The sequence below is a fragment of the Cinclus cinclus genome, chromosome 2 (assembly GCF_963662255.1).
Source record: "Cinclus cinclus chromosome 2, bCinCin1.1, whole genome shotgun sequence".
NCBI lineage: Eukaryota > Metazoa > Chordata > Aves > Passeriformes > Cinclidae > Cinclus > Cinclus cinclus.
The window spans coordinates 44894010-45038188 of record NC_085047.1 but is presented as its reverse complement, the minus strand read 5'-3'; the positions used below and the strand labels follow the sequence as shown (position 1 = coordinate 45038188).

The 144179-nt window shown below is 38.8% G+C and overlaps 5 protein-coding genes across 7 annotated transcripts in view; 1 reads left to right on the top strand and 4 right to left on the bottom strand.

The window, feature by feature from the left end:
• ATM (ATM serine/threonine kinase) overlaps nt 1-44066 on the bottom strand; it is a 53802-nt gene extending 9736 nt beyond the window's left edge. The window contains 52 exon segments of the mRNA XM_062487580.1: nt 1-127; nt 1309-1467; nt 1873-1986; nt 2525-2732; nt 3454-3671; nt 5014-5127; nt 7064-7231; nt 8594-8828; nt 9375-9494; nt 9993-10097; nt 11049-11197; nt 12220-12322; nt 12418-12506; nt 13288-13379; nt 14149-14318; nt 14660-14747; nt 17232-17400; nt 17763-17939; nt 18557-18698; nt 19126-19297; nt 20015-20110; nt 22020-22152; nt 22409-22573; nt 24110-24284; nt 25541-25740; nt 26517-26643; nt 27865-27983; nt 28570-28816; nt 29128-29297; nt 30046-30222; nt 31294-31414; nt 31760-31890; nt 32027-32102; nt 32551-32709; nt 32800-32882; nt 33429-33628; nt 34242-34410; nt 35364-35453; nt 35552-35677; nt 36387-36512; nt 36647-36872; nt 37369-37464; nt 37805-37999; nt 38540-38911; nt 39447-39616; nt 39855-40018; nt 40781-41019; nt 41287-41452; nt 41868-42032; nt 42451-42596; nt 43797-43909; nt 43995-44066. The exon segment at nt 1-127 is cut by the window's left edge and continues 12 nt beyond it. Of these exon segments, the coding sequence (XP_062343564.1) occupies nt 1-127; nt 1309-1467; nt 1873-1986; nt 2525-2732; nt 3454-3671; nt 5014-5127; nt 7064-7231; nt 8594-8828; nt 9375-9494; nt 9993-10097; nt 11049-11197; nt 12220-12322; nt 12418-12506; nt 13288-13379; nt 14149-14318; nt 14660-14747; nt 17232-17400; nt 17763-17939; nt 18557-18698; nt 19126-19297; nt 20015-20110; nt 22020-22152; nt 22409-22573; nt 24110-24284; nt 25541-25740; nt 26517-26643; nt 27865-27983; nt 28570-28816; nt 29128-29297; nt 30046-30222; nt 31294-31414; nt 31760-31890; nt 32027-32102; nt 32551-32709; nt 32800-32882; nt 33429-33628; nt 34242-34410; nt 35364-35453; nt 35552-35677; nt 36387-36512; nt 36647-36872; nt 37369-37464; nt 37805-37999; nt 38540-38911; nt 39447-39616; nt 39855-40018; nt 40781-41019; nt 41287-41452; nt 41868-42032; nt 42451-42596; nt 43797-43909; nt 43995-44066 (7933 nt within the window).
• A 2010-nt stretch (nt 44067-46076) lies between these two features.
• On the top strand, nt 46077-69176 carry LOC134041188 (protein NPAT). The gene is made up of 18 exons (XM_062487578.1): nt 46077-46134; nt 49222-49340; nt 50928-50988; nt 52423-52495; nt 52980-53023; nt 53730-53960; nt 54467-54551; nt 55584-55716; nt 56218-56309; nt 56393-56480; nt 58212-58308; nt 58718-58849; nt 59608-61311; nt 62587-62702; nt 62796-62904; nt 63945-64002; nt 66055-67216; nt 67950-69176. The coding sequence occupies exons 1-18, from the start codon at nt 46098-46100 to the stop codon at nt 68025-68027; spliced, it is 4419 nt and encodes a 1472-aa protein (XP_062343562.1). The 5' UTR covers nt 46077-46097; the 3' UTR covers nt 68028-69176.
• A 600-nt stretch (nt 69177-69776) lies between these two features.
• Nucleotides 69777-83894, bottom strand: ACAT1 (acetyl-CoA acetyltransferase 1). Of its 2 annotated transcripts, XM_062514637.1 has the most exons (12): nt 83835-83894; nt 81928-81975; nt 79276-79393; nt 78219-78314; nt 76995-77095; nt 75103-75246; nt 73155-73305; nt 72532-72627; nt 71752-71865; nt 71311-71375; nt 70501-70658; nt 69777-70076 (listed from the first exon to the last, which is right to left on the bottom strand). In XM_062514637.1, exons 1-12 carry the CDS (start codon nt 83892-83894, stop codon nt 69956-69958), a joined length of 1272 nt encoding a protein of 423 aa, XP_062370621.1. In that variant the 3' UTR covers nt 69777-69955. The 2 variants fall into 2 exon arrangements, with proteins under 2 accessions (XP_062370621.1, XP_062370622.1); XM_062514638.1 differs by lacking the exons at nt 79276-79393; nt 81928-81975; nt 83835-83894 and having other exon boundaries at nt 69777-70106.
• Nucleotides 83895-88445: 4551 nt separating this feature from the next.
• On the bottom strand, nt 88446-119259 carry CUL5 (cullin 5). Of its 2 annotated transcripts, none has more exons than XM_062487577.1 (19): nt 119185-119259; nt 111793-111902; nt 109363-109462; nt 107814-107990; nt 106902-107043; nt 105696-105841; nt 105539-105619; nt 104309-104402; nt 100901-101031; nt 100034-100141; nt 99376-99440; nt 97246-97378; nt 96595-96726; nt 95838-95961; nt 94960-95135; nt 94684-94845; nt 93896-94014; nt 92480-92603; nt 88446-91339 (listed from the first exon to the last, which is right to left on the bottom strand). In XM_062487577.1, the coding sequence occupies exons 1-19, from the start codon at nt 119206-119208 to the stop codon at nt 91145-91147; spliced, it is 2343 nt and encodes a 780-aa protein (XP_062343561.1). In that variant the 5' UTR covers nt 119209-119259; the 3' UTR covers nt 88446-91144. The 2 variants fall into 2 exon arrangements, with proteins under 2 accessions (XP_062343561.1, XP_062343560.1); XM_062487576.1 differs by lacking the exon at nt 119185-119259 and adding an exon at nt 118510-119141.
• A 9593-nt stretch (nt 119260-128852) lies between these two features.
• RAB39A (RAB39A, member RAS oncogene family) lies at nt 128853-135501 on the bottom strand. The gene is made up of 2 exons (XM_062514635.1): nt 135179-135501; nt 128853-129279 (listed from the first exon to the last, which is right to left on the bottom strand). Exons 1-2 carry the CDS (start codon nt 135499-135501, stop codon nt 128853-128855), a joined length of 750 nt encoding a protein of 249 aa, XP_062370619.1.
• Nucleotides 135502-144179: the final 8678 nt, after the last annotated feature.

The window sequence follows — 144179 nt, the reverse complement described above, 5'->3', positions numbered from 1 at the left end:
TCCATGGATTAGAATCTAAATTTGCTAATGTGATGTAAGCATCACAAAGTGCTTCCATGTCTCTAACCATAGGAGCTCTTCTTTTCCTTACGATATTCATTATAGTGCTAGCAGCTTCCATTCTGTCCTAAAAAATAAAACAACAAAACAATGGAAAACAACCACCAGATCTTGTAAACTACACTTTTTAATATTAAAGATGCATCATAACCTGCAATTAAGTACAATTGAGATATGTCCTGTGAAAACAGAGCCAACTGCAGCAATGGACAGCCCTTTGTGACATGACCTGAAATAATTATAAAAAAACCATTCTGTGCTAATTCTAACACTCTGTCTAATCTGAGATAATGAGTAACGTAAGATATTATTGGTGATGGAGAGGGAGCAAGCCTGTCCAGGCAAAGGGCAAAAGACATGCAAAAATTCTTCAGAGAAAAAGGACAGGCAGATGTGTTAGGTGTTTTAGGTGTTCTTCCACCATCTGCCTGCTTCTGTTATTGCATCCCCACTGAAGAAAAAAATCTTGTACACAAAAAACAGAAACCTGGGCATGCATTCCTTCTGTGTCTGGCTCTGAGAGACTTAGTTTAGCATAGTCCCACTCATGAAGGGGGGATCAAAGGACTACAGATGTGAGAGAAAGGCAAAAAAAAGCCACATAAAAAAGTGGTGAAAAAATGCATCAGTGCAGGGGGTAAGAGGACACTGACAACCATGTCAGGCCTACAATGATGGAGGAAAGAAGGGGCAATACTTTAGATGTGGGATGATTCCAAAGACAGGTTACACAAAAATTAAGCAACAACATTAGTATGAAACCACAGTTCAGTAACGATTATCAGCATGGCTTTTAACACATCAAGGATCAAAAAGATATCCTGCACAAGGCGAATTGCTTAGATGGAACACATTACCAATGAAAGTAAAAAACATATCCAATTCAGTATGTAATTTCAACAATAAAGCCACTCAAGACTTTCTTGCATCTAAAATGTCCTTTACAGAATGATACATCAGGAACTTTTATCACAAGAGTCTGCAATAATCAGGGTTATTTGTGGCACAAAACATTAACCTTATTTTGTTCAAGCCTGTAATGATTTATTTCAATAATAATGACCTATGTATGCACAAAAGGGGGGGGGGTTTAATTATTAAAAGTACTGTTTCCCTCCTACTGCTCCTTAACAGAAGTCTACTAATGAGCTCTATAGTAAAATATGCCTTTACATAGTGGGTTTTTTCATTTTGTAACAAAATTAAAGGATTGAATGTGATTAATAGAATTGAAGTTTTTGTAGTCACCACATCAAGCTGGGAGATCTCTTTTGGTGCATTTTTAGTTAAATTATTTCTTCTTATTGCATCTGATTTTGTGAGGAGTTCATCTTTGTTAGCATTAGCCAAAGCTAATATTATAAACAAAGTATGATGTGGATGATCCAGTGAAATTCGAGACATTAGCTGCCAAGAAAAGAAAAAGATCCCATTATTGAAAACAGTACAGAAGGAAAAAAAACAATACTTAATTAACATTATTAATTCTTTTGAACTTCTAAGGTTCCTAAGACAAAGTAAAAGGTAATACTTAGAAAGCATTTCCATAACTGAACAAACATTCAAAGTAGATTTCTATAGCTGCATAAAACTACTCTTATATTACAAGAAAATCAATTAAGTTCACTTTTTAAGTTAAGAAATAAGTTCTCTTCCCCCACCATACTGACTTGGCATCACTCATTTTTAATACACCCTTATCACCTACATAACTTGTTTAGCTATAACTGCTTAGAGGAAGGTGGACATTGTTTAAAAGTAGGCACTACCAAGCCCATCAAGATATCTTTAGATACGAAAAGTAAAAATTACATTATTCAGAACTTCATGAAATCCTAAACCACCCATCGTCTTAGTTCCCATCCGAGCAGCCAGCTGGTACATCAGAGGCAAGAACTTGTATGAAGGAATCTTCTGTGCATTTTTCTGTAGCAGAGAAAACTCAGTTAGACAGCTAAAAAAAATGGAATCATAAAAGATACTTCTTTTAAATTAAGAAAAATCACAGCTGTGTGATCAAGCAGCAATTCAGTATATCTGAGTATACAGGGGCCAATATCCTGGCCTGTGTCTCCTAAATGCTGGAAGTCCTTTATAAAAGTACTACTTTCTATTCTATCTCTCATGGCTTTTCACCTAGAAGTATATATAATATGAACAAGAATAATGTACCTAAGGATGCAGAAGTAGATTCCAAGGTAAGTGAAGAACAAGTTGACCACATGGAATATGTTTAATCATACAAACTTATAAAATTAAAATGCTAATTTAATTAAAATGCATTGAGAACTACAGGTCTCACTGATGAAAAACTAATTGAAAAGCAGTGACAACTGAAAAACGTGAGTTTTTGGGAAAAGTTAAGGAGCTATGTAATTCATCTTCTAGAAATACAGGAGAAGGAGAAGAAAGACGGATATTTATTTGTCAAAGCATTAGGGAAAAAATGGTGCAAAACATATACCGTCATCATTTCGTTGACTCTATCAACTCCAGAATTTTCAAGCCACAGGGAACAGAGTCGGAATATCCACATATCATGTTCTTCTCCACTTAGTAAACAGCTGATGTAGTTCTCCACTGCTTTACACAAGAAACGTTTACGGTCCTCGGTCAGGGCTTGTATTGCCCCTTCATCCAGCTCAAGTTCTCGCTGAACCTTCACTGTGTATCTACATGAACAGATGTCATGTTTAAACAAATTATTTAATGAACTTACAGCCAGGCCTTCCCTAGGTCTCTCACTAATTTAACATTTTTTAAATTGTGCTTTATATACAAGCACAGTAAAATAAACAACTAAGAAACTGTATTGTGGGAGTTACTCCCTTGCTGTATGTGCCCACAGACCCACTGCTCTAAGTAAACTTCCTGTCTTCTGTCTTCTTGATTTAATCCCAGTATTGGTATAAATGTGAATATCCAGTACAGATCATTTGTGTAAAGACTTCAGTTGACAGCAGCTGAAGTTCATCCTTTTCTGCTCAGTTGCAGTTGTTCTTACTAAATCCTTAAGAATTCTGTATCAAAATTAATTCTACTCTCTCACTAAATGTGTAAATAGAGAAAATCCCAACTCATTTATTTACACTATGTAACATTTTTTGTCATATAAACTGAATAGATCCAGGGAATAAACATGAATTACAGGCCATGATCATCCACTCTGTGTCCTTGGCTTAGTTTTGGCTCACGCTGTCCATCACACACCTAGACCATGTCCAGGCACAGCTGAGAAACCACTCACAACAAGAACTATGGATTTGGCAACTGCTTTGTGGAGAAGAGAAAAGGCAGCTGTAGAGATATGACTCAAGCTGTACCTGTTGCCCAGAGAGTAGAGCTGGAGCCTGTGACAGCTCCCTAGTATCCAGTCTCCACTTGAATGCTCACCTGTTGGTCTGAACTCTCCGCTCCCTGATAAGACCGACCTCCTCCTTGGCCTTCCTCAGCAGAGCCTGCTTATTTTCAAACTCTGATGATTTCATGTAATTCTCAATTCGCTGGTACTGATTATCAGAGAAACGAGCCAAGGAGAGGAAAGCCTTCATCTTTCCTTTCTTCAGCTCATCACTGCTGTCTCCACTGTGGCTTGCAGCAATTTCCACAGCCTAAAGGAGAAATTACAACAATGGTAAGATCAATAATCAGATAAATAGCGTTGCATAACACTTGATGAAACTCTATTATCACAGAAAAACAGGCAGGAAGGGACATGGGGAGCTCATCTTTTTCAACTCCCTCCTTGCTCTGACAGGGTCATCTGCTTGAACAGATTATTTAATATTGCCTGTGATGGAATAAATATGCATACAAAATAAACATAACAGACTAAATATATATTTCTCCAAGTGAATTTAATCTTTGAGAAACATTTTGGTGCAAACAGTCAAAAAAGATTATCCTGTATGAAACAGCTTTAATAGCCATACAGGAATTTTCCACGGTTATCTATAATTTACAGTAATGAGGCAAGAAGTTCTAAAATAGTCTTACAGCCTCGTATCACAAGATGGTGAGAAAAAATGGAAGTCAGTCCAAAAAGTGCCAAAAGTAAAGGAAATTATATATGAAAGTAATTGATTCAAATCATCAGAGTGAAGAAAGCATATAGATAATAACAGAGAAAGGCAACTATGTTGAGTTTCACAAATTAGTGTGAAATAAAGAAATGCAGAGTGTACAAATATTAATACAAACATCTCTATTGCTGGCTAAGGGTTTAAAAAAAATTACAGTACTTTGGAACACTAGAACAAGAAGTTACAGCATTTCAGGGATGACTTTATCACTGTCCTACAACTCCCTGAAAGGAGGCTGTAGCCAGGTGGCGAGGTCAGGCTCTTCTCCCAAGTAACAAGTGGTAGAACAAGAGGACATAACCTGAACCTTAAGCTACACCAGGGGGGACTCAGGTTGGACATTAGGAAGAATTTCTTCACAGAAATGGTAATCAGACACTGGAGTGGGCTGCCCATGGAGGTGTTGGAGTCACCATCCCTGGAGGTGTTTAAGGAAAGACCGCACGTGGCACTCAGTGCTGTGGTCTGGTTGACATGGCAGCATTGGGTCACAGGCTGGACTCCATGATCTCAGAGGTGTTTCCCAACCTAACTGATTCTGTGAAATACAATGGCCATACTGAAAACCTGGTGAGTGAAAAATCTGTCCCGAGAAGAAGTAGGAACAGGAAAGGGAAACTAGGCTAGTAGTTGTAATCACTGCACTTCTCAGTCAATAAAAGATGTTTCACTGTGATTTCTACAAAGCCATATTCTGAACATTTAACAAAGGTACAGTGTTACACAATACAATGTCAAACCATTTTATATAAGAAACAATATTTTCAATACAGAAAAATAAAGACTGCACTGAAAAAATCTACTAGACATTTTAAAACTGTATTTTAACACTGCATTTTCTCAAAGACTACATTTCAAAGATTGGATGCACCTTTTCTAAGTACTTCTGCATGATGACCGTAGGGTTTTCCAAGCATGTTTCTGCTAACCAGGTTCCGCAGAGCCTCAGGCACTCTGTATACATCAATTTCAGGTGAGGATTATTCTCAACCTTTGAAAAAGCAAGTTTTGGGAAAAAAAAATAAAGAGAGGGAAGCATCAAACAAAGACATCTTTTATATATGAGGCACAAAATTTCTAAAGCTTTTAAACCTTGAATATAATTCAATCACTGAGGCTTATTACACATAATGCATCTACAGAGTAATTTTCCATACACATCTACAGTAGTCAATAACCTTAAATCACATTCAAATTCTATCTAACGCTAAAGGAAAGTGCACGTTTTAAAATACCTGATAGTTTGAACTACCAAAAGCAGAATAAACCAATGACAAAATGTAATACATTTTTTTAAATTCACAGAATGTTTTCAGAATTGTCTTTTTTAATATCCCCATTTAGTCTGAAGTACTACAGACAATTCCATTGGTAAGTCAGAAACCACAATAACCATCTGTGATCATCAAATTCTTCAGACAGATTTCTACATGGAAACTTGATTAAAAGTATTTTGAGAAGATGATGGAGCAGGTTTCCAAAGGACTTTTGTCCAGACTGGATGTTCAGCTTTAACTGTAGAGTAGGATAAGTTTCCAAAATACTTCTAATACAGGGTACATATTAAAGACCATGTGACCAAGATGGCAACATTGACTGTGAAAGAGGTATGTGAACATCATAGGCTGTGAAAACAAATTCTCCTTACATGGACAGGGTAAATTTTTGGAGGTCCTCATCAACTGATTGATGGAGAGATTACAAAAATCGAAAGAACAGCAACTCTTGATTTCGCCCTGGCATGTACAGAGAACTTGGCCCAAAACAATCTAGCTTTTCTGAAGTGTGATATTCTTTAAGAACATACATGGATTCATGTTTGGACCATGGGTTCCAAAAGATTCAAAGCAAATGTCTTATCCTCCAGAAATTCTCAAAGAACACCATCACAGGTAAATGCAAAGGTATGGACATAAAGGCATTTTTGCCACAGTGGTACACAAAATAAAGTTCTAGTCAAGTATTTGTAGACTATGTTTTAACAAACATGATACTGAGGAATCTGTAAAGGCTGGATTGATGGGTCAAGGTCAACTGTATGAGGTTCAACAAGGTAAGTGCCATGTCACAGCAACCCCAGGCAGTGTCCGGGAAGATGCCTGGCAGAAAAGAACCTGGGAGTGCTGGTCAACAGTCACTAAGCATGATCCAGGGTGTGGCCAAGAAGGCCATTGTCATCCTGGCCTGGATCAGCAGTGGTGTGGGCAGCAGGAGCAGGGCAGTGACCATCCCCCTGTGCTGGGCACTGCTGAGGCCACAGCTCCAATCCTGTGCTCAGTTCTGGGCCCCTCACTGCAAGGAAGACATTGAGGGGCTGGAGCGTGTCCAGAGAAGGGCAACGGAGCTGGGGAAGGGTCTGGAGCACAAGTCCTGTGAGGAGCAGCTGAGGGAGCTGGGGGTGTTCAGCCTGGAGAAAAGGAGGCTCAGGGGGGACCTCATCACTCTACAGCTGCCTGAAAGGAGGGGGCAGCTGGGGGGGGTGGTCTGTTCTCTCAGGCTACGAGTGATAGGTGAAGAGGATACAGCCTCAAATTGCACCAGGGGAGGTTTAGATTAGATATTCGGAAAAACATCTTCACTACAAGAATTGTCAAGCATTGGAACAGGCTGCAAAAGGAAGCGCTGGAGTTACCATCCCTATTTGAAAGACATGTACATGTGGTGCTTATGGAAATGGTTTAGTGGTGGACTATGAATAACAAATTCTTACACTTGCCACTCTTACAAGACTCACTTTGAAAACCCCTAACAAGATTTGCTAACACAGATTTTTTTGCTTTCAGACATTTAGAGAGTACAAACCAGATTCAGTAATACTGCAGACAGGCTTTTTATTTTCTTCTACAGGAAAATTTCTGAAAGTGAATTTAGGATCTTAAATAATATAATTCCCATAAATTTACACATTATGTAACACATACCTGAAACCAATCTGCATCTAATTTTTTAATCATAGTTTTAAGTATATTCAGCGCTATACTCTCTTCCTTTTTAGCCCAGAAAACCTGAGCTTCTTCAAGTTGCCATTCAGAAACTCCATTTCCATTTGGACTGTGCTGTTTGATTTGAAACATAGCTCTTTCTGGAAGCTGAAATTGAAAAAATAATAATGAACAATTCTTTTAAAATTTCTGTATCTCACAACAAGTTTTGTTTTTAGATTCTGTCTCCATTTTCTTTATTTGTGAAGCATAGTCTGCCCATCTAATGCTAAGAATTTATTTGCAGCAAAGATATGAAGTTATTTTTAATACACTCACAGAAAATTCCTGATTTGCAACAAAAATAGACTGGAATCTAACCTCACAAACTCTAAAATAAAGTATATCTTTGTTTAATATTTTAAACTGGAGGCAGAGAAATTCTGTAATCAGTACCTACTGAATTAATGGATTTGTAGCTTAGCAATTATTATTCCATTATTACATTCATTACATACATTATTACAGATCACAGAAAAATAATTTTAAAGATGTCACCACCATATGCTAATTCTTTTGCATGCTGATATCTTCACACAGATCACTGGTAAAGAAGCAAGCTTACTACTTGGTATCATTATGACAGCACAAGGAGCAAATGACATTTTTAACAAACCTGAGGGTCTTATAGGACACTCAGTACAGCTGAGCAGGCATGAGACAAAAATATCTGAAATCATTCTCCAAACAGCTTCAGAGACACTGCGTAAAGTTACTCTGCAAATTCATGAAATCAAAGATTTCAATTGATTTAATTTGGTTGATTTAATGAATCAATCAAATCAGCTGTTCTACCGATTTCATCACTATTCATAAAAAGAGTTAGAGCCTTCCTGAAATCCAAGTTTAATTTAGTTTCGCATATGTGATTTAGCTGAAGCTATTTTCTGAAAAGATCCTTGGAAGATACTGTTAACTCTGTAAATTCTTGTGGTGTTACTCATCCAGATGCATCAGCCGGAACAAGTCAAGCCTGACTCTGGACCATAAATGCATCAGCAACTGAAAAAACCACTGATACTGCAAATCCTAATAAGTCATTCACTGAAAGAGATTGTACCACAGTGCAATGGTGTTTTGAAAGTATGAAACTTTGAAGATAACACTAAATACAGAGATGCAATGAAGTTCTTTCTGCAGTTTTATTCTGGAATACTACAACATATGATGCAGGTTAAAGCTGGATAAAACTGCAGCAAAATGAGAAACAGACCTAGAAGAGCATTCTTGACTAAAAATGTCATTTTTGTATTATCAATCTCATTCAGTGGCTTACACTTATGAACAGAATTCAAAAAACATGCCCAGAAATACAATTTATTAATAAATTCTACATAATTTAAGTCTCAGATTGATTTATTGAACAAACTTAGAATACAGTTAATCATTAGTACTGTTAAAAAATGAAGTTCTTTTATAAACTAAAAAAAACCTAAACGTCTGTTTCTGATATTTCTTGAAATTTGTTACCTGAGTATTTTTAGCAGTTCTTGCCAATCTAGAAAGCTCCACTAGATGTTTGGTCAGGAGGTCTTTAATACACTCTCTTTTGGTATTTTCACTCTCCTTTTCAAGCAAGATTTCCAAAACTACAGTGCGCAGAGCCATGACAGGTTCCTGGAAATGGAAGTCACTGTCTTTGAGAAGCTGGGACTGCCTCTGCCATTTCAAATAAACATCATTCAGTTGTTGAGTAGTAACAGATCTGCAATTGTTCCCAAAAGAAAAACACTTGTTATTAATTCTCACTAAGTATCAGCGAAATGCAGGATGAGTAAAAAGTATTTAGGAACAATATTGATGGTAATAGAGGTCCATGAAGAAAATTATTTAAACTGAAACAGCTTTCAGGAAAGCTACGGAAGTCATTACAGAAATGGAAAACATTTTTACAAAAGAAACCAGAAGAGGAGGACTCAGTTACTTGAGTAAACCAGAAGCTAGGAGATATGACTGCTACCCTGGAGTATAAGGGAACTCAATATAAAGGAAAGAAAACAATTATTTAAAACAAAGTATTGGCATGATATCAAATAACTCAAACTAGACTGTGAATTTAAGCTAGTCTGGAAATAAAGAGAATCTAAAATTGTCTTCATGTAGTAAAGCTAAAATCCTTATCATTTTCAATATGAAGTTCGAGATGTTGATGAATAAAATCTGTTGAGGTCATATTAAGTTTTGTGCTATGTTTGATTACTAAAACTCCTGAAAACTGAGGAAGTGGTGTGAATCAATCTTAAGAAATCACCTGGAGAACAGCAGACCTGCATTTTCCAACTCTCCAATTAGCTGTAGTCTGCAAAGGGTTGGATATAATGAATAAACAGACTCAAGACTTCCATTGCACAGCTCTTCTACTTCCTTCACTCTGTGTATTTAACAGAAAAATAGTAGATCATTATTATTTAATAACAGTAAGTAATTCCAAATATCCATAACATAGTTTCCATACAGTGAACAGAATTTAAACAGACAAATTCTTCAGTCTAGAGTTACTTTGTATTACCATTAAAATTTAAAAAAAATTAAGTTTGTCAATAAATGAAAACACAGTAATCACATAGAGACTCCAAAATCTATGTGATAGCTCAGCTAAAAAAGAGCACTGGAATCCACTTAAGAGGTCCACAAAGTAAGGGATGTGTACAGGAAACGTATCTTCAACTAGTACACAAATTACATATGCACAGATGACAAACTGAAGTTAGGAAACTTAGAGCTGCAGTCTGGAAGTAGTTTTTATTCTATGCACGAGTCTTTATTTGAGCCCATAACAGTCTTTCATACATAACCTGTGACTACAAACACACAAATTGTCTCCATCTCTCTCTCTTTAACATCACAGTATTTGCATACAATTTGTTACCTGGCATCTTTAAGACTGTCATGGAAAGCAGAGAATTCCTTATCTCGTAAAGACTGAAGAGCATCATACAATGATTCATGGTACCCTGGACTTTCTGCTTCATCTCTACCAAATAAAACAAAAGGTAACATAAAATGAAAACAGTATTTTTCTACAAAGAAGTCAATTTTGTCTTTGTGACAAATATTTTCAGTTGTACATTTTCTGCAGTTGGATACGTTACTGTTCTGCATTACAAAAACAATCATGTGATACTTTACATTTTTAAATTAATGTAGCGTTTAATAAATTCAAGTTGTTCTTGAATCTTGTTCTAGCTCATCTATACGAAGTTTGTTCTGATTGTGGCATGGCATGTGCCCTTCAGCAGGCTGTTTGTGAAGTTCTCCAGGTGTGTCTAAACAATGATCTTAAGACTGTCCAGGAGAAAAATTCTCCTGACCACTAAAAATTGATGTAGAAGAAGTTACTGAAGATCACATTGTGTGACTTTTTTTTTTTTTGCTTTGGCCAAAACATAGTCTATCTATTCTGTATTCCTCCTAAATTGTGCAACGGTGCAGCTGTAATAAGGAAGGACAGAGTTCATTCTAGATCCCTGTCAGTCATATCAAGTAACTGCTGCCAGGCATCCATCAGGATCCTCTCTCCTGGACATTACTCCTTATGAGGGAGTAGCCATGAATCAATACTGGTGTTGGCTTATCCAGGACCTGATAACCTCTTGTGGCCTACTGAGTAGTATTTTCCCTATTTTCTAGAAATAAGATACTAAAAGATATCTATCCCTCTCTTGTACTTAAGATACAACTACTATATGAGTCAAAAATGAAAAATTTCAGTTTAGCGTTACGAACAATCAAAAAGAAGAATCACCTGTGTACAATTTCCCAGGAAAACAAAAAGTGGTGAAAAACACTGCTTTTTAATTCAATGATTAAGATGAATTAGGTGACCTGCTTCACAGAAACTATATCCTAACCTTATCTTTTTTTGGTTGGATCTGACCCTACTGCCTTTTGCTTAAAGAACTAGCAAAAAGATAAGGTGGTTTACTTGACACAAGAGATGTGGCTCCACTGCATATTCCTCCATGCTGCTTGGTAGCGTATTTCCTGGAGTTCTGCACACCACTCAGTGTTTTCATGTTCCAGCCCTTTTAAGTACATGGAAAGAGTGTGGCAAAGCCCAAAATTCTGCAAAGCCTGCAATTAAGGAAATTACTCAAAATTGATCTTCCTCATTTATTAAACTGAACTGGTATTTTTTAAGGGCTTTGTTTTACTTTTGGAAACAAAGAACCCTTTGCAGAAAAGACAGGATCATAACTATTTCTAAACCGTACACATAAAATTAAAACTTTTTAGTAAGACTACCAATCACATTATTGATAACTGCAGCTCTAGGAAAATGGTTTTATTACTACTGTGGATAGCATTTTTTGAAAAAAAATTTCACACTGTGCTTCAAATTAACTATCAGCTCACATTTCTCCATTCCATCATTACTGGGTGGTAAGTTCTTAATGAACTCATTCTCCTAATGAGGATTTGAAAAGATTTCCTATAACTCCTATCTGTTTGAAGGCCATAATGTCTTTATAATTGTAACCAATTAATCAGATTGCATGTCAAGACACTATGAAGAACAAACACAACAGAATTTTAACAGCAAAATTAAATAATTCGTGGTAAGAAATTAAAAGTACCATAGGAAAATTAAATTAGGAGAAACACATATACCTCTGTGCTACATTATTATAGTACAGGTATAACCATTTTTATTCTAAAAAGGCAATGCATTTTTAATGGTTCAAAATAACATTAATTCTTTTTATCTACTGTATCAGAAAAACCACGGTTTCATAATGGAGAGGTTTAAAGGAGACAACAAAAATAACCAATTACATTACTTTCTATATCCTGTCATTTTATGAGCTGGCCAAAATATGGAATAACGTTGAATATACTTATTTTTAAGTATTTCACAAAATTCATTTCCCATGATGGGGATTATGTGTGAGTGACAAGAGGACTAAGAACCTTAATGTTTTTCAGAACAAATACTGACTTGTCTTAGTTTGGATGCCTATGACAATGGGTTAGACTTAATGAACAAAGACATCACTTTACAAAGAGATCCTAAAAAAATTTTGGACTCACTACAAATGACTCAATATGATGAATACCACTTCTTACACTCATTTCCTCTTATAAAATAGTATTACCTCTATTATTCCTGCCTGGCGAGTAGATGGAGACAGGCTTGTCTCAAGGTCATATGTTACAAGGGCTTTCTCCCATACTGCTTCATGTTCATATGTTCTTATCCTGTTGTAAGTGAAAAAGAAGTTTTCAATTTAAATTCCTTACCAGTAAATGAAAGCAATGCCTTTAAAGAAGATAAGAACATGAATAAATTATACCGTGCCAATGGCTGTAACATTCTTCCTCCTCCACAGCCATAAAGACTGTCAGGTTCTCCAATGCTTCTGTAGATGTCCATGAGAAGGTCCTAGAACATGCACCACAAAACAAAGAACTGCTTTTCTGGAACCAGCTCAAGTTAGTTTTACATAAACCATATCAGTTTATAAATGTTTTTACAGGTAACTTCATTGCTTAACTTTCCTTTATGCAGTATCTGAGCCCGCTATCATGACAGGGAAAAAAAGTTATTCAGTCTAGTAGCCAAACTCTTCAGGCCTACTTTCAATGCTAATTTATTTTTAAAAGATCTAGAACTGGGCCTTAAGTGGGCTACCTGAAAAGCAAAAGGCAATAGTACTGAATAAGCATCAGACACACCAGCTAAGCAATGCATCTTAAAAATTACACAAGCACAGTTCAGAATAATGAACTATGGAAAGAACAAGAGAGAGTAGACAAGGCTACTGGATCAGATTTGATATATCTAATGAACCCGAGGGAGGTAACACTACTTTGGTTTTGATAATTACAACTTCTACATCACTTGCTGATTTGTAATGAATATCTATCTGTGACAAAACAAACTGAAAAATATTTGGCTGGCTACCACCCTGAAGTTGGTTCTTTTGGGAAACAAAGCCTGATGTGATTTAAAACTGGCCAGTTAGTTAGTGTTTCAGGTGAAAAAATACTCAATTTAATTTGTTTGGAAGGTAACTGAGCTCACTTTGAATTAAAGTATGAGGAGAACTTTAAAACACATTTTTTGAATTCAACAAGATCTACCCTCAGCTCAGATGAAATGCACTGTTAATTTGAATTATACGAAAAGTTTTGCATTCAGATTAGGAAGCACACACAAGTACCTGTAAACTTAGGCCAGTTTCTTCTTTACTTTTTTCATTCAAAGTAGAAATAGGTGTTCCTTGACTTTCCTCTTCAAATGTTAAACTCTTAGCTGCTTTAAAAGAAGATCTGAAAGAAATGTTTCACTATGAAATTTCATATAGAGAACTAAAGTAATTCTGAGATAACACTCAAGAAATAAGGGCCACAAACAAGAAATGCAAGACTGTCATATCCCCAGGTTATTCAGTATGGCTCTTCATCAGAAAAGGGAAGTAATCAGTTGAGCTGGGAATATCAACATCAAGGGATTTTAACACCAAGGTTTTTTTTGGAGAACCCCCCTACACACACCTTGTAAATTCTAATATTTTATTAAATCAAATTGCTTTTGTGAATGCCTGAAGCGTTCTTTCCTCTGTGGAAGAATAAAAGCAATTAGTTAATGTATGTACATACAACCAAACTTTTGTTATATTTTCACTACCTTACAGTGATTTGTCACAAAATTTAAACTAGTTCCATATTTTGATCTTGCTAGACCAGAAAACAAAGATAATTGTCTGTCATGGAAGAAAGCTCCTACAAGGATCATTTAGCTCTATTCATACAATTCTGGTCATCATTCTGCGGGTTTCTTTCTCCTCTTGATTAACTTCCAGCTGCAATTTAACTAACAGTACTAACAAATGCTTCTGATCACAAGTCAACATGATGCTATTTTGAGGCTTGGATCACATTCAAGGACTGGAAATAATTTCCATGTCCATATACACACCTATGGAGTCTTTTTAAAGCTTCCTTGAATTTTCAAAAACTAAAACCAAAACACTGGCTGGACTCACAAAACATGATCCATTTTACCAGAAATGTCAGGAAACAGCACTCCTCCTACCTTTTTTGCTGCTTGTCCCTATTTATCTTGTCTGCATAGATTTCTGCATAGAGCAAGGCTGTGAAATGAGCAGCACAAGACTGTGCTGCTATAGCAACCTCCAGATAATTCAGATCTAGCCAGAAGCTGTCGTCAAAAACTGTACCTGAAACAGATCTGATTAAATAAAGACTTTAATACTGCTGTAACAGACTTTTCCTCTAACATTAAACAAAATAAATCCAGTATTAACTATAAAGCTTTCCAAAGGCTAACTTAATCTTAGTCCCTGGAAAACCCATACCACAAGAAGCGTATCAGGCAAAGGGTTTTAGAGAACTCCTTCAGCATAGTTAGGGTAGCCATATCACCTCTGTAACAAATGCAAGGTCACTACTACCATTTTACTTTTGATCAACATGTTCTCTACCATGTTATTTTTCTTTAATCTACAGCACTAACAGGTCTTTGAATGTCACAATTAAATTAAAGCAACATTTTGAAAAGCTTGAATTCACCTTTTTTGTCTTCTCAAGTAATCAACAACAGCAAGCATGGCTCGTCGAGATACTTTATCCAAACTTCTAAAATTATGGGTTTCTTGCTCTGGGATGTGTATTTCAAAGGGAAGAATATAATGAACTTTTGTCATAACATATCCATTTACAAAATGAAAAGATCTATTTTGCAGTCAAGAAAATAACTAAAAACTTCCTTGAATTGCATTTCCGAAATTAGATTAATAGCTTCCCACAGAATGTATTTCTTCTCCTTACATGATGTTATTGACATCATAGTAGTTTATGCATACACTTTTATGAAATTATCTTTGTATTATTAGTTTATGGATTCTATTTTTTCTTACAAAATTCAGAGATGAACTAATATGATTGTAAAAAGCTCTGTAACAGACCTCTCCCATGAGGCTTCCACCATACAAGTTATTCCAAAGTCACAGAAATACTTCTTATTAAATTACTTGATTGCAGATTTTAGAGTGTGTATAGTGACACAAAACCCCCTACTTTCCACACACAGGCACATACTTTCAAAGAATCTATGTTTCCATGTGTTACTTCTGGATTAAAATAAAAACCAGATGGCTACAGGTTATGTTCTGTTGATTGGATTAATAACTTATTCTTTACACTGGCCATTTTTGACTTGCCAGTTACAAGAAGCAAGAAATAGGGAGCACACAAGCAAAGGTTTGACCACTAATGCATTACAGTTAAGATGCAGAAGCAGCAAGTTCCCCTAAACAAAGCAAAAGCCTGGGCAAAAGCATTTGGGCAATTTTTGTGATTCAACAAACAGAAATAAACCTGTTCAGAAGCATTTAACTCTTCCATGTCTAACTGCTTTTTTTGTTGAAGTTTGGATCCGGGTGGACTGGAATGAAATTTATCTACGTTTTCTAGGAAGAACTTTCTCCTGGTTTTCAGAGGGCAACAGTTTCCACTTGAAGAAAATGCTAGTTTCACACCAGATAATTACAATTTTTGCTTCAAATACTATGTTCTATGATTCCAATTTTGGAATTAACGTATCTTTGTTCTGTTGGCTCCTGCACCTCCAGTTTATCTGTAAACGATCACTCATACAATGAGCTGCATGCCCCTTCATGTTTGGTTTTTCGATTTTGTTTTCTGTTACCAGGTCAGTTTTTTAACTGGAGAACTCATTTAAAGCTTCTATATGTATTTCCTTTATTTTTTTTTTTGCACTTATTGCCTCAGTAAGTACCTCTTGCATAGAATTCTTTATGGAAAGAATTTTTATAGAAAAGGTGATTAGATATTGAAATGGGCTGCCCAGGGTGCTGGGGGAGTCACCTTCCCTGGAGGTGTTTGAGGAAAGGGTGGACATGGAACTCAGTGCCATGGTGTAGTTGACGTGGTGGTGTTCAGCCACAGGTGGGACTTTATGATCTCAGATGTTTTCTCCAAACTAAGTGATTGTGGTTCTGTGAATCACAGTGTTTGAAGGGGCTCCATCATTTGCTCACTGGTACCACTGAGTTCAATAATAAACTAACTAAAATAAACTGCAAGTTTATCAAACTTGGGAAAATCCTTTCATACTTTTCATAGAATATTTTGGGTTGTTCTGTACATCTCAGCATAAATTTGTGAGTTGTAGAAAGAACTTGTTACTTGACCTAAAAAATGTGAAAGAATACTGTTCTGGTCTTTCAGTCCAGTCTAGTCAGCATCCACAAAAAGTACCTTAAATACACTTAGTATCATTAGGGTTATTTACACCACTCTCAGTAAAAACTGCAATACTAAGGGCTCCTATTACTCACTAGCAACCTGAACCTTGCATGATTTCCCTGCAAAGAGATTGCAAGACATTGTACAGACTCGTTACTTTGGTGATTTGTCACTGAAGAAGGGAGCTCGAAGATAGAGCACAGTAGCTACTGCCCCTTAAGTTACTGTATTTATTTCAGCTCCTGAAAAAAAGTTCATGCACCATTCCCACTGTTTAACAACAAAGATTTTCCTTTTACACAGATTTCTGCTAACTTTTACCATAATCTAATTGGAAAGGACATGAATAGTTTGATTAAACGGTGCTTTTCTTTAAAATGAACTTACTGCCTTTCTCATACTCTGCTGCAGTTCTTTTGGTTCCAACTTCCTTTTATTTTGCTAGAATGGAACAGGTCTTCTGAATGTACAGGAAGACCATTATCAATATTAGGTAGTAGTTAAAGCAAAGGTTAGTCTTCTCCAAGGGGAAAATTCAGGTCAAAACTGCTTTTTATTGCTCTTGTTTGAGTAAGAGAGGGCTTTAACTGCCAATCAGTCCTTTTAAAGACAGTCCATGACCCAGTCTTGCAGCACCTGACACTGGATAACATCTAAATTCAGCAAGTACTAAACCTTACCCTTGGGAAACTTCTTGGGTGCTGCCAATGAACAGCTTCAAAATCACTGGTATCTTCATCAAAGAAGATCAGTTTGGCAGAAGCTTCTAAATTCTGCCTGCCCACAAGTGCACATCACACATTTGATATCGGAACATAGTTTTTTCAAAACAAGAATTTCTCTTTAAGCTGAAACAAAAATATTATGGCATTACCTGGATCAGAATTTGGAGTAGATCTACTAGATGAGGCAAATTTGCAACAGGCTGTAAAAAACTTCTGGATATGAAGTGACAAAAGATTTCTCCAGGATTCATCTAAGTCATGAAGAAGGATATCATGAATCAGGTACGGAAGCAAAGCTTGGCACAAGTCTGTTTTCACCTAGAAAACAATAATGCACAGCAGCTGCTAAGAAAGAAATGCTTTTTAGTTGTCTTTCTCAGGTTACAGCCAAACTCACAATTGCCCATACAAATACGTAATGCTTGAGGAAGAACACACAAACTACTCAACAGGGCTGTGCTAGCATTCACTTAAAGCAGCAGTATAAAGTTCACCTATGTTTGCAATGATCTCTCCAATCCTGTATTTTGAGAATATATTTTATGAGTACCTGCAATATATGATCACAAAGGCCCTGAATTATTTAACAGCAGAAATTACTTCTTGCTATCAAGATGAGCAATCGTATGTTTTGTGCATCACAGCACACATAACAAGTACAAATGTATGATTTAGCTCACCTCACACAGTGGCTTCATTAACTGCAGAACTTCATTTTTCACACCTCCACTGTCCAGTACTGAACAAGTTAGGTGCTTGATCCAGGTCTCATGACTTTCTCCCAGGGGAATCCACAGGTTTGTGTCATCCAATTTTTCTAAAGGAGCCTCCCTATCATTAGCAGATACAACAAGAAACTGCAGGGAAAACATACATATTGCAAATATGAAAAAATTTGGTGGCATTTTAAAAAGCCATACTGCAATGCACACATTAAAACATATTAACTATTACTGGTCCTTCAGTTGATTAACAATATAAATTTTGTTCCTGCAAATGTAAAGTTTTCCAAAAAAATCTGAAAGCATTAAAAATAAAATTTTACTGGTGACATCAACAAGGTCACATTAGGCATCACATTTAATTTACAAATAAAAAGACTGAAAATTAGGAAATGTCTGATTTATGGTTAACTATGTACTTTTTCCTGGCTTATTTTCCACAATTTTTTGCATCAAGTAACACTGGAATGCTGAGAAAGAATGTATCACATTATTGATTATGAAATCAAAAATCTGTCCATATGAAAGTGCAGAGATTTCTAACGTCAAATTAGTAATTTCCTATGTGAAGGGAAAGCTACAACTTGTGAAAGAGAAGCAAGAAACAGAAGTACAATAGCAATATTGACACCAAATCTGTCATTTATCAAAGCCTATCTCAATCATATTTTCAAATTCACTTTTTAAAAAAAGATATGTATTCCTTTTTCCTCTACTACCTATGCCATGTATATAAGGTTTATGAGAAGTACCTTTTTCCTAGATGTTCTGAAAGGCTGTAGATAGAGTAACATGGGATCAGCTTTACTTTTATAAACTTCCCAAAATTCATTGCCAGACTCGGTGGCTAATATGTTTTTCAAACAGGAAACAGCAGCAGCTCTAACGTCAATACTGAAAAAAGAACGTACACAACATTGCTATTATTAATTTCACTCAGATATTTGATTTTCAAAATCACCTTTGTAAGTACACAAGATGAGTAATTCCACAATCAATGGTGCCATTGCATATTTTATTATAAAACAAAGCCTGAGTATTCACTCCACAGCACTGCTATCCTCTACAGCACAGAGGAGACTCTCTGGCTTGTATCCTACTACCTAACTTACATCCTGCTACTAATTTTCCTAGAATTTCTAGGAAACATTTAAGATTGACTGGGTAAATAATCTGAGCCTTGGAGAAGCACATGGCTGGACACTAAGAAGTCCAACCCTTCTAATACTTTCAGAGAGTTACTCTGAGGTGATCTGAACAACACAAAACTTAATAGCTCCTATTTTGCTTTTGAGTTAACTAAATAACTAAGTACACTCACCAATTATCTGTTAAAGCAGTGTTTATCTGAATTAACATTATGAAGACACACTGAAGTTTTCTATCTTCAAGTAAATCTGCTGCTCTGGAATCCAGTGCATGTTCAGCACGCTGAAGAGCTGTGGTGGAGAAATCCATGGGACCTATTTCTCCCAAGCAACTTCCAACAGCCTCTGCAAATGCATGTAATTTTATAGTCTTTCTGCAGTCTTATGCACACTAAAACAAGGTCTCACCTTATTTTTAAAACTGAGACTGCTATGGGATAAAAAGTAGCAAACATTTATAAATTAACATTTAAGGAGCTTTATGATTAAAATCACACGTGAACAAATTTTGCAGCTTAAGACTCATAAATACTACAGTTAGGCTTTTAAACTCAATTTTCTAGGAGTGCCTATGGCTCTGGATTTTCCATCTTATATCAGATATGTATTTTATGTTTGCTTCTGCTAGAAACTGGCAAAAGCAAAAAGTCAGAATCACTAATTTTCAAACCCTAAAGGGTATGGTAAATACAAACAGTAGCCTGTGTGAACCCAAACAGTAGACTGCAAACTCAGTAAGAATTAATCTACATTTTACATATAAATGTGCATAAATGTGTCCCCCATTTGCTTTCCAGACAAAGTATTTTATTAAAACATGCAACTATTGAAAAAGGATAAAATACAGCAAAACAAAACTGACCTTGGAAATATTTTTTAACAAGGGATGTTAAACGCTCATCAAAAAGAAGACAAAATCTATTTCCCTGCTCTTCCCTTCATATTCTGTGTTGGTGTGTAGAAGTGGGAAGCACAGTGGGAAGTAACACAGAGAACAACCACAGTTTCAGTCTGGGGTTTCCAGTGACAGCCATAATTTGCCTGTGGGACTAATTAACTTACCCAGCACTGCTTTTTCTCCTGTGTGGTTAACTGCCATCTTGGACAGCTGCAGTAAGCTCACCACCAGTTTCACTACTACAGAATCTTCTGGCTTTTCTATCATTCAGAAAGAAAAACAGATGCCAAGCATGTCAGTATATTTAGAAGGATTATTAGAAGAAAACATTGCTTCAGTGTCTTTTACCTACAAATATCAATATGCATTATTAATGTTGAAGCAAGATGGTATTAAACAGTACATCAGCTAAATTACTGATTTTTCCTATTAATCATGGCTTGGAAAAATGTCTGAGCATTTGAATAAGCCAACGAATCACCCAAACTAGAATGCATCAATGCTATTATTTTTCAGTGTTTTGATGCAAAAGTTATAATTAAATACATGAAATATTAGCATAAGTTGGTGTAAGAACGCTATTTGAAATAGTGAAGTCATACTATGTGGCTCCACTGACAAACCTTAAGCTAATGTCACCGTTCTATTCTAAATCTGAACCCAAAAAATACCTCAAAATTAGGCTTTCTGCCAGGAATTTATAAGAATTTGATTAGCTTTCAGTTGCCAATCTAACTTTGCCAAATAACAAACTCGCAAGATGGGTATTTCCTTATGTATTTGCTCTCTGCCTGATGTCTTTTTTAAAAATAAACATTCCAAACAAAATGGTCTAAGATAAAAGATGATGATTTGTCAGTGTAAGGAAAATTAAAAAAACCCAAGAAAGCAGTAATTAAAAAAAAAAGTAATAATTGGAGGAAAAACCTGGAATCAGACTTTATGCTTGTTGACATCTATAGAAAAATGAATACATAGGATAATAAACTTGTAAGTGCTTAAAATAATTTTATTATAAGGCAAAAGCCCTATCAAGCTTGCCAGCCCATTTCCAGCAAAGCAAGAGAAAACACCTCTCAAGTTTTGCCTGAGCACATCTTCATACCTAATAATCTCTATAAAGTATGTCCAACTCCTTTTAAGGTCAGTTATGTTGTTAATCTACACACTAAGTAGTAGTAAGTGCCATGGTGAATATGTTTTGAAAAAATTACATGGTTTCTCTTGTACAACTGCTCCCAGATTATTTAATCTCTCTTTGTACTCTGACAGAAGTGGCAACTACTCCCTACTATGCTTCATCATTCCATTCACCAGTATCTATTCCTATTCAAACTCTCTTCCAATCTCACAAGGCTCTCCTCTGATTGAAGTTGCTCCACACAAGCTTGTTGCCCTTTCACTAACTCTGTTCAGAGAAAGTTACTTGTAAAATCATGAATGATATACAGGATTTGGGACCAAAATGCACTTGCACCGTGGCCTTATATCTGGCATTACAATTCTTATCCAAATTTTACTTTGCACTTGTTTATAATTAATCACACCATCTCTTTTCATCTTCCTGTCATGCACACAAGCTGACGAAGACTTGATGTAGAGAAGAAAAGTGAAATGGTCAGGCACAATTATCTGAAAACCAAACTAGGAAGGAACTGAGTCTGGACTGAGGGCTGAAACACAGTCCTGGGAAATGTCAAAATTCAACTAAATCCTACTATTTATTCTGAGTTTTACTTTTTAACATGCCTTTAATAAAACTGAAGCTTCTTTTCATTTAAAAGAGTAGGGAGATTCACGTACAAGAAAATGCACTAAGCAACCACAAATCAATATACTTCTACATTATCCTGGTCACTCACAGTCATACATGACCCATATCAGAAGCTTAAAGGATATTTTATCCTCTCTGCCCTGCAATTATTTATTTATTTATAATGCACTATATATTATATAACTCATCTATTTATTTATATTGAACTTTGATACGGATATTTTTGATGTTGCATGAATCATAACTGTCAATCTACTCTACAGGTCAAATTATAATATGATTACATTGTTAAACATACAAAAAGGAAAACATTCCATGTCAAATTAGAATAGAGTACATCACTAAACACCTAAAACCAGGTAGAAAAGAAATACAACACAATCAGATATCAGTACCCTGGAAAACTTTCAGCAGATCCTTCATCTGATCTTTATATTGTTCCAACTTTTTGCGTAAATCATACAGTCCTTCGAGCCGTGTTAAGGGCAGTGAATCACAAACCCCAACTGAGAGAAAGTGATTAATTTCCTGCAAAACAACAGTGTATTAAGCACATATAGCATGCAAATAAAGGCTTCCGGTAGAGAAGTGGCTATCAGCAAGTTCACAATGTGGATACAAAGTAAAAATGGAGACCTACAAGTATCTCTGTGGCTGAAACTGGCAATAAAAAGAATTCACATGTCTCATTTAAACTTAAACTATAGTTAGAAAATTATTCTCCTGTGGAAAGTTTGCATTACAAACAACACTATGCCTGAGATATATTTTAAAATGTAATTACCTCCAAAAGAGAATATGGTCCTTTACTGTATTTTATTTTCTGCTGAGTTGCTCGCAAATCTTTAAAAGCTGGGTATTCAGGAAAAGGATCTAAGCACTTGATTGCTTGGTACAGACTTTCATTATCCTTATTATCTATCACCAGGTACTTCAACAAGCTTAGCACCTGAACATAAAAAGTAAATGAAAAACCAAAAAAGACAGAGGAATATTTTTGAGCCATATTTCTTATTCAGGTAATAAAGCTTGTATTTCTCTAAGTTTCATTAACTAGTAAGATAATTTATTTACACTGTTAAAAGTTGTAAGATGTTTAGAGGCTTGGGGAAATCACAGATATATTCTAAAATGGTAAAGCATTTTTGCTCTTCCTCCTCCCAAACAGAAATCAAAGCTTTTACTATCCCAGCCTGTAGTTTTGTTCTGTCTTCTTGATAAAGCTGATTTCAAATGCTGAAAATATAATCTCTATGATGTTCACGATGATTTAACAACACACTGCACCCAAGCAGTTCTGGTGTTATTAGGACTTCACTGTTCTCACTAAAATGCTGGTAATTTGGAATTTAGACAAATGCCTATATATCATACCATACTACCCAAATAACTGAATTCTGGCAGAATTTGTAGAACAACGTATCTACAACTTGAATAAATGCCAAAGAGGTACCATACTTTCTTTGGAAAAACATTTCTTTTATGCTTTTCTTAAAAATGTAACTAGATATTCAATCCAAGCACCTTTGAGGTGCTTTAAATCTAAATGATGAGGATTTTATTTGAAGACCTGTATTTACCTGAAAATTATCAACTACCATCCATTCAATGCTAGAAGAAAAAGTAAAAAAGAAGAAACTGGAAAGTGATCACTAGAGGGTGGGCATCCCTACAGGAGTATGATATGAGAAGGTTTCACATTTGACATCAGTTCCAATTCAGAGAAATTTCTGTCCTCCCCACTTTGTTCCTTTGTCCAGGGATACCCAGAGAGGTAGCCTTTGCAGATGTGCATGTGCAACTGTTCACACAGACATGAAGCTCTGAAACAAGATTGCCAGGTTATTTTCAGCTTGGTCAGTGGACAGTGTAGGGCTACAGTGCAACCATGCAGATGCCTGTGGTACAATGGAATCAGATTAAACCAGAAGGCAACATGAGGACTGAAGTGCAACAGGCACACTCTTCTCACCTACAGCTACTAACTGCAAGCCTCTGAACCCTCTCATATTTTCACCCCCAGCAGAAAGCACATAAAAAGCAATACCAGAGGGGAAACAATGCTTGTCACACAACAGAAACAGCTTTCTTTCCTTTTAAAGACCTAAGTGCTACATTTAATTTTAATGATCATTTATTAAATAAATAGCTGAACAACTGACATCTATTCTCTGCACACATTTCCTCTTTGTCTTTTAGATACCTTCTTGCACCAAAGGGCTTCATCATATTTCCCATTAAATCACAGTTTTTTAAGGAACAGCTTAGCTACTTGATGTGCTATTTGGCAAAAACAGTAGTACCTGAACTGAAATCGCATTTATTAAATGCATAGTATTACATCCAAAATAATAGTTTTTATATAAATCTCCAAAGCATAGGAAAAACTAATTAAAACTGAACATGAGTATAGATAGAGCCTTAAGAACAGTGAACATGAACTGGAAAACTAACAGGTAAGGAATAAACAGCATCACAAAACTACCTGTTCCTGAACCTGAGACTGGTCCATGGCAAGAGGTATCAGGGTTCCAACAATAACATGAAGGTGGGCCTCCAGGGCATCACTGCAACATGTAACTGCTGTGTGGCACACATCATGAAGAAGATCACAGCAGAGGGAAAAGCTACGCACGGATATGTCTCTGACTATGATGGGTCTGTCAGAGGAAACAAAGTGAAATTAAAGAAATACAAACTGTCACTGTCTCAAGTATCAGCATTTTATACATCAAGGAATAATAAGGGAAAAGTAAAAGAAAATCAGGACGAATTGATTCTAAACTTTAAAATTTATCAACTCCATGAATTTGCTCTAAAGACTAAGCACAGGAGAAACAGACAAACTGAAACACGGTGAATTTGACTGATCACTATAGAAAATGGCATAAAATCTTGTTAAAAAATATATACCAAAGAGAAAAAAAATGTCTAAAAGGGTTTTAGATTATTATTTGTCAGGACAATCTTGACAGAAGCAGAACAAAATGGCAAACATGCTCTCTGAATCCACCTCTATCTAAAATTACCATTAGTTTAAAAAAAATTTAGGTTACACAGGAGATTATCTGGTCCAGCTTCCTCTCTGAAGCAGGATCAGCTTCAAATTTAGATCAGGTTCTCAGGGTTTTGTTGAGGTGAATTCTGAGGTCCCTCTGCAAGGAAGCGTTGCTGTCCAGTGGATCAGTGGCCCCCGCCCCAGTTCAGCATCCAGCAGAACAGTAATGCCATAATAACTGAAATCCACACATCTCTTCAACTCTTCAGGGTATTAAATGATTCAAACTGGCCAAGAAATCAATTTATACATAAACTCAGAGATTAATAGGCTAATAACTGTCTGGGAAACCCAAAGTTAAAGCTCAAGTAAGAAAATACCTGTAGTCCTCTTACATAAAAGGTAAGAATCCTATTTAAATTTCCATCTGATGTATGGGCCAGTTTTCTCAATCTCAAGGAGAGCTAAGACAATGTGTACCAATTCTCACTTTGCTACAGATACATAGGGGTGAGAATGTAAATGTCAATACTCTTAATAACTCAATGAGCATATTTTATTAAAAATATGCTTACTTTGCACTTAACTCCACATTTTGAATTTCCCTCCCCATGCTTTGAACTCCTAAACACCCTGTCATCAAAGTCACCTAACCCTGCTTATTTCTACAATCTGATAGCCTATTACAGATACAAAATCTGCATTTAAACACAAGGCTAGCACAAAACATTCCATATTTTAGTAAGAGTTCTAAGTTTAAATTCTGAGATTATAAAAGAATAGCAACTTAATTTTTAATTTTAGCAAATTAGAATTAATTTCACAGATTAATTAACATCTGCTAGCAATATCAGAATGTAAAGTTACAGGAACGAGGAAGTTCAGACAGGAAGAACTAGAGATAATTACTTTGTTTACCTGCTATTGATGTGGTGAATCAGGGTGTAAATTACATCTCGAAGGACAAAAGCCCAGGCTCCTCCTAAACTGTCTTTGATCTCTTTAAGTAACAGACTAACAAACAAGTGATAGATTGTAAGAACTCTGTGTTTCTTATACATATTTTTTGTATCTGATGCATGCTTACAAAGAGCTAGAAGGATTTTCTGGAATGAATCCTAAAAATGAATAAAATGTAAGTAAAAAATTACTCAAAATGTCAATACAGATATCAAGAAAAAAACTTAAAAACCTAACATGGGCCAAAAATCTTCATTATTTTTATTGCTTTAAACAAACAAAAGACCTACAGAGAAACCAATTCTCCAAACAGGACTATAAGACAGACCCCTCTTCATTTTCTGTTCTTTATTCCCCCAACATGAGAAATGCTATGCATATTTTTCAGAGGAAAAATGCAAGTTTCTAAGGAACAAAGTTAGAAGACAGCAGAACATTTATGATTTATTGCAAGGCTGTATAAGATTTCACACTGTCAGTAAAAGAAAGTAAATTTTATATTTTAATTGTAGGCTGTATTTAGTAAAAATTGACTAAATTTAATTATTTTAGAACATTCTTCAGACATGTGACAAATACGCCACATTCTAAACTGTGTCTGGTACACAGAGATTTCCTCAATCTTTATAATAATCCTTTCTACTTTACATGTTTTATATAATGCACATTATTACATAATTTACATACTTATATAAGACATATTACACATATAGTGTAATAATTAATGAAGTAATATTATGATATAATGCACATAACTCTGTCCCTGAATTTAGGACATCTTCCATTTCAAAGGCAAACAAATGAATAGAAAAGAGTCTAAGGTTGTTTATTTTCTTCACAGAGAAATTATGAAAATGTCTCATTTAACTAAAGGGTACCCATAATTGAAATTTTTGCATTCTACAGGAAAAGAAAATCATCATTACATACTTACAGGGCTTTTAGAAAGAACTGCTACAATACTTTTTAATTTGCTTTTATGGCAGTTGCTAATATATTCCAAGGTTGCCTTAATCACATAAGATGGAAAATGAGGAGGATTAGGAGCAGGATCCAGTTCCCTAAAGGAATTAAAAGAGATTTTTATTCTTATTCTTAAAAATCAAACTACTTGTATTTAATACAGTAAAGTCTTAATGAATAAACCCATTAATTCCTAGAAAATATTTTCTGCTTTCAGCAAGAAGCACCAAAAGCATCCAGAAAAGTGACATGGACCTTATTCTGTAGCTGCTTGGTAGCTGTCAAAACTGCACTTTCTTAACATTTTTTAACCTTTTTTTTGAAAGATAATATTGTTAAAGCCCCACACATTTGTCTCATCTAAAGTACTTAGTACAAAAATCTAATTACAATTCATGGATAAATCTTCTGCATTTTGTAATTGTGGGAACAATTTGGTTGAGGAAAAACAGAATAGTGAACTTTTCCGGGACCTCAAAAAGAAAAGAAAGGCATCATGGTAGTAATAAAAGTGCATAATCTAAGTTTTTCTTCTTCAAAGGAAGAGCTCTATTTACAAGCAGACACCACAGTTCGTTAATAAACTCACTGCAAAAAAATTATCTAAAGAGTTCTTAAATTCTCAGCCATTTAACTTTTGGCAGATTTTCAGAGAAATGCTTTGGATTCTTTCAACTTACTATTTTTACAATAAAGGTATCTTCCTCAAGAACTTCACAAAATGTAATGTTTTTCCAAAAACTTTGTATCTGAACATAAAAGTCTGGAAAAGTATTATGGAAATACGGATATTTTAGGACAACAACAAAGACTGAAAAGCTAATAAACATGAAGACAGTTATGGCATTAGGCTATTTCTATACATTAGGAATTTGTTTATTTGGCAATGCTTAACCAATCTCCTTAACAAAGACAAGAGCTGCCACTGTAAGAACCACTAAGAGACAGTTCACTTCACCTCTCCGTGACTTTTAAAGACCATTAAAAGAATCACTTTAACCTGACCAATTTTACAGAGGGCAGTCCATCCAAATTTGAACTTATCTCAACTGGCAGTGGCACAACAGTCCAGCTCATCAATACACAACAGCACTCCCTTGCCCACTGTTCATTCCTTCCATTAGCTGCACTATTACAGAGCTTCTCCTTCCTCATCTTGAGAAGTAACTAACTGAGAAGGTGTGACTATGATATATCATTACCAGTAACAATAAACCCACTCAGCGTCAGGGTTACCTCTTCTTACGCCTGAAGGGCACATTTTAATGCACAATGTTACACAAACACACCCAGCATTTAGAAAATCTGCAAGTACACACCTTATATATTTACTTAGCTGAGACCCTTCTTCGACCGTGGTACCAGCTGGTTCATACAAGGTCATCAACAGTTCAACCACAATCTCTGGCAAGTTACTATGAGATAAATTGTCCATTTGCTACAAGAAGAAAAACAGCATTTTAATTAGAAAATGGTATTTCAGCCAGAATGATTTCTTTGGCTTCTAAGAAAGCCTACTTCCTTGTCTAGATTCTCCACTTGCTCCATCATCCATGACATACAATTCATTCATAAATTTAGCCTGGTTAGGCTTCTCTATGGCAGTCACAGGCAGAACAATCTGTTTTCCTACAATATACAGAGGAAAAAAAGTTTTATTTTACTACTAGTTCTAAACATAGAGTCTGCCTCTGGAGAAGATGTCTCCTCATAAAGCATTAACAAAATATTTTAAGAGGAAAATGTGACAGATATACGACATAGAAACTCAGGGTTGTACAATGAATGGTAAAAAAAAATGTATTAATGTAAATGTAAAAATGCATTATGAAAAAAAATTATGCTTCATTATGAACTCTCTGCCTGAAAGTTTCTATTGAATAGGGGTAAAAACTTGGCTAGCAAGAATTTATTAAAATACTACATTTCCACCTATAAATTTGAACTATTTACATAATATACAAAGGTTTCCTTCTGGTCTGTTAAACACCATAGAACTCAATTTATACATTTTAAATGGATACCTGTTTTCCTAAGCAGTTTTCATCCTTAAGCATGTCATAGACTTTAGAAGCCATTTCTCTTTGCTCTGCTACTTCACTTTTTCCATGGCTTTGACAGGCAAAGTACGGAAGGATATTGACAAGTAACTTTGGAAAACAGTCTGCCAGAACTTGTCTCCAGTCTTTTTCAATCTTGCTGGCAAGTGATTTCACATCTTCAAACTGACCTTTAATCACCAGGTGTGGAACCAAAACTTTGTAACAAGACCTACATGTAGTAAATACATTTCCAAAATGTCCTTAAATTACTTTTCTTAAGAAATCTTGAGCATCATATAGTAAATACCATTCCTCTACTGTATAACTAAACTTACAATCATTGTTTAGCTACTGCTACACAAAAATAAATCTTACCTGCATAAATATAATACATGTGATGCTTGGAACACATTTCAAAAGTTCTCAATACATCACCTTACAACAAAATCCTGGTGCATTACTACATTTAAACAATTTGAGACCCTGTGTCATAATTGTACATAAATTCTAAATAATTATTTCATCCTATAGCAAACTTACCTGTAAAACTCCTCAAGGCTAGTATAGTTCAGAAGAACATAAGGAAAAGCAGACAGGCTATATCCACTATCATTTATTTTCAGCCACTCCATCACCAAATAGTCTAAATGTGATGTCATGAAGTCTTCTATACTTTTATAGCCAAAAATGTCAGACACTTTTTTCAAAACCTGAAATGCATGAATTAAGATTGCAAAAATAGCATAAAGAGTATTTGGTGTTAGGGCAAACTGACAATACCACACCACCATGTGTACTGTACCCTCAGCCTTTTAATGAATATTTGTGTAACTCAGCCTCTGTTTAACCTAAGTAATTTTATTATTTGTACTGCCATATCTCAGAAGAGTGCAATCAAGAAACTACATTTAACCCATGTAAGTTAAGAAAGGAGGGCCAGTATCTATTTTGCAGGGTACAGACTGTATGCAAGAACAGGAAGCAGTGAATAAAAAGAAAAGATAAAAGGAACACATGGACTTAAAAAATTACTGGCATGAAAGGCTGAAGAATAAACAGCAATCATTTCAGTACACCCTTGTGAACTTCAAAATAGAATTCCACAAGTCACATACCATCTTCCAATATACTGCATTCATTTTACATATTTTCCACATAAGAAAACTTGCTTCCACTGCGTAGAATGATTTTTTAAAATAAGATCTGCAATATTCAATGTATAAAAGTCTATTTGTATTTCAGATCTGTGCTTTGAGCATTCAAGAATAGCACTAAAACTGCCTTTCATGATTTCACTATTTCTGTATAAGTCATTACATATAAAGACAAATTATTTCAGTTATATAATTCATACCTTTACAAAATTTAACAAATTTCGATACTGAGAAAAACATTTTGTAGTCTTTCAATCTTAAATTTAATTTATAACCTGAACATCAAATTAAATGCCAGACTTGCCTTTTTCACTAGGTGGGGCTCCAATCCATTCTCTTTCACAGACTGGCAAATAGCAAACAGAGCTTGCTTTTCACACACTGGGCTGCAGCACAGAACCATGGTTATAAGCATCAGCAGAACTGCTTTTCCATTACTCTGTTTGTCCAAAAGAGCTTCAGGACTTGCATCACCCCTGACCTTTAAGAAAAAATGATTAAGACCTTGAGCAAATATATATTCTGTTAAAGCAATTTCCTAGTTAATAAATGAGCATAAATAATTTAAAATTAAGGGCACTGACATAAATAATTCTGAACAAGTCAAGTCCCCTTTTTTTACTCCTTGATGCGTATAGGGAAGAACTGCCTTGCCATTTAAATGCAGTTCTCCCCCTACTCTAAGGCATTGTGCCAACACATAGTGAGTTTAAATAAGTTACAAGAAACTGCAATGGAAGGAGAGAAGCTAACAGACACCACCAAGCTGAGAACAAGTACTCAAAGCAACACAGAAACAGGACAAGGAGCTGGAGGTGACAGTTCAGAGGGATGAAAAAGATGGCAGAGATGAAGCCTCAGCAGCAAGGCCAGGCTACAACACAGCAGACAAAGGGAAAAGAGATAACATGCAAGTAGGTAACAGCATGACAGAAAATAAGGGAAAATGTAGATAAGTAGATGACTTAGCATGGTAGCAAGGAAGGAGGAAGAGTGAAAGAGACTAAAAGAAAAACTGAAGTAATTCCACAGTACTATACCACATAGTTGTACTTCCAGTCACTGCATTGAAGTCTAACTTTTCCTTCATTTCAAGCTTCTTCTGAACAGTTCAAATTCCTAAACAGTTCAGTTTTGTGAAAACCACTGCTCTAATGCCACTGGAAACATGATCTTTCCAATATTTAAAAATCTGGTCTTATACTATGTAAACACATCATTCAAATTACACTGCCCCTCATTATATATGTATTTTCTAGATTACTACAGCTTCATTTTTCTAAGATTCTTACGTGTTACAGCACTGAACCTGCAACAACTAATAGTATGATACAGAAGAGCAGTCTCAAACACAACAGTTTACAAATTTACAAACTTCTAATGTGGGCAAAACTGTGAGTGACTCAATATGAAAGGAATTTCCTGATTACCACTTTCTTTCACCAGTTCAGATTACCAGAAGTCCAGAAGAAATGTTTTCAGAAAACCAAACATGATCATGTTCAAGGTAATTTTATGCAAAAAATCAAAACTAATAACTAGATCTTAGTACCAGGTTGCTCATTCCTTCCTGAACTCTGAGGTATGCATTCTCAAAAGCCTTTTGCTGGAGCTTCAGGGGAAGAGGTCTTGACATTCCAGAATAATCTCTCTGTTTCACATCTTGAAACAGACTTCAAAAAAAAGGAATAATAATTATCAGCATAACATTACAGAATTATTATATATGGTCCATATAAAAAAGATTCTGATTTTCTGAGTTTAATTATTTTTGTCTTAATTGCCTTATATAGATTTTTCTTTATTTTCTTATAGAGCGGTTTCTCACTCTATACTGTTCTCTCACATCACAGAATAACTGAAACGCAGACAAAGTTTGAACACTTCAACAAAATTTGGTAGGCTTTTATATTCTATCAAGACTGCAGTTCCAGAAGTATGGAAAAGAGTATCTATGCAGTAGCAGAAGTGACATTAAGCATTATTCTTACAGACAGAAAAAATATCTACATTATCACCTGTTAATTGACTTTGCAGCGAGAATGCGAACTTGATGGTGACTGTCTGCAAGAAAACGTGGGAAAGCATCACTCACAGGTAGATCTTCATTTTTCACATTGAGGATTGCCCACTTGCAATGAGGATCAACCTGAAGAAAATTAATATTATGATTTAAAATGTATGGGAGATTCACTGCAATATGAAAAAGATCTTTAGAACCTATTTTAAGTACATAGTAAGTAAATATTTAGTATGCTAATGAATGTCAGAAAATCTGGGATTACCTCAAGTAGGGCTTTCATGCAATTTAAAAGGGCCACTCTTACTGATGCTGTGCATTTCCCTCCTTGAGATAAATGCCTAAAACAAGGAATACTCAATTAACAAAAAAGTTGCCCACAATTTTGAGAAACAGTCTAGCAAGTTAGTTTCTGCTGTTCACAGTTGGCTCCTTGGTCCTCCATGGGCATGTTTGGGAGGATTTGACATTTTTATTGGTAATAGCAAACAATATTCTTTTGGGGTTGCTGAACTTATCACTTGTTATAATTACTGATGCACTTCAGCATACAGTCTTTGTTTATACACAAAAGTGTACTGTTTATTATTCTAGTACTACTTTAAGGATTAATTTTTTGCTACAAATACAGTATGACAGAAAATCTGGAAAGTTAAATGCATGAAGATTCCACAGTGCACACAAACAGCAAGACACACAACAGCACTACAGTCTTCTTACTGACAGCAAAGATAAGAACTAAAAATAAAAAATGTCATGCCCAACAGACTCCTGCATAAAATAACATACCAGAAGGCTTCAACAACTGTCAAGAACTGTCCTTTGGCATTCCCTGCCTCTTCATCAGCATGTTCATCGAACTGGGCCAGCCCTACTGCTACAGGGAGCAAATTATTTAGGATTACTTTACAAACTTCTTGATCTCGACGATACAAAGAACACACATTACTGTGAAGGAAAAAAAAGAAAAAATTTCCTGAAAAAGTCACCAAATCCCCTGAAATGGGTGCAAAACATGTGGAATAGTTTGTTTCTTACGAAAGAGGCTTAAGAAGCATATCAACATCAACTGCAGGCAAGAGGTGTCCTTCAGCAGGGAGCTCCTTCAACAGGATCAAGTACTGTGGAATAAAAAAAACAAATGGAAGAAAGAACCCAAACAAAACCAAAATGGAAAACAGTACTCAGGAAAATAATTAGACAAAAAGAAAAATTAGGAAGTTTTTTTCTTAAGTCTTACACAAAACCATGCAGGAAGACACCTGTCAGCAGCTACTGTGTGTTAGAGTGGTCATCTTTTCATGCAAACACTGTCACACAGTAATACAGATCATCAAACTTTTAGAACTTGCTGTAAAAAATATTCCCTTGGTAAACTAAGCCACAGATATTATTTTACTACAGAGAGTATTTTTAGTTCTTTAACTAATAAATAATTATAAAGGCAAGATATGTATTTTTCTCAACTCTTCATTTTCTGGCTTACAAATTTGAGCTCCTGTTTTCCTCATTACAACACACTTCAAAAACACCAAATGTAGCCATTTTAAGTCTTCCCAGGGGACCGATGACAGACGAAAGACAATGTATAATTGAGGAGACTATGCAAATTTGATAACAGTACATTTACAGAAGTGGGTCTGCTGCAAAAAGCCCCTCATACTCACCATGTGCAGATGCAGGGGCTTAGTGCTGTCAAAGACACTGCCTTCAGTCAGCATTAACAGCCTCCTCCGAATATCAGAGGCTCGGAAGCTCAGTGTCTGAACTTGGACTGTAGTTACACTAATACATAAGAACCTCACAATTTCAAGGAGAAGTAAATCCTGCTTTGTCAACTGTTCTTCAGCTAATGGACTCAAAGCACCTGGAAACAAGATTTTCATGAAAGAAATGCTTCCAAAACTAATATAAGTTCTCAAAAAAGATAGAGTACAAGCAACGTTCATGTTCATTTGTTATTGAGCAGTTAGGGCATTTTAAGTAAGAATTTAAAACAAAAGGTAACAACAATACTTGTAACTCTTAACAGGAATGAACAGATAGATTCATGCTCCTATCCCTCTGAAGGTCCACACATATTGTCAAGAACTATTAATCAAGAGGAGAAAATTTAAATAGGACTATTTTAAAGAGAATTAAGCACAATCTAATGAGAGACAAGTACTCTACAAACACATTTTCTATTCTTTTCTTTGCCAAATTTTCTGGCTTTGGAAAAGTTGAGTGTCATTTCTTGCAGTATTTGAATTATAAAATTAAAAATAAACTACTCCTTTTTAAATGAGCTCGAACATTTCATTACCATTTTTAAAACACTGATGAAAATTATTAATGCTTAGAAAGTATGTGGGGTTCAACCATTACCTGCTTCAACTACTAATAAAGTAGCACAGTTTTGTACCCCAGTATCTTTCAAGCAAAGACATACTTGCAAGAACAAGCTTTTGGAAGTAGTTTTGGAGGTAGCGAAGACTTACCTGCCACAGTTTGCATGTCACCAGATTCATTTGTATCACTGATGTCAGTCACTGAATGATCATCAAACAAATCATCAGATGCCAGGTTATCTACTTCCATTATACTCTCCTCAGGATCACTCCTGAGATCCACTTTTCCTGGAACACTTGGCTTTCCAGTAACTGTCATCTGACAAAAACACCATATCCTTTTAAAGTTTGCTTTTAGGGACAGAAGAAACACCACAGACATAGCAGAAGGAGAGACACTGCAGTTTTCCAGTGAACTAGAACAAGTGAAGACAGTTAAGAGTGACACAGAATTGATGAATTTCATCCTTTGTGATAAACCTGTTTTCTATACATGGTCTGAACTATTCTCTTCAGGATAGAAGCTTCTTCAGACAAATACTTATTTCTGTGTTTTAGATCCGGCCATGTAGAGTGTTAGCTTCTAAAAACAGTTCTCTCTGTAAGACTCACCAATTTCTCACCATACTTCCTAACTACAGAGAAATGAAAAGGAGACATGTGACTTTCTGAGGGCAAACTTATTACTACTTTCCCTACAAGATGGCAAGTTAACACAAGGAAAAACCCCCAGGTCTTCCTCATCTAAAAAGCAGGAATTTGTCTGCCTGGACACCACCATGTGCCAAAGACAAGTTTTAAGAATTGTGCTAAATACAGTGATGTGCCACACTTCCACTTTTCCCAGTGGGAAAGAATCAATTTACAGTTAAATTTAATTCCCACATAATAAACACAAAAAAACTGATGCTGCTTTACAAGTGCATTAATGTTAACTGTCATGTGGTATAGAATTATTTTGTATATACTTCTACTGTAAGAAAGTATTAAAAACATAAAAAACAGCATAATTTTTTTAATGTGAGCCAGAATGCTAACCTTGATCAAATGTCATCAAATGTTATCAAATTATCTTCTTTTTACCCTGAACCTGTACTCAAATGCTAAACAGAAATGTTTCTGGATAGGAATTCTCTACAAAACTCAATGTATTTCAATTGATTTTTTTTCAGTAATATGTATCTTGTTCGGGTTGCATCCAGCTCACTGTGCTGTAAAAACAATCCTCTCACAGAAGAGCACTGCATTCAGAAACAGACAGAATATACTTACCAGATTCTTGCAAATATCTATCAGATCGTTCATAAATTTTGATGTTAACAAACGCAGGAATATATTAGACAGCATCTTATTAGCACTGCTCTGTAAGGAAGCAAGATGCACAGGAATTAAAGGTATGCTACTCAATTTCCTGATCTCTGTAACGAAGAAAGAAATTTAAAGTCCTTTATAAACTTTACCTTGGTACAACTGCATAAACATTTTGTATACTGCATTATCAAAGTCCTCAGTGTGTGGATCTGGGCATCTTCATTTAGTTTGTTTCTAGACTGGGAAATGCTTTCGCCGGCATAATGAATGAGAGACTAGTAAAAATACAACATGGTTAGAAAAGCTCTGTGAAATGCCCATATACTTTGGCACCTACACAGTGCACACATAAAGACAAAAGGAAACTGTTCTCATTCATACAGCTTTGATATTCATAGTGTGCATCAATGAATCCTAATTTTTTTCTGTGATTTTTGTTGTGCTCATTTTGCTCAAGAAATGACAAAACCATAGCTCAGACGTGTTTGAAACACTAATCTTTCCATCACAAAAGAAAAATACAGCATATCTCCATAAAGTGTAAGTTTTGGGTTTCTGTATTTAAGCAAGAAACCACCTCAGATAGGACTAAAAATAAAAACAGCAGGAATAGCTGTCTTCATACTGGTTTGAACCATCAAATTATCTTGAATAAAAGACCTATAAATGAAAGGACTTGTTATCCTCTAATTAGTCCTTTGTCTATGTGTCCACGACTTTCGTTTTTTTGAAAGGTGTGACTCGGAAATGCATCAATATTTTCAGTATTCTCCAGTGCAAAACTCATGCATTGGTGCACTGACAGAATTTGAGTGACTCCTCTCTTTCAGCAGCAGTAATATATTTAAACCTCTCTAAGCTGCCTTTTTCTGAGGAGATACCTGTGCTCTGAAAATGTGTCAGTACGAACAGACTTTTATGAATTAATTTATACTCAAATGCTTTATTTAATTTTTAAAAGGCTCCACATGCATTACTGCTTACCTTAGCATTCTGGAACAATGCTGACTTACAGGCATCCTCCTCTTTAAAAATACCAGTGTAGCAATAGCAACCCAGAACACCAACCAAGAGACTGACACATCGGACAAGGTGCTCAGCAGTAACAACCTTAGACTAAATCAAATGCACAGTGTAAATACCAGCAGTTCATCACCACAAAATACAGAATCCATAGGCTTTGCCTTGGAAGTAGATTGTACGGGAGCACAAATGTAAGGATGTAACAGCAGTTTCTAACTTACCGTAGGACCACAACTGCTTAAAAGCTTTTCTGACATTGCTAAAAGGCAGTTCTCCAGTGTTTCCCTAAGATTTTGGTTGATGGCAAGTCTTGAACCAGTCACATTTTTATCTGCAACATTTGCTGCAAAGTTAGTGAAAATATCCATTTCATCAAATGTTGTCTGCAGGTACAGCTCTTCAACATCAGAAAAATTGTTTTCTTCTTTCCCTTGCACATGTTGCTCACTTGAAGAAGAGACACAATTTTTACTGTAGCAGCAAGTATAAAACTTACAAGTCTTAAATACTATTATTTAAATACAGGAAATATACAAAAGCAAAATAAAATATTTTATCTTTTTGTGCTTCCAAACCCTGCTTGACCTTTACTTTCTGACATGACTTTACTGTGGAATGGACAGCACCATTCTAGCTCTAACTGACCCGTAAGGAAACATGAAGCCTGCACACAGATCATACCTCCTCCTGCAGTTATGGAGCTGCATCTGCTTTGTGTTAGGGTCCCTGATCTCAGCCTACTTGGAACAGCTGAAGCAGAAATCCACAAAGCCCTTGAAACTAGCATTTTTAACTTCTAGTAGGGAAGTCTTATCTTGCATCAGATCAAGTTACACACATTCCAGTCTTATTAAGAGGAAACTGGATATAGTCCAAAGCATTGGTTAAAGATGCAGCACCATTCCTAGCTTAAGTACCTATAATGATTAATTTAAAAACATACCATTTAGCATCATTTTGGAAAAAGACCATGGAGACTCTGCAGTTCTTCATCGTAAGGCTCACAAGAATTTTTTGTAATACAAGATGAGGAAAATCACTGTAAAAAAGAAAATGTGTTCATATTTTCTTGCAGTCAGACAAGCTTTTGGGATTCCTGCAGCACGCACAAATACTAACCAGATTAACAGTGTATCTTAAAAGAGATTTAAGTTTTCACTGAAGATTTCTAACGCAGAGGTCGCATATCTGCTATGATACAGACAGATAACCAAATTACATCCCCAGAATGGCATTCTACAGGAAGCTCAAAACCCCTACAGACTCTGCTTGAGCTTTAATATAACAGAATTCTGCATTAATATAATGCATTTTTCCCTGCACCATGTTTTGTGTTACAGGGTGAACTTACATGTAAAGTTATGTCACAAAAACTTTACCTGCGGAGCACAGGAGGCAACTCTGCACATTCTTCTATTTCTTCCTCCAAACAGCTGGACAGGAGCCACTTCATTATTGCCTCCCTTAACACAGAACCCAGAATTCTTTCAGAACTATTCTCTTCCATTCCTATGTCCACATTTTCTGGCACTGAATAGGCAGACATCACTAATGATAAACAACATACAGCAGAACTGCAACAAAAATGGAACAGGGGATTTGTGAGAAACCATATGGTATTTGCTGATCAGTACTCTAAAGTAAAGTCAGTATTTCTGCAGGCATGGGAAGCATCAAATACATAAGCAAGTTAACAAGCATGCATACTGGTCAACTCCTTAATGGAAATCTTTGCATTTTCATTTTTCTTGATTACAGACATTTCCTAACTATCTTAAAGACTGTGTCAGAGTATTTATTTCAGAATAAAATTTCAGAAGAAAACATACTCATAACTTCAAAAATTCAACATTCATCTGTCGGTCAGATCTTTAAATTTTTAGTCCATTTTAAATTTTAGTATGTTCTAAATGTGAAGAGGCATGTCTCTTCTGCCTCTTCTTTCAGTCTTATTATGTATCTATGATCATTTCAAATCCTTAGAACACAAACATGTGCAGTTCTTAAATAGAAATACAGTCACGACAACAATGTTGAGTAACACAGTGGTTTTGGTTGCACCATAAAGAGGAGTGTGAATCAGACACAAGACACTATCCTTGATTCTATTTTACCTTGAAGGTTTGCATGCAGGTCCCAAAAATATCTTCCAGAGTTCTTTATCTGTTACAACAAGGTTCCCTTGAATCATAGCTCCAAGCAGCCCAAAGCTCTCCACTTCAATTTGCTGAAGGCTTATGCTGCGAATGGTAAGAGTCCAGATCTTTGCCCAGGTTCTCTGGAGCTCCAATTTGTGGGTGCTTTTCAAATCAGTTTTCTGGCTTTGACACAAAGCTACCTCTGAGAGACACTTTAGTACGTATGGGGTCCTTTCTCCTCGGCGCTGCTGAGGCAGTAACTGGTGAAGGACATTGAGTAAGGCAGGCAGCTCACTGTTAGGAAGACTCATGGGATACTTGGATATTAGCTGACTTGTAATCTGCAACCTTGAAAAACACAAAGTGAAGGAATTAATCGCAAACATACAGAAATTTCCATTTTCAGAAGTAAATGAACAAACAAACAAACAAACAAAGCCTTCTTCAATTGCCATTTCTCATTTATACTTTCCAGGACTGAGCTGATTTGTTTACTATGAAAAGTTAAAGATGCAGTATTTCTACCATTTTCACTTGTAAAGACTGCTCATCTCCCCTCACTATCACTAAAAATATCTTACAATTCAGAGGTCCCTTGTGGCAAACAAAATACCCCTCAATCAAGGTCCAAGGTAAGAAGTCAGGCCTTGGAACAGTTTTCAGGACAGGTATTACAGAAAACTGTGTGAACTAGTCCAAAATGGCCAAACTCCTAATATTTACTGTACTTAAAGCAACTTTCCAAATGCTCTGACAACATAAGTTCACTGCTTAGATACATAATTACAGTATGCCCAGACACTCAACTTAAAGGCACAACATATTCAGGAGAATGTTAAAAGATGTCTGGAGCGATACTTCTTTCATGCAAAGATGTTATTACCAAGGTATGACATCAAAATCCTTCTGGGATCTTTGCAGGTTGTCTCGAACGACCCCCCAGCTCAGCTCAATCCTCCTGCGCTTGTTTGGTGCTGTGTCCTCTCTGGACTCTCTTTGTGAAACACCATAAGACTGGGTAATTTCAAGGACTTTGGTACCCTCTGTAAAAACCTTTCAAAAAGAGGAATTAAAAGCCATGTGAATTAAAAAAAAAAAAAAGGTAGCAGTATTTACAAGAAGGCTGAAATGCTTATAGCCTAACAAGAAACACTAGTGAATTATAGTATGTTTCTAAACAGTACAGAATTAACAAAACACAACAGAACACAGACAAAAGGTATGAATACCTCAGCAAAGCATACAGCTCAGTAATTATACAGTCTATCTTATAGTCAAATAAAAATGTTACCTGATGACAAATATCAGCCATTAACTCAATTAAATTTTCCTTTACAGCAATATTGCGCGAGCCTGAAGAATACTTCCCTCTGCTACTGATGAGATTTATTTCATTTACCAGTAGATCATACAGGTTATGTAAGATGCTTTGCCATTTTGTTAAGTCATAGGCACCTGTACATGCAAAAACAATTAAAAGATAACATGTATCATCCACTTGATACAGTATGTAAACCTACCAAGACAATGCAAAACACAGCCCAAATCTGAGTAAAGCACACAAAGTTCTACAAGTGCAGGCCTGAAAAGTAAATTATATAATGGAGAATGACTGAAGTACAAAAGGGGGAAAGTTAAGAGAGAACTTAATCAGCATATAGAAGGAATTAGGGTAGGAATTAAGTTTCTACAAAACAATTCATCTAACTGGAAAGAATACAGTAAAAGGCAATGGATAGATTTGTACCAAGTATAAAGAAAAATTATGCTAGGACTAAAATAGGCCATGACAAACAAACATAACTACTGAGGTATATTCTCTGAGCAGTTTTACACTGTCAGACTTAACTGACAGTAGTGATTTCTGGGTTTAAACAGACCTGGCAATACATGTGGCAATCTAAACCCAATCTAAATTATTATTTCCTTTCCTCAGAGACTTTGTATTTTCATTTAGCAATTGAAACTGCCTTTTGATTAAAAGATGTCCCAACCTTAAAGGACTTAACAGTCAATATGCTCATAGAGGATACAATTTGAAAACTCCTTTTTACTTTCACTCAATATTAACCCACAGCATAAAACTATTGACAAACAATCACTACCATTAATGTTTCCAAGGCTCAAAATCAAAATTCAATATCAAAATTCAGAGTTGGCACAGTAACTTAAACAATCACATGCAGAAATAAAAAAAAAATAAGCTTTTTATTGTACCTCTTCCCTGAGTTTTTGCACCCTTTGGATGATGAATATGAACTTGGAGATGAAATAACTCGATTATCGATTCTTTCAGGGAATCCTTTGGTCTATACTGAGTCCAAATGTAAAGCACTGTAGGCAGAATTTCTTCCCCTACTTTGCAAATCTGTATGCGACAGTTGTCAGCAAACTTGTTGCAGAAGATATTCATTGCTCCAACAATATGATCCAGGCCTGCGATATTCTTCTCCTGCCTGTAACACAAACCTAACACTCAGTCTTCCAAAATAAATAATCTTATTTATTTTCGTAAGCATCGTTTAAATGTAAACACTAGCAAGTAACAAGTATTCACCAAACAAATGCAGAAGTTATTAGTATTTTAGAGGTGTTCCTTAACTGACATTTGAAGACAGAAGAAAACATATCTGAAGAATTATTACCTGTTAATACTCAAGTCTAATCCCAAATACTTAAAATAAATTATTTTCTAGCATACAAAAGGAGCACTTGCAACATACCTTGCAGACTGCATTGCTTTTGTAAAGAAGACAAGCATGTCAGAACACAACCCATCAGTTTGGAAGCAGAACCCTCTTGTAAGTGTGTGAATTATCCTAGCCACTAAGACTCTATTAATGTTCCCAGAAGGTCTGAGGTATAAATGGCCATACAGGGTCAGCAACTCTGCAAATGTATTTAAAAAAACAGAGGTAAGTATAAACATATACATTACAGAGGATTACATTAAAAAATCTTGACACAAAATATTGCTCTGTCGCCAACAGCTGGAATCCATGTTCTTCCTATCAATAGCAACAGATCCCTGATTTTATAAATAAAAAAATTGTCTTCTATAGTGTGCCCCAAGAGTTATAAACAAGCATTAGGGTGGAATCACTAGAAAAGGTTATAATAACCTTTACAAAGATTATATACCCTTCCTTTAATAAAAGCAACTTGTTTCACTTAATGGATCAAAGTCTGACTTTCTCTGATTTATTTGTGTACTACCTCACACAGCAGGGCATCAAACAAAACACATCTAAAACATTCCTCTATAAAAGCAAAAGGCATTTCTAAGAAGGCTCAAAAATGTTACCTGACCACTGCTGCTGGGATATCTCACACCAGTATTTCCTTACTGAGAGGATATCCTTTAGGAGTATACTACTACAGTCAGAACCATAAGCCGAACAACTTGTTGGATCTCTTATAACTTCCATGACATAAATCAGAAGTTCCTGACATTTCAGCCTGGGTCCTCCTGCATGAAGAAACAACATGAGACTATTTAATTAACCCAAATTCTACCAAATAAATCTGCAATTAATTGCTTGTAAATGTTACTTAATTTAAAAAAAACAAAACAACAAAACCTACAGTTCTTAAACGGTTATATTAGGAAACATTTTTTTAAACTGTTTCTAAAATATAAATTACCAATGGGAGGATATATCACTTACAGACACACAGATTAATTAGAAAAAGGCACTGTGAAGATCAAAAGGGGCAGAAAAGGAGCACAAATGACTGATTCACATTAAGATATTCAAATAGTAAATATCTGGAAGAAAATAAGATGAACTCTACAGTGGTAACTTAAATTCTAAGTAAAAATTCAAAGTTGACAGCAAAGTACCAAACCAAACCAGTATCTCTATATGACAATGTGTATTACTGACGTTTATTAGCACATCTGATGAAATATTTAACCAAGCTTCCAAATTCTTGTATCTTTTTCTGTCTGGTAGTTTGGGTTGAAGCCGATGCATTTGGTTTTGTCTGCTGCAGGTTTTTAAGTTCTTTCTGGAAGTATTTCTGCAAGACACTTCAAAAATAAAAGAGATTAACCAAGGATCTGCTCATTTATAACTGAAGTACAAAAGGAAAATGTTGTTTTAGCCTAAAATAGCAGCTCCTGCTCTTCTCACGATTCTAGTTATCAAAGACTAAAACCAACTGAAATATACTACAGTCCAAGCATGATGAAAACAGTCTATAAAAGGACACGCAAATTTTAAAGATAACTTGGAGTAGGAACCAAATTTTTCTTTAAACTTTGCACAATGCTAAACATAGAACTTATAATTAGGATAAAAAGCATTGCTAAGTCTTTTCATTTCTGCTGCAACATTATAAAACAAAATAATAAGCAGTACTTATCATTGTTTTTATTGGGAAAGCCTTCAAATCCTATTTCTTTATCATTCAAAGTTAATATATTGATTATATTTTAGATCTATTTATAAATTAAACTTGTCATCATATTTGTCACTGTAATTGATACTTTCTGGCCTACTATTTCAATTCAGTTTAGAGACTCTATTTTTGTATTCCTCTTGTGTATTTCTAATATACACAGCAACTGTCTCTAAAGCAACATATAAAATTTATCAAGTACTTTTTATGAAACTTTTGGTACACCTCTGAAACAAAAACTATTACAATGCTGTCCAATTAAAAAACATAATGGAAAGCTGACAGGACACCATTCAATGAAAAGTAGTAATTCACATGGACTTTGACCATGAAATTTAACAGTTTGAAGCTGCTGTAAGAACTTATCACACTCATGCTTAGTCCAATCTTGAAGTACACCTGAAGCAGATTGTACCAAAGATCAGCCTCTCCAAACATGCCACCATCCTTCTACTGTGTCTTGAGGAATTCAGCAACACAAGAAACTTTAACAAAGCTACCTGTGATCCACATAAGCTATACACTGAAAATCAGAGTGAAGAATAGTTTTCCATAAAAGAAAGTAACTACTATTTTTGGAAGGAAAAGCATCTACCCAATTAACGATGATTTTCCTACCAGTTTTCTGTAAGTGATAAGTGCGGCACTTTTGGCCATTTTAAACTTACTTCCTTTGGAGACTAAGGTAAGTAATTACTTGTTTATAAGCTGACAAGAAGTCTAAATCAATATACAGAAATACAAGCATTAAAATAGGTCTAACAAACAAAAGAATTATGTCCTCTTTAAAAAAAATTGTGACCATTCACAAACAAAACCAAGAAACTACCTAAATATGGCATCCCAGTTGAGTTGCTTTCCTTGTTTAGAATCAGAATTCCGGTCCAGCTGGAGAACTACTTCAGAATCACGGAGAAGTCGCTTGAAATTTTCAATTTCCTTCTAAAAACATATTACAAGAAGAACAGTATTTTACGATTACCTTCATTGCTATTTGAAGTAAACCACCCAATAGAAAACTTCTTACCCTTCGCTCCACAGCTTTCTCATTTTCAAGGCGACGACAACAATCAAGCAGATCGTGTAATGCAAAATTCATGGTTCAGCATATAGAAGAGTCATTTATATCTGCACACAGAAGAAATGGCTAAAACAGTAATTACTGAACACACCCCCAAGTTAAAAAAAAAAGGGGGTTACAGCATGCTGAAATGTTTCACTGAAGCTTATTTGTGGCTGGGTCAGTCTTATCGGTTGCAAAACTGAAGCAGTTTCATGTCAAGAATGTGATCTGTTCCCACAGACACCAGTCACAGAATAACTGCAGAGAACCCCTTCATATAACTCCTGACTTCCTCCCTTTCTGTGAGCGTTCCGTAGAGCTGGGCACACAATTGGGAGTGCAATTATAGTAAGAATGACAGAGCTAAATACATTCTGGCAAGCAGAACTAACTTTCAGCAGCTCTCTTAACATGATGCTGGCCAGGAGAAGGCAGCACTTAGAAAATGCTCTCTCACACTGTACATTTTTATAGGGATGCATTATGTATTGACAAATCCCCAGGGACTCAACATGTCAAAGGATGATTAAATATCAGTCATATGAAAAATGACTTTTTCCTTCTCTGATCACTTAAAATTATGCTTCTTCTTCTTCTTCTTTGACAGAGGTTGGAATTAACTAGACCTTGCATTACATAAAATTATGATGCTGCAGATCACAGCCACGATGTTCTATTTAACTTCCCTGCTTCTACTTTGACACTCTCAGAGGAAACCTGTTTGGAAAAGATCTTTTTTTTTTTTAAAAGATCACACAAGCTGGAACTAACTCCAAACATATGCTGCTGCTGTAATAAGCAAGGGAGAACAGGCATTCATGATGCACAGCACTGCATCTTGAGTGCTTACATGAGAATATAAAAACTGTCATTTAAATAAGTAAATAACTACTTAAATATCTACTGTCTTAGACTGTGTTTATTTTCTTTGGCTTCAATCAAGATCAGGCTGGGACTAAGCAGGATCAGAGATCTGGTGACTGATGGATGTGTATGAATAAGAAAACATTTCAAGTGTGAAGGCTGTACTGTACAACTGCACTTATTTAAATTAAGTGTTCCTTTACTAACTTCAAGAACCACGGAATATCCTGAGTTGGAAGGGACACACAAGGACGCCCTAAGTCCAATTCCTGGCCCTGTGCAGGGCACAAGAATCACACCACATGCCTGGAAGCGTTGTCCAAGCAGCTCTTGTGCTCTGGCAGGCTGGTGCCGTGAGCTCCTCCCTGGGGAGCCTGTGCCAATGCCCAACCACTTCTGTCCCTCTGGTGGTTGGGCACTGGAACGAAAAAAAAACCCAACCCAGCAGACTCGCTGCTTGCGCGGGTAACGAAACAGAAACAAACTTTTCAAACACACAGCGGTTTCTGGAGTGCTTGATCCTAAGCTGTAGCAGCAGGGGTCGTCTGCCGTAAGGCCTGCGCACTCAAGAAGGCAGCCCTCTCGTTTGTACTTATTGTTATTTCAACAGCCATAACAGAGCAGTGAAAAATTCCCAAGAATGAATCCTAAGAATGAACCCACGTACCGCTTCCCTTACCCATCACAGTTTTCCGAGTACCACATGACGGCCACCTTCACCCGCTACACAAACGACACAAGGGAAGGCAGGCGCACCAAACACCACGAGTGGCGGAGGGGAGCTGGCTGAGGCGCTGCCAGGCGCCCCGGCACAGTCGGACACAGCGCCGAGCAGCAGCTCCGCTCCCCGGTAACCCCGGGCCGCCACCGCCCGCAGCCCGCGAGCAGTCCCTGAGCAGCCGGGACCGGGACCGCGGCCGCCCAGCCCCGGCCTCGGCCCCGGCCCCAGGCCCGGCCCCTCACCTCTGCCGGGGCGCACGCAGCCCCGCTCCCGGCGGGGCGGCGCGGCGCGGTGCGGGGTTCACGTGCGGAAGCAGCGGCCGCGGGCGGACCTGGAAGCGGATGAGCGGCCGCAGCGGGTTCCGGCGGAAGGGGCCGGGCGCGGCGCTGGCTGGCGGAGTTTCCGCGCCTTCGCCTGGGTGGCGGGGCGGCCGGCTGCGCTCGGCGAGCTGCGCCCGCCCGTGCCCCGCTCCGCCTCGGGCCATGCTGCTGCCGTCCGACGTGGCCCGGCTGGTGCTGGGTGAGTGAGCCGGGAGGGACGGAGGGATGCGTGGGTGAGGCGCGGACCGCCGGCCGCGTCGGGAGGGCTGTGCCGGGCATTGTGAGCCGCCCGAGGCGCGGCGGGACGCAGAGCCGGCTTCGCCCTTGACCCTTGGCAGCGTCTCTTGGTCCTCCCAGGCTGGGATTGTCACTGCCGAGGCTTATAGCGGGCAGCCCCTGGGCTGGCCCCGCCGCCCTCCTGCCCGGCCTCTGTCGGAGAGCGAACGCGGCTCGCTCCTGAAGGATTCGGGTCCTGAGGGACCAGGCCGCTCCCCGGCCGTGCCTTGGGCTCGGGCTCTTCACGAGTCCAAGGAAACGTGGTGGTCTTCGGTGCCCACCTGCAGGCTGAGAGCTGCTGAGCGGTGATTAAACGTGTCCTGATTACGGGAGGAGTTCGAGGGTGACCCGAAATGCCAGGGAAGGCTGCGGTAAGGGTCAGATGGTTTTTCATTCCGGCCGCGTTTCACTCACCTTTGAGGGTGCGCTAAAAATTCAGGCGTGATCAGAGTCTGTGGAAAACACCGGTTAAGCGTGTTCAGGATATTGGGAGCAGACAGTGAATTTTAAAATTATTTTATGCTTTGGGTTATTTGGATCCTGCCAAAGGTGAGAACAAATGGATGGTAAGCAAAAACGTGACCCACATATTTCAAACCCACACGTAAGTACCTACTGGCACAGGTTGCCAGGATTTCCTGGCGGCTTGGCTGTGAGATTCAGTTTTCAGTTGTTCACAGTTTTTTGAAATCCAAAGCCATTAAAATTGAATCTCTTCTTCAGTGTTACCCCAGCACAATTTATTTTTAGATGCTCCCTGAAATGTTGTTTGCTACTGTCTTGAGAAAAAACGGCTATTAAGAGATGCAATTTTTCTGTTACACCTGAAGTAACAGGACTTTTAGAAGCTCCATGGACTATAAAAGAAGATTTGAAATCATACAAGTGAGATTTCTCATTGCACTCTTCCAAACAAGATCTGTGAAGTTACAAGTTTCCAAGTAGAATGCTTATCTTGTGTGCTTGCCGGGGACTTGCAGACGTAGTACACAATCTTGGCACCATCCTGTGCGCTGATAATGATCCATCTTATCTTGGGTCTGTTGTGGTGTGGAGCATGCATCATGTCTGGCAAACCTCTGAGCAATCTAAGGTTGTAGAACAGGATATTCCTTGTAGCCATTTCTGTTCCGTAATAAAGATTCCTCTTCTGTGAGGTATCTCTGAATTTCAGCGGCTAATCAGACTTCCTGGTACAGCTTTTCCATCTTACTCCCCCCAAGCCCCCCACCAAAATCTTTCTGGTGCTGTGAAGGCTGTTGAATATTTGTTAAAGAAACAAAACTAAAATGGTAAGCTGAGCTCACGCACAGGAAAATGAATATTTATCTTTTCCTAATTGATGGAGTGAATGTGTACTATAAGTTGGACATTTCATAAGGTAGAACAAAATATTGAATCATTTCCATATGTTCAAAACATACATCACCTTTTGTGCCTTTAATTTGATTTTGGCAACTATAGTGACCACATGTCCTATGTCATTATACAGTCTGTGCACAAACACTTTGGGTCAGCTGCACAGGCATTTTTTAGCCTTTGGAATGCTTTATTGCCAGGAAATTGGTGTATGTAAAATGTGCCCCTATGCAAGCATTCAGTGATACTTGTGAAACGGTAGTGCTAGGCCCAAGAAAGAAAAATTGCAGCTTTTTGAGTAAGTGTTCAGGTAAGTTTGATTGTAAGAGTAGTCATACCAGCACAGATCAGAGCTCCACTGAGCCTAGTACCCCATCTTCCAGCCTGGGCAACAGTGAGATGTAATTGTGTTTACCAGAAATACACTTTCAGCCACCGTGGCTTGAGACTATTCTAGAAAAATATATTTGAAAAATTAAATAGAATATTCTTTCCACAGGCCCTGCTGATATTTTCTGTCAGATAGGCCTGCTCATACATTGTGATTAAATTCACACTGGTTATTCCCAGGCTGTGTTTAACTTTCAAGTTTGCCTACTTGTTGAAGACATGAGCATGGGCTTGCGTGTTGGAAATATGATTAGTTTTCTTTAGCTGTACTCAGATCTGCTGAAAAATATTTGTTTTCATTTAAACTTAAAGGGCACATTTTTCTGCAGGCATTTGTGAACTGAGGTGGACCAATTTGTATGTCCATTGAAACAGAATATATCTATATCTATATATATATATATACTACATTGTATAACTAGGCACGTGTTTTATGTTATCTTTAAAACGTTCCGTGCTAAGCTCTGCTAAGAGTGAGAAAGAGGAAACATTTTCTTTGTGGTTCTTTGTTCTAGAATCCTTCATTCAGATTGGTCTGTCTTTTAGTGTTTAATGTGTTTGAAGATTAAAGAAGGGTGAAAAAGTTTGCTTAAAGCAGAACATACTTGATGAGGAGTGGAATTTTGGGAAAGAAAACTTTGTCAGTACATTTTCTGTGATGGTAACCATGGAGTTTTAGGGTGTAGACAGCACAATTTGCATCTAGTCCATCTATCCTAAATGAAAGTTACTGTAAGTGAGGGGAGAAAAAAGCTTTTTCTGTTACTAATTTTGTATAATGCCAACATTTTTAGTAAATCTTATCCACTCTGGCAGCAGCTGTACAGGTTTTACCTATTTTGAAACAGTACAATGTGTGGAGAATTACTCTTGCATAGCAATGCATTTTATTAACAAAATATCATTGATTTCCATTGATGTGTCATGTAGGATGGTTCAGCCCACATGAGGTTTGTCAGCCTTCTGAGCCAAGAACTTTTGTTTTCTTGTGTGTATTAAAGATAAACCAAAATTTGTTCATATTGTCTCACTTCCATTCTTGAATACTTTGTAAATACAGTGTAATCCCAGTCTGTATTTTTTGCTCTTCTGGGTTTTAACTCTTAAATATCTGGTAGGAACATATGTTTTGTCAAAATATCGCTTTCCTTTTCTTACACAGAAATTTTTATCTGATTACTCCAATACTGCATGCAGCTTTGATACCTGTTGGCAGAAGTAATGAATGAAACAGCAAAATTTTCCGTCTGATTTGTTGCAGGCTATTTGCAACAGGAAAATCTTCAAGCTACCTGCCATCAATTTATTCTGGAAAGCTCAGATTTGAAAGAATATGCAGAGCACTGTACAGAAGATGGTTTTATTCCAGCCTGCTTGCTGGTGAGTTTGTATATGCAATGCAGGAAGTTTCATTGTCTTGCATCCATGGAAAATAATATTGGGGATTTCTCAGTGTAACAATTCTCAAATGCTGCTTAAAATGTTTGATATTTGATTTATTTCTTGTTTTTTCATCCTGTGGTATTAGCAGTTATTTGGTTTCTAGTATTTAATCTTACTAAGAAACATTTAAGTGTGAAATATTCAAATTGGTTTCAGCATATTAAGCTTAGTCTGCTTCACGGCGTTGAGGTTGATTTACAGATGGGTGTTGTCACAAGGGTTTTACTGATGTCAGGACTGCTTTTGTAATCTACTGAAGATCACTTTCCTATTCTAGACATGGCAGCCAGTAATGTTCCATTTCAGGTACATTGTAAATATTTGGGTAAGGCACCTCAGATTTATCTAAGTCTACCAAGTTTTATTGACAAAAACTGTTCAGGCTCCTCTCTGTTCAGTGGCATCTGCATTGTTCTGGATGAAAGGTGGAATTTTGGGTGTGTATAAATACCATGTAGACACATCTGTAGGTACATATGCAGAGCTAGAGCATAATTAGATAGTTTGCATTTTTAACAAATGTACAAAATGGAATTTTTGCTGTACTGTGCAAATTACAGGGTTTAGGTATTGCTGTGTATCAGACTTTTAGTGTTTAGGTGTGTGTCCTCTTCATGGTTTCTGTTTCATTCTTCTAGTATATTAGTTAATTTCATGGTCTGGAATTTTGTCCACAGTACTCAAAATTAGCTGAAGTCTTTTCTGAGATCCAGCGTGAACCTTCTTGATGCACCTATTCAACACAAACTGTTGAATTTACTTTATTTACAAGTGTTTAGTAATCTGTTCTTTGTGGTAGGGAGTTGAGAACCAAGCTATGGCCAGCAAAAATTAGAAAACCCAAATGGAAATAGATTATCCAGATTAATAAAGTTTTTGGTAATTATCCTTTTCTCAGTAGAACTGTTTTTCCTATTATTAACATAAAATCATTATCATAGTATCTAAGACAAAATTCTTACTGCAGCTTAAATACTTGAAATAAAGGGTTGTATTTGTCATGTCATGTAGAGTTTGCACTAGTAAACAAGACAGGAAGATACAGCAGATGATAGTGGTAACTTTAAAATCTTAATTGTCTATGTGTCAATTAAAGTAACAGGACAAGTAAATATGATAAGAAGGTTAAATCTGTGTGACTGTTAAAAAATTTGCTTCAGACAGAGTTTCCTTCATGTTTGCATCTTAGTGCCTGTTGTTTTCCAGCATGATACATACTCATTAGTCTGCTACAGCTCTTCATCATCTAATTTTCATGGTTTTATCCCATAATAAAAAAGGGAGTGATGGTCAGACAGCTCTAACTACCAGTGTTGTTCCTTGAGCTAGACTACTTGACATTTTGGGTACATAATAGCATTTTGTTCCGTCAATTACTCTCTACCAAGGACAGTCCCTTGTGCTGAGGGTCAGAGTGGTGTAGGCTGCTAAAGAACTCCTTCAATATGATGTGATACAGCAGATGAAGTAGAAGTAATTAGTGAGGATTCTAAGATCAGTTGGTTTTTGTTTTTTTTTTTCCAGTCGCTGTGTGGAAAAAACTTGACAACTATTCTTAATGAATACGTAGCCATGAAAACAAAAGGTAAGCCCTCAGAATGAGGTGTTGTTTTATTTTTATTTATCTGTTGTGAACCCCTTGAGGAAGAGGTATATGGTCTTAGAGTAATCCCCCGTTTAGGCTACAGTTTGAAGGTTATCATATTACACAATCACTACATCTAGTGAGCAAAAGTAATTTATTATTTTAGTTTGCATATGCCAGCATATATTTACACTTCAAATGTGAGCATTTCTATATCTCAAAAGCATAGATACGTAATAAAATGTGCAAAATGTGTGAGTTTATGCTTGTAAAATTATATGTTTATTGTTTATACCTAGTAATAGGAGGGTGCTTATCTCTCTGGTGACCAGCAACAGAATGTGAGAAAATGAAATGTTGTGGCAGGGGAACTTCACATTGGACCTTAGGAAAGGGTTCTTCACTGAAAGGGTGGTCAGTCACTGGAACAGGCTACCCAGGGAAGTGGTTAAGGACACTGAGCCCTGTCAAAGTTCAAGGAGAACCTGGACAATGCTTTTAGTCACATGGTTTAGAGTTAGGTAGCCCAGTGAGGAGCAGGGAGTTGGGCTTAATGATCCTTATGGATCCAACCTAAGGTGTTCTGTGATTCCATGAAGTAATCAGGAGGAGTCCTATGGTATGAAATATTTCTTGTCTCGTTTTTAAGACTAACTAAAATAGTTTCAGAACTGCTTAAAATGTTGTATGAATACTATAGACAGAGTTGGAACATTTGCTGTTTGTGAAAGCAGTTGTCAGGTTTCTGAGTGTTGCCAAATCTTAAAGGTTTTTGATATCTGTTCTGTGATCATATTTTAGTGGTGCTTTGTTTTAAAAATCATACGTTGAACATTTCTGAACATTTTTTTTTCTTTCACACTAGGTTTGACAGAAATAATAACTAAGACACAGACATACTTCTTTCAGTGTACTTTGTACTTGGCATCTTGAAAAACTTAGTAAATTGAATGGTTTACTTATCTTTTCCATCACAATTTTAATGTTCTGTGCTTCAAAAAGACCAAATGTTTTTGCCTGCTTGGGTAATATCATAAAATAAACTATTACATTTAAAGCCCTGTCTGCCAGATTATAATTTTCAAAGGCTCAAAAGTGACTTGGGAATATGAATATCATTTCCAGAAGTGAGTTGGGGGAGTTAGCATGGGTTAGGTTAGCATATGTTTGCTGAGGAATCTAACACTATGTGCAAATTCCACCGAGAATTATTAATTCAGTTTCATCAGGGCTTCTAAACCACATCCACATCAATCAAAATTCTTTAAATCAGGACTTAGGGCTCTCTAATTAATAGAATATTAAGAAGGCAACTAGGCACCTAAAGTTAGATGTGTCTGAAACACTCCATAATAATTGTTTTGCTTGTGATTTTATTTTTTTCTCAGCATATATCAGTTTCGGGCATCAATTTCTTTTTATGGTTCATTTTAGAAACAACGAATGAGGTTCCAGCAATGATGTCATCTCTGTGGAAAAAATTAGACTATACACTTTCTCAGATCAGGTAATGTAGTTTTGAAAGCAAGAAAGTAATATTTCACTCTAAGAGTGAGTCTGTATATTGACCAACTCCCCTTATCACTGTATGAGAATGGTTTAGCTCTCTTGTTTCCTCTGAGAGACAGTGAAAAAGATGGGTATGTGAGAGTTAATAGTTGAGCAGACGTTTGAAGATTTAAAGGCTGGGCTAGCAGATAAAGAGGGCATTAGTGTGAGCATGTGGCCTTCCTGTAATAATGCAATATAACATGACTCATTTAGAAACTGATACCTTTTTGGTTACTTGATTAAAAATGAAACAGTAAGCTTCATTTGAAGGATCTGTGACCATTGTTGGAAACAATAAAAATAGCAGTCAATGGATTTTTCTGAAGGAATGTGTGGTTACGACCAGACTGACATTAACCATGTGATAGGTACTGTCACACTGTGTAGCTGAGTGCTTCCATTATGCTCCATTCATTTTTGTCACTTGCTTTATTTTTTAGGAGCATGCAGAGTTCAGATTTCAGATTTTCTTCTAATCAGAGGAGTAAGTAACCGAGTCCATTCCGTGGGATCGGTAGATTTTATGTTAAAATTATCTGTTTTGGCAAAAAATAGGGGCCTTCTGCAGCCATCAGTAACACATCTGTTGTCTTCAATGTGGTCTATGGATTACTGTAATGGTCAGGAAAGGAAAGTAAGAAAAGTTGAACTTTTTGCAAGGGGCTTAAATTCTCTATTTTAGCATTTTCTCTGCTGAAAAAAAAACTTTCCGGAAGTTTTCATGATTAAAAGGTTTGAAAACTGCTGCTTCGCTCCTGAAACTGCTGACTTAATTTGTGGTTCACAGATAAACTAAAAACATAGCCTGTCTAATTCTAATGCAGTTGGATTTCTGTAGAAGGGGAACATAAAAACATATTACAATCTTGTAGCATTTGTTATGTATACAAACATATGTCCAGCCAAAATACAAAAACATACTGGTTGTATCTGGAGTTGTTCCTTTCATTACAAAAGCTGAAAATTAAAAAACAAAGAAAAATTGGTTTTCTTAAAAATAGGTTTTTCTCTGTAGTGTTTTTACTGTATAAGAAAAGAGAGTATGAGATATAGATAGTGATTTTTTCCAGATTTGAGATTCACTGGATTGGGTGGTGTTATGTTTAAATTTTTTAAAACAGATTTTGTGTGAATATCATCAATCTTTTAAAATTCCTCTGTCATCTGTTTTCATCTTGTTTTATTTTCAGTACGTACAAGAAGTGGAATTGTAGAAATGAAAAGGCAGAGAATGCTTCAGCAATCAGCTCCTGCAAACTCAGGACTGTTGTCAGTAGCTCATCAGTCAGGGCCACAGAATTCCTCTTCTGTTGTACCTCCTCAAGTAATTCACAGGCCAACAATAAATCAAAGCATGCCACAGACAAGACTGAATACACTGTTCATGAACCAGTCACAAACTCAAGAAAACAAGATCAATAGTAAGTTGCAAAAATTTTTAAACCTTTTTTCCCTGTGGAAAATCTATGGCTATCGATGGAAATTTTCTAAAATCAGGGCTAATCATCTTCCAAAAAGTTCCAGAAAATTCGTGCCTTGTTCCCCAGCTCTCCAGACTGGTTCAGGTGATTAAAAGAAAAATAAATGCCCAAAAGAGAAATGGTTCTTGTATGCTTGCTTGCCAATGTGAGTTCAGAGATCAGAAGTGCATTAATTTGTGGTTATTCTGTTCTGTGCTCTCACCCTTACCCAAATAACTTGTTTCATCAGATGGGGATGATCCAGATTAAGTGGATGTCTGTTTCAGGGTATGTTTAAAAGGAATGGTCCTCATTTCCATGATAGTACCAAATTATTTTGTATGACTTTACAGGAATTGACTAGAAGATAGTAAGTAATGTGTAGATCTTGTAGTGCTTTAATAGTGTCACTGGAAAAGGTATTGGCATCATGACTTCTCTTTTTTTGTTTGTTTCCCTCTATAAAGCAGGAGGTCTCATACACATTCAAGTTCCAACATCACAAGAACGAAAGCTTCATTCAAACTTGCTTTCACCAGGAAGGCGAAAAAGGTAAGCAGGGATGTGGGTTTATATTTGGGTGGGGTTTTTTGTTTAATTGTTTAGAAATTATACAGTATTCTAACCTCTAGTGTAAATTTTCTTCAGTGGTGGAGTGTTTCAAACTCCATTTGTAAGATCTGCTGAGGGGGGCCAGTGTTTGATGTTCCACAAGGGAAAGGAAAGTAAAAAAGTTTAACAGTAGACTGATAGGAGGCTACTTATGCTTCTTCGTGTGCATTCTGTCTTTATTTCAGTATTAGACATAGGCAAATAATCTTGGAGCTGAGACTTGGTGTTCCTTCCAAAATGTCCTTTTCAGTTATGAAAATTCTTAGTACTGATAAAAATGTGCATTTAACTTGGCAAAACTACTGAGTTGAGTACATTTTGTCAGAAAAAATATTAATATTTGCACTAGAAGTTGTGTGAAAAACTTGACTTATGCTAGTTTTGCATTTTTTATTCTCTGATCTGAATGTCCAGTTTTCCTTAAGTCTTTCCTAATCTGTCTTGATTTTTTATGTAAGTAATTTTAGTGCCACTACTGATAGATGTTTTCAGAAGAGCCTAGACTGTCTCCTGTAAAAACATTACATTTCCTATTTATCATCTGAATTCTTACAGAACCTAACATTTGTTTTCTTCTTTGAAAACAAGTGCTTCTTGTTTTCAGTGGTAATGCTGAAATCTGATTTTGAGTTGCAGTTAATTAGGATCCATTAACTGGTAGGACCAATTAGAGTAACATGTAGTGGAGGGGCAGTAAATGCTGAATAGTGGGCATGGAATTCAGTTTGCCATTGGGCTGTTTACATACTATCTCTAAATTTATAACTTCTGTAAAGGCAGACACAATAGATGCATAAGAGATAATAAAACTGGTACCAGCTTTTACTGCACTTCCAATATGTAGTTAATTTTCTGGCAATTAAGATCTTTTATTTACTAAGAAGGAAGAGAGACACTTGATTTACTCACCATTAGGTCTGCTGTTTGCAATTTTCTCATAAACCATGTCATAAATTTCCTGGAATGTTTCAGTGAATCTCAGAAGAGGAAAAGTATTACAACATCTGGACCTCTTTCAGCAACTAGAAGTTCTCAAGACTCTGAAGAAGCAGTAATAGAAAAAGAAAGTGAGCCCCTAGAAGAATTAATTGATGGTAACTTCCCAGTGAGTATTTACCTACAGAGGGTGTTTACATTTAAGAAACAAATTCAAACTCAAGAGAGCTAGCCTTTAGTGTGTTGTTCATCTTGGTTTTTACAGAAATTACCTTTAGAAGATAAATGTATTTGTTTGTATTTGAGCTAGCTCTTGTGTGTACTAAATTCATGAAGTTGAAGTGGCTATGTAGAGTTTTGTTTTTCTTGGTTTATTTGCTTTGCTAAAATACCTGTAGGCTGTCAGAACACAGTAATTCTTTAGAGAGTGGAAACCCGAAGGCACAATAAGCCTTGCTGTACTTTAGGAGAGTAGAAATACAGGAATTGGGTTGAGTTCTGGGTTGACTTTCATAGCAATGTAATGTAGTGACATATGACTCTCTGTTATAAAAGTCTTCTCTCTTTGAATTGATTTTTAAATTATTTTTTACTCGTCAGTCAGAAATTCATGCTCCTTTTCTAGTGATGTTAAAAATAGGGACCTGACCACTTCAAAACTGTTTTCCAGCAACTGGTTATTGAAAATGCCAGAGAAAAAATCTTGAGCAACAAATCACTTCAGGAGAAGCTCGCTGAAAACATTAACAAAATCCTGGGGAGGTAATAAAAGGAACCTCTAAACTTCATATGTGTTCTTATTTGATTTATTTTTGAGTTTTGAACTAATGACGTACGTGTTGCAGTGATGGCAGTGTTGCTCAGGCCCCTAAACAGACAGACAGTGGTCCCACAGAACAGGAGACTTCAATTGATGAAATCCTTGGACTTCAGGTAGGTGTAGATTGCCGTGTTCACATTGTTTTTAACACCAGACATGTGAGAATGATCAGTTATGGGAACTGTGCTGAACCTCTGACATCTGAGGATATTCTCTTCTTCCTATCCTTTCCTTTTGTTTCTGTTTGCCAGCAGAAACAGCTGAGCCTCCCTGATGCTCCCCTCTGTGCAGGGGCAGCTCCAAAGCTGCCCTTGCAGAGTGTGAACTCTGACCCTGTGTGGTGCTGGGCAGGTTCGAGGAGCTGAGCTGGCCAGACACTGGTGTTCTGCAGGAGCTCATTTTGTGCCAGTTTAGCATTCTGACTTCATTCCCAGTGCCTGTGCAAGGCAGCATAAGTATGCAGCAGGGTTGAAGCCAAGGGAGTGGGATTGCTTCTAGCAGTAATTAGCTGATAACCTTACACTCAGACTGGATTTAAGGGCTCTGTCCCAGGCACCAGCTGCCTGCTTCTCACTCAGTCTTTCATACCAGGAACTGGCTACCAGCTTCTGACTGGGGATCTAATCAATAGCCTTAGAGAAGAAAGAATAATTTAAAATATCTTGCTTGCTGTCTCCAAATATGTTTAATCTGATCTGATTTTGTGATCAGCTCCAAGATAAGCGTGGATCATTTAGTGTAGCAAGAGAAATTATTTTTGGAGCCTAAATAATGATGCTTTTTCTTCAAATGTAGTGTTTTCTTGCTTTTGGAGCAAAAATGAAACATAATTACAGTGTTTTGCCTTCATTCTTCTATAAGCCTCAAGCTGGCAATCAGAATTGAAGAGGACTTTTAATGAGGGAAATTACAATATTCGCAGCCCTCGTGAAAAAGGCAGGACAGTAGAGGCAGTTCCCTGTTTATGAAGTAGAGGTGTCTGGTTTATAAATGCTATTTTCCTGTTGCTTGGTGATTTTAGGTTAGTTGTCAAAATACAGAGTTAAAAAACTGTATTCCATTATTCTGAGCAGAAAAAAAAAATCAAAGCAGCTTCTTGGTTTGGTTGGAATTGCTGAGACAAAATTAGGGGTATAATATCCACCCTTAAAATTAACATATCTAAGGTTGGAGAGTGCTTAGATGGTCTCCAGAAAGGCAGGAGAAACTTTGTATTTAATTGTTTAGGTATGTACTGGATACTCGTTTTATTCCTGGACTGCCGCAGAAGTCAGCATGAATCAGGAACCTTAGAGCGCTATCCTGTGTAGCTGTGCTTTCCAAATGCCTTCCACAAAGAAGTAGTTGTAGGCTGTATTATAGACCTTACAATGGGTATATAAATAAATCTTCCATTTGCTTGTTGTTGGCTTCTAGATACATTATATATTCAAACCTAAGAAATTAGGATTAATTTGGGGATTTTTTTACCTGTGGTTTTCTTGTATAGGCTCACAGCATCCATGCCACATGCATAAGCTTCCAGTGTAGCCTGAGATTTAGTCCTCCTTCTTGGTTAATGCTGGCCATTATACAGAGGCTATTCCAGTACACACGTGGTGGGGATAATGTCTGACACACGTTTGGGTTTTGGAGAACCTTCTTTCCTAAACTCCAGTCACTAAGATTTCTTAACAGACATAAAATTTGTGGCAGAAATGTTCCCAGCATTAGAAGATCTTTATGTTTCTTTGCTGAGCAGAAGTAATAGAACTAAAAACAATCTGAAAAGAAAACAACTTTTGTCTGTTTTTAAGTTAAGGAAGTAATTGTCTAACAGTTCTGTATATCATGTCTTTTCTCAGGGTGAAATTCATATGTCAGAAGAGGCTATCCAGGATATTTTGGAACAGACAGAATCAGATCCAGCTTTTCAGGCACTGTTTGACTGGTTTGATTATGGTAGGCTACATTGTACTCAGTTCTACTGTTGCTGTAAAGCATCCTGAATCATGAGCTTTTCCAAGCATTGCTTGACAAAGCAAAGGAATTCAGCAGGCCTTTTGCAAGGGAAATGGCATTGATATGCCTTAATACTGAATTAGTTTCTTAGATACATTTTTACACCTATAAAGCACAGCATTTTCCTGTGGCTGATATTCTGGGTTTGTGCTGGCTCAGGGATTGTTCTGTTGTATTTACAGACTCTCCAGGTCTGAAGGGTGATAGTTTATACTTGTAAAATTTTCAAGGGTATACTCACATTAACCATAAGGAGATCTTTATACTGTGGTTCATTTAGAAAGTAGTGATGACATGTATGTGGAAAACTACCTATTTAACCATTCTTCATGCTTTATTTTGAAAATAGGAAAAGGCAAGGTAAACAAGAACTTACCAGCTGGTATTTCTGGTCGGAATGGAGTAGAAAATGAAATCCTGGTGGGTGAGGATAGCCTGGAAACATTTGGAAGTTCTTTAGGAACAGAAGAAACTAACAGATGTAGGTTTTTGTTATTTCTGTCTAAGATTTCTGTGTTAACTTTTCATTATGGAAATATTTTCAGACAGTTTGTACATTTCAAAACTTTCTTTTTTCACTGGTAATATCCATGTGAATATTTGCATTCCATAAACATACAGATACACCTGATCTGTTACCAAGTTTAAATCTATTAAATTTAACAGCAGTCCCATCACTGTACTTAAAAGTTGTACTTGATAGGCTCCTTAATGCAAGCAGACTATCAGTAAATGGATACTTTGCAGTATCTATTGTGGAACACATAAAGAGAATATTTTATCTAACCATGTTGATCTTCTATCTCTATTCTGTAATATATCTGTTAATTAATACACAAAAAGAGTGTTACTCTGGAAAAAAAGCATGTTATTCTGTCTCCACCATTCTTAACAATAGTCTATGAGTAGCAGGTATTTAGTGAAAGTGTATGAGAAGTAGAGCCAAGAGGTTTTCATCACAAGATGGTTTTTGTGCTTCTGAAAATCTGATGTAGTGACGTGAAATATTTACATGTTATGTGTGTACCTACTAGTAATGTACAAACTGATTCTCCAGATATCTAGTGTATGTATATTTTACATATATTCCATTCAATTTGAATGTAAGGATGAGCAACATTATTCCCACTTAGATTCATGTGAAACAGTTTTCCATTGAGCTGATAGTTATTTCTAAAACGGTCTAAAAGGATCAACTGTTCTAATAATTATGGAACTAGTTTATTCTATCTTTTACAGGTGATAATTCTAGAGAACCACTATCCTGTAAAGTCTTTCAATTAGGAGAAGGATCATGTGCCTTGAAGACCAGCATTAATGATGATGATATGGTTAAGAAAAATCCAGAAAATCCAGCCAGTGAACAGCTGCATGCAAACTGTAGACCAGGGAAGCAGACTGAAGTACTTACAGCCATTACCCCTGAACATATTAGAGAGCTGGAAATTGCTTTTGACTCGGTGTCTGGTTTGACTGAGCCTAACAAAGGACTGAGTTCTGATAGCAAATGTGATGAACACTGTGCAGACACTTACGTTACAAAAGAGTCATCTACATTAGTATCTGAAAATGAGACTGCTATGGAAATTGAAAAAGGCCCACCAAGTGATAGTTCTCAAAGCAGTCCTAATTTGGAATATGTTCATTCTGGTACTCCACACATTCCTTTGATTTCAGTGGCAGAGGATACTATAGCTAGTGAAAACAAAACTGATTCTGTAAGTAAATCTCCATTATCACCAAATATATCACTGTCTGGAAAAGGACTTCCTGGAAGCCCTTCTGATGGGAGCCCTGGCCACAGTGCACTGCTGAGACAAAACAACTCATCCATTTCTAGCCCATCAGCAGATACAGGAAAAGAACAGACTGTAAACAATGATCCAGCTGCTTTGCCTGGTGTTTCACAGGAAAACTCCAGCCAGCCTTCTAACCATCAAGACCAGAGCACACAGGCAGACAGTGCTGCGGGATCTGCGGTGGACATCACGCATCTTGACAAAACAGAGTTGCAGCTTGAAGTTGTTGATACTTCTAACAAAGCCTACTCAAATGATCAGCATACACTTGATAAGCCTTCTCAGAAAGATTTTAACCTCACTTCAGGACTGTCAAACACAGAGGGTACACAAGGGGAGATGCAAGAACCTTTATCTTCTACAAAAGTAGACACTGATAATTTATATTTCTCTTCTGGTGATAATGCATGTACAGACATTTCTGTAGTATCCACTGAAAACAATCTTACTACCTCTGAAATATGCCGCTCTCCTCTCCCTGAAACTGAATCCTCAACAGATGAGTCAGGTACTGAGGCCAAAAGTATAACCAGTGTATCTTCTAGTAGTCAACCAATGGATGTTGATCCTTCTAATATAATGTCCCTCAAGATCATCATCAGTGATGATCCATTTATTGCATCAGACACAGAGTTAAATAATGCTGTTTCCAGCATCACAGGAGAAAATTTGCCTACTATAATATTGTCATCTCCAGCCAAATCCCCAACCAAAACTGCAGGCCTGCCCAAATGTCTGACTTCAGAAGACACAGAAAAAAATGTGGATTCAGCTCTGGCAGAGCAGAATCTTCTTGTGCTTAGACCTAAGGATCCTGTGGTCACCTCAGTTAACACTCAGAATGAAGACTGCTCAGGTTTTTCAGTTGCAGGTTCAACTCATCTTTCCAGCGAAGGCGGGTTTATACAGTTGATGCCAGCCACAAGCACAGCTTTTGGGAATTCAAACAACCTTTACATAACCACCTGTATGACCGACCCAGCAACCTTGGGCACAGCTGTAACACCATCAAATGTAGTTGTATTGCCTGGCAGTTCTATGCCACTGGCTTCCCAAGCTCCAGCTGTACAACAGCTTCGGACTCCTCCCAGATCCAGCAATACATTTCCAGCAAACCAGACTGTCTCCCCAAACTTCCCACAGGGTAATCTCATTATTAGAAAATTACTGGGAATGTGGTGTTTATCCAGTGGTCTTGTTATTTTTGTTTTTCCCCTGAGTGCATTAAAAGTAAAAAAAAAAAATTAAACTGCTCTGTCTGCCACTTGAAACTATCCAGGAGTTACTTTTTTTGTAGTGTATCAGTTGCTAGTAGAAATTAAATAAAACTACCAGAAATTATTGATCAGGCTGCTTTGAATGAAAAAGTCTCATATTTCAAAAGCTTAAATTATATAATTTTACCAGCCTTAGATGTAGAAAGGGTATTTTGGTTTGCACTGGAAAGGATTCCATTACTCTGGCTAAATAAAACAGGTTTTTATTTTAATAAGATTCCTGTTATAAATTGAATGCTTTGTGTCACAGGTATCCATATTTCACATAGATAACCAGGTAGATGTATCCAGTCCTTCCCAAATCACTTCCTTGGTTTTGTTTCATTTTTCAAAAGCTAGCATTAGTAGTACTCTTAAGTAAACATGAAGGTATAACATTATTTCTTTCCATTATTTAAAATCTGGTATGAGCATTTTTATTACTACAGCAATAAAAATTTTGAGTGCTTTTTGAAATGGGTAAAAAAAAAAAGGGCTATAAACCAGCTTTAGTCACCATTTAGATTTTTTTCAAAAACTAAGAACTTTTTGGAGTTACCTTTGAATTTCAGTGTCTAGTCATTTCACTGAGGTCAGAGGCCAGTGCAATCAGAGACCAGTATGTGCAAGGTCTTAGGGTGACATCCTTTTCTGTCATTAGGATTTCTTTATGTAACTATTACCTTCAGTGCTTTTTTTCCCTAGAGAGAGGAGCAGTTTTCTTTCAGTTTAGAAATTATTCTTCTGCTTTTCAATTAATGTGCTAGGATAGTTTCTGTATTTTGTAATTCCCATGTATTTGGCAGCTAAGTAAGATATTTGATGTTACTTTACTGGTTTTTATAAATGACTTTAATCTATAAAGTTTAAACATTAAGGTAGCTTGAAGGTTATCATACTTAAAGCTTTATTTCAAGCTTCCTCCTCCTACAAAGGAAAGTAGACTTTTAAGAATTCCTTATAAACTAAAAATAAAACTGGTGCTTACCCTGTTTTCTAGTAGTGAACTATAGCAAGGGCAGTGAAGTTTTGCTAAAAATCCAGAACTTTCCTTGCCACAGGTTTTGACAATACATAATTTCATGAAATCCTGTCTTGAAGCTTTTCTTTTCACTGAAATATTTTTAGTTTCTGTACAGTCTTAACACTTTGGTATTTTTTAGGTTCTGCCATCATAATTGCATCTCCAGTGCAGCCAGTTTTGCAAGGGATGGTGGGAATGATACCTCTCTCCGTAGTAGGACAGAACGGAAATACATTCTCAGCACCTGCCTGCCAGGTAGCACATCACAAATAAAGATTTTCAGAATTAAAGTTGGAGTGATAAGAAGTGCTTTGGTAAATTGTAATAGAATATTTTGATTCTTTAAAGGTCCTTCACATGCCCGTGGCTAATCCAGTGTGCAACGGAAGTGTCCCAAAGCTTCCCATCCCTCCCAAATCACACAAGATTCCTGGAGCAAGAAACAAGACTAATACAGGTGCCCACCTTGCGTTCTTGAGAGGGGCAGAAGAAAAGCAGAGGGTTCTAAGAACAAGTCAGTTCTAAGTAAAAAATGTTTTATAAGTATCTCTTGCTTCTATTCCTGGCAACTGCTGGGCTGTCTTGAGACAGGTCTGTACTTGCATTTAGTGACTTTGTTTGTTCAGTCTACAGAGAACAACATAAAACATAATTTCACTTTTGGCATCAAGCTTATTTGCAAAATGTAGTGTTTCAAGGCTCCCGTGCAGTTTTAAAAGTTCTTTGTGTTTCTGGTTATTTTTCATCTTGTTGGTTTTAAATAGTTTACTGCTGCCATTGGAACCAAGCCACATAGTAATGAAAATATTAGAAGAGTCAGCAGTTCCAAAAATTTATTAAGGAAAAATCTTTATTAGAAGTGTTACATGTTTATATTAAAAAATGCACTCTACTATCTGTTTTCCTTTTGCCCTTTCAGGCATATGCTTCTGTGTATTCTTTTCACTGAGACCTCTCTTCTTCAAATAGTTAATTGTAACAAGACTGGTGTTATGTTCACTTCTCAGTGTTGGGAAGGGGCAAAGAAATATAATTGAAAATGGAAACATTGAGTTATAAGGACAACTTGTGCTTTAGCCTATCTGCCTTTTTAAAAGAGAGTAGGCTTACACATAAAAATGAAAATAGAATGAAATTTCAAATTAAGATAAAAGCTAGGATTGTGCAGTAGCTTGCATTCTGTTTTGCTGATGGATAGCTGAGAGTTCCCTGTGTCAATTTCCTTCTACTTGGAAATCCCCACTGTGCATTTTTAAGTTCAGGATAGTTTGTTTTGTCTTGCCTGGGCTGTGTATTAATCTAAGTGTAGACAGCCAGCTTCTTTGTTCTTAGTTGGGGACCTTTGCTAGTCTACTAATCAGTGAAGTTGAAAGTTACAAAATACTGCAGTTTGTTGCTGGGTTTTTCTTTATTGCACCTCTGTCAGGTGAAATGCCATTGTACTAATTGTGAAATTATTTACCTGTTCATTCATTAATACTTCATCTGTTGTTCCAGGAAAATTGGTACCAAATGTAGCTGAGCCTTCGAACCATGCAAATCCTCGAATACAGAGGTCAGTACTGCTAGGTATTGAAATTTGTTTTCTTTTTCATGCCTTGAATTTCTTCATCCAGTATTGTTGAGGAGAGGAGCTTTTTTTAGTAGTGACATAAGCAGTCCCCCTGTTCCTGCTGCCTGTCTGCTGCTAGGAGTATTGATACAGATGTGTGCAGGGACTGGTGCAGCCTGTGCTAGAATTGTCTTGTTACTGTTCCCGTGTTAATTTTGTATGGCTTTGTCTTCATTGTCTCCTGTCTCAATTGCCAAATAAAAATGGTTTGAGTAGAGCCTAAGCTAGGAGAATTGCCTGTTACATTTGCTGGGAGATTTAAATTACTAAAACCTTTGTTTTTATTTCTTTTCAGATGAGTGGTACCCATGGTTTTGTAGTGTAGTCTCGATGCCTTTACCATTCTCTGACCCAGATCCAGTAGAGTTTATTAGATTGGGTTCTGCATCTGTGTTTTACCTGTGTGGATTAGAACTCTGCTTGGTCATTTAAAAAATGAGAACTGAATGCAAAGATGGCAAGGACAACAGCATGCTAATTTTGTATTGATGAGCATAACATAATTTGAAACTGGGGTAGTTTTCTGTTTTTCCGTTGGGCAAATGAGAGAAGGAAGCAAGGCTGCACTAGTAACTCTCCTTACCATTAATGGACTTCCGAAAGAAAAGGATGTTGGAACAAACAAAAGAGTGTAGGAGGAGATCAGAAGTTCAGCTTAAATATAAGAGGTGAAATTGTCTTTTATTGGGGAAATATAACCTACTTTAAAAAAAACCTACTTATTTAGAACTTACTTAAAAAGTGGAGGTAAAACAGGAACATTAAACTCAACTTACTAAAACGTATATCAAGTTATACCATATACATGCATGCAGAAAGTACTGATTTTTTTATAAACCACAGAAGCAAGATCTTGGATAATGCTAATTCAATAATTCAGTTTTTTGTTAACTTTAATTGATCTCTAGATGTATGTTTTGTATAGCAGAAAGAACAAAATCTTCCCTGCAAAGAGATATCATTCCTTATTTCCACTTTCTACCCTCTGTCTCATCTCAAATTTCATGGAAATAAAACAAACTGCTACCACTCAGACCTTTTCTACCATTTCAAAGGTACTAAAGTTAGCATCCCAAAGACTTGATGTTTCCTGTTAGAATTCGCGGAGGTTTATGTGCAGGCAGAGAGCCTTGCAGGCAGAGAGGAACGATGCCGAAGCTTCTCTTGGAAATGCAGCGTAGGCCAGGCAGAGGGCACAGACGCAGCACTGGTATGAGCTGACAGAGCAGAAGCATTTTTCTTTCCACAGTGCAGTGGTGGCTTTTTCACATGAATGGGGAAGGTTGTCAGGTGGAGACCACATCCCAGGGAGTTTGGGTGTTGTTGTCTAGATGTCCTCTGGAAGCTTTTTGTCTTGATCAGTGTCCTGCCACGCACAGCAAGTGCATAGGGAAGAGTATGAGGCATGCACGTGATTACATTGTTCAAAATGTTCTGGCAGCCTCTTAGGCATTTCAGCTCCAAGGATTCTGGAGCCATAAGTAGTATTCTGGGATGGACTGTCCTGTCATGAATGCGCTCAGTTTCTTTTTGAAGTCAAGTGAACTACTGGTGTCCACCAATATCCCAAGGTAAAAAAGTTCCCAGGTTTAGTTACATGCACTGTGCAGCCCTCTTTGTTTTGTTTTGAACCTAATACCAGTGTTACTTCATGCCCCCAGTTTTCCTACTGGAAGGTACAGCAGAGAGTTTCCTTTTTGTGGGCTTTCTTCACAGAGCTCTGTTGCATTTCTTGTCAGTGTTCCCTCTTCCCAGGCTGAAGAGCTCCAGTCTACCTAGTTGTTCAGTGTACAGGCTGTTTCATAACCTTGTTGCCAAGAAAGCCTTCTCTGAGCTTTCTGAAGTTGTCATTCCTTACTCTTGGTCCTTACATGTTGGTAAAATACTTGTATTTAGGATGGAGAGAGTTTTTTGAGGGATGGGTGGAAGCCAGCTGAAATTAACTTGCCCAGTAAGAATAAACAGGTCAATGAAATGTTTTCATCTCGTTTTCAGGACTGGAAACTGGGACAAGCTTACCAGTGCAGAATCAGGAAAGAAAGCGGAAGAGAACGTACCTGTTGCACCACCAGAGAGCACAAGCTCAAATTCAAGACAGAGTGAGAGTCACAGGAGAGTGCTTTGCTTTGATAACTTCCTACCGACTCCAGGAGGGAACACCCAAATTCAAGCTACTAAGAGTTCATCCCAGAAGGAAAGAAACGAAAACCCTTTATTTGCTGTTGATTCTGCATCCTGCTCTGCTAAGGCACACGTACCAAAGAGAGACAAAGACAAAACATTGCCCAGAATTCTGTGTAGGCCCGAAGTCGGTAGCAACAGAGGCACATCTGCAAAGGAGCCACAGCCTGAGCGGAAGGTGGCAGCTGCAGGGCTTTCATTAGATCCCTTCCACAAGACGACAGCAAACAAAGAAAATGAGTTACAGAGGGATACTGATGAAAAGCAGAAGAACCAGGACACTGCCAAACTCTCAAACGGCCAACAAAGTGTTGCCTTATGGAATGAGAAGACGGTTGCTTCGGTACAAGAGCCGAACAAGAAGCAGGGGTCGCTGTCAAACGGGGCTGGCAGTGGCAAATCGTCGGCGTCCGTTTGTTTGTCCTCGAAGGAGGCGAAGCGAGAACCTGCTAAAGCTTCCAGCCAAGGTCTCGGCCTGCCCAGCCCGTTCGGTAAACAGTGCGTGGAGATGCTGCAAGACATTCAGTGGCAAAGCCCCTCCGGAAAGACGGTTGAGAACGGAGAGCTGCCAGTACCCCGGACACCGTCTGGAGTCGGGGACAGGCACGCGGATGACACTACGGATAGCGTCCGGACCCCGACGTGCCGGCGCTTCAGCGAGGACAGCACCACGCCCCGCATCATGGTGCCCCCCGCCACGCCAGACCTGCCCGCCTGCAGCCCGGCCAGCGAGACGGGCAGCGAGAACAGCGTCAGCATGGCCGCCCACACCCTCATGATCCTGTCCCGGGCGGCCATCGCAAGGACTAGCACTGCAACCCCCCTCAAGGACAACACCCAGCAGTTCAGGGCTTTGAGGAGCACCGTAAAGAAAAGGAAACTGGAGGACTTAAATGAGGGGGAGAGAAATTCGCGTTCCGCAAATAGAAAAGACCTTCAGAGCTCTCCAACACCATCAAAAAAAAAGAAAATCAAGGCAAGTACGAACATCTACTTCTTTTAATTAGACTTCTAAATATGTATTAGGTATCTTTGTGTATACTGTTTGTAATGGAATGGTTCAGAGATGCTAGCGCAAAACCCTGAGATCCTATTTACGTTAGCCAGTTTCTCCAGCTTTGCCCCTTGAACCTACTCTGAACTGAGCTATCTTAAGATTGGTTTACTCTTCAGATACACACAAGTAACTCCTCCTAACTCTCTAAATAAGCACCAATGACAATTACATTGTTTCTCCTAAAACATGAATGAGTTTCTACATTGAGTTTCTAGATGGAATGTAGGAATTAAGCCAAATTCAAAATGGGCCTTACTAGAGTTCAGGCTGTTCTTGCATTCTTGTTTAGTAACTCCCAGTTTCTGTAGTGTGCAGCACTGTGCTTTTGACCCGAGTATTTAAGGGCAAATAGCCAAGGTGTGTGACACAAAAAAGTGTAAATGGATGTAAATAACCAAAAAGAAGTATAGCTTTGTAATTCCCATTCTTAGTTTTATCATGCTCCTGAAACACCGAGACTGGAAAATGGTCCATTCCATGGAGAGGGGACACATGTGAAGGGCACATGGCAATGTCCAAGTCCTGCGGCAGATCTGTGCAGGAACGGCTACCAGGTGGATGGAAGGATGAGGAAGAAAGGAATGCTTGCAGGCTCTTCAGTTCCCCCAGGTTCTTTGTATTTAACACAGTTGTTTACTTTCCTCTCCTACAGAAAAAGAAGCTCCCAAATTCTTTTCCAGCAGGAATGGATGTGGACAAGTTCTTGTTGTCTTTGCATTATGATGAATGAACAAAAAGAAGTTGAAGTGGGACCATCTGAAGCTCAGTGGAGCAGTGCTGAGGTTTTCAATGGGAAGAGAAGTTAACTCTGAATGGCAAGTTGCACTTTCAGTGCACTGACGTTTCACTTTATAGCAAAGTTGTGCTGTTTCTGAAGCAGGTTGCAAAGTGTAAATATCATTGAGTTGGTATGTTTATTTTTGAAAAAGCACTTGCATAATTATAGAGCCATTTAAATTGCAAAACTGTAAATCTCTGTAAATGAAATGTAACAAAGATTGTACATTTCCTGTTAGACCACATTGTCTGTGTTCTGCTGCTTTCTCTTCTTACCCCTCCGAAGCACTCAGCCGGTCTGTGAAAAGGTGGTGCTTGTCACTCACCACTCTACAATGGGGCAGCTACCTTGGCCACTTCTCAGTGTTCTGGTGTATTCAGCTCTAACTGGCTTGCTCTCACACTCTCTCATTTCATTAACTGTCAAACCCGTGTTGTAAGGCTTTGAACAAAATAACAAAAATACCAATAGCTAAACATAAGGCCAGTAAAACCTCAAAAAGTGTTTCTCATCTGGTAAAGCTTCTCCCAGCCAGTTGTTCAGACAAGAATTTTAATTTGGACACACCTCCTCTGTGTACGGTATTTGCTACATAGGATGTCATTTGAATGCAAAAGCTGTTCTCGAGCAATGTACATTTTTGTTTGGGGTCATGCCTCAGCATGAATACTTAACTGAAGCAACAGCTAAACAGGAACTACAGTGTGTTCTAATGCAAAAGTCAATTCCCTCACCTTTCAGTTATACTGCTGAGAAGTTCTACTATCTACCCCTTACATTTTTAGCCAGACATGGATACATTTGTATCTGATTTTTCTGTTTAACATAAAGGTTGTTAATAGCTATTATACAAACTCTCTCCAAAAAGGGTGCAGGAGGAGCTCAGCCTGCATGTTGCTGAATGAGCACACCTTGCTCCAAAATGGCAGAATTTTCTTTAGTGGTATTTCTTCCTTTGTTCTCAAATTGTTGATGTCTTAAAAAAAAAAAAAAAAAATTGCAAGTTTTCTTGTAAGAGATCTGTACAGGGCAATGTTTCAGACACAATACAAGGATTCCTAAGGAACCAAGATTATGCAGTAGATGTTTATATTAAACCCATCCAATAACTAAATACTGCATAGCATTTACAGCTTGAATAAATATTTTTGTTTTAATAAAAAGTTGTATGTCTCAATGTTTTTAAGTCCACTGAGCAGCTAGCTTTTCAGATAATGAATGGAAAAGTGCTGTTGGTCAGTTGTTTTTGAAGACAAACAGTCCAGTATTAAAAACTGAGGTCTAATACCAATTATCAGAGGGACTAGCACAGGCAAGCACAAAAATTGTTTTAAGCATAAAATGCTTAGTAGTGATGGCGACATTTTAAATTAATTTGCTGTTTGAGACCTAAATGTAACTCGTACCTGGGGCATCTACTGCCCACCCTACTGTTACAGCTCAGGCACTCTGGTACTAGAGAAGATGTGAATTACCGATTTACTTTCATAGGAAAGAAGTATCTTCAGCACTAAGCTGCTGTCAATACAGCAAATAGTTTTAGAAGAAAACAGCTGTTTCTAGTAGCAGCAAGAGAATTCCTTTTCAAGGGCCTTTGAGAAATGATATGTCAGTGACAGAGGGAGCCATAGTTAACATTCTTTATTGTCACGTTTCAAGCCAAAATTAAAATTTGACATTGTTTATTTGTACTGTATAAAAACTTGCACTGATAAAGCAGTAAGAGGCCAGTTGTCTGGATCAGTAATCATTGATGCTTTAGGAAATTTTAGAATAGCAGTTACAGAATTCATCCACTGATTGATAAATAAGATGTAACAGCTACCATCCATAATTTTGATCAGAGAGCATTTAAGGCTGTTTTTCTGATGGTACTTGGGCTACAGCTTCTGTATCAGTATTGCAGAAGCACCTCCTCCTCCATTGCAGATTCCTGCAAGACCATATTGTCCTGGTTTCAAAGCATGGGCCATGTGAACGACAATCCTTGCTCCAGACATTCTAAATGTAAGAAAAAAAAAAAGAACATAGCTTAGTTTAAAGGAGATTCTTAATTTGACCTACACAGGGCAGTTGGCAGAATATGGTACCAACAAAAAAACTGAAACCATGCTTTTGTCTGCAGTTATGTGCAATACAGATGAAGTACTGGCCTTACAAGAGGAATACACAAAGGTTCTTAAACATGGAGTTTTTGTTTGTGTATGTATAGCTAACATTTCTTTGGGAGAAAGAAATCACCTCTATGTCAGCCTGTATTACAGAGTACCTCTACAGGCAGCAAAGCTCTTTCAAAGAAGGGACAACATCTGCCACAATCAAATCAATAACAATGATTAAATTCAAACATACTCTTGCTTAAAACTTGTTTACCTGTAAGACACTGCTTGTGTGCAAAGCAAAACCCAGAGCTTATTTTGCTTACCCTATTGGATGTCCAAGAGAGACGGCACCTCCATTAATATTTACTTTTTGTGGATCAATGCCCAGCATTTTAATATTGGCCAGCACCACAACACTGAATGCTTCATTAATTTCCCACATTGCAATATCTTCTTTTTTCAGGCCCGTCTCACTTAGAATCTAGAAACAATAAAAAATAATCACTACTATGAAAAATTAGGAAACTAATTATAGAAATAATAGATCTATTTTGAAGTCAGCGACTCAGGCTACCCATACTCTGATTCACAAAGTCACATTTAGGGACCTCTTTTTGTCAGATGGGAAAAAAGCAAAACTGAGGGACTGAACGACAAACTTGAGTTTTCACCAAAGAAGGAATGGAGAGCAGCCCGTGCCAAGGATGCATTTCCATCACACAACATTAAGACTGCTGCTACATTTAAGTCCCATTTAAACTGACACGGTACTGCCTCACACCATACAATTCTCTTCAGTTCCTTTTAGAACAAGTCTATCCTTGTATAACCATACTTATTTTGCCTTTTGGCTGTACAAGCTGCAAAACTTCAAAGGTGTAAACTTGTCCAAAGTTGCTAAAAGCAGTATAGAACAGTATTCTCTTTTTCAAAATAGGTGTGAGAAATTTTTTTAACTCTGAAGATCTGCATTCTAGCCCTGGTCCTCTGTAAAACATCTTTTCTTTGTATTTATGACATCATTATAATTTCAATCCTGATTCAAGAAGACCCACCAAGAGGGGATGAACCAGCAGTGGAATGCTAGGGAAGGTTGTTCTTTTTTTCCAAAACCCACTCAGTTTTCTTCTTACCTTGGGAACAGCATATGCAGGTGCAATTGGAAAGTCAATAGGATCAACAGCAGCATCTGCAAAAGCTGAAAAAGGAAAAAAAAAAATCATTAAAGGTGTTAAAGACCTTGTGTTTTTACCATACATGGTTTTCTCTTTTTGCAAGCAGCAAACACTGCCAAGATAGAAAAATTCTGAACACCATGGTCCATGAAATAGCTGCATCTAAAATGTAGTGCCCTAAGTAAGCCACACAATAATTTCAGATTTTTATTACTATTATTATGTATAGAAAATTCCATTTATGGTCAAAAGTCCACTGGTATAACACTTGAAGTTTCAAGGACTGGACTGGAAAGATGCAGCCATAATGTCAGGTAACCAAACAAACAGGATGCCCAGTTTGGGAGCACACTATGGGAGTATTTTCCAGGACCTTCCTAGAGGTAGGAAAAATCATACCTACTATCCGTGCCAAAGGCTTGACTTTCAGTCTCTTGACTGCCTCTGTAGTCATCAGCACCAAAGCAGCTGCTCCATCATTCAGAGTACTGGCATTAGCAGCTGTAACTGTTCCTAGGAAAGGTAAAACATTCCTTAGACAGAGGTGAAAGTGTTCCACAAAACAGCTCAAGTATATCCTGTTAAGAATTGTTTTTCCCCGAGTTCATTGAACATGAAGTCTCAGTCATTTGGTGAAACCTGTTGCATTGAGTTACCAAAAAATTACTCATTTTTTTAGTTATCTGTTTGATGAAACAAACGCTCATGTATCCTTATCCCAGTGCCAGTTTAGATCATGCCTTCTATGGCAGCTACATTGCTGGCATTTTTATGGAATGCCAGCTCAGGGAAGGTTGTGAATGAAGGGCAGCTTTGAGTTAGCCAGGGAGGTTTATCAATTACAGATTCAGGAAGCAATGGCAACTGTAAAGCCACTCCAGCTCCACAGCAACAAGAGTTTACACTTGGAAGAGACCAAAGCCAACAGTGAAACAGGACCCATCTGTCACTCTTTAAGGTAAATGTCCCAAACAGAGGTGTTTGTGGCTGTAAGGGTCTTGGACCATCTTTTAATCCAAGCCAGTTCATGCTGTGCAGCATGTTTCTTTATCTCAGCAGTCATTTAAAAATAAGGAGTCTGTTGTTGGGCATTCAAGCTCTTGTGAACAGTACTCTCCACCCTGACAAAGCATCCTTGCACTTGGCAGAAAGTTCAGTAGTTCTTTTAATGATATTTACCGTTTTCTTTTTGGAAAACAGCTTTCAGCTTTGGAACTTTACTGAAATCGACACGTTTGTATTCTTCATCTTCTTTCACTTCTGTATCTGGCTTCCCTGAAATTCAGATTTGGTTTAGTATTTTGTAGAACAGTTGACTGAATACTGCCTTGTATAAATAACTTACTTTAGTAAAAAAGTGTAAATGCATGTAAAGTGCACATCAAGAAATGTGCTTACATAAACTGAAAAAAAAAAGTTATTAATCAAATTTATTTTCAGCAAATCCATTTATACTTCCCAGTGGCTGAACAAAAAGGACAAAGAACGCATCTTTAATGTAAATAAAAATAAATAGATACAAACAGATGCCCTTAATCCATAACTAAAGTCAATAGCTAACCTTTCACTTAAACAAAAAAGAAGATGCGGTGTGTAACACTCAAGAAAAATTGAAGAACAAAAACCAGATGATGGGTCACTGACTGCTATTCACCAGAAAGTCTGCCTAACAGAAAATTCTTACGTGATCAAAATTAACGTTCCTGAGATTTGCATGTTTAAACAACACAATTTGCACTGAACATAGACAGTGTTACAGCTTTCTATGAGAAACACAATCTTATCACACCTTTCCACAATACCTTTCTTTGTAATAGTGACAGGAACAATTTCATTTTTCAGTACTCCTGAGTCCCAGGCTGTTTTGCTCTTGGTGTAAGAGCCTATGGCATAAGTGTCTTGCTCCTCTCTGGAAATAGTGAACTTCTTCGCAGTGTTCTCAGCACAGTTGCCCTTGGAGAAAACCGGGCCTGTTAGGTTTGATATTCCTGAAGATGCAAAGCACAACTACAACTGAAAAAACCCTCAATCAGCAGATTTCCAGAACTGAATGTGACTAATATTTTGCGTCCATTTCTGATTGTACAGAGTCATGAACAAATTTGAAATACATTTCAAAACTTTTGGTTTTGAAATATAATCGTCAGATTTATCAAATGTTTTCTAGATCAAGATGATCAAAGTCAGAGGAGCTTTGCTTACAAAGCCGGGGGGTTTTTTCCAATTAAAAAACTGCATGCAAAAAAAAGTGCTTAGGGCTGACATCTTCAGAGACTGAAGATCATTGTTCAGCTACAGAACCACATGTTCACATCCTTTTCCTAATGTTTTCACTCCATTATTACCTTGCCTATTCCAAAGATTACAAGAAGAGGTCAACAACACAGGGCTTACTTAGCCTTCAAAATCTCTAAAACCTGTACAAATAGAAGTACATATCCTTTTTTCCTAATAATTAGAATGAAATAAGTAGCATGAAAGAACCAAAACACTTTTTTATATAGGCAAATCATGATTGCAATTATACACTTGGAAAGATTTGCCCTTGAAAGAGGCTTTTTCCACCTCTCATTTCATTAGAAGACTCAATGAATCAACACAAAACCCTTTAGTACTGTGTCCCTCCAGTTCCTCAAACAGGCAAGTTCAGTTCTATGTAATTAATGAATTTAAAGGCTTCAAATCTGAAAGCACCAGCAACTTAGGCTATTGTCAAAACACAGATGAGTAAGTTCCTAAAGCCATCCTATGGACTCTCTTATATGTTCTCACAGAGACTGTTAAGGCTTTCTAAATAACCTACATCTGCTACGAGACAGACAAGAGGTTCCAACATACTGTCCCAATCTATTAAAACTTGGTGTATTATAACCAACTGCTAGAATTTTTCCTCGCAGGAGTTAACTATCAAAAACACCCTTTAGATTCCTATAAAATCCTCACATTCAAAATCCTTTTTAGCTGAAATGCGGGAATGAATTTCAACACTCTCACATAGTGTGCAAAAAGAATAAATCATACACAAGTGAGGCTTATATCAAATCTGTGGGTCACATTAAATATTCTTCAAGATGTGTTTTCCTGTATCCTACCAAGAACATCACCTGATCAATCAATAATGCCCTACAGCTGTGAATCACCACTGGTAAAGGTCAGAAATATTCATAAGCTGAAAGTAGCTGTTCTCTTTTCAAACTTTTCTGCCCTGGTGATTGTTCTTGACTACCTTTGCATCAGTTGTTTTCCAAACCCATCCTAAATTTGCCCTTGTTTGTCTAATTTAAGTTACCCTGCTGATGAGCAAGCACACCAGCTGACTCGAACCTTCCCACAGGAGATATGAGATATGTACTCTGGGGGAGGGAAAAACATGAGCCTGCTGGATCCTACAGAGCAAGTATCCTCAAATACACCAAGTAACTTGATTGCTCCCTCCCTCAGATGGAGCAACAGCAACCTATCAGTACCAGAATTAATTTTTCTCTTAATCCTTGCTTTAGGCTATTTAAGTAATTACTAATACACAAACTGCTGTGCTATTTTGGTCTTCTGTGCAGTCCCTCCATTACAGGGGACTGCTGTCTGACTCCATTTCCTGCTACTGCAGGAAACCTGGAAATGGAAGACTTTTTCCTCCTCGTTTCCAGGCTTGCTGGATGAAGCAGTATCATAACAACTATTAGTAACCTCTGCAGATCTGCACCAGATCTATCTGTGGTTGATACACGAGCACTGTGCAGGAATAGTTACCATATGGATATGGTTGTAAGCATCTGTCAGCCCATCTTTTACTATCAGGTCTTCCAGCTTTACCCCTCCATAAGGTGTTGCCCCTCTGCTCATCGTGTAGGGAACATTAGACATGCTCTCCATTCCACCAGCAACCATGACATCCTGCCCAAAGGAAACAAGATAAAATGAATGATCAGTGTGTTTTCCATGACTTCTTGTAGCAACAATTTTTGTAAGCTTAAGTATGGTTACTTCATATTTCTGAGGAGTCTTTGAGAAAGAGGAAGAAAAAACCTTTTAAGCATTTAAAAAGCAAACAACAGGGACAACTGAAGATAGTTAATCTGCCCTGGCAGCAACATGACATGAAGTAATAAAGAAAAGAAAGAAGGCTGGAGACAAAACTATTGAAAAGACAGATAAACTGGAAAGGCAGTGGAGATATGGAAGCAGCAGCAGATCAGAGGAACAAGAGCCCCTGGCATTTCAATTCCATACAGTGAAAGACCTGGAGAGAGAGCCAATACAATTGTTTATATAATGGTGTACACTGACTCAAGCCACTGGGAACCATCCCTGACTGTCATACCACAGATACCTCACAATCCACAGCCAGGAAAAACAAACCAATACCAGCCCCTCAATAATTTATAGCTCTAAGAGACTAATAACTGGCTGAGTCTCTGCTTTTGCTGAGACTGGCAGCACAGCTTGTATGATTAATTCAGCTGAAAACTTCAGTTCTATTCAGAGCTCATGGCCTACATCTGTCAAACCAACCAAAGGCACAACCACTCTCATGAAGTCATTGGATATAAATTACTAAATCCAAATGTAGCTGTTTACAAAGACATGCTGGGCCTGGTTCAAAGTCTGGTGACAAGATTTCCATCAACTTCAGCAGGCCCCAGACAAAGTGCTGTTCTCTGCAGGGCAAGGCCAAAGCAATAAAGCAGTTGCTTAACTCCTGTGACACTGTGATTTCCACAGAAAGGACATCAAAACTTAAATACTTTACTTTTGTTCTAAACACATACACAAAAGTATTCCTCACTTATGAGCCGCTTATTTTTAAAGGCAAAAATATGTATAATTGAACTGATGATATTTTCACTTCAAAGAACCAAAGATGCTGCCAAAATGGTTTGGGTGTGGAATTAAAAACAAAACTGAAATGTCTTTTTGCACCTTCACATTTCTCCCACATTCTTGGCTGCACAGCATTTAATGGCTTACTCAAAATTATGTATTCTCCTATCATCCCATCAAGTGACAGAATTTTTTCCCATTTTATAGAAAATCTTGTAAGAAAGTTGACAGAGATAAACAATTCTCCTTCATGGAGCTCTTTAATGAAAAAGCTTATTCAGCAGCAATAAATCCTGCTTCTTCTAAAACAATAAAAAACCCTGAAAGATCTTTAGTGAACTTGGAAAAAACATTGCTTGAATATGTGTATTTAATTAATTTAAATGCTAACACTGTCTGAAAGTCAAGTCACCAAAAAACTAAATCTATTAAAAGTTTTTCAACTTTTCAAAACTGAAAGCTTGAAAATTCCCTTAATTACACTTTGGGGGCTGGACTGGTAGGTGAGATGGGGATAGAGCAGTAGAGAGATGATGTAAATACCCCCCAAACAATCCACCCTGTTTTCTCAGATCTAAAGAAAGTCTGAGTTTTCCAACTACAGTATTCATCTCTTTTCTGTTTTGAATTCAAGTGTACTTAAATGACTATAAAATTAGTGCTGCATAAACAAAAGAAAACAAACTCTTGCTAATTAGCTTTGTTATCCCAAGCCAGAACACAATCCCAAATCACAGAGCACAGTCATTGACAGGACAGGATCTACAACATTAACTGTGTGGTTTTCTTTTTCCCCACAGCATATCACAAAACGCACATACCTGACTCCCACACATCAAGCTTTGTGCTGCCATCATGATTGATTTCATTCCTGAAGCACAGACTTTATTGACAGTTGTGGTAGGAGTGGCGATTGGCAGACCTGAGTCAAAAAAAGTTGTACAGCTGCTATTTAAAGGGTAGACTTCAATATTTTATTGGTGTTTCAGCAACATTTCATATGGCACCAATTTTTATCTACAATGTCCAGGATGTCCAGCTTGCAATATTTAGCCTGCCAGGGCAATTTATCTACACTTATCCATTAGTTACCATCCTTCTTGAAGACCCCTGTTGTTTCCCCCAACAACTGACTTGTGATAAGGTGGAAAAGCAAGGAAATGGAAGATCAAGGAAGGGACTCTAGAACTCCTCCTGTTCCTAAAACCCTGACCCCTGCCTCTAAGCAGCAGCAAAGGCTGAAAAAGCATAAATAAGCTGCAGAATTTAGCAACAGGTAACAAGAGACACCAGGCAAGGTTGGACAGGGCTCTGAGCACCCTGGTCTAATGGAAGGTGTCCTTGCCCATGGCAGGGCAGTTGGAACGAGATCTTTAAGGTCCCTTCCAACTCAAGATACCATATAATTCTGTGAAAGAAAAGAGCCATATTTACGACTTGGCCTAACATGGAGGTAGTTCCTTCTCCTTCAAAAATGTACAGGAACAGATCCAAGAAAGTACATAGTCCTTCCCTGACCTACAGGTTTCCCTAGAAACATGCTAAGGTAATGAATTCCACTCCCCACAGAAGAAGGGAGAAGGAAACAATTTCTGCACGTAGTAACTTTCATGTTACAGCTAATGTTATACAGTAAATACGTCCAGCGTCAGCTTCAGACTGCATAGGAAGATGAGTTGTACATACTCATGAATTGAAGGAAACTCACTGACCCTTTTTCCAGTAAGAATTAAGAATAATGATATACTGAAGAAGAAAAGTCTGCTTTGTGAAACATACAGAGCAGCATCCATCATTAATGTAAAATACTGTGGAATTACCAGCCTGATCTCCAGTATTCTCTAGGTTCTGCAAACACTGTAGGCAGAAACATCCCACTTCCACGAGTGCAACAAGAACCCTTCACCTATCACAGGGGGAAAAAAGCATCCACAGACTGTCCTGACAAAGGGCTGCCCAACCACTCTGCTTTAACTCACAGCCCAATAGATTCCACCTACATAAAGACAGAAAACCTTCAACCCCAGTGCCATGAGAAGGAATACCTGCACCCAAGACTGCTTGTCTTGCTGGAGCCTGTCCTTGTCCAGCCTGCAGGACATTGCCCATATAGGCCTCTTTCACTTCTTCAGCAGGGATTCCTACAAAACAAAATTGTTTTGATCCAGGATCCTTTTGACGAAGGTTCCCATTGAAGTTTTCTGCTAAAGACTAATGAAACTTGCCACATCCAACCCATGCGCTAACAGAACCCAGGCCCCTATGGGTGCATTCCAGATCTCTACCTTCATATTCATAGAGTATGGTGAACTGGTGGCCCTGCCAGAAGACAACTCCCCTGTCACCCAGCAGGACAAGCTGCAGTTATTTCACTGAAGACAACATTTCCAAGTCTCACTAATCACCAAAGATGCTCAAATTTTCATGGATAGTTAAACACAAAAAACTGTTTTTGTGCTAGAATTATGTCTAGAGACAGTTTTGTTTGTTTAGCAAGGGCAAGCCAAGGCCACAGCACGCTGCCACCAGAGAGAAGAGGTCTGCTCTCCTGCTGCATCTCTTGCAACAGCCCTAGTGTTCAAGTTCTTGTAGTATTAACCCTACTCTTCCCTAAAATTTTTTCTTTGCTAGACTGAATCCATCAAAAGGCTGACAAGGCTGTCCTTCAAGCACATGTGCCCACATAAAAAATGGCCAGGGAAAGGAGAGGCCACTAGTCTCAGCAGCAAGTAGCCTTTTCATCAGCTTACACGTCATAAAAAACCATCCCAAAAAAACAATTACCATATTGAACCACATCTGGACTAGCACAGATAGCTCTAGGCTACATTCTGCTCCTAGAAGCAGCACGTAATTCAGACTGAAGCAAAGCCTGACAGTGAACTTTACTTAAATGGCTTTTGTGGAAGACTTAAAAATGCTACAGGAGTAAAAAAAAAAAAAAACCAAACAAAAAAACACAAAACAAACAAACAAACAAAAAACGAGAAAAAAAAAAACAGAACAGGACACTGCAGGTCTTCTTCATTGCCAAGCCATTAAAAAGACAATGAGCCATTTGAGGTTTTCTTTGTCATAGGAAAAAAAAATGTGTACACATACCTGCTCTGTCAATTGCTCCTTTAATTGCAATGGAACCAAGTTTAGTGGCTGGCAGTGATGAAAGAGATCCTTGGAAAGATCCAATAGGGGTCCTTACAGCACTTGCTATCACCACCTCCTAAGTGCAGAAGAACAGAGTAAAAGTCACAATCTCTCTCACAATTGCACACACATACCAGTATTTTTAAATGCATCTACTTTTTATTATTTTGCTGATGTCATAGCTTCTCTTTCATCCTGCAAGTGCTTCAGAGCACTAAAATCTTCATTAATGCATGCAGCATGGAGAGTAAACATAAGGAGATCAGGGTGCAGCTGTAGCACTACAACCTTAGGATAACAGAGCTGTGGTGAGATGACTTGCATGGCTGGAGTGTTGCCATGCAGGGATAAGGGCCCTCCAGGAAGGACAGGTCAAGAAGACAAGGGGGAGAGGAGAGGCCTTGTACTTTATGGGACAGAACAGGTGGCGTGCATTGAGCTCTGCCTTGGAACTGATGTTTGCAAGAATCTTGAACATCCTGGAGCAAAGGGGGATCAAAGAGAGCTGGTTGATATTAAAGGATTGCCCCCTCCAATCTCCAGAGCAATCCATTCCAACAAGCAGTAAGTCTGGTAAGAATGCCAGGATGGACACTAAAACTCACACACAAAAAATGAACCACACGGGAGATGGAAATGTGGACAGAGAATCTGGCAAACAGTCTGAGCATGAAGGAACGAGGTTATGAAACCCAAGAATTTAACCTTGCAAGGGATGTCAAAGGCAACAGGAAGGGCTTCCATGAGCACCTAAGAAGCAAGGAAAATATTGGCCTGCTGCTGAACTAGGCAGGGAGCATGGTGACAAAGGACAAGGCTGAAGAACTGAATGCCTTCTTTGCCTCAGCCTTTAGAGGCCCCAGAGATCAAGGGAAGGGTGAAGCAAGGAAGATGCACCCTTGGTGGAAGAAGAACAAATCAGGGCAAACTGGACATACATAAATCCATGGGTCATGATCAGATGCCCCCATGAGCTGTGTGGGAGCTGGCACGTGACTTTTTAAGGTCACTTTCAATAATGCTGGAATGGCCACAGCAATTATGAGTGGCGCCCAAGGACTGGGGGAAAGCCAAGCATTACTCCAGTCTTCAAGAAGGGTAAGAAAGAGGACCTAGGGAACTACAGGTCAGTCAGACCCACCTTAGTTCCTGGAAAGGTGATGAAGCAATTAATCCTAAAGAACCATTTACATGAACAAGAAAATTGTCAGGAATCATCAGCATGGATTCACCAAGTGGAAGAAGCCATGCTCAGACAAACTGCCAGCCTTCTACAGTGAAGTAAGTGGTTTGGTAGAGGAGGGGAGAGCAGACATTGCCTGCCTGGAATACACTGAGGCTTTCACCACTGTCTCCCATAAAATCCTCATCCAGAAGCTAATGACGTATGGGCTAGACAAGCAGCCAGTGAGGTGGGCAGAAAAGGCCTGAATGGCCAGGCTGGGTGTGGTGACAGAGGCACAAAGTGTGGTTGGAGGTCAGTTTTCAGTGTTGTGCCCCAGAGGGGTCAGTGCTGGGCCCAGTGCTGTGTAACAGCTTCATTATGAGCTGGATGATGGGGCAGTGCACTCTCTGCAGGTCTGCTGGTGACACCACACTGGGAGGAGGGGCTGATACACCTGAGGGGTGTAGTGCCACAGAGAACTTCAACAGAGGCACCTCACCGTGAATATTAGTACAGGAAGAAAGGATGCAAAGAAGGTAGAGCCAAACTCTTTCCAGTGGTGCCCAGTGGACACAAACGAGTTCCCACTGAACATCAGGAAACACTTCTCCACTGGGAGTGTGACTGAACTCTGGCACAGGTTACCCAGAGCGGTTGTGAAGTTTCCACCTCAGAAGCCCAGTTGCCAGCAGAATGTATAAGCAGCAGTTTAAGATATGGTATGACATTCAGCCCTGTGTTAGTAGTAAAAATACCTTACTCTTACTTTGCCTCTTAGCTTCAGTGCTATATGCACGTGTGCACCTGATAATCCTGTGAGAGCAGCATGAGAATCTGGCACCAAAAAGATGCACATGTCAAGACTTCTGGCTGCCCCGACAGTTGTCAAGAAGCAGTAATGATTACTGCCAGCTATACTGGTTTCAGTGAAAATTAACCACAAAGCTTTACAGGGCCTGGTCATGGTGGTTTGTTTGTTTTATTTAGACAGACAGGCAAAGAAAGAAAACACTAGAAAAAATAAAGACAAATGATACTTGTTTAAAACTATGAAGGGCTGTCTATTACTGTAACCCCTTCATCATGACTGACTTCAGTGATAGTAACAAACTTGTCCTCATCTTTTATGTTGTAACAGCAAGTTGCAGGATAACACAAATAATTTCAAAGGGATCAGTTGACATCAGCTGTCTTTTCCCATTCTGGGTTGATAGCTACATGAAGCTTACGTCAGCTGACACACTTCTAATTTTGTCCCACACTTATCAAACCAAAATAAAAATGGCAATCTGATTTATTTCAGATTTTGCAGTAAAATATAGCTTGGGCACAAGTGACATTGTCCTTTAAGTCTGTTTTTTAGTGATGATTGTCTTAAAAATGTCAGTGATTAACAAACAAACCTAAAATAGCAGTTTATTAGTCAGACAGTGCTTTATACTTACATTCAAAGTACGCTGTGATGCATAGCCACGGTTTGTATACTTCAGAGCCTGAAAATAAGAAAGTCCTCAGAATCCCACATCAAGAAAGCAAATGCTGTAATGTTTCAATATGTGATGTACCCATTTTCATAGAAGTCATTATTTCAAAAATTAATATCTAAGAAACACTGAAAAATATGAAAAAAAACAATAACATGCCTTTGAAAAGAAGTGTAGTCTAGTACAGTCTCACCATAATATCTATGATAAAATTTCTTCTGAAAAATAAACAAATACTCCTTCAAAAGCAACACCCAATGCATTTTGTCCAGGTCTGCTATGTACAGCTACAGCATATGTCTAAGTGGTGTTATCTTGAAAAAGTTTATTAGTCCCTCTGTCTGCTTCCCTGGACTTTGTTCATTCATTCCTACCATTCGCTCCACTGTTTTTAAACAGTGGCATTTTGCATTTACAACTTCCACTCCTTTGGTGTTGCATGAACAAAAAATGAAGAAAACTAATTCAGAACATCACACCAAGACAGGATAATAAAACAAAACCAAGAAAAAGACCTTATCTGAGCAGTCCAATTCACCAGCCAGCAGCTTCATCTAATTAAGCAGTGTAAAGATACAAAATTATTTCTGTAGGTATCGCTTCATATCTTAACAATCTTTCCATTAGTGGCTTAAAACACTTTCTTCAGCCATTTCTTTAGACAACATTTCAGCACACTGGAAACTTCTGGCCATTGCTGAATTGCAGCTACAAAAATACTAATTCAAAACAACTGCTTAAGGATGCCACAACACCATCATATTTATAAATTAGACAATTCCTTCTGGTTGGTGTCCATAACACGAAAATTTAGCCTGTTTCTCCTCTTCATTTGCCAACCTTCATCTGACAAAAGGCTGATTTTTAAAAAATGTTTTGAATTGGATGTTTGATTTTTCTTTTGTTTGGGGATTTTGTCTGGTTCTATCCTCAGCTCAAGTTAAAATAGCCAGAAGGAAGTTTTGAATTAAACTTCTCCCTCAGAAAGAATTATGTCCCTTGCAGGGCTTCAACAGCAGTGCTTTCAAGGGTTAGAGTCAAAACACAAAAAACGTAAGCAAACCTAGCAAAATAAATACCTACACTACCATAAATTCTCTTACTGTACAAGGCCTGAGACTGGACAAACCAGACACTAGTTTGCCAAGCGCACCTGGCGTCTGCTAGGAGCATTCATGCTCTGTCGTCAAGGAAAGAAGGAAGGAAGGAAGGAAGGAAGGAAGGAAAGAACGCGGGAAGGTCCCACTTCCACAGGCGGTAAAATGCAACCTTTATCTTCGCATATGGCAATTCGGATGCGATCCACCTGCCCTCCCCTTCCTCCCTGCGGCCGTGTCGGATGCCAGCGCCCCCGGGAACGCAGGCACAGCCAGGCCTGCATCCAAGAGAGCCAGCAGTGCTGCCGGGCACACAGGATTTGTGGGCAGCACCATCCCACCGCCCAGCTGAGACGCAACACCTACAGCTGCAATCTTGCACCTTTACACTGCTTATCTGAAGGAATCCAACCCGGCTGCAGGCCCTGCAGTCCCCGGCCGGGACATCTATGGCCGCAGCGGGCACAGGACGGGGCTCGGCAGCCGCAGCACCCCCGGCGCTGACAGTGGAAAAAGCCGCGCTCAGGATCGCGGATAAAGGTCCCTCCGGACTAAGCGCGGGACCCGGTGCTGCGGGTCCCTGAAGGGCTTCACCCTTCACCCCGCACCCGACCCGGGACCCGCTCCCTCCCGGCCCGGGGGTTTTCGCAAGGGTGAGGAGAAGGAGCGCAGCCGCCCCGCCGCAGGGCCGGCGTGACCTTGGCCGCGCCTTTCTGGGCCCGGGGCTGCGTAGGGAATGAGAAGGAAAAGCTGGGCCCGGGGCCGCCTCACCCGCAGCAGCCCCGCGGCCGGCCGCCGCCCGCACAGCATCGCCCCCGCTGCCGCCGCCATGTTCCCGCCGGCGCCCCCGTCACCTTCACCGCCGCCTCCGCCCCCGCCTGTAGCCGGCGGCGCCCCGCCCCCTGCCCGCTGCCATTGGCCCCGCGGCCGCGGGCGGTGTCACACCCGCCCCTGCCATTGGCTGCCGCGGAAGGCGGGTGGCGGCGTCAGAGGCGCCTCGGGGCCTGAGGGGCGGTGCTGCCGCGTGCGCGGGACCTCTGCACCCCGGGAACACCGCTCGGCTGGACATCGGGAGGAACTTCTTCACGGAAAGGGGATTAGACATCGGGATGGGCTGCCCAGGGGGGCGGTGGAGCCGCCGTCTCTGGAGGTGTTTATAAAGAAAGAGTGGGCGTGGCACTCAGTGCCCGGTGGCGCTCGGCCACGGGTGGGACTCGATGATCCCGGAGGTCTTTTCCAGCTGAACGGATTCTGGAGTTCCGCAGCGCCGGGCGCGTTCCTCTCGCCGGCGGTGCTGCCGCTCAGGGGCCGTGGGGCGCGGGGCTGTCAGCCTGGAATGCCGCGCTGAGAAGGAAAATCGAACCGCATGGAGACAGCGTGGAAGATCCTGAGGGGAAAAGAACCAGCCCCCGGGGGTGTGTCCTCTCCGCCACCGAGCCTGCTCCGCCCCTCCTCGGCCCGGCGCTCCCCGCCCCAAGCCGCAGGTTAAACTGAGCTGAGCCGCGGGCATTTAATCCCGTATCGGAACATCCTGCGCACGACAAAGTCAGTGGGGGTGGAAGTGCGGAGGATTGTTGAGCCCGGGACGCTTTGTGTCTGGCCTGCCCTTGTGCTGTAGCTGCGTCCTGATTTCAGAAGATTCAGCAATTTAACACCCCCTAAACCCCAATCCTGCCTGGCCGTGACATAAAGCCCTAAGGCTGTTACCTCAGCATTCAAACTCGGCCGAGAACGGTCCCGGCCGCCGCCTTCACAGAACGACTGATGCCAGCTCAACCCCAGCCGAGTCTCGGGCTGCCCACCCCAGTTCCAAGGTCTTTTCTGCACTTCGCTCCCCCCCGCCACACTCTGTTGTCTCTGAACCTGGATTTCTAGATGAAGGCCAGCACTAAAACTCTACAGCTGTTTGCCAGCCTGACAATGCCTCTCTTCACCCTGTCTCTCCCACGTGCACAGAGCTAGGCCAGGAAAAGCCTGGTTCTTTCCCGGTCTCGAGCTTTGTATCTCGAAGGAACAGGTTCAAAACAAAGTGATATTCTCTGAATTGTGCTGTTGCACACAGTCTAGGACAAGCAATTCTGTACTTGTTTCTGATCAGACTCTTCTCCTCAAACACTTTTTTAATCCCTGAAGGAGTCAGCATACTGTTACAGTAACCCACAACCGAATGAAGTATTCCCCAGAGCTGACTTACACCAGTCACATAAAGCAGCATTTACTCGCATCTTTCCTTCCTCTTGTACCCTGAAGTAGAACAAAAAAAAAAAAAAAAAACAAACCAAAAAAAACAGGCTTCAGAAATAGCACCTAAAAAACAAGAGTATTTGAACACGAATATTTCAGCAAGAGCATTCCCTTTGCTACCTTAACATTTTTTTTTAATTATTTGATCTTCACCCTGTAGAACTAACACTTGTCAAACCTACTTCAGTTTTCTGTTCTACATCTCACTCATTTCCCTGTGAGAGGATTTCACTTTGTCTTTGCTCTCAAGAGTAAAATACTTAAAATACTTCTCGCTTTCCACATATATCCAAAGATTCAGCAAGAGGCTGATTGAGACAGGCACCGGCAAGGGAAGCATTTGTACTCCTTTGCTTCCTTGACTCTCAGTAGCTGATGTTGTAAGGTGGTCTAGTCTAGACCTTGGATTTAGAGACACAGTTTTCAAGTACAAACCAGAGATAACATAGGAAATCACAAATATTATGTCAGGAAGAGCTGAAGGTTTTACTCTGAAAATAATGTACACACTATATAGCAAGAACATCCAGGTTGGATACTTTTCAGAAATGAGTAATGCTGAAAACATGTAGAACAAAAAAATCAACAAGCTTTTGTTTAACTTTGCCTTTACTCCTGCAGTATAAAGCTCTTTTTCAGGGATATAACCTGCTAATGCACTGGCTAACATTCTTGAATTTTTTCAGCATCTCTTCTCACCAGCAATGACTATAATGTACTAATTTCAAAGTCACTCATTTTTGGTGTCCAGGCACAGACTATTAAAAAGTCTCACTCTTCCTTAGCTCAGCAGATGATATTTGCTTTGGCCACGCCCTGAATTCGCAGAGGGAAGCAGCAGCTGCCATTCATGACTCCAGCAGTTCTTTCTTACAGGTGTTTGAGGTTGCATGCAGGAGCAGAAGCACAGTACCCAACTGAATTTCCATAGAAGATCTCCAGCATTAAAATAAATGAGGATCAAATGCCAGGTACCATGTCTACCTAGAGATGTTGATACATCCAGTGAGTGGATCAAGAGCACAAGTCCTGTGAGGAGCAGCTGAGGGAGCTGGAGTTGCTCAGCCTGGAGAAAAGGAGGCTCAGGGGGGACCTCATCACTCCACCTGAAAGGAGGTTGTAGCCAAGAGTGATGGGGTTGGTCTCTTCTACCAAGCAACAACAACAAAAAAAAATGGCCTCAAATTGTGCCAGGGAAGGTTAAGATTGAATATTAAGAAAACTTTTTTAATGGAAAGGGTAGTCAAGCAGTAAAACAGGGAAGTCAGTCACGAACCCTGGACTTACTTAAAAATGTGAAGATGTGGCACTCAGGAACATGGTTTAGAAGTGCACTTGGCACAGTGCTGAGTTAATGGTTGGACTCAAGGGTCTTTTCCAGCCTAAACAATTCTATGAATCTATGTGATAGGTAAAGCAAAGAGAAAACAAAGCCACATTCTCACTTTATCAGAATAATGAACCAGGTTTAGCCTTTTGTATATAGGTCAATGATTCCATCTAAACTGTGATCAATTTACAGGGGTAGGAGTTGATTCAGCCAAGGACCTTTAGTGATAACTGGCTTCTAGAGAACAAATTCTTCTGAAAAACCATTGTGAAAGACTATATATTGCCTTAACAGAGCAAAAAAAGTTTGGAAATAATGGCAACCTGCCATCAAAACTCTGCTCACAAGAACTGCCAGTTGGCCAATTGCCATGCACAGTACTGAGCAGTCACTCAAAAATAGCTGTTTATTCCATACAAATAGTTCTAAACTCTGCATGTACAAGAAGAGCACAAAAAACTGATGTTAACTGGTGCACTTAAAGAAAGAAGTTAAAATCTAAAAAGAGAGTTATGTTAAAATTCAAGGACAATCAAGAGAAGAAAAGCCATTATATTAAAAGAACTCCTTCAGTCAAGGGCCTGTTCCCACATCACCATTTACTGCAGGATCACCTACCTGAAGGTCCTGGTGGCAACACCAGTAACATTCAGTGACAGACACTGTAAATAACTTCAGAGATAAACCAACCAAAATATTCAGCAATCCAAGTTCATCCCAGTAAGTTGCACAGAGACATAACCTTTTTTAAAAATACCATAAACTAAATCAGGCAAGTCCCATCCACTTTTGGCATGGCAGGCTTTGACACACTGAGACTGAAAGACTACATCTTATCTTTAAACAGAATTCAGAAGACTAAATAGCTCTACATGTAACTAAGTATGTGAAAATTTTTAACAAGAAAAGAATTGGAAGTCTCCACTTTTGTTTTCTGAACTACTCTGATTATAACAGATGTTAGGACTTGAAGTCAGGCAAATTTCATACACTGGCATTTTTTAGGAGCAGCACCTGAAGTCAACTTTAAAATTTTATAGGGTGAGACACCAAAATACCTTGCTAAATGAGTAGTCTTTTAAATTACATTTTTATTTTGCAAGAAAATAAATTATACAACTTAAAAAATAAAATTCAAAAATTAAGCAGTACATCAAAATAGTTCAGCTGGACTGCCATACAGAAACTACCACCATTCAAAATTGTACAGCATTATTATCTTGGTAGTGGCACACATTCAAAATTGTAAATACCATACGGAGATAGTTATTACAACTCAGGAACTCGAGTTCGCTCAACACTCCAGACTACATATAGTGTATATGACAGGAAAGCTTTCATGTATTGTTTATTTCACAAATATGACTTTAAAGAATTACAAAGATAGCATCTCAGTCATTTAGATGAAAATAGAAAACAGTTTGAGATAGCAAATCTTTCTGTAAAACTATCAAATCTTTTTGCCAATTGTATTTTTAAAATTTGCACTTTACAGGACAATGGCATCCCAATGCAGATAAATGCAAGATGTTAACATTCAGAACGTTAATATTAATTTTAAAAATAAGAAAATGAGAAAGTCACATTGTCATTTGGAAATGTAACTGCATTACAGTCATAACAAATGAAAGATAAATGAGTAAAAGTAGAAGCTAGGGACATCAACTGTGGAAAGAGGAAAATGGAAGACTTCAGAATTGAAACTGAGATTCTCATCAAGTTGTTGGGACAGAGAAAGATTTAACAGTATTTCTTAATTAAACCCATTAAGAGTGATTCCCCCCCCCCCACCCCTTCTACACCAGATTTCATTCCTTAGCTATTCACCGTGGCAGTGTGTGTGGCAACATGTTTTTCAGATGCAGCACCTCCTTAAGCTAGGTCTTTGGACATATATATTCATAGCTAAAAATTGCAGCCTTAAAAGTGCATTGTTGCCATATTGCAAGTGAAGAATAGTTTTCATTTAGATCTGAACTCTACCCTCCCCAAAAGAACAGCTTATCCCAGGTATCTCCCTGTGCCCCAGGTGATACTAGTTTTTAAGTGCATATTGGTGAAGTGACCTGATGGACCCTAAATGTGATTCTGCATCTTTAACAAATTTGCTGGTGTCTGTCTCAGAATTCATAAAAAACCCGACATCCATTTCTGGTACATATTTAAAGAAAAAATGACCACGTCATAGGCACGTTACCAATTCTATTTCCATCCCAGGTTTTGAGAAATGTGTAAGTAACAATTAGGTTGTATTGTATTTATTAGAGGAGGCAATGTGTAGCTCCTTAGCTTTTAGCAACCTTTTCCTTTCAGCATACATTCCAGCTTCCTAAACAAGTATATCTGAGACACTGTCTCTTAAACTTCTCTCTCAAATCTAAACCAATGGCTTCAAAATTAGCATTATCCCCTTGGCAGTTCTTTCTGTGTGACCATTTCACACTTGTTCTTCTCTGGTTAAGGGCTGGAATTTTTAATGTTGAAGAGTGTGCTCAGACTGTCATGTTCTCCCCAGTTATCCCAAGTAACCATTTATTACTTTTAAGTTACAAAGACTGAAAGTCTTGCAGCACAAGTTTTTTATTAGAATTTTGTTTTCTAATGTTCAAATAGCTTCATTGGTTAACTACACAGAGCACCACTTGCTTTTGATTCTGAATTGCAACACCACAGGGCCAACATAAAAGATGCAATATTTTTAAACAGCATCTACTTTTGAGTACCAACAGAAGCACGTAACACAAGCTGGAGTATTTCAATTGTAATTGGCCAGGCCTTGATTCCTCCCTCTCTTGGTCATGAAACCCTCACTACCAAAAATTTCTTACTCAAACAGATGTCCAAGTACACACTGTTCTCAGGCAGTCACACTGGCATTTACATTAGTAACAGAGCACACAGTCTGCTTAAGGGTGCAAACAGCCATTCTTGGAGAGTTTGCTTTTAAACCACTCCTACTGCATACTTTACTGTAATCATGTCAAACTCCTCCTCTTACTTACTGGAAGGCTTTCTTTTTTGACTAAAGTTAATTGTATCCTCTTCCCCATTTCATCATCAAAGATGATGCCTTTACATGCTGTAGTTCAACTGGTTAATTAAAAAGTAACTTCACACACTTGTAATTTATAGAAGAAATATTCATACAGAACTGAATAAAGCACAACTTACCTTTGTCCTATGACAGGCACTCTGCTCCTATGACTCATGGTATCGCTCCAGTACATGCTGGGACATTTCAGAACAGCAGAGAGTAGGGCAGTGCCAAGTGACTACTTCAGATAATTGAGAATGGAAGAGGTAACATTAAGAAATTGAGATTCCTGATGTGTGTTTGGCACTCTTTCTACATACACTGAACAAGGTATTTTTCCTTAGCGTTTTATCATTTTCATTAATAGTGTATTTTCTACCCTACCAGTAACAAAATAAAAACAGAGGGTTTGTTTTTCATATAAAGATGTTGACTAGTCCAATTGGATTAACCTTGCTTGTATATAAAAGTTACCACTGAGGAAACAGTACAGGGATCTTCAAGTGCTATTCTCTTTCTGTGGGAGCTGTGCATAAATTACTCTTTAACACATCCTGATATATGTAGTCATACTGAAATATTTTGGATATAAATATTAAATGTACAAGGAAATACACTTAATATTTCTGTTCCTATAGCAGACCCACCCATGAAAACTGCTTTTAGAGTGAAGTATCATTCAAGAAACTTTTACCTTGTCAAAAAGGATTGTAGCAAATCACCCCTCCAAATAAAGTAACAACATATCTACTTGTTTACAGGAAACAATTTAAAAACAATGATCTCTTGCTTAGGGAAAAATATCACCCATGACTTGGAATTACTTTAATGTCACTTAATATGTCAATTATTAAAATCCAGTTACTAGATTGAAGCACTGCTCTAGCCAACAGGTTTTAACTGTAAAAAATACGTATCAGTTGTGACACATGTGTTTGTGTCTCTCAAATGTTATTACATGAAAAGGATCAGAGATGGACAGTACATTACTCTCTTGATCCAAAACACAGAAGTGAAAGTGCTACTTCTAGTCCTAATTGCATTACAGGAAAAGAAAAACCAACCCAAAAACCAAAACCAAACAAAACAAAAAACAAACCCAAAACAAAACTAATAGCAGTTCCTCAGTGCATGAATATTTGAATATTTTTTCCTTGTGCAAGTACTGGTCATCTAAAAACCCAAACCTTTATTCTTCCTGGTGGGTGTAAATCAAATCTACTTTAAAAAGTTCACAATGGGCTCTTCATGAATGCAAGTTTCCCACAAAACAGCATGCTGTTAAAAGTGTGCAACATGAAGGGAATGCCATCATGCTAGCTGAATGAGATTGGCAAAATATAGTCCTCTGTAAGGCAGGGATTTTAATATGTAACGAAAGTCAAAACAAGTCCTTCTGCAGCATGAACTGTTGCAGCTGTCTGTCCAAGCACCCTTCCATTTATGTTCTCAGCATCCCGCAGAGTCCTCCAATTATGCCATGTATATAAAGGTGTTGATATCTGACTCATCTCTTCTGATATATTTGTGCTCTATAAGCCATTCAATTTGCTCTTTTATCATTTTCTTTTGTGGCAAGAACATGTTTTTCAATATTTCTACCAGTTCAGTCTGAAGCTGGGCGTTAGTGATTTTCTTCCGCATCTTCATTATTTGGATGATAGCCTCCTGGTGGGGGACAAGAAAAAGAGAACAATTATTATTAAATGCCTGGGTGAAGTGACAAAATGAACACAGCATTAATAGGAGGTTCCTGGTAAGGCAAGACAGCAAGGAAATCTGTATTTTTACTAAGAAATCAGAAATATGCTGCATTTTTAAGCCTATATAGAACTGCTTTTATAAAGAAGCTGATAAAGAAAAAGAATGAAGCACTGTCAAGATGCAAGTTATAAAGACAATTCCAATCAAAGGAGCAGTTAAATCCTGTATCTAGAGTGTGAAGTACTCACTAAAACCAGATATTCACTCACTCCCTGAACAGAAGTTGCAGTTTCCTAGGTGACTTGTGATACACCTTGGGAACATCTCACTCATTTCTTAAGTATAACTAGGCATTAATCCTAGTTGCCAGAATGGCCACATCATATGCTACGTCAGATGGTACAATTCTCAAGTGTGTATGGCCTGTAATCCAACCTGACTGATAGAACACACCTTGAAGAAACTTGAAGGTAAAATGGGATTTTTGAGACTCCATTGTAGGTGATGATCCCTGATGCCAGAAAAAACTCAGGCTTTTCCAAAACTGTCAGCTCAAAAGATTTGACATGAGTAGCTGACTGAAGAACTATCAACCACAGAGCAGGAAGCTGCAGTTTGTACAGCTAAGATGCACTTTTCAACTTCTCCTCTTAGGAGAAATCATAGTGCTGTTACTACAGTGTGATCCCACCTCCAAGATTATTCTCTTCATACAGACCAAAGAGATATCAAGATCAACAATGCTGCTTATTCATGGTGGTGTCCAGGGTCAGTCAACCAATCTGCTGCTGTCACCCACCCCACGCTGTTATGCCTTCACCACTTGCTTAATATCTGCTCTGTCCTCTGAAAATGGTGAGCTGGTACTTCAAAACAGGAGGCTAGTAACTACAAGTACACGAACACACATGCAAAAAAAAAAAGGTATCCACAGGGATCCAGAGTCATATAGCAGAAATTACTTCCAATGGGATTCAAAGACACCCATTTCATACATCAACACCTGACTGTGGACAGCATGTAATGATAATACAACAAATTACAGTAACGATAATGCAACAAATGAAATAGGGGAACTTGGTATTCCTCTGGCAGGTTACTTGCCTGGGTTCGCAATATTCTTAGCTGGACTATTCCTTCATTCTCCTCTTCCCGCATTCTCTCTGTAGTAAGCTGCAATCGACCAATCAAATTTATCTTGCCCCTTTTCTGAACTTTAGCATTTTTTCTGCAAAAAGTTGTATTGCACAAAAGTGAGCAAAAAGAAAAAAAAAAAAAGCAAAAACAAAAACACTTTCAATTACAGAATTCCTGCTAAACTTAAATTACAGCAGCAACAAGTATGAAACAGATACTTATAGGTTATTAGCATTACAGCAGTGAGAGAGCTGTCTGACAGATCAAAACTCAATGCCAGTGTCTCCTCACAATGAAACCTAAATAATGCTCGCAAGCATTGCAAGTAAATCCAGCGGCTGAAACAATACAATTTCAGAAAAATGTATTTCAATTTAATTATATAAATTTAGGGAACTTTGGAGGAAGGTTTTACAACAAAGTTCAGGAAATTTGACTAGTTAATATTCCATTAAAGAACTGCTTGGGACAAAATCCAGCTACTGCAACAAAGAAAGCTGATGGCACTCCTTAGTGGTCACCCACAAACTTCCTCTACAGCCTTTGTCTTCTGTCATGTCCTCTCATCATTTCCCAAAGCTCAGAATCCTGATGACAGGAATAAGCATTATGGGCCTGGGCAACAAACTAAGCCCCAGGAAAGCAGATTCATCACTTATCTCTTTGTCCACAGATCCAGATGTCCAGCTGCTGCTGAGAATGAGGCACAGAATCTGAGGTTCCTAGCAATGAGCCAGTTCCCATCATAATCACTGACAGTAGAGGCAGGCAGAAGCAAGTAAACCACGCTTGAACGTAGCATGCAATACTGAGACATTCTCTCTTTGTATTACCTTGTGCTTGAAGGACTTCAAAGCACCAGTAAAAGAGCACTGCAATTCTCACAGAAATAAAGACACTCCTCTCTGATGAGAGCCACACCAAAAATCCTGGCTCTTGACAGCACACCGTATTATTAAGCAGTTTCACTTCCTTTTTTTTAACTCATCACTCCGTTTCTGAAATTCTGGGTATGTGTTTAATAAATAATCAACATGGCACTAGTGCTCTGATTACAGGCTGTCTTCCGTGAAATTTTATGGACTTATTGTTGACTGGAACATAGCAAATCCTCCAATTTTGCACCTCATTCCTAAGTGCGTAAGAAATTTAAGTTCACAGAAATTAGAATTATAAAAACATTTGTTTGAAGGAGCTTCTGCAGGTCATCTGGTCCACCCATCTACCTGAAGCATGACTCTTGCCAAAATAAGTGAGGGTAAGGCAGCAAAGCATGTGTCTAGGTTAATTTTGAAAACTTTCAAGAACAAAGGTTACATTAAAGTGAATTTCTTTAGTTAAAAAACAGTACATTTGTATTTTACGTTTCAAACATCATCTTACATTAAACTGAACTCCTGGTTCACCGAGAAGAGGGTTCCTTCTGTAAAGTCTTTGGGTGAATTGACTTGAGGTTCATATAATAAGACCTGACGTTTCAGCTTTGGAAATGCTACAAGAGACTACAGAGAAAAGAGGAGGGGGAGAAAGAATGAAAATAAAACACCAGACTTTCTAAATGGAAACAAGTACTTTCTACAACCGTAATTCTGCTGACTGTAGTGAAGGAACCACATAGCCTTGTTAGGAACTGGTAAAGTCAGAGAGGGGACTCAGTTTACCAAATCTCCTTCTGAAATGGGTTAGCATAAGCAAAATCATACAAAGTAGTAAAATACACAACCTCACGGCTACAGAAGTGGTGTTAAGTCTGACTTACATGATTGCTCTCTTTATTCGTGAGCTAAATAATTAGAAGTCTGCTAAAGCAAACACTGAGGCTATTTTTAAGCAATATGCATTTACCAGGTGTCACTCATTTCCTAGAATTAGACCAGCCCCACTTGACAAAACACAATCATAATTCTGTGCTGTAGGCAGCATATGGTCAAAAAATTCTTGCAGTTTCCAAAAACTTGTGAAGTAACACTGGGCAGAGAGAACATGTTAATGTAGAGGCTGTGTGTGCTCAGCAGTAGTGCAAGCAGCCAGCACTACAACTGATTAATTGCCAAGAAAGGCCTTCACATTTCAGTTTCAAAGTGTTATCAGACAGGGCTTTAAAAATGCTAATCCAGTATTTCAAAGTACAAAAATCAAGAAGCAATCTGTTTCAAGAGAAAGGGATATACCCATAAAGTCCTCCTAAGTTCTGCATCAGGGAGTTCAGTTGCCAATTTAAGATTTTCAAAGCTGATCTTCTCTCTGGGTCTTTGGTTCCATGCAAACAGCACAGCCAGCTGAAATGTTGTTACCTCCAAGTCATACTGGCCAACCTCATTCTTAAAAGTTATCTGTGAAGAGGATGAAAATTTTACTTATAAGCCTGTCTGGATCACAAGTTTTCTTACTGCTATAAATACACAGTGCAGTCATTAAGACCGATGCAATGAAAACTACACACTTACAATTCCATTGGACATGAGGTGGTGCCAGTGGAGTTTTCTACCACTGTGATTCTTTTTATAAAATTCTTCAACCTCTGGGATGAGATCTTCTAATTCCGTGGGCAGCGAGACAAACACTTTTTCAGAACTTCGGGACCAGGCGCCAGCATTTAAAATTTTAATATTCACAGAGTCAGCTGTAAGATGATATTGTATTATATGAATCTCCAGGTGTAACAGACAGATAAACCAAAATGTTTGGGTTTTTTTTCCTACTCTCAACGCAATTATGAAGTACTGAATTTTCAGACAGTTGCAGGGTGTCTACCTACTTAAACATTAAGACACTGTATGCACCAGCACTGAGTGAAACCTGCTTTTTTGGCTTGCTGCTGCAGAGCTCAAACTCTGGTGCAGCTTTGCAGCTGAAGCTTATAAACACTACTGATGGGTTTTCAGCATGGTAGGTCCAATACCTGATGTTCCTCAGCCTCTCTCATCAGTGAAACAATCTCAGAATGTGATTTAAGTTCTTAATAGCGTGCATCCAGCTTTCTTGCTGGCAGATTAAGGAGGAGCACAGCATGGAGCACTTGAAGAATCATGAGGGCATAAAAGGAGGTAGTTCAGGCATTCACCAATTCAAGCCCCTACCTGCCAATTTGTCTACAGGAGAAGGGAATCTGTATCTACAAGACTGCTCACAAGCAAAACCCTTAACTCACTGCTCTATTATCAACTGCAGGAGAAAGCAGAGTCTACAGACGCTTCCACTGTAGTGATTGTGCACAGCCATGGAGACTGTTCAACCTGCAGCTGACATAATTTTTAACCTAAGATTTAACAGAGATTTTTTCACTATGAGAAATAAAAAGTAACAAATAATTTGAAAACAATACCTGGTAAAGCAAGTTTATTATTTTTGTGCATTTCTTTGAAGGCCTGGTTCAAGTCTTCAGAGACTTTGATATCCTGGAACATTCTAGCCAGCTTGTTTACATAGTCTGCTGGCATTCCCACTTCCTACATAAACAAACAGAACGGTTAATGTGACAGAGAAAACTACGAACAAAAAGCTTTATTTTTAAAATAATAAGCTTGAATAAATTAAGAGCACAAAGAAGTACACTGGTATCATCACTCTGCAGTAACAGTGAATCTGCAATGCAATATAAAGGGTTTATTGCATGGATTGTAAGTAGTTATCACTTAAGGGCATATGATGATTCTTTTAAAGAAATTCAAGTGCTGAAGAACATACGCATGCATTAAGGAATCCATGAGGTCTGAGATTTGAAGGAATGTTTAAGGCATGCAAATAATATTCTAATCTACATAAAAATTCAAAATCAGAATGGATCTCAAATTATGTACGTAATTAAATAAGTACACTGCGTTTTGCCTATTTGCATGTGGAATATATGAAACCTTTAGATAATTGTATACGAAATATTTTAAAATCTATCACTGCCACTATTAGAGAAGAACCAAACAGTTTTACTCTCGTGAAGCATTGTGATAGAAAGGAAATACAAGATGCCCTGAGTGGCCTCCTATTGAAGATAAAACTCACCTAAGCATGAAAGATACTTAAGTTCAATGCTGGAATAATCACAAGCATGAGGCACAACTGAAGAAAGATGTGATGCTACTTACTCTGAGCCATTCTACCATATTCTCCTCAATTTCACTATCAGCTGATATATCCAATATCAGACGTCTTGTTAAGTGAGCTTTGTGGTATCGCATGAAAACATCTTTATTCTGTACATATTTAAGTACCAAAAGCTGTCAAAAATAAAGTTTAATACATTTATTTTCATTGTCAACCAGACAAGTCTTTGAATGCTGATCTAATGGCACTGTAGGCTATGACTAGAGGAAGGCTACTTGACACTGCCTTAAGCACAACTGTGTTAATACCACCATAGACATCAGCAATGAATGTATCACACCTTCAATTTCTTCATTTGTCAAACATCAAGAAATTATCTTAAATCAAAAATGACATCGACACAGGTAAAAGCCTCTTGTATTATTTTCTAGACAAATATTAGTTACTGTAATACATTACAGTCTCATATAGGCATTAATTTAATATACCAATTTTGTGAACTGACACAGGAGACAAAACACTGAACGATTTACATTATTTAAGCACACATACTTGATAACATCATAAACTTTTTTCCTACTATTACACCTTGCATAACTGCTTTTGAAGATCAAGGCCTCGACCCACATAAGGAAATAAAACAAACAAATTCATTATTCAGAATAATTGAGAATTAGAAAGTAAAAACATACCACTTCTTTAAGCTTTGCTTCAATTTCTTCAGAGGTTAGTTTCTTGCTTAGTGGTGTTTTTCTTAGCAACATGTCACAGTAATTAGCAAGAAGCTCAGGGCATTTGGATTCTGGCTGTGTTTTCAATCCAACTCTAGATAAAAGAAGAATAGTATTTCTTCAAACCATACAGAATCCTGCTATTCTGCAGTAGTCACATTGTTAGCAAGACAGACCACTCTCTCCTGATCCCTTTGGCAAGGATCCTGGCAGTGAATTTATATCCTTGCTAAACCAATGAAAAATTAGGGATAACACCCTTTCTTCTTAAAAGAATAAATACTGCATTTCAGACAGCTTCTACAGCTTATTTTAACTAATTACAATTTCAATTCATTGCTACAAGAACTATTACCATGAAGGATACAGGTGAAACTACATTTTGAACCCAACAAAATACTGCATGGAAAGAAGTATTCCAGTAAAGAGTTAACAAATGCTACAGTGAAATGTTTCACCCATCTCCTCAGTATGCTGTAAAGAGGTCTCAAGAACAGCTTCCTGCACCATACTTCACAGACTGCACAACTCAACACATCTAACACAGTAACAGGATAAAATTATTTCATCACAGCTATAAAGGATGGACTAACAGCTAGGAGATTAAGTGCAGACTAAAGCTGAACAAGATACTACAGTAGACAGACTGTGGTTCTTCAAAAATCTTCAAGCACAGGTCATGTTCTGAACCTGTGTCTAGAATGGTGAATAAAACCAAAGAGCAAGGACCAATCCCTATTCCTGTCTGAGTCAGATGGCACCAACTTGACTGCTGCTCAAGGGCCCACAGCAAGCTCAGGAATCCTTCTTGTTCATTATTTCACTGTCTCATTGATTAGTACAGACAGAGCTAGCACTCTTCAGACAACCTGTCCTTTTTCTTAATTCATTAAGCAGTTTGAAAGCTAATGTTTTCTGCCGTCCTAAAGACCAAGTACAAGCATCTGAAGTACAAGCAGATCACAAGTCTTTTGGCTATTACAGAAGACTAAGCAAGATAAAGTTTCATGTTGCTCAAACCAGGCTGCATATCTAGACAACTTCAATGTGCTTGGGAAGAAGAATGCTGAACAGAAGACCATCACAATCACAGTGGTTTCTAAGAATCCACTAGGCTGGGTTCACTTTAGGAGTGAAACAGCTTGAATGAGGCATCAATTGGGATGGTCCCAGAGGAAACTATAACAAGACACCTATGAAACTCCTCTACCTTATCAACATCTATGCAAAGTATAGATAGCAGGGATCCAGTCTTTTGTGACAGCATTCCTCCAATAAATACAAGGAGAAAGACTAATTCCTATTCAGGCTTGCCATTATCTGAAACCAAACCCAGAATATGAACCAAGATGCTGGACAGATATTTATAACCATCCACCCCTAACTAGAAGCAATAGGAAAGGGAAACTGTTTCCATAGTAAATCAGAATACAAACTATATATAAGCAATCCGAAACACCTAAATATATACAAATTCCTACTCAAGTGGCACATCACATGGTAAATGTTAACAATCGATTAACTGACTGCTACCTTCTCTTGGCTGAGTTAGCAGAGCGGGCACTGTAAGCATGGTCCTTCTTCTTAAGTCACGCAGGTCTGCCTAATCTACTGGAAGTTGCTTAAACTAACCTGGTTAATCCTGCACTGAAACAAAAATGCAACAGCTGGACAGGTCACACTCTCAACTGGCACAAGAGGAGGTGGAAAACAGCTTGTGGATGGTTACACCTTAATCAGCCACAGTTATTCCCATGAAGATTACTGCCTCGTTTTTCCCCAGAACCTTTGCTGAAGTAGCGGCAGAGTTATACAGCTGAGGTTCTTGGAATGAATAATCCAGGAAGTCATTATGAACTTCAGCTAACAATGACTCATAGTATAAAAGAACAGATTCCCAAATACTACAAATAAATTTAAGTTGAACCAGGCTGCTATTCACTGATCCATTTCTACACGAAGAGTCTTACCAGAGGTCAATAAGCAATCTAAATTCCACAATGCAAATAACACAAAGCCCTTTTAAACAAAGCGTTACTTTTGAAAAGGCATTTTAAAAACCTTGCTTCACATAAAGTTTACATGGCTTACCCCTTTTGCTTCAATGGCAATTCAAGTTTAAATATTGTAGCATCATTCACAACTGCTTTGTATGCCTGAAAAATAATTAGATTATTGGTGCTTCACTCTATTTCTCTCTGACACGAATTGCAAAGATTTAATCTCTTTTTACACTACTGTAACATGGAATTAATTCAAATTTTTTATTAGCACAACGCTTATTATATGCAGATTCTATTTTCAGTTTGAGAGTTCAAATTCTATGACTCAATTTCCCAATAAACTGATGTTTTCCTCTTTTCCATTACCATACTAGTTTCCTTTAAACAACAACTTAGCAAGGGATTACATGGAGCAGGTTGCATGTCTGAAGTCATGAGACAAATACAAAGCAAATTCCAAACACAAATTATTGCTGAATCAGACATTACAGTTCTCAACACAAAGGCCATCTAATCTGCTCCACAACATTACAAAGCTGAATATAAGCAACTTAAAGCAGCACTACAACAGAAATTAAAAGCTCTTCTGATGTAAGTTTCATCAATATTTTAGTCTGCATATTTAATAGAATAATAGCAGCTTCTAAATTTAACAGTGAATGGAATAGGCTAAAGGGCTTTGGCGACATCATAATAAAAATTGCAACAATTCTTATAGTGAACAAAAGACCAGCAGAAATACATACCTTATCTCTGGCAGTGAGAAATCTTGGATCATCTTGAAAAGCTTCTTTAACCAACTTGCTAAACCGATTAAATAGCGTGAGCAATTGCTCTACATACTTCTCAGAATCCTAAAGAGGCAAAAATCAAATAAAAAACCAAGGCTCCACACAATTCAGTGTGAGCATACATGTAATTCCCTCATCTGTAAAAATTATTCTGTATATCTAAAAAGCCTGCACACCATGAATTTACATTTTATCTTTAGTCTCTGGATTGAAGAGTTCTACAGCATGTAGGCCTAAACACAGACTTTCAGGATAGTATTTCTATTATAAAAAAATAGAAATCTGTAACTTTCAAATACTATACACTAACATTTTATTTTAAAGAATGTTTTCAAGGATCAAAAAAAGACACATGCCACATCCTAACTGCTGCAGATACCTAGGCCTCCTAGAACCCAGGGACAAAAAGATGATAAAAAGCTGAAGAAATACAGTGGGGAAAAAATCCTTATAATTTCCACACTGAAAAACTACTCTTAGATTGAAAGCATATTTCAAATTTTATCAAGAAATTATAATTCTGGAAAAACTGATTAGGCTTTTAAAATTAAGATTCTAGCATAACTGGATTGTATAAGCATCTCATGCACTTAATTTATAACCTTTACCAAAAATCAGATTTACTTTTTAAAGCCACAACTGAAAACAAAGAATAAAAAGTTATCCTAAGGACATTTAAAACTTTCAGTGGATCAAATTTTTATCTCTAAACACAAAATCTTAAAAATTATTTCCATTCATGCATTTGTCCCACAAGTAGAGAATATTTAACTTCTGCAGTTATTTTCCTGTTGTTATTTTACTAAAATCCAATACACTTACAGTAGTAATAGTTTCAGCAGCTGCTACCATGTCTGCAAGTCCAGCACTAACAATATGTTCTTCCAAATCCTTTAGCATAGGCTCTATACCATTCGGAACTTTATCCATCAGTGAAAACATTAAATGCAGCTCTGAAAGATACAAATACTGATGAAGCCATCAGTCAAAGACATGTATAAAACACATATATACTGCATTTCTCCTAGGCATGTCTCAAGTGGAATATTAAATATGTGATGGACAGATAATCCAATTCACCTCTTAAAAGAAAGTTATCTTAAGTGCTGTTCTAATTCTGGTCCAACAAGAAGATTCTTTTGAAGGCAAGAAACATATTTATTGCAGTGTGATACTTGCTTATGCATACAGTACCCTATAAACTATGCTAATGCATATAGTATGACAAGCTTGAATAAGACACCCGCCTAAAACCAACACCAATTTGGATTAAGTCCAGGTTCTAACTGTCTTCAAATCCTAGGCAAGAATGTCTCTCAGTTGGAAGCCTACAGGAGTTTATGCAGGAAACTGTATGGATTCAAGACATTTCTGAATTTTAAATTAAAGCCAAACACACCTATCTTTGTGTATGTTTCAACATCACTTACAATGCTTTGTTTTATAAAAGCTTGCGAAGTTTTGAAGTAACCAAAACTGACTAATGCAAACAGTGAACTCTTCTTCCCAAAGAGTTTATTTAGTTTTTTGGAAAGTTATCAGTACAAAAATATCAAAATGGGATATGTTTTATTTGTCTACTTTTTGTGAAGATATTTCAATACTGCTTAAAAAAAAAAAAGAGATACTGAAATATCAATAATCATCTTGACAAAGCTGTCCATAAAGAACACTAGGACTAAGGTCACCAGACCATCAGGTCAGAGACCAGGGATTTGAACTCAGCATGGCAAAGGACTTTGCTTCATGAAATAGAACAAATGGACTCTGATTCATTTTTGATAGTAAAAAAAGTATAGATTGGCTTAGTTCCTCAATGTTAGGTCTGCTGTGAAAGAGGAAAAGTCAAAGGCCCTGCCTTTGCTTTCTCTTCTACATTACTTTTGTCAGCAACAAACATCAAAATCCCACACCACTGAGGATGAAATATGCTACCATCATCTGTACCACAACAGCAGCCGCAGAAGCAAATATAAAAGCAAAGAGTAGAAAAAAAATCCTTTTAGAACATAACAAAGAAAATTAGGGAATGGAAACTACAAACAGTGTTGAATAACTTGGAATGGTACTACAGACAACTCATAATGGGCTGAATGACAGCGTTTCAGGAACCAGAAAAAAAAAACAGTTGGAGGCATTCTCAGTGCAATTTAGATCAGCTGTAACAAATGGCAGCACTGTTTTATATACAAAAAGTCCAAAAAAGCTCAACTTCTACTGTATCTTTTAATCTTGGCTTTTAAAAAGAATAAGAGGGAAGAAAAGAGGGCAAAAAAGAAATGTTAAAGGCATACATCTACATCTGTTTCTGTATAATAGTGATGTCATAAATACTTATAAAAAAAAATCAGTTGTTTCTCTTAAGAATCAATAGCAAAGGAAGGCCCCAGGTGCATTCCTAATACTGCAGGATCCAAAAAAGCCATCAATTCTTCAAAGACAGATTTCCAAGTAACAAAACCAAAAGGTGTATTTTAGTGGAATTTCTCTCAGAATACATCATCACACTGAAGAGTAAAGAAATTCATGCTGCAGTTGTTGGGGCACTTAAAGTCTGCTTTCATTCTGTATTCATGAAAGCCAAGCATACTTTTTATTTCTGCTGCCCTTCAAGAAGAAAATTCAGGCCTCCCTTCCCTAATACTGTAAGCAAACAAAAACACAGTGTCAATTCTGAAGTGTTTGCAAGCTATGACATTTTTGATAGATTTTAGTTGAAAAACATTATTCCTTCCTGTCTTTGCACAGCATGTAAATATTACTCACTATAACAAGAGTACGTCCCCAGCTCATAGCCAAAAATCCCCACCAAAACAGCCCTTTTTTGTAAGTGGTGTTTAATAAAGAAAACATTACTAAATTCTTTGGGGCAGATAATATCACAAAGTCCAGATGCATAAGCAAAGCACAGCAGAGGACTATCAGATGTATACATTACTATGTACAGCTCCAGTCTTTAATTACATTTCAGTCATCTGCACCTGCATCCTTCATTGAAGCATTTGAAACAGTTCTTACAGACTGAACGGAAGTACCCTGCAACCAAGCACTACCACAGGACAGACACAGCCACAAGAGAGGGCTGTGTGAATATTTCAACAGCTTTCTAAAGAAAGGTCCTTTGGCAGATGAACCCTTCTGAAGCTCTGCATTTACATAAGCCTCCTGCATTCTCCCAAAGGTTGTAACATATACTCCTAACAAGTTTCACTGCTTTCTACATTTAGCTCTAGACTATTGCCAGAAATCATGCTACTAGATGAGCAGATCAGTATGACATAGTTTTGAGGTCAAATATTTCCTTAAATGCTGGTTTTAGAAGTATTTTGTACAATATTTTAAGTCATAAAACAGTTCTCATTTCCATAGAAATGAAAACCTCCAAAGACATAAGTAAATATTCCCTGGCTGCAGGATACTAAGACTTCAAAGAAAAATTAACCTGTGAATTTAGGGGTTTTTTTTCCTTTTTTTCCTTTTCTTTTTTGTCTTTTTTTTCTTTTTTCCTACCTGAATTTTAACATTTTAACGACCTATTTAGTTTGTTTTATCATACAGGACCAACACAAGACATCTGAACCACCCTAACTTCTCAACTTCTGGGAGCAGAGTTAAAAAAAACTTCTGAAAACTTTGAAAAGGCATGCAGAGCTAACTTTCAATACTCACAATGACATACTGGCTGTAAAACCCCCATGAACAGCTTGCAGAGGTTTTGTTCATTTTGACCTACAGGTCCTGCATCAATAATCAGAGTACGAAAAATTTCTCCCTGCCTTTCAGAAAAAAAATCTTTTATAAAGAGATGTTTCACTTTTTTCCCCAGGTGAAAAGAGGTAGTGGGGTGAAACAAAGAGGAAATGTTTGTATCTGGAGTACTCAAAGGGAAAGTAAAGACATATGGTGCATTTACCAGAGTTGGTCAATATGATGCAAGTAAGTGTAAGAAAAAAATAAAGAAAACAGAGCACAAAATATTTTCTTTCAAGCAAGATTAGAGCTATCCACTCATTCAAATTAGAGTACTGTGTATACAGATTTCAAAAGTGATAGAAATAAATATGAATCAATGACGGTAATTTTTGTGGGGTTGTTCATGTGCAATAATATGTTTATATGGAACACTACCACCATCTATTAAAAACAGTAATTTGATATATCTACACACAAATCTATTTTTATGAAGTTCATGCAGGGTTCACCCTGCACTGATCTTGAAGCTCCACTTACTTTCTGTTTCATTTCGTTTGATCATGCCTTGGCATTCAGCTAAAATAGTCTCTTTAAAAGATGTCACCAGGGCATTGACGCAGCACTCCATGAGCTGAAATATATTAAACACAGGATTAGCTCAAGCAGCCATCTGAACACCAAAGTCTGATGTGTCTCAAGTTTGCCATGACACAGAATCTAACCTGTTCTCAACAATCATCTCTATAACATAATGAACTAATTCACTGATTCATATATGTGCAGTTTGAGCAGAAATTGTTCTATGCAGGAACAGTATTTCTTCAAAATGTTTAGGTTAGTAAATATGGCACAGTCTCCTCCCAGCCATTAATGAGCTCAGTATTTCTGTCGACTCTTTTCTCTCAAGGGAGCCACCACTTTTGGAACAGTAACTATCCTACTTAATTTCCAAGTATACATCCAAGAGCTAAGAATAGTTCTCATTCCAGCATACCCTATTTGGACCAGGCTGGATGGCTTGAACAAGGCATTAGATCGAGAACAGAAACTGCCTGTACATGTCAGGACCATCTCTCCTTTGTCAGCCTCTTACACCTGTGCAAAATGAATGACTCACTTCTTAACAAAAAGTGTAAAGCACGTTTTGACCCACTTCAAAACAATGATCAGATTTAAAAGGTATTTATTTAAAATAACCTGTTTCCTGAAATAATTTCAACACAGACAATTATGACATATTCACTGCAGTTCAGGTGCTCTAGAACCTGAACTGTGTAAAAAAACTGCTGAAGAGGGAAGAAGGGGAAGGAAAAAAAGAAAACCCATCTTTTATATTAAATGGCCATATTTCAGCCTAAGAGGAAATACATACAGCTTTAATGAAATTTCTATTACTCCTTTTGATTGCAATGAACAGTAACTCTTTCAGGTTCTCTAAATGAGTACTGAGAAATTCTTTGCCCAACAGTTTGACAGTTAATTTTCAAACATGATTCTCATCCACTGCTAACCATAGGAAAAAAATCCACCATAGCTAACTCAAAATGAAAGAAAAAAACCCAATCTGAATAAAAACCTGCCCTTCAGTTTTAACTTTTGATCTACAGGTACTATTAAAACACTTGCAGAAACTGTAGATTATCAGATTGAAAAGTAATACATGTTTTTGCAACAAATAATTTATGACTAAAAAACATAAAATAAACTATTTCTATTTACTGCTATCAAATAATAGTGTAACACAATTTTTCTACACATTATACTCACTGCTTCTACAGAGTTACATTCTCGTCTTGTTTCTAAATATCGTAGTGCTCTTTTCTCTTCTTCTTTTAGTTTAGCATCTGCCTGTGCAAAAGTAGAACAGCAATCATTTTAAGTACTAACATGTTCAGTACAAAGTTACAACAGAATTTTTACTTACATATTTCATATAATTCTGTACACCATTTTGTTGTAAATAAGAAGGAGCCTGTGTTCTATAAAATCTCTCTGTTGAATCCAAATATGCTTTTTCAAAGTTATCCCGATATATCTGAAGTTTATCTTCAGGATTAGAACAAAGGTTAACTGCAAAGAGAAAGTACAAACTTACTCTCAAGTCTTGGAAACTTATGTGGCTAATAATAAGCAAATGTCAATGAGAGAGTGATACTTGTATTAGAAGGATGAATTGAACAATTTTAAATATCTGATAAATGGACTCTGATCACAAAGGCAACCAAATTTGTCCGATCTTTGCTCCCAGACACATTCAGATCAACTATGGCAAACTGGAAAAATACTTCATACTTGGCTCCAGCACTTCAGACATTCAAACTTGGTAATCATAAATACACACACAACTGCAAAATTGTAAGGAAGAAATAAAAAAGCTCAGAATAGTGCATAGTAAAATGAAAAGTTCTCCACCTGACTGAACAAAAAGCTTCTCTTAGACACTGTTCCTGGAATCACAATGTCTCATTTTTTAGAGTTTTTTTCCCTGTTTTACAAGAATGGAGACAGCAAGCCTATTGCAGTGCTTTGCACTATCTGGAAAAGAGTTTCCACTTTCTTCTCAACTGTTACAGAGAAATGAACAGTCATTAAATGGAATATGCTTTAAAAAAAAGTTAGAACTTGACTCTTACAAAAAGCCGTCTTAGCAAATATTAGCCACAAATTTAGTTCAACAGGCTGGAAAGCTTTCAAAAGTAGCAGGCAATGGTGAAATATCACAGAAGTGTCAGATACACAGATCTGTTCTGTAACAAAGAAAAAGACTGAAAGTCTTAAATGTAGCCTATTTAGCATTCCTTCTTCAAACTGTCTAAAGGATCAGAAACAGCATGCAATGGAGTACACACTAAGCTATATGTGCAACCCCAAAAGGTCAAAAAGTACTCTTCTCTTTGAAAACTGATTTTGCAGTAACTGATACACAGGTAAATCACTTAGAAGCTAAAGATTATAAACAAAATTTAATTGTTATCATGTATCAACATGCACAACAATACAATAAAAAAAAAAATCAATACAAAATGCTGAGATAATTCCAACCCTACCACCACAACTGCCAACTCTGTATGAAGAAAATTAATTTCCTAAAGTGAGGAGGCAACAGATCAGTGTGTGCAAGAAGCCATACCGTATGATTCTCGAACTCCAATAACAAGCTGGGAGTCAAAAGCTTCTCCTAGTCTTTCAGCATGAACTAGCTTCATTGCACTGTCCTGAAGTCTGTTTTTTATATTTGAAAATATGGATTCATTCCACGTATCTAGCATGAGCTGCATATCAGGAAGAAAAAAAAATCCTGTCAGAAAGGTACATGCAGACCTAAGTTTGTGAAAAAAAAAATACAAGACATCAGAAACAGAAATTGTGTGATTTATAATGTAATTTTCAGGTCATACACCACAGTTTAGCTATGTCAGAACTTGATCTTGTTCTGAACTTGTTATAGAAATCATATTCAGCTCACATTCTAAATTTACTTAATGTAACTGGGCAGCAAAGGGAATCAGTCTTGAATTCAAATATTCATTTTATATTTCTCTATTATTTCTGCAGTTATTGATAATCAGTCAAGTAACCTTTTCAGCAATACAATGTGTCAGGAGCTGCAATATCAGGGGCTGCTTTTGAGGCAAACACCAAAATAAAATTCACCATGTGGCAGGCACAGTCTTAGACAAAACTAAAAACTCAACTAACACCACAGTTACATAAAGAAAAAGACTGATGTTTTTACATTGCATTTATCCAAGAAGGAAATTCAGTATGCAAGTAATGCATTGCAGTTCATAAAAAACTCCACATCTCATCTAAGCACTGCGAAGCTTTAAGACTAGCTAGGGAGGCTCTTATCAAAATCCTCATCACTCAGTACGCCCCTTTATACTCCCTTGTGTGATTTATTATTTTTGGGGATTGCTCCTAATGCTGCTGCAGCACATTACAGGATTGGTGCAATTTCATCTCGAGCTACAGAACGCCCTCAGTGCTGTTACTGAGGCCAGCAGTGCAACAAAGCTCTCTGGCAGTACAGCTCACACACCTTTCGAACAATGCTGTCCTCCACGTTGGACTTCTTGTTGCTGCCCTGCTTGCCCATCAGAGTTATCTCTAACTGACAGAAGGGCTTGGGCAATATGTCACACTGGGTGAAGAACTTGCGCCACTCCACGATGTAGGCTTTGAGTAGAGCTGTATCATCCTGGTGACTCAGCACTCTCTGCAGGTGGGGCGAGCAGAGGAGGGAATTTATAAACCAATTTATGCACAAAACATGGGCTTTGCTCATGCTGAAAATAACTCCCCATATAAAACTCAAATATACACATATATCAGACTAAGAAAGTCTACATATTGAAGTGTCATCTCGAAGTAGTTATTAATTAACCCGCATCATATGGGTAATTTCTAAATGGCAAAGAAAGACAGCAGCAAAAAAGTACTCAGTAAGTTAAGATTTTCCAAATTAACCTCTTTTTTTCTCCTTTTAAGTCATATACAAGCAAAAAAAATTAAAATCTGTGGTCTAAAGGCATGTGCTGGTACAACCATAGGAAAAATATTTAATTAACATAAACCTGTAAGGACTGTGTTATATTCTCTACAGTGACAAGTTTTGATTCAATGGCATCTACTTACCTTTCACTAGACCCAGACAGATAGTTAACATGTATATTTTATTAAAGCCTGAAAACTTAGCTACATTGTACACTGGATATTATAATGCCAAAATAAAATACCCAAACAACTGTCTCTCAAATAACAACCAAGACAAACCACATCAAAAGGCCTCAGCTCAGCATAGCATTTATGCATGTAAGCAGGTAAGCTGTGGAACTTAAAAAAACAACATTTATATGCCTGGTTATACAAAGGCCTCTACAAAAACTATTTTCTTTGAAGCAAAGCCTTAGCAGTGCAAATCACTTCACTAAAATGATAAAATACAGAATCTTTCTAAACCTTTGTCACAGGATGATTTAGATTTTTTTTTTTTAATTTCACAACAACTCACTCTTTTAAATCCCTCAGAGCAAAAGATATTTTCTGCAGTATGTGCTACAAACACAAGAACTTCCTTTAAGTCAATTTGACAGCATCACTCATTTGGAGGGAAACCCACAAATCTGGACAGCTGAGCTTGCTGAGTTGATAGCACAGCAGTACACTGTACATATGGCTTATTTTGAAGCCATCCATGAACACGTCAAAGTAGCATTGAAGCTATATAAACTTTTTTTTTTTCCCAGACAGTAATCTCTTATGGAAAATTCTGCCTTTAGAAGTTTTCAAGTAGAAGAAAATTCCTTAAGTACTGCTGGATAAACAAAAATAATGCTGTGTTGTTTTCTTTTTTAATATAACACAAAAATCACTGCCCATCCCAGCTTCAAGCACTGTGAGAAAACAATGAGCCAGGCAAATGCTCAAGGCTCTTCTCTTTGTCAACAGAAGTTTGCAGGGCAATTATGAGCTCCAGAACATCACAATTTCAAACAAAAAAGCAATGCACTTAAACTCAACAAAAGTCAGAATTATTTGGCTATTTTTCTAACAATGCGGATAGAAGTTATGAAACATTAAGAACTTACTGCTTGTGCCTGTTTAATAAAATCAAGGATGTCTTCCTTCAGAGCTTGATGGATTTTTGCTGGACCTTTATCATCCCACAAGCAAACTGCATGTACATCTCTAGAAAACAATTTATCCACCTTTTAGTAACAGCTACTCAAAATTTAATGCTGTAATGTATGAGGCCTAGACCGTCCTAATTTCATCATGTCTGAGAAATTAATATACTTCTAATCTGTCATTAAACAACACACAACTAGATCCCAGTGACACGTGGGAGAAAGCACGTTTGCAGAAGAGACTGAAGCATTAAGAAAAGTCCTGGAACCAAGTAACTGCAACCTATCTAAAAGAAGGTTATGGTCAAGAAGATGTGTAAGACAATTTTGTTTTCAGTACGTATTCAATAATCCTTATTAAGGACAAATTTTAAATCTTTTCTTTGACAAAGACAGACATAATTTGCCAGTAACAGCATTACTAATCATCCCATGCTATTCTAAAATGTTATCAATGTGCAGCCTTCCCTGACAGTTTCACAATCCAAGCCCTACAACACCCTACAAAGGCAATAGGTCTTCCTCATGAGAAGTCTGAACCCTGAGGGATCAGGTAATTTAAAAGAAGATTTAATTACTTTAATAACATCACTCAAAACATTTCATAGCAGTGGTAGCATTTCCAAATGCTACAACTTTCAAATGCACTGAGAAAAGTTATTAAACAGCACTGCAAAGCAAAATTCTGAATTTAAATCAATATTCAAATGAAACTTTTCCTACCTGACAGCCCAGCAAGTGTATCTTAACTCCTACTCTTTCCATTCTGAAGACTAAATAAAGCAAGTTACACTCCTAACCATACATCATATATAACATGGCTTAGCGAGCCTTTTTTGACTCATTACCATCCTCTGGTTTTTCTTTCACCTCAACAGTAACAAGACCACATCTCCGCAGAAAAGCAGCCCTACACTCTAAAGCTATTACTTTGCTCCTATTAAATGTGTTACTTTGCTCCTATTAAATGAATACACTTATTTTAATAAAAAAGCAGCTTTTTTAGTTTAACTGAGAAGACAAAACTCACAAGTTGCTTTGACACAGATTCAAGGTGCTGGCCCAAGGTTTACAGAGGTCTAACCTAACTGGTGAGACTTACACAACATTCACAGGCAGAAAAGGTGTTACTGTATTTAGAATGTCACTGCTTCCTGACAGCAGTGAAAAAAAAACCAGTATTGGATAATTACATTCAAAGGGCATGTAGAAGACACCTACAGATTTTGTTAAGCTTCTTAATAAAAATGCAAAGAACACTGTCCAAAAATATAAACCTAGGGAAGCAGGATCCTTTCCCTCAATTGCTTCAATTTAGCCACGAGGTTACCCAAGTTCTATGCAGCAACTCGGTTACAAGGAAAAACAATAAATAGAAAGTTTCAATTCCAATGGAGAATTATTGAACTAGTTATTAAAAATTAAAGCAGTGACTCAGAACTGAGTTTTCACCTTACCTATACCATGTCTCTGGCAACTACTACAGCAGAGATATTGTAAGGTATTAAAACCCATCATGTGTTACATTACCTTTGCTCTTGGCTGGCAGAAAAGCATGACAGGTGCATTAAACTGTGTGTAAAGAGTCACTACACAATCCTCATCAAAAAGAACAATAAAGACAGTGCAACAAGACTGCATTTCAAAAAAAACCCTACTGTTGTGACAGATTTTAAAAAGCAAGTCTGCAGATTTAAATTCCTACTTTATTTGAGGGCAAATAACTCCATTAAGACAAATATTATTTTAGATATACTTCTGATGTTTCTTTTGCAACTCACTTCCATATCATGTTTGCAAAAATCACAGGATGTATGCCACAAAAAAATAATCACCTAAACTTATGGAGAAGCAGCTTCTTGCTTTTTGGAAGGAAGAAAATGGCAGGGTTTATAGAAAGCACATTAATACCAACATTGTCTGAATACCCATATTTCATTCTTTAGGTAAAAAAGTATTCAAATTATACCAGTTAAACTGCACCACCCTGTTACTTCAGTTATTTTAGAAGAAAGCCATTCAAATCAGAATAATGTAGCATTCAGCAAACAGCCTTTAAATTAATTTACTGAGACAGCAGTAAACACTTTCTCTCTAATTCTAACAAAAAGTTTGTGGGCAGGTATAGAAGTTGTTTACTATGGTCAGCTGAAGTCAAAAGCTCTGCTGTTCTTTCCCCATCCCATTTCCAAAGACCTGAATTCCAACAAAGCTCTACTTTTGCACACTCACAGTGATGTTGGCACACTTATCCCTTAATAAAACTTAAACCTGTATTTTTGTCCTGTGTTTCCACACAATCTGTCACGTAATTTCTGTCTGTATCAGGAGTAGTTCAGTAACTGTATTCCCATCATAACAGAAGGAAGTAAGATACAAAAAAATACTTACGAAAACAGATCAAACCACTGCTGTTTCGTGACAGACTCCTGACGAAGAAGTTTCAGAACAATTGGGCGCATGGAATCCCATTTGTCTTCAAACTGAAGTGAACCTTTATTCTAAAAGAAACAACAAAAACGTATTATAAATAAACCAGTATCTTATTTTAAGTTGTCTTTAAGGATTGCAGTTTCTACAGTTAACATAAAAATATTTTCTCAGGTGTCCCTCATAAGCTAGCATTTAAGCTATGCCACCACAGCTGAACAACATTTTTCACAATAAGTATTATTTTAAGAAGTGACAGAGCTATTATTTGTTTCAACAAAACTGCCAATTTCTTCATTTAATCACTGCATTAGCTGCAATGCAAAGCTCTAGCACGTGTTCTTCAGCTGTTAGAGGAGTTATACACAGACAACTTGAGATGATACTTGGAGCAGCTTCACTGCTCCAACCAAGATACCTGCAGTGGAAGTCAGGAGGCAGCTGAGAACCTGTCTTGCATGGATTATCCTGATCAAAATGGCAGCCAGGAGTCAGGAATGGTATTGTGGATGCTACCATGTACCTTTTTTCTCTCACTGTGCATTTGGCATCAGCAGCAAAGAGGGAGGAAGGAAGCAGAGTAACGTAGGAGCTGCTGTATCGCAGACTCCCTTCCTGTGGGTTAACTGGCCACAAGGCCAAGACTACCGCTGGTGCAGATAAATATTATTTACACCATGCTGAAAAATCTAATCCAAGGTGGACTTTTCAAACTTATAACACGAATTAAGAGGAAAGCAAAAGAAATTAAGTTCTCCCATATAATTTTGATTATTCCAAAAAATCTAACCATAGTATGCAGGCTAACTTCCATTATTTAAAAAACTCAAACAACACAACAACTTTTGGATAAAAACAGCAGCTCTACCACATACGTTGTGATTCTATTTGCTTAAAGCTCCATATTTTAAAAAGAAAAACCTGCAATTAAAAGAATGCACTGATTGAGGGTTCTGTGGCAGAAAGACTACTGGTTTTCAGCAGGGTTACGTTCCAGTGCACTGTTTACTTTTGAAGAGATCATTGTCTTGGCTAGAAATACTACATTTGACACAATTCACTTCAAACAGAGCAACTAATACAGTCTGTTTGAAATTCTGGTAAGTGCACTGTTCTGCAACTATCATGTCTTCAGATAAACAAGCAGCACACCAAGTTCCCTCAATACCTCCTTTTGATTAATTTCTACATGGAAATGTACAATTAAATCTGTTCTTTAGTATTCAGAGAAAGCACAGTTTGGCAACCATATCCCCTGGTGTTCTCAAGTGCAAAGACACCTCATCTTCAAGCTATAAAGACGCAACAGGGACCACAGCAACTATTTACAGCCACAGCACCTAGAGGCCTCACAGTGTTGTGGTAGGTACTGAACACAGCTCTTATAGAATCAGCCCCTGTTGATAAAGTCCGTAAATCTTTCAACATAAAAAATAAAATAATAATGTTTGCCTATTCAGAGACAGTTTTACCTATTCTTTCTCACTGCAAAAAAAAAAAAAAAGGTAATTTGAATGCATCATCTTTGAAAATCATCAACTAAATGCTTCCCCTGTATAGGGACAGCTTTACAATTACTTCCTAATGTTTGATGCATTGCTCTAATCTTTCCTAGTCCCATGAAAATTGTTAGCTTCTACTTGCAGATACATCTGTTCCAAGTCCCTCTTTGAAGGATAATGAACATAACATATCAGCTACTGAACCAGAAAAGACATTATAAAAAAAGTAAGAACAACTTCCTGAAAAGTTTTCCTTTTGAATGAAACATCAGAGGAGACCACTCAAATTTTTTGGAAAAGATAAAAAAAAAAAAAAAATTGTTCTGCAGTTCTTGAGAAGAGCAATTCAGCCCTTCAACAAAAAGAGCTGAAGATACAACCTGAATGTTCTATCTTTGTGAATAAGTTTAGTTTCACTGTAAAATATGGAGAGGAGGACTGCAAACACAATTGTTTATATGATTTAGATTGTGACTACCTACTTAATCCTAAGAACCACAAATAAAATTCAACTTCAAAAAACCCTGTGTCCACTTGTAACCAACATCTGCCTACCTAAAAATAATTCCTCAAATAAAGCTTATCCTGAAATCCCATTAGAGAAGTTTAGAGCTTCATTTCTTATACATAGGAGCAATTTTTTCCACATTTCCTTCTTTATTCTTTAATTAAGCAGAAGATGAAATAAAACTAATGGATGAAAAATCCTACTCAACTATTCTTTAAGTTCAATAATCAATTCACAGAAATATAGGATAAGCTGAGTTTGAGACCCATCAAGTCCAATTCCTGGCCCTGCATAGGACCATCCTCAGGAGTCACACCACATGCCTGGGAGCATTGTCCAAATATGCTTCTTGAACTCTGCCAGGCTGGTGCAGTGACCACTGCCCCAGGGAGCCTGTTCCAGCACACAAACACCCTCTGGGTGAAGAACCTTTTCCTGATATCCAACCTAAACCTCCCCTGACACAGCTTCAGGCCATTCCCTCAGGTCCTGTCACTGTCACCACAGAGCAGAGATCAGTGCCTGCCCCTCCTCTTCCCCTCTCAAGGACACACCAAGTGTCTTCAGCCACTCCTTGTACGGTTTCCCCTCCAGATCCTTCACCATCATCCTTGCTCTCCTTTGGACACTCTCTAATAATTTAATGTCTTTTTTTATACTGTGGCACCCAAACCTGCCCCCAGCACTGCAGGCAAGGCTGCCCCAGCTGAGAGCAGAGCAGGGACCCCCAAGTCCCTTGCTGTGGCACTGCTCCCCAGCATCTCATTCCCCAGAGATGTACATCCAGGGTTGAACCCTCCCAGGTTCAGAATCCAGCACATTCCCTTCTTGAGCTTCATGTGGTTGGTGATTGCCCACCCCTCTGATTTGTCCAGGTCTCTGCACAGCCTCCCTGCCTTCAATGGATTCAGCATCTCTTCCTGGTTTTTTATCATCTGTGAACCTGCTCAGTGTCTCTTCCAGTCCTGTGTCCAAGTCATTTATGAAAATGTTTAATAGCACAGGGCCCAAGATGGAGCTCTGTGGAATCCCACTTGTGACAGGTCTCCAGTCTGACATACCTAATTCCCTATAATGAACCAGTTGCTCACTCATCACATGATGTGTTCATCCAGCTGTGGGCTGGACATTTTTTCCAGAAGGATGCTCTGAGAGACAGTATGGAAAGCTTTAATGAAATCAAAAACTATAACAACAATATCATCTAGGTAGATTTAGGCTTCCATGACATTACAATTTTATACAGTAATTACAGAAGAAAGGGTGCATTAAATACCACCTACTGTGTAGCATTCCCACTCATTAACTCCATCCCTATTAGGGCACAAGAGAAAACAGATTTTATAGTAGAAGAGGAGGTCAAACAGTGGCAATTCTTTGTTGTTACCAAAGTCACACATGCGATTTCTGAGCAGTATTTCCTGAGAAATTTTTCTTTCCCACTTTGCTTCCAACCACAGTTCCAAAGGAAAGGTAAACAGGACAACAAGGTACAGCTTTGATGAAATAAAATTACTCCACTTACCAAATCTTCTCTGAAAACACAGACTACAGCTGATAGCCATGTCCTGGCTAAGTAGCCATTCTAGTGTTTAAATTTTAATTCTTTGAAAAATAATGCCACTTATAAAATATTTTAAAATTCACTTAATTAAATTTGTTCATAAAGATTAAAATTTCCATTTTAACACTAAACTTTACTTGAAATACATGCTACTTCACACATTATACTTTTCCCTGTTCTTCAATTCTACACATAAGCACTTGAACATAACAGATACAACAAGGCAAGGCAACACACCAAGACCTTCATGCAACTCTCCCTTTGAACCTCAAAATGTCTCTTTGGAACTCTCTTTGCTGTGTACTCTCTTTATTTCATGCCACACAGAAATTCAGCCCTGGTCTCTGCCAGATGCTCTACACAGTACTGTAGAAAAGTAGCATTCCCTAGATCTTACTGTACATCTGATCTACATCTGAGTAACAGCTTCACCTTTACGACTACATTGTTTTCAGGCAGTATTTATATTAAAGCCAGCTCACAGAGGGATGGAGTAGGAAATGTGATGTCCTAGACGGAAACAAGCACTCTCTGATTAATCTCTGCTACAAGTAGCTCTAAAAATCAGTGTAATGCTTGTAGCAAGTTTCTAGTCAAAGCAGAAAAGTAGCTACAGGAAAAGCTTTTGTATGTAACTAACTAGCGTGCAACACTCCCTAGCTTCTTAAGGATATCCTAAATGCAAAGAGCCAGGCAAAACCAGAGAAACTTAAAAAAAATACACATCTGGAAACATATACTTCAAGTCAAAAAATTCAAAACATCAAATGTATTTCTAGCTGTCAGTGACAAACAGTTAAAACTCATGCAAAGGTAAATAAGTGATTCTCATTTAATTTAAGCCCAGGGAAAAAAACTGTTGCATCTTCTGTTGCTTCTTCCTAATACCAGGATCATGCTGGAGTTCATCTTACAAGGATAGACTCCTGCATTTGCTGGCAGCTCCAATAAGGCTCTACAGTAGTGTCAAGACCTGTCAGCATGGATATAGCTACAGGTTTTCTTTGTGCTACAATAAGCTGAGGTGTTTTCTACTCCACAAACTGCAGAAAAACTCAAGTGTTCTCACGTCGCATGGATGAATTGGTTTAGAGTATATCATCACTGCAAAGAGAACAAGTTACAAGTCCTACAGGGCCCCTGAAATGAAGCACCTCACTTTAAAAGCATCACACGTGTCTTGAGACAAAAAACTCCAGGGGACTCTACTAGAAATGGCTTGGTCACCTACCAAAAAGCCACTGCCTCAACGAGGGAGAGTAGCTGTGCTACAGGTAGGGCAGGCATCAGCTGACCCTGCAATGGCTCTTGCTGCCACTGCAGCATTGCCATCACACTACACTTTGTTCTGTCTCACCAAGATTCAACACGACTGGTCATTCTAATTTTGCATTTAAAGAAGGCTCTCCAAGAATATGCTACTCACTAAAAAAAAAAAAAAAAAAGAATTTACAATTAGGAAAATTAAGCACTAGTGGAGTTTAAATGATGCCCTCTAAAATTATGACAACCAGTCAGATTTGGATTCAGCTGGTATCTGTTAATAGAATCAGAAAGGAATATTTCACTTCATTTTCTCAACTATGCAGAAAGCTGAAACAGGAAGAGGGAAAACAAAAGAAGATACTCAGGTCCTCTTCATGCTGGCAAAACTAAGACCTGTCAGACTTAGATTTGATTATGCAGGCCTATTTGGAAATGATATGGAAAAAAGATTTTAACAGCTCTCCTTTCTTACCCTGGGATTTTTACTGTGTCCAGACATTGCTTTTTCTTCTCCTTAAAGACGAAAGCAGGAGTAAGTTGGACAGACTCAGATGGACAAGACACTGCCAGGCAACACTTGTTTGCTTCTTGGAGAGCACTCTGATGAGTGGAACTGGGAAACAAAGGACCGTACCTAGTTCTAATTGTCACACTGGTTTATCCTGCCATTATAAACAAAGTCAAATCACAGTGCATTCTATCCTTCTGTAAAGTGGGAATCATACTTTATTGTCACTGGAAAACTCCCTAATTAGTAAGTTAAGTGCTTAATAACACCAAGTGACCAAAAAGGCCTATTTTTAGAAGATATATCTCTGCAGCATTTTTCCTAAAACACACTGTGCATATATATATATATCTCTTATTGTCAATATAAAATATTGATGACTCAAAGGCCAGTGGCAAAAACATAACTAGTTAACACAAGGACTTCAGTTTGGCAAGAGCCATCCCGCTAAGTCAAGGCCTCTGTTTTTAGTCCTTATTGCTCTTTCAAAATAGCCAAAGTGGAATGCTGACAAATCCTACAGGCCTATGTTTTTCCTATCTATTGTCGGCTATCCCACCACGTGTACCATCAAAGCACACATTGGACTTGCAAGGAATCCTCAGATGTACAGCAAAGAGATCATCTAAAACATTAACAAGTGGATAAAACTGTCTGAGCCCTGCTCTGAACACATGCTTTAGCACAAAAAGGACACTTCTTCCTACAGAACATTATTTTTTTCACCTGTGTTCTCGGGTTCCTCATTTTTAGATTTTAAAGTATTTTTTAGTATTATCTGCTTAAATATCTAACAACCTCTAGCAAGCATAAAATATATAGGAATTAATTAAAATTACTTTCAATTAAATTTCAATTTCAAGGAAGATTTTTTAAAACATATTTTTAATATAGAGTTTTTAATATCAGAAAGAAGCAATGGGATAAATTACAAATTATTCCTCATTTCTTCACACTGAATGTCTCAGAGCAATAAATAAAACCAGAAGATTCAGGCTAGATTTATACATCCAAATTAGGTCAAGTTAATAAAATCCAAGCAGCACTTCCTCAGGATCACACTGAACTACAATACATAGCACTGAACACGTTTATACCTATACTTACATATATATATATATATATATCTTATACCTATATTTATATATATCTTCAATTGTCAATTCCTCAAGTTAAGCAGGCAGCCTGCCCTAGGCCTATCCTGGCAATAGAGCTAACTGGTGTTGTAGAAACACTTACAGGAGGCATTAATAACAGTGGTTTCAAGCAGGCCCATCTCCCCTGTGCTAGCATGGCCTCAAAGGCTACACAGTCTCCTCCTCATACATACCACAGAGATCAGGACAGGCAGTCCTGAGCTCAAATACTGGACTGTCCCACTGAAATCTTCTGTTCCAACCTGCAGAAGCTTGGGGAACATCAAACGCCGGGAAAGTGCTTGAAAACATATGACTACAGAAGCAAATCTGTTTAAGGTAAGCGAAAGGCCTCCGGGAGTTTTCCTTTGCAGGAAAACTGCAGTTAACAAAAAAAAAAAAAAAAAAAAAAAAGGAACACGGTAGCCACCTCAGTAACGGCACCTGCCCTCAGCGAAGACATTTTCCAACTCTTTGTTTAAGTTAAAAGTCATTTTCCGCACACTCTCATTTTCTTAAATAAACAAAGAGAAGACACCGTGCCTGTCTATCCGCACGACGCAACGCCGTTTCCCAACGAGGCGTGTTTGGGAAGGGAGAGCCGGGGGCAGGGAGCGCGGTGCTGGCAGCAGGCAGCAGCCGCCGGCGGGGCCGGGCCGGGCCGGGCCGAGGCCGGCAGCCCAAGGCCGCTCACCTGCGGGGGGGCCCCTGGCAGCGGCAACTCCGGGCAGCGGCACCCGCGGCCCGACCCTGGCCCTGCCCCCGTCCCCGCCGCCCTGCCCGGTCCGGCCGCCCGCCCGCCCGCAGGGCCGCCCGGCCCCGCCGCCTCCCCCCTCCTCCCGCAGGACTCGGCCGGGCCCCGCTCTCACCTTTAAGAGATTAGACGTCGCCATGATCCCCACTGCGGGGCCTTCCCGGCCGGCAGCGGCGGCTTCTCTGCTCGAGTTCGGCTCGGCTCCCACCGGCCGCTGCCGCTTTACATGGCCCCGGGCCGCCCGCCCGGCCGGCCGGACCCGCGGCGGCGGCGGCAGCAGCAGCAGCAGCAGCGGCGGCGGCGGCGGCCTCAGCGTTGGGCTTCCCTGTCCCGCGGCGAGGCTCGGCGAGCTCGGCAGCGCTGGGACCGGCCGGGCGCTCCGCACGCAGCCACCCCTCAGAGCCTCATGGCGGCGTCCGCCCGGGCGGCGCTCGGCGGCCGCGGCTCCATGGAAGGGGCCGGGCCCACATGATGCGGCGCCGGGAGCGGCCCCGCCGCCCAGCGCGGCTGCGGGCCCCGCCTGCAGCGCCCCCTGCCGGCCCGCCGCCCGCGCCGCCCGGCCCCGGCTCCGCTGCCCTCACGGCCCCCGCGGGCTGGGGCGCTGTGGTTTATTAGCACAGAAATAACGTGACAACTAACTAAACTAACTAACTAACTAACTAAACTAACTTACCAACCAACCAACCCACCCACCCCGTCGCGCCGTGCTGACCCGCGGGTGCTGCGGCCCCGGCCCGGCCGGAGGGAGCGGGCACAGCCCCTCACGGGGGCTTCCCCCCGCACTGAGCCCGGTGCTGCTGAGACAAGGCGCTGCCCTACCACCCCAGCCTCCGGCGCCAGTTGCCGCAAGTGTTGCGTTTACAGCGTCGTTAAGGTGTAAGTATCTGTAGGAAGGGTGTCAGGAGGATGGACTAGGCTCTTCTCCGTGGTGCCGAGCAATTGAGACAAAAGAGACAAAGGACGCAGAAGTTCCACCTGAACATAAGGAAGAACTTCTTTTGCTGTGAGGGTGACCGAGCGCTGGAACAGTTTGCCCAGTGAAGTTGCAGAGTTTCCCTCACCGGAGAATTCAAGAACAGTCTGGACACAATTCTGTGCCCTGTGCTCAAGGACGGCCCTGCTTGAGCAGGGAGGTTGGACCAGATGATCCCCCGTGGTCCTTTCCAGTCTGACCCGTTGTGTGGTTCTGTGATAGCCGCATCTTCAGAGTTGGAAGGGACACACAAGGTTCATCACAAGAGTCCAATACAAGGGAATATTTAGTAGGAAAAGTATACATTTAGGCACTTTTTGAGAAGGATTTGGAAAAATTCAGGGTTTGGTTTTTTGATTGTTTATTGTTTTTTTTTTAAACAGAATCTTTTTATAAAACAGAATCTCAATTTTCTCTTAAAACATTTAGCCTTTGCTTAAAAATTTACCTTGAAGAAAATTTCACCAAGCTTTTCATACAGGCTCAGGGCCCTGAGAGCTGATGCTTCCTGTTCAACCTGGTTTGCCCTGATTCATTAACATGGGCAGCCACACCACTGGCCACCAGCAATGGCAGCTCTCCCTTCATCTCTCCTGGGGCACAGGATTTGAAGCTAAATTTGTATTGCACAGGATAGGGACCCTGAAGTGTAAGAAAAGCTATAACAAAATATTTAAGAAATATGTATACTGTTGTGAAAGTTTTGATAATGCTGACCAAATGTGGCCTGCAGCCTTATTAAATGAATAAATGATGATGGTAATATTAAGGCCTTCTTTTAACTGAGAAATGAAAAGGAGGTGTTGAATAATCTCCTATTTTGACGAGGTTTCCAGCTTCCAAATACTCCAATTAGTTTATTATTTTTTTCTTTGCTGTTATTATATGTTCTATGCTGTCAGTGTTTAAGTATATGGTATTTATTGCACACATAATGGACATGATTATACAGTTTTGCATATAATATATAATTATGCAATATAGATCTAATTGTATTATGCACTTTCCATTGCACTTATATTCTACAACAATGCTGAAGTTAGGAGGCCTCCAGCAGGGGCAGTAAAAAGTGTGCACTGTGCATTGTTCTTCAGCCTCTCCACAGCCCAGTCTGTGCATTATGCTACAGGTAAGTAAGTACCAGAGAAGCTGAGATACAGGTAAATATTCTACAGAATGTGACATGGAGGCAGCCATTTCCATAAGCCACTACTCTAGGAACTGATTCATTCTCTTTTGCCCAAACCCTTAAAAAATGTGAACATTTCCAATTATTTAATAATTTTTGTTATTTTCATTTTCTATTAGTTTCTTTCTTTAGTACATGTTTGCTATTAATGCAACAATGCAGTGGTGTTTATAAACTGCTTTTGATACACAGAGCCAGAAAATTAACTACTATAGAGTATTTCATCTCAAGTCCCTTTGATGCAAGGCTTAGAGTACAAAACCACAGCACAAATCATTAGAATGCTATAATTGCAAATTTTGCTTAACCAACATTGAAGCTAAATGAAGTTGGGCAATGCTTTAAAATGCTATATTTGAAAATGATGGATTTCGCTGTATTTGCACTTTTGATCCAAACTTACCAAATGTTTCCACAAAAATTAGGGAGTACCCAGGATGCTGGAGCACCAGTGTACCAGGAGTCTTTTCTAAGTCCCCTTAAGCACCTGGTAGACATTATGTAACATTTATGCTGCTGGCCTGGATGGGTCAGCAACGACTGTACTGACTATGAGAGTTTGTGCATCCTGCCCAAATATGCTCTTGTGTAGTAGTTATGAATAGGCTAGCCAGGGAATGAAGAGAACTTGAACATCTGAGAAGCAGAGAGACAAGGAAACACTGCTGCTTTTTACTGACACTAAAAATAGTGTGCATCTCATTTTGCATGGTTTATACAGTGACTTTAAATTGTTTTGTTTTTTTTTTCCCTGAAGATCTGTGCATGAATTTTCTGGAAAGTAAAGACATCTATGAGTTTTAAGGTTTTATAGTATTTTAGTACCACTTCAGGGTCCTTTGAGGGTGCTCATTGTTACACAATACTGTTTTATTTGCTTTAATTCTATTACAAATAGATTATTATTAAATTCTGCTGGTAATGAAGATATTAATTATTGATTGGTTCTACGTTGACCTGGAGTTTTAATCCTTTGCATGTATTGTAAAAGGCAGAGGGAATTACAGTCCCAGACTGCTTCAAAGTGATTTGCAAGAAACAGCTCATTAAGATTTGGGTGATCAGTGAATTCATACCATCATAATATTCTAGATGTCTTGGAGTGAACTGATTCCAGGCTTTGAATGAGTTGCATCAGAGAGAAATATGTGTTTCTACAATCTGTTCTGATGCCCTGAAACCAGTAAGATGAACCAATAAGATGAACATAGTTTCTTCTAATCTTCACTTAGTCCATGCAAGGAAAAAACATGTGATGCTTGATTAGTCCATTTTAAACTCTTCTCTCATCAAACTAGTTAAATACGGTAAGGATGCTACAACTTACAGTGTTTCTTTCAGTGGGAAATTCTTGTTTATCACTGCTGTGGATGTCACAATGACCTCATTGCACAAAATGTGCCATGAGTCACCAAAGACAATCCCTTTAAAAGGGCAAAAACAATCAGACGTCTACCTGTAGCTGCAAAAAGCACTGTCAGGGCCCAAACTTCTCCTTTGTTTCTATTTCAGCAAGTAAGCAAACACTTGTGTTTACTATCTGGGCTTCACTTCACCTTTTCGGTTAGTAACAATGACGTTCTGGAGAAATTGCCTGCATGTGGCAGTAAAGATTACTGTTGCTTTCACTTAAAGTGGCCCAAGGCTTTGCTATCTTAGTGTCACCAGAACCACCTATCCTGTGCATCTCAGTATGACCCCTTTGTTCTCATGCCAACATTGTCCTTTAGCTTAAATAACCTCTCTCCCCGGTGTTTGTTTTTCTCTGATGTATATTTTTAGACCGCAGTGCTATTCCCTCATAGTTTCCTTGCTGGAAAACCTTACTCTTTTTATCCTGAGTGTCCCTGAGGATGGTGTGGGGTGTTGCAGAGTGACTGTTTGCAGGCAGAACCTGCGGGAGGGTTTTTGTTGAGGCCAAATTCCTCCTGGGACACAGAGAAACACATGGCATGTGTTAGGCAGAATGTGGCCATTGTTTCTCACCCAAGCACAGAGTTGTGGAGAACTGCTGTGGGGAATTACATTTGATCTCCCAGTGTTTTTTGGACAGCTAGAAATTTACTGTTCTATTCACTATGTGCTGGGGGAGCTGCAGTTGGCTGTGAAGCATGGTAGAGTGAAAGAGGATACTGCAAGAAAAAACATATTCTACATTTCTGACACTTGTTCACATATGCATCTCTTTTTCAGTGCTCTATAATTTTTGCCTCTCTTTTGTTTTGAGAGCTTCTCTGAGAAACAGACTATTTTCCACAGAGATTTGTGCAGAGAAAAATCCCAATAAAATGAACTGTGCATTTCAATGGTCTGATTGATGGGATTTGAGACTTGTGTATTTTAAAGTTACATCCTGGCATAGCTTGTACTTTTAAGACACACAACAAAAGCTGTGTTTCAGCAAAATTACTAAAATTATCTGCACAGAGAAGACTTTTCTCCCTGAATAATATGCAGTAATTATTTTTAAATTACAAACTAGTATAAATTATTACTAAATAGCCAAACTGTTTCCTTGGCATTGAAAACTTAACCAAAATGGACAATTCTCAAAGGTGCTGCAGTGCAGTGCCAGCCTTGAAAGATTTTTATTACTAAGATTATGACTGGAATATTTTCCACAATTCCTCCCCTCAGTTTTAGTACTTTAATACTTAGCAAGTACCACTAAAATTTTCAACTATTGCCCTGCTCACTGTCAGACCTTGGTGCCAGACACCTCTTCTGGCAGTCCATTACTGTAAAGAAACCACGTGGGAGAGAAGGTGAAAGGGGGAAAAGCCTGCCATGTAGGCATTTGCCTTTATACAGTGTAGCCATAGTGCCAGCATGGAGTTATACCCAACACATTCCTGCAGCTGTGCCACAGAGGTAACCTATCCTTAGGGAGTGCTGGAGTTAGGGAGTCAGTAGCCTGCAACTCTGTGCCGACCCCAGGTCCTTGGCGCTTTCTTTCATCCCACAAGTCCCACTACAGCAATGGATATTTCTACAGGGTCTTAAGGGCTCAGGCAGTGGTTAGTCTTGCTTCTCCCCCAGGGCTGTGCAGGGATGGAAGAAATTATCTGTGTCCTCCTTCCACCCTTATCTTGTGCAGCTCACTCCCTGGTGACTGATTTTATTGCTACAGGAGGCTCGGTTTGTCCTCCTACAATTTTCATGGAGCAGGAAATCTCAGTTTGCATAGATTGCACAGATTTGAAGCCTCAGCAATGAGGAATGGCAGCAATTGAAGTGTAGCTGAAATGCCAGTTTCTTTACCAAGACATTGCTCTTATTTACAATGTACAGACTTTGGATTTGCTACTTCTGCTGCTACCTTTCCATAGACGCTGTTCAGCTGCAAGGTGAGCCTTTGGCAGCCTGTGATCAGTCAACCTCAGTTTGAGCTGCACTGTGAGGCTGCTGGGGGCTGCTGTCGGCTGCTTCCCGGCACTGCTTCCAGGCAACAGTCATCTCTCTGCTGATTACACACTGAGCATCCATCCCTGCACAACTCAGGCCTAGAGCAAAACGTTACTTTCTCTGAGAAGTAAATGAAATAAATACTTTCAAAGACAGTGATTCACTCTAGCAGCTCAGGATTGGGATTTTGTATTCCTCAGTTTGAGTTTAAATGAAGATTTACCTACCCACCCATAAAGAGCCTGCTATTCCCAATAGCCTTGGAGGGCAATGGGTGATTCCTCTTTTAGAATTTTATTTTCATTCACTTATTTGAAAGATAGTCTCTAGACTCTGAGAAATGAGCAATGCAAATTTTTGCTATTGACAATTGTTTTTTTGAAATTTAATTATTTCCTAAACAGTCCATTGTGTTTGTGGTAAGGTTCCATGCCCATGTAGAGAACAAACCCTCAGTCTTTCTTCTTTTTCTTCAAGACTAAGTAAAGGCTGCTGAAATTTCTTTTGCAGCTCTGTGTAAAAAGCGAAGGTGGAGCCTTGGAGGAGCTCCCACTGTGCCAGGGTCTTAAGTGAGGGAAAAAGCACTCTTTCTGGATGTTAATTATGTAAAAAGAGGGCAATGAAGCATGTACTTCCTAAGGGAGCTGAAATGCTGAGACTGAAATATCTGTGATCATGGTACATCCACCCACCCTTGCTTTCAGACAGGCAGCTTGAGTACCAGTAGCCATTGGTCTGAGGCAGAAGGGATCTCAGCACAGGGCAGCACAGCGTGCCTCGGGCTCAGCCAAACCTCCATCATTTTCTGTGAGCACAGGACAGTCATCAGTTTGAAGTTAGATTGGTGAGTCTATTCCATACTGAAGGCATAAATGAACAGAACATTTTCCACCTCTAAATTTTTTCTTTGGTTGGTTCCTGAAGTATGAAGCTAGTTTCTGCTTCTTACATGGGACAGATACAATTATGAACAAGCTAAAACATCTTAAGAATTCACATGTAAAGTATTTTAATAAGTAGAGGAAGATGCTTACTCTTCTTTATCAAACTTAAAGTGATGAAAACTTAAACATTTTAGGAGTCCGAAACTATACTTTTTATGCGTTCATTTTCCAGGCTTATGAATCCAAATAAAACCTTTGTCAAAATTTTTCAACATTTTCCATTTCCTAACTTGGACTGGCCAAATCTTAATTTGCAAAGTTTGTGTTTTCCTATTAAATATTTTTTTTATTTTTTAAATTTAGCTACCAAGTAAGATTAATCTAATTTCTGTAATTTCTGGGAATTTAATTTTGTTGTCAATATTCATGCTTCCTTGGGGGGAAAAAGAATATACATGCACTGAACTATAACTCATTCTACAGCTTATTCAAGCTGTTTACTTACATATCATGCTGCAAAGCATCTGAAAATGATGCATTTTGACAAATTATATGTTTATCACACATTTCTATCAAGTGCAAGTGTGTAGTGAGAAGATACAGTAGAGGTTTAATGTATCATAAAGACAGACAATGTTTGAAAGTACATGTTAATCTACATTTTTCGGAATTACAAATAAGACAACTATGTGCGCAGTACTTCAAAATGTAGTGAACTTCTCTTCTAGTTGCATTGCCAATACCAGTTCCTTACACAGTTGAACTTGGTTAAAAGCTCTATTCCCAGTGTAATAAATGTGACACCACAGGTACAACATTGACAACAGAGATTAAGGCTCTGCTCTGATGATGGTTTATTTCTCTGTGCATACCTCCCCTACACCCCCCTCTTCTCCCAGTCCTTTCCCACCCAGTGTAACCCATTTTTTTTTCATACAGAATGAAAAGCTCATTGGCTCCAGAGTATTCAGGAAGAAAAATGTAAGATACAAGATTTTAATCTAAAAATAATGAAATATGCAATGATATGTAGATTCACAGCAATACCTGGCACTTATAAGGCTATTTTAATTTTTTAATTATTATTGTTATTTGGGTATGTCAGGAGAAACCAGTATCTACATCCCATGGTGCTAAATACTCAAAAGCAGGCAGCACACAGAGGATAGAGTCCAGGACTGAAGATCATATAGACTGATTTGGTCTCAGCAGTCTTCGTGAATTTGAGGAAGAACAATCATCTCTGCATTTGAGATACAGAAGGTGAGGCACAAAAACTGCAAATGCTTTGCTTAGAAACACACAGTGAACCAGTGGTAGACTTTGGGTCTGTTGACTTCCCAGTCACTGATTTAGTTAATTAAATAAATTAATTAAGCAACAAAGAGGTCTTCTGAGATGCACAACACAAGCCTTATATCATAAGGGAATCAGTGTCAAATGCACAGAGACTGATTCTGCACTACCTTTTGGTATCTGTAGTCATGTTTACTTTATAAAGAACATAGATATATACTTAAAATACCCTCCAAACAAAGTTGATTTGGTGTCAATACGTGCCATTCAGTAGAGAATCAGGCTCACAGCAATTACTCTGTGGCATGCTTAGACAAGAATTAACTGTAGTATTTGTTAATGAATTAAGGCTGATTCCTGTTTATATTAAGGCCTCTGTACCCTTCCATGACTGTGTAACTGTGCCTCAGTGCAAGTAAGACTCAAGCTTCAGAAAAACTTAAACTTTTAGTTCCCTTTGAAGTCAATGATTTTAGTTGCCCTAAATGTATAAAGTAACTGGAACCAAACAACCTGTCTTCATACTACAAAATATTCAAAAAAGGATTGTAAAAGAATATAAAAGTAACCTGAGAGAAAACCAATCTTGTTGAAGAAGAAAATTAGATTAGATAGGCTTGTTGCCTGATCTTGAAAAAGGAGGACTGTACATGATTAATTGTACACACTTTTATATGAAAATAACTGGCTTGATGTTTGGTGGTTATGAGTATGCCAGATAATTTGTAGATGCTTATTAACTCTGGAGATCAAGTAATCTTTTATACTACTACAATAAAATAGAAATAAATTTATTTGGTATTTGCGTGCTAGACCTAGTTTGCATATAGCTAGTGTGTGTTATATTCAGAGGAGTAGGAAGATGACTCCAAGCTCAGTAAAATGCTACATGATCACAGATTTGTCCTACTGTTGTTACTAAAAGCAGTTATGGGTTTCTTTCTTAGAACAGGAGTTCTCTAACTTTTCTCTCTGTAGATGAGCATTATTTTAGAAATTCTCTCCTCTCCAAATGCTCAATTTGCAATGATTTTAGTTTAAAACCTTCCATTTTTAAACAACAGTTTAACATTTGCTGGCTAAGAATAAAACTGTCCTTTCTCTATTCAAATTTAAGGCCTGGGTTCTCACAGGTTGCAGCACTTTTGAACTTTTTTTACTTCTAGTTAGAAGTAGGTTTATTTTTTAAAGCTAATATGGAATTTGTTTGTGTAAGTTAACGTAATTCTGTAGGCATCAGTGTGATGATGACAATTACCCAGCTGAGGATCTGGCCGCTGAAATGTAACTCCAGTGGTTGGGAAAGCTGTTTCGTATACAAGTCAAATAACAGCTGGATCATATGTGATGTTATGTTTAGTTTCATTGGCAATTCAGAAAATATTTAATAATAAGTTCCATTGTTTCTATTCCCCATTTTCGTATACAAATAAATCTTTTCTAAAACATTCTTTTTCTTTAGTAAGGCTTGTATCCATTGTCATATCAAAAGTGTTTTCTATTGGAGCAATCTTTCAGTTTGTTTTCCTTAGAGTTATTTTTATTATCAAATTCTACAGTATTTTAAACTTTAATGATCCTTAGCAGCCCTGCACTTGAGTCAAGAATCACATTAAAAAAGTATAAGGTATATTTTCTTGCCCAAAGCTAAGGCAGGATGAACAAAAGTAATGAGCTCATCTGATCTTCATCTAACAAGACTTGATTTTAAACAGTATTCAAAATAAAAAGCCCGAGCAAGGATGTCGTCATGATGATTATTGCACTTTCTCAGTGTCTTGCTATAGAATTAGTTTTCCCTTTAGCAATATGCAATTTCTTTTCCTGAAGACCACATGAAGTTATTGTACTCTGCAAAGAAAAAAAAGCACTTAAAGTGTTATGGATTATAACCTTGACAGAAGGACACAAAACCAAATTACTGTTCTATGATTCAGCTATGCCATGATCTAATATTGTTTCAATTTTTTTTTTGTTGTCATTTAGATGGGCATCATCTTCTGAACACCCCATGGGCTCTTTGGCATGCTACAAACTCAGCAGATGCACTGTCTCCTGGGCTTTACAGCTTCTTCTGATGAATGTACAACATTTGGAACAAAGCCGCTCTTGACACCTTCCCATCCATCTTGTATTGAGATTTCTCCATTTTTTACAAGTTCATAGATGTCTCGCGTAAGAATTGTAAAGGACTCCTCAACATTTGTGGCATCTTTTGCTGAAGTTTCTATATATTTCATACCACAGTCAGATGACAGTTTTTCAGCTTCTTCTCTTGTAACCTCACGCTGTGACACTAAGTCACATTTGTGCCCTACTAACAGGAACACAATCTGAAAGGGCTGCACGTGCATTTTTGCTTCTTCCAGCCAGTCCTTCACATGTTCAAAAGATCGTCGATTTGTGATGTCAAATACCAGTAGGCCACCCACAGAATTGCGATAATAAGAGCGTGTTATTGATCTATGAAGGGTAAGAAAAAGGAAAATTAAAATGCATTTTCACTTTATTAATAAAGCAATTACTTTTCCATATGGCAATGTGTTTTTAATCTCTTGTAAGTTTTATTAAATAACTTTCTTTGTTTAAAGCTGATTGAAATTTATTAATTTATCTACTAGACTACTATTTTTCCTACATTCAAAATTCACTTTCTAAACATTTCTGAAACCAACACCTCTATGGCAAATATTGAATGCTGAGTTATTCTGTAAAGTGGTCTTTATTAGCAAACTGTGGGACATGTCCACAGAAGAAAAGACATATACCCTTGGTGTAAAGTCTGAGTCCTTCAGCTTCACATAAACATGCACTTCACTTTGTTCTAATCAATTATTTCAGACTGAAATATGTACACATATGTCAAGAAACCTGGAGCCCAAACTTGCCAATGTTCAAGCATATCCTTTTGCATTCCTTGCAGAAACATTCTTTAAAAGAATGTTTATATAGACAATCATAACTCTTCATGCTTGCAGAAGTCAACAGCTAGCAGGCAGAGAAAGGAAACTCCTTGAACAAAGCTGTCCAAAAGTTTTGAGTGAGCTGGGCAAACACTTATTACAGGCAAGGGACACATCTTCCTCCAGCACCTCTCTCACACAGACGTTCAAAAGCTCTTTATATTTTATACATTTACAGTTTTTTGGCGTGAGTTCTGGCAAGAATTATTTTCTAATTTTGAGCCCTCTAAGCTCCAGAACGTTCACTGGAAGGAATTTTGGAAATAGGAAACTCTTCTTCTGGTTGGAAAAAAATTTAATGTGCTCTAGAATAAGGTAAAAAGTTACAATGTAGAGAGAGAGAGTGAAAGATACAGGAACTAAACAATTATTTCAAGTCTCTAATCATAAGCAGTAGGAGAGAATAGAGAAGGTGAGAAGAGACATTTTAAAGGAATATACACAAGCACTAGTTGCTGGCATAAATACATGGAATCAGGATGAACTGTACACAGTAGCACAACTTTCTATAACAATAGCTCCCTCCAATTCTCAGTTCATCACACTTCATAAAGTTTTTGATAACAGTTTGAACACAGAGGTATGATTAGCAGCAATATTACAGATAGCTAAGTGCACAGATAAAGAAGACTTAGATTTCTTGGCATATCTAAATTCATTTAGCCACAACAAACAGCATTTGAAATGGTTTTATTTAGAAAAGAGGGAGGGACTGTTTCTCCTAATGTTTAGAAAGATCTTTTCTACATTCCCAGCAACAGAGTCCATGCAGTGTCTCTCTGAATGTGAAGGCAACAGGATCTTAACCTCAGATTAATTTAAAAGGCCTGGATATGAAAAATAGCACACTGTTTAACAAAATTTTTTAAGACCGTAAGTGAGGCTTGTCACATTTTGTGATGTATTAAATACAGGTGCCGTAAGGATCTGTTTCTAGTTTTCTTAACCATATTTTTTCCCTCTAGAGTGTCTGCAAACACAGATGAAGGTAGAAAAAATAATTCAGGTACTTCTAGTAAGAGCAAATATGGATGACAAAAATGCAATTTGATATGGAGAAATGAGAGCTAATACAACCTACTTTTATTATAAAAAACCCAAAACAAACAAACAAAAAAAACCCCAAAAACAAACAAACAAAAAAAAAACCAAACAAAAAGACCCCAGCCCTGCTCCCACTCCAAACCTTGAAAACAAAGAAATGCATTAGCCAGGACAGAAAGTAGGCTAGTATTGAAAATGCAACGCATCATCTGCCAAGTATTTCTACATTAAAAAAATGCTGCATCGTGTATCTATGAACTGGAGTACTGAAACACGGCCCTATGTGTGTTTTTGGATGCTTATACACAGCAGCCAGTGCCCTTATCTCTTGCAAGTCCCTTCTGCAGAGATGTGCTAATTTACAGTAGCTGATGATCTAAGCTGTTCTACTGAATTATGTGTATGTATTTATTTTAATGGAGATGGCTAAAAACTATCCTGTAACTTCGTGCTGTACATCACAATAGCTGGGTGAATATATTGCAGAATATAATAAAAAAAAGCAACACAAAATTTTTAAAGAAACATCAATACATACAATATCATGTTAGGTGGTTTTCTAAAATCTGAGAAAAAGATCACAGAATCAGAGAATCTTTTAGGCTGGGGAAAATCTTTAAGATAATTGACAATGATTGTTAACTCAGCACTGCACTGCACAGTCCACCACTCTACCACTTCTTTGAGTTGACACACCTACAAATCTTTTAAATAACTACAGGGATGGTGATGCCACCATTTCCCCATGCAACCTGTCCCAGTGCTTTTACATTTAATGAGCCAGCAGCCAGGAGGGCCAGTCCTGTCCTGAGGGGCATCAGGGACAGCATCACAGCTGGGCAAGGGAGGGGATTGTCATGCTCTGCTCTCAGCTGGGGTGGCCTCACCTTGAGAGCTGGGGGCAGGTTTGGGTGAAAGACATTAAAGACATTAAACTAGAGAAAGTGTCTGAGAAAGACATTAAATTAGAGAGAGTGTCCAAAGAAGGGCAACAAAGGTGAACCTTGAGAGGAAACCATATGAGGGAGTGGCTGAGGTGACTTGGTGTGTTCAGCCTGGAGGAGACTGAGGACAGACCCCACTGCAGTCTGGAGCTTCCTTGAGAGGGGAAGAGGAGGGGCAGGCACTGATCTCTGCTCTGTGGTGACAGTGACAGGACCTGAGGGAATGGCCTGAAGCTGTGTCAGGGGAGGATATCAGGAAAAGGTTCTTCACCCAGAGGGTGTTTGTGTGCTGGAACAGGCTCCCTGGGGAACTGGTCACAGCACCAGCCTGGCAGAGTTCAAGAAGCATATTTGGACAATGTTCTCAAGCACATGATGTGATTCTTGGGGTCATCCTGTGCAGGGCCAGGATTTGGACTTTGGATGATCCGTGTGGGTCCCTTCCAACTCAGGATATTCTATGATTCTTTGTATAATCACATCAGACTATGGTTTTAGGGAGGTTTTAAGTCAGTCACAGTGTTTCTTTTTCATTATGATCTTACAGATCTTTACCAGATGGACCAAACTTTCACTAAAAGCTTTATCTAATTCTGAAGAGTTATTTTTATACTATGACTAAAGACTACACTGTAATGGTATTAATTTTGAAAATCCATATTGCTTACTGAAAAAGAATAGGATACTGTTTTATTTTCAAGATGTTCTAGAAACAGAATGTATCTAATATCTTGGTCTACTAAAAAGTCGGTTAATGGAAGCATCCCCACAATATTTTGCCCCTACTGAAATGAAGTCTCAGTCTTAGCATCACTACCAAGCATTTTATGGCATTGGAGGTTTCATGATTTAAATATATTATTAGATTTAAATACGGGAAAATTAACCAAACAAAAATCATAGCAAAACAGATTATGTGAAACACAGACAAAGTAGCAGATTGCTCTGAATGACTGATCTGAAGATAGAAGGAAACTGAAGATGTGCCCTTAATTTATGTTAATCTGCATTACAGACCTGAGCCTATACTTCACTACTATACTATACAAAATCCTAAATCTGTAGGTTCTTGTTCTGGTAAGGTGTTAAATATGATACTGTTTAAGTTGTTACCGTACATGTGGCACCTAAGGCAATGGGATGTTCTGCTTAGTGATGCCTGACTGAAGTCAAAATAAATATATTCAATAGGTGCTATTTCAGGGCATGTTAAAGACGATTTCTAAGTCAGTGCATGAAATCCAGTTCAAATACAGAATCACCATTGAGCTAGAGACATGTAAGAATTTTTCCCAAACAATTCCTCCAAGGAAGTACATGACGTCTTTCAAGAGAGTGTGATGGCAGGTGTGTCACACCTTCCTTTTCTCCTGGGAATGTCCCTAATGCCTGGGACCAAAAGAAGGAGGTTATTATGCAGTTAGCAGTTTGCCCTGCATGCAGGGAACTCCCCAGGGAACTTTAAAGACAGGTTTTGCCTCCTCTAAAATCCCAGTGAAAGTGAGCCAGATCAGAACTGGAAATCAGAACCGCAAACTGCTTGGTGCTCCCCAGAATTAGATAACTTCTTGGAGTAATTAGCTCTTCCCTAAGATCATCTTTGCTTGTGATCTGTAGTGCTCTCCATCAGCAGAGAACAGAATGCAACACTGTAACCTGTGGTGTAATAAAATAAAATATTTGAAATTTATTTGACAAAACGAAAAACTGACTATACACTATGATACTCAGTGCACCAACTGACAAGAAACTCTTTGCAGAAAAACAAATGCAAATATTTAAAACTACTTTCTTCAGGTTGTATCTTCTGAGAATTAGAAAAAACGCAGAGGTAAATTTAAGAGCAGCTGACTACATGACTCATCAGTATATATTCCTTGAGCATTCCGGGGTTAAAGGATTGCCATAATTTGATTTTAAATGTATGCAAGATTCTGTGCATTTGCATTACTTTCAGTCAGGTGTCTTGTCATTGGCCATCCTGGCTATTTGTCAGCAAATTCAAAATAAACAGATTATACACTCTTAGTCACTTATTTACAAGTATTCTACATTCTGTCTGGAATGCACAAAGAGGGTGAAAAAATGCTAAGAGCTTTCAATTAACACTGTTAATTTCTTTGCTAACCCTTCAGAAGCCTACCTGCAAAAATACATCTGAAATTGTGACTCATGCAAGCCCGGGAAAGTTGTTTGTTTTTTCATTCCAATGCTTATTATAAAATAAAAAAAAAAAAAAAGTTGCTGTCCCCCAGTAAAACAGTGTCATCCCAACTCTTCAGCTGGGCGTGGGAATCTGCACAAGTGTTGCAAGAGATGACAGGGGGTATAGAGGAATTGATTCTGACCCGTAAAGGGGCCCATTTCAATCCTCCTGCTAGCATTCCAGTAACAACAGGTGTGTGGGTCGAGTACACAGAAATGGGCTGTGCATTTGCCCGTGCCATGAATTACTATCTATTGAACCCCAAGTCCAAACTAAAACCCATGCACAACTTGCCTGAAGTGGCAAGCACTACAGATACAAGAGAGACACAAGAGTGTGTGACAGTATCACCTTGTAAACTGGGAAATGACTGAGCCTTTTCTGGGGGAGGAAAAGAGAGTAGTTCTGCTACTGTTTGTAACAGAGGGAAGGAAGGAGAGTATTCAATACTCAGTGCAGCGTTTGAGCTAGTTTAGCTACATTATAAATGGTAGCAGTATTAACGAAGACTCCTGGCAACAATAAATGCACAGCAGGTGCAGAAGGCCGTCCCTAATAAGGGACGGTAGCTGGCTGTCCAGTGGCTTCCACAGTGCCACAGCTGCACTGCTGCTGTGCTGGAAGGAGGAAGAGCTGGGAGGTGGCCTGGTCTCCAGATTGCATGGGAGGGAGATTTAATGGCAGAGCGAAATACTGCAGGGGAGGATGAGTTTGGAGGTGATGACAAAGTAAGAAATGCAGAGTTAGGCAGAGGCCTCCTGCACCACAGAAAGAATGTGCTGGAGGGATCGCTATGTTAGGTCCCGGACTTCAGGGGAAAGATGAGGGAGGGGACAAGAAACAGGATAAGGCCACTTGTTACCCTACAGTGAGAGATGGAAGAAGGGTAGCTGTTCCCTGGTGTACCTGAAGGGAAAGGGTGGGGAAGGAAACTCCTGGGAAGGAACTTGTGGGAAGTGGGGCAAGAAGGATGGTGGGCCACAGGGCTAGGATCACTGGCAAACAATGGGGTGGAGGACTCCTTTGGGGCACAGCAACCAAATGGGTACGGGGAAATGTGCTAGGGGGGCAAGGCAAAGTCCTTGGGTCAGGAGATGGGTCGGATGAGGAGGCTACAGTGCCGGGAGGGCAGCAGGGTGTGCCCGGAGGTCGGCAGGTTGGGGAGCGGGCGGGAGGGGGTGTGGGTAAGATCCCAGGTCCCGTACCTGAACCGCTCCTGCCCCGCCGTGTCCCAAAGCTGCAGCTTGATCCTCTTGCCGGGCTCGATCTCCACCAGCCGGGAGAAGAAGTCCACCCCCACGGTGGGGTCGGAGTGCAGCGGCCCCGGGAAGCGGCCCTCGGTGAAGCGGTGCAAGAGGCAGGACTTGCCCACGGTGGAGTCTCCCAGCACGATCAGCCGAAACTGGTAGATCCAGATGGCCGCGTCCATGGCGGCCCCGGCCTGGCCCGGCTCCGCCTTGGGGCTTTTCCTGGGGCTCCTGCGCGGCCGGTGCCTGCACCGCGCCCCGATCGCCCCCACGCCCGGCATCGGCGCGGCGGGCGGGCGGCGGCGGGCGCTGCGCGGGGCCCGGGGCGCCGCTCCCGCGGGGGCAGGACGGAGCCCCGATCGCCCGCCGCTCCGGGCGGGGACCGGGAGCCGGGTACCCCCGCCCCGCTCCCGGGGCTCCGCGCCGCGGTCCCCGCTGGCAGCCCGGGCGGGGCGGGGCGGGGCGGGCGCTGTCCCTTCAGCACCGCTCTGCCCCGCTCCGGCCGCGGCTCCGCGCTCCCGCTGCCCCCGCTGCCCCCGCTGCCTCGGCCCTGCCGCCGCCGTGTGCTGGGGCCTCCTCTGCCGCCCGCTGGGCGGTGGCGCGGCCGAGCCGCCCGGCGGGGCCGCCCTCCCACCGTGCCGTCATGTGCGCGGCCACACACAGGGCCCTCCTCCGCCGCACCGAGCGCCGAGGGAGCCCTGCGCTGGGGCCGCAGCCTGTGCACAGCATCCAGCTCCCCCCGCGGGCCACAAGTGCGGGGCTGGCCGGGGAGAATGGGGCTGCTGGGGCAGGGCGCCAGGCCGGCATGGAAAATGGTGGGAGAGACTGTGAAAGTATGACTTTTGCAAAGAAATTGGGAGCAGAAAGGGAATACTGGGGGACTATGGCGAAACCGGGTGAAAAAAGGGCACGGACCTGGAAGGGAAGGTCTGCGGTGGGGTGGGCGCTGGGCAGGCAAACAGAAAGAAACAAGTGCCAGATTGCAATGATTTACTGGGAAAGTGGCAAAAGAGAAAAGAGAGTTAGCAATCTAGATATCGCCAGAGAGTATCATTAAAACTGCCTAGAGAAAGGACATAATACTGGAAATGGCAGGGACATACACTCTTCATTTCCCAGTGGAGCAAACTGCATGTATTTGGCCTTGGTGAATGTGCCTTCACCCAAAGTAATAGAAGAATTGCGCCAGAAGAGAGTCCCGTGTTAGAGATTTTTCCTTGCCCTCCTGGGATCTTCAGCTATCATGTTATGATAAATCTGCTGAGCAATAGATTCCTCAGATTTAAGTCTCATAATCACATGGGATAACAAACACCATCAGTCCTCAGATGGCTGGTAAGGGCATTAGAGCCAAATAAAAGGAAATCGTTGGACTTCTGGTAAACAGAACTGCATCAGCTTCTTCTGTAGTTTGGGCTGGGGTGAGGGAGCCATGGGTAGTGAGTAGGCTGGGACAGCTGGGACGTAGGTTGTTGCTGGCAGAAGGTCAGCAGCAAGTGGGTACTGATATGAATAGGCACTTTGACAGCAAAAAGGGCAGGGAGAGGAGATAGGTGAATTTTTTTTCACACAGCCTGTTTTCCTCTGTCCATGTTGGAAACAAATACAGCTAAAAAAACCCCTAAGTACCTGTGGCTGGTTAGAGGCATATCTGAAACCACATTTCTTCCGTAAGACTTTAGGGCAATTTGCTGAGATAAGTATTCTCTTTGCCTGAGTCTGACATTGTTACTGTAATGTGTTACTTGGTCACCACTGGAGACGGGTAGATTTCCCTCAGGGGTAGATTTCCCTCATGGGTTGATCTTGCAGCTCCACAGAGAGGATGAGTGAGACCAAGGGCAGGGTGAAGTTGAAAGAGCGGTTGCATGCACTGCTTGGGAGATGATGTCTCCCAGCCCCAAAATGAGTTTGTCTGGGATCTGAATGAGTGGCTGGCCCTGGGGAATAGATCCAGATGACTCCAGATCCATATGTCCCCCAGAACTTTCCAGCAAAGACGTGGCCTGGCAGTCCAGAAGCTGTAAAAGGCACAGCCAGGAGCCACCAGAGGGATCTATCTTGCTATTCATGCTGAGCTGAAGCTGCAACATTCCACCTGCTTCAGTAATCTCTTCTCTCCAGCGACTTTTCAGTCCAGTCAGTCCCTGGGACATAGTGATTCTGTGTCTACATGTATCTCTGAGCGTGTTCCCTTCTGATTTCTGTACATTTCTCCCTTGTACTTTCACCAGCTTTTCTTAAAACAAACTGAACACAGCTTGTACTCGACTAGTTGCTCCTTTAAGTAGCAATTAAAATAAAACTGTGTTGATAATGATAAATGAACCCTCTTAAAGCTGAAATCCAAAAATTTCTTGCAGTTCTTCATAGGACACGATTACAGGTGATTCCTGGGAATCTTTCCTAAGTATTCTGAAAAAAGTGGCATTTTTATACAAGAAGCATATGAAACAGAGGTTCAAAGGTACATGATATCAGTAGCTCTGATACTTGCCAAATGTGAATACTGAAAAATTTCAAGTGGGCTTTGTTCACAGTATAATACCTAGATCAGATGCACAGCAGATTGCTGTCCTTTGCACATCTGGGCTGGAAGAACCCAACACTAATGAGTTACACAGCTCATTTCATTCTTAACAGATGAGCAAAGTCAATTTGCCTAGGGCATTTACAGTTGAGCTAAATAGGTCTCCAAATATTACCAGGCTTCCACAGTCTGGTCTGTCTAGCTAAGCTTGTCATTGTAGAAAGGCTGTGGTATATACATATTTAAAGCAAAAAATTTTATCTTCATTTGTGATCTTTTGAGTGTCATATGACAAATGCTACCTGAAGAACCTGCATTTGTATTTGTTTTGAAGTGAACACGGAGGGTGAATTTTATGTCCAAGTCATTCAGTTTTTGTTCATTTACTGGCGAGTACAGAGGCCCTGACAGAATGCATTCCTCACAAAGATCTCAGACCAGCACTCAGAAGAAGCAATCAGAAACTGCTGTTTTGAGGAGCTGGGATGGTTAGATCAGAGTGGCTGAAGCAGCAACACGAACCTGACTTTCCTTCAGACAGTTTCTGCCACTTGTACATTGGCATCTTCAACCTGCTCTTCCCAGAGAGGGTGAATCAAACCTAAATTCTGTGAAAAAATAAAAGAGCCAAACAACTCCAAACTTCTAATTCTTCTCCATTATCACTATTATGACTGCACTAAGCTGGAAACTGAAGATGTTTCAATCTAAAAATTCCTCATTTCTTGTTAGATTTTTGACCTGGCATTGATTTTTCTCCAGTAAAGGTAACTGGGTAGGTGACAGATCACAGCACTCCTGAATAATGTGCTCATGTGCTTACATAGAAATTTAGAGATACACAGATGAAAGCAATTGATTTTTAACCCCACACAGCCTGTGACTGAGCAACCATGACTTCTGCTGCCACCCAAGGACCTAAGAGAACTGAGGGACCAGTCTGGAAGCAAGATGCCATCCATGCCTGTTTTAATTGCCTAGGCTATTACACTGGAGGCTGATACAGCTGTTCATTTTTTTCACAGAGCAAGTTTCAATAGATGCAAACTATTGATTTTTTTTGCTGCAAGCTCTTTTCTTTTGATAGAGTAGTACTGGAGGTAGGATACTCCCTACTAATGAGCAGTGACTTTCCTTCCTCTAAGATGTCATCAAGCCAGCTAGGTTTCACATGATGGTGGGAAGGACATTTCTTAAATGACAACCTCTTAGAAGATGCCCTTGTTTGATGAGGGTGTTCCTTATACTGTTGAGATAAATATGTGCATAGAAAAACATTGTGCAAACCTCAGGAAAACACCAACTTTCCCAACTGAGTGATCAGAATCCATGAGTGGATTTATAGAAAAATAAATAAATATCTAAATAAATTAATATCTACATGCAGGTCCACTTAGTGAGGCATTAAAATGGCTCTGTAGAGATGGTGCAAATGAAACTACTCCACAGCTGAATGAACTCATAGAGACAGTTTCAGTGAAGAACAGAAACACCCATGTGGGACAAGAAAAACTTCTCCTAGCTGTTCAGACCTGATTTTCCAGAAGTACCTACAACATAATTTCACAGACAAGCCTGGGGAAAAAAAATCCTAACAGAGTATTAAAAATCAAGGACTGGGTATTTACTCAACAAATGCTTTATAACCATTAGATATTTTTATATTTTTCCTCATATCTCATCAGCTCTTAAGCCCTGTGTGTTCCACACTGGTTAACAGTGCGTACCTGAACTATAGGACCATCATTGTCTCACCCCTCTTGGCCAGATATCTCTTCCCTCAAAATGTTAGGAATATTATGTTCTACTCAGAGCAATGACTCACATCTTGATCTTTGCTGTGCCTAGACAAGATGTACTACAAGATGTGTATTTCCCTCCCAAATATCCATGTATTCCAGGAGCAACAGCAGGTATCAAGCTCTGAAAATCTTGCCATTTTAGACATCAAAGATGGCATCTTAGACAGTCACAGTTACAGAAGTACATCTAACCCAGTAAAGTGTCAGGAAAATACAGGAACATGTAACCTGCTCCACTAAAATACTTAAGTGAATTCATGCTCATTGACATTTGAGATAATGCCTAAACTGCCCGAGAACCTGTCTTTAGGCAGGATTAGATTGCCTTTAGGTGAGATTAAGAACCAAACCCCAAACGGAAATTTATTCTAAATTTCTAAACAAATGAACTAAACAAATGAATTAGTTGTTGTAGTGCCTTACTCTTCCATTTGCCACTTAGAATGGTTCCTTCTAGGAGTCTATGCATCTTTTGCTCTGATAAAGTCTGTCTCCTATATTTCCTTTCTGTTTGAGACATTCTGGTGTGTGCAACAATATAGATTTCCACTAGCAAAGAATGCTCTTTGTCTGAGATTTGTGCCATGGACCCCTTGGGCACATTGATCAAGGAGGTACTTTCTTCAGTTTGCACTGCATTTTTGAAGGAATACTACAGGTCATGGCCCACTATCATGGTCCCCTGTTTTTCACAGAGTCACACTTTTGGTCAGATGCAATCTGTGATAATTTCTTAAAAGGTGTATTATTTTTAATTGCCTTCCTAAATGTAATTGCTGAGATAATTTAGGACAGGCAAACAAGTCTCCCTGCACTGCTGGCAAATATTAAACTAAGAACTTCCCTGTACGTTAAGTTCTGCTGAGTTTAGCCTATCTGGAAGAATTGCCCAGACAAACAAGCTGTGATAACATCTGCCAAGTTTGAACTGATGAATCCAGTATGAGCTGGTAGCACAGGTAATGTTTCTTCTCTTGTGCATTACTTGGATGGAGGGCTGGAGGGTTATAGAAATTCTGGTGGGAACGATTAATTTTCCTCTGGGATGGAGGAAATCAAAGATGCTCGGCCTCAGGCTGTGTGATTGGCAGAGCCATTGCTACCTTGTATCAATGATTTAATATGAAAGGTATTAAACTGTTAAAGTGATAGTCCTTTGGGAGCAACACCACCTAATGGTGTTTAATGACCTAGATGGTCATCTAACACCACCTAGGAGCTGAAGCACAAGAACTGCAATGCACGGACGCTGAACTGTCATCCGTAGACCCAGCACGTTGACCAGTAAGAATGAGTGACCTGTTCCTCTGAGATTACCAGTATAGGACTGGTGGGGCTGAAGCTCTGATCTGTGTGGGATGTGTTTGCAGATCAGGAATCATCATTAGCCACTTACCCATGCACTCAGGCAAACTGTGTATCACACCTCATCTCCTCGTGACCATGGGATGCATGGTGTAGATCAGAGACAGCTTTTATTCAAAAAGTCACAGTGACAGCTGCCCTGCACTCCTACCTCTGGTGTAAAGGCATGTCTTAGGTTTTGCAATTGGAAGTAGGCCCCGTTGTCTTTCTCCCAAAACACCATCCCCTATGCTTCCAGTTGAAGCCCCACCTTGTTTTCTCTAGAGGTAGACTGAGTGCCTTTAGGACAGGAAGCCTTCCCTCTGTCCATGGGAATTTAAAGCCTTTTAAAAGGGAATAAAATTTCTTACAATCTTAAGATGACTGCTTTTTGACTTTCCTCAAAAAGCATGCATCACATGAGGATATTTAGAACAATGTTTGTAGAAGGGAATTAGCAGAAATTAGTGGACAAAATTTTCACAGTCCAGGCAATCACCAGAAGGGGTTAGACTTAGACTACTGTCTATTCAGGGACTTTTTACCCCAAAAAACTTCAAGAAGTGAACCTAAATGAGTATAGCATTTATGGACTAGGTAAAGATTAGGTTATGTGACTGAAGGCTCATTCCCATGAACACAAAGGAGCACAGACACAGTGACAGGTAAGGAACCCCAGTAACTGTACCAGAGCTGAATGAGCTCCTGGCAGGACTGTTCCAAGGGCTGGAACAGGGAGTCACCTGTGGGTTGGAGGTGGCACCCCCAGCTGAGTCAAATGAAGACACTCACCATCAATGCCTTTACAGACTAAGAGAGAATCACTGCCTACAGGACCATAGGACTTGCCAAGGGAAGTTGGAAAGAACATTTTGGGGTTGTACAAGACTTACTATGGGATGTTTAAGGGAAGCATCAAACACAGAATAGGGAAAGATCAAACTTGACCTGGGAGGAGTGAGTATGAAGAAATAGAGAAGAAAGAAGACAAAAGGAGCTGGACCTATGTAAATAGGTTACTGGTCAGTATGCTTGTGCTGAAGGACAGCAGCGGCTGCAGCCTTCATCTGGGCTCCACTCCGGCTGGGGGATGGCTTTGGTGTGCTCAAGGACACAGATAGCTAATCTATGCCAATGATTATCAGGAAATGGAAAAGCATCCAGAAGTAACTGAAGGAAGAACTGGAAAACAACAACAAATCAGAAAACAAGTGATATAAGCATCAGTGAGGTGCTGTCTAACCAATCCTATAAGTAAGGACATGGAAGGGCTCTGGGATAACTGAAGTGGACTGAAAAATGACCCTGGGGAGGGAAGCCCTACAACTCTGCTCCAGGGTGCAGGACTTTTTCTGTAGCCTCTGAGTTCAAGGAGCTGAAATGAGTGAGGGGAAACCCAAGACCCACCCATGTTCCTGTGCTAGGATGCCAGAGCATGGCAGTACCAACCACACTGATCCACCCACGCTCCCTTCAGGATTGAACCATGTCTCCTGCAGAATGAGGATCCTGTGAATGAAACCATAGTGTCAGCCTACCCAACTGCTCCACTACACTGCAGCATCTCTCTCATGGCACAGGGAAGGCATATAATTTGTGAAATGCCATATATCTGTCTACTAAACATACTCAGCAGGTTGAGGAAGGGGCTATAGGGATGAGCTTCTGTGGGAAAGTCATAGCCACACTGGACACAGCCAGTCTCCTCCTGACCCACCACAGGCCACAGCTGAGTACATCAGCCAAGCTTCTTGGTGGCTTTGAGCCACCAGATGGGTTTGCAGCACCTCTGAAACATCTGTTTTAGAAAGGACAGAAAGCACCAACAGGAGAAAAAAAATGACCAGGAACATAGCAAAAACCATACCTGAGCAGGGCCCATGAGGCATGACTCTAAAGGGACTGCTGCTGATGGAAGAACCACTACACACTGATCCCAGTGTCTGCACTGCTCGTTGCCTCACTGAAGGGACTGAGTGCAATGCATAGTGTGAAGAGAGAACAGAAGGAGAGAGGACAGGTGTGCAGAGTGAAGAAGGGTGTTTTGCATTTTTCTTGTTGGCAGTCCAGGTAAAAACTAGCTCTTGACCATCATCCCAAGAGGTTTCACTTCTGCTATTCCTTCTGAATCAATTAATGTTACTGTCAGGAATATGCCTGTACCCCAGACTAGACAGTTCCTTAGAAAGAAATCCAAGCCTTCCATCTTGTTCCTCATCTCAGGTAAAACACACTATGAATTGAAACAGAACTCAGCAGACCTTCTGACACCAGGAATTAAAAGAAGAACTATTATCAACATGTCAAACCCTTACCCTAATGCCTCTCTGGCATGTCTTAAATATCTTTCGAGCATCTTTGCTCTCACACCTTTAGTTCTTATACCCCAGAATGTGTCTGGGTTCAAAAGAAAAGCTCTTCGATTTTGCAGGAATTAATCAAAGACCTTTAGGGATTCTCAATGTTCGAACCTGGAACACTGCCACTCATATGCATGTTGTTCTTTTTTTATTTGCTAAAGGGTGTTGTTGGAAGGAAAGGAAAGACCTTAAAGCTGCCTTATATGCCATGGCAGACAAAGCTGACAAGCAGCACTATCCACTGGAGGGCAGTGGAAAGCTGGGGAAACCTGAGAGGAGGCTGAGAAAGCTTCTGCCTAAACACAGGTCCTAACTCGAAAGATTGTGAGTTGCCTCAAACTGAAAGAAAATGCTACACTGTGCTACAGTGCATAGCTGGCAGAGTTTTGGTAGCAGAGGGGCTACGGGAGCGAGCTATGTGGAAGAAGGTCTGCCCTCCAATCACAGCTGCTTCCAGCTGGCTTGGCAACAGACACCACCAACCCACCACATGAAAATTACAGAACCATGCAGCATCTCTGTGAAACACATTTAAAAAAGAGGAGCAGCTGCTGTGAGATTTGTGAGGGTACAAGTGATGACACACAAGAAGACATAGGTGCAGAAACATTCTGAGATGACTGCGATCCATGAAGGCATCCCTGCAGGAGCAGGTACTACACTGAAGGGAACTACAGTCTGGGGAGGAATCCAAACTGCAGCAGTTGAAAAGTGTAAGAAACATGAAGTGACAAGGAAAGAAACCACTACTAGATGCTGTAAGCAAAAGGCAACTCCTGCTCTAGTGATCTTTGTAACAGCCCACCTGAGAGGTGTGATTTGAGCAGGTGCAAGTGAAATAAACTTGTGTCAAGACAGGATGCTGCTTTTTTGTAGAAGACTGTGTGCTGTGAAGGGATATATATCAGTGTGTGCATACCTGC

Excerpts from the sequence above, each read along its gene's own strand:
- LOC134041188 (XM_062487578.1), top strand. The coding sequence starts at position 46,098 with ATGCTGCTGCCGTCCGACGTGGCCCGGCTGGTGCTGG. Across the intron at positions 61,312-62,586 it reads CTCCCCAAACTTCCCACAGG|GTTCTGCCATCATAATTGCA; the intron begins GTAATCTCATTA and ends GGTATTTTTTAG. Across the intron at positions 67,217-67,949 it reads CAAAAAAAAAGAAAATCAAG|AAAAAGAAGCTCCCAAATTC; the intron begins GCAAGTACGAAC and ends CCTCTCCTACAG.
- ACAT1 (XM_062514637.1), bottom strand. The coding sequence starts at position 83,894 with ATGGCGGCGGCAGCGGGGGCGATGCTGTGCGGGCGGCGGCCGGCCGCG. Across the intron at positions 81,976-83,834 it reads CGGCCGCGGGGCTGCTGCGG|GCTCTGAAGTATACAAACCG; the intron begins GTGAGGCGGCCC and ends TCTTATTTTCAG. Across the intron at positions 78,315-79,275 it reads AGGAGCAATTGACAGAGCAG|GAATCCCTGCTGAAGAAGTG; the intron begins GTATGTGTACAC and ends TTTGTTTTGTAG.
- CUL5 (XM_062487576.1), bottom strand. The coding sequence starts at position 118,599 with ATGTTCCCCAAGCTTCTGCAGGTTGGAACAGAAGATTTCAGTGGGACA. Across the intron at positions 105,620-105,695 it reads TACAGAATTATATGAAATAT|GCAGATGCTAAACTAAAAGA; the intron begins GTAAGTAAAAAT and ends ACTTTTGCACAG. Across the intron at positions 95,136-95,837 it reads TAATAAACTTGCTTTACCAG|CTGACTCTGTGAATATTAAA; the intron begins GTATTGTTTTCA and ends ATCATCTTACAG.
- RAB39A (XM_062514635.1), bottom strand. The coding sequence starts at position 135,501 with ATGCCGGGCGTGGGGGCGATCGGGGCGCGGTGCAGGCACCGGCCGCGC. Across the intron at positions 129,280-135,178 it reads GCGGGGCAGGAGCGGTTCAG|ATCAATAACACGCTCTTATT; the intron begins GTACGGGACCTG and ends TACCCTTCATAG.